Source organism: Oenanthe melanoleuca, chromosome 3 (assembly GCF_029582105.1).
Source record: "Oenanthe melanoleuca isolate GR-GAL-2019-014 chromosome 3, OMel1.0, whole genome shotgun sequence".
NCBI classification, from domain to species: domain Eukaryota; kingdom Metazoa; phylum Chordata; class Aves; order Passeriformes; family Muscicapidae; genus Oenanthe; species Oenanthe melanoleuca.
This window is the reverse complement of record NC_079336.1, coordinates 11,241,317-11,368,509: the sequence shown is the minus strand read 5'-3', so window position 1 is coordinate 11,368,509 and position 127,193 is coordinate 11,241,317. Positions and strand designations below refer to the sequence as shown.

The window sequence follows — 127,193 nt, the reverse complement described above, 5'->3', positions numbered from 1 at the left end:
GAATTGCAAAATATGAGTCTCCTAGGCTTTACTAAACTAATTCTCCAAAGAGTTCTTCCCTGGCTTTAACAGGCAGTGAGGTGGATATGGACTGAAAAGACTCAAACCCTTGACTTTCAAAGAAAAACTGAAGACCTGTGATGAGATTATTAATAAAGGCATCTAATCCTGTAAGAGGTCTGACATATTTGCTGTGGCTGAAGGACACAGTAAAAATCAACATCACTGATACTTTCAGAATTACTGGTAGATGACAATAAACTGTTTATTTGCAGCATGGTAATACAGACCAGAGTCCCGGTGTGCGGAACACATATTACATTCCCCATAATTAAAAAAAAAAAAAAAAAAAAAAAAAAAAAGTGGAAAACCAACAACTGTTATGCACTACTTTTGTTAACTTTTTTCAGAAGTTAAAAAATTATTCCAACAAAAGACAAATTTATTATTGCTGTCATATCCATGACACCAGGTAAATGGAATGTTGGAAGACTTTCCCATGGTCGAGGAGAATTGAGTTAGAGAATACCTAGTCAGCCTTTATCAAATTTGTGGATGACACTCACACCCAGGTTGGGTGGGAGTGTCAATTTGCAGGAGGGTAGAAAGGCTCTGCAGAGGGTCCTGGACAGGCTGGATGGATGGGTCAAGATCATGAGGTTCAAACAGGCCAAGTCATGGACTTGAGTCACAACCCCTGCAGGGCTACAGGCTGGGGAAGAGTGGCTGAAAGTGGCCAAGGGGAAAAGGAGCTGGGGGTGCTGGCCAACAGCAGCTGAACATGAGCCAGGGTGTGCCAGGTGGTCAGGAAGGCCAGTGGTACCTGGCCTGTACCAGAACAGTGTGGCAGCAGGAGCAGGGCAGGGATTGTCCCCCTGTACAGGGAACTGGTGACACCACACCTCAGGTGCTGTATTCAGTTCTGAGCTTCTCAATCCAGGAAGGACATTGAGGGGCTGGAGCAGGTCCATGGAAGGGCAGTGGAGCTGGTAAGGGTCTGGAGCACAAGCCCTGTAAGGGGGGCTGAGGGAGCTGGAGCTGTTTAACCTGGAGAAAAGGAGGCTCAGAGAAGAACCTTATGGCTCTCTACAACTGCCTGAAGGGAGGCTGTAGCCAGGCAGACATCAGCCTTCTCTCCCAGGCAACTGGCAATAGGAAGACATAATCTTAAGCTGTGACAGGGGAGGTTGGACATCAGGAAGAAATTCTTCATGGAAAGGGTGATTAAATACTGGAATGAACTGCCCAGGAGGTGATAGAGCCACCATCCCTAGAGGTGTTTAAGGAAAGACTGGACATGGCACTCAGTGCCAGGGTGGTGTTCCATCACAGGTTGGACTTGATGATCTCAGATGTGTCTTCCAACCTAACTGATTCTGTGATTCTAGATAAACAGCCTTGTTGTGAAACATGTCACTTAGTGGTCTTACCTGCAACTTTTTGGAGTTATTTTTGTTTTGTTTTGCTTTAGAATGCAACAGTAAGTTAACCAAGGCTTTGATGTTTAGCTAGCCATATATAGGGTTTGAAAATCTGTTGCAAGCAGGATGTTTTCCTGAGAAACTGCTATAAGCTTCTGTCAAATCTAAAAAATACATTTTTATACCTTCTGGTTTTAATGAAAATCTTCCAATGCTCCCTGAGCAGCTAGAAAGGAAGCTGAGGGAAAAGACTAGTACATAAAACACTGGTCTGACCAAGTGCTTTTGAAGAACCCAAACATACACAAAAAGCACTGAAGGAAGAAAGCTCTTTTTCTTTTCCCCACCTTTTGAAAGATGGTTTCTGATGTATCTAGGAACACCTGATGGTGGAGCATTAAGCCACCTTTACCACTAGATAAATCTAGCATCTCCTCTGTTTTTAGCAGCCACAGTACTATTCTATTATCAGACTATTTCTTATGAATCATACAGTTTCAAAATTAGTTCTAAAATACAATTAGTCCTCTGATTACTAGGTTCTGGATGCACAGGTGAGATTGGCTAAGAGACCTCTGTGGTGACTGTAAGTGAAACACCTCACTTTTTTCAATGTCTTGATCATGTGAAACATTATACAAGCATGAGGTATTGTGGCTGGAAATTGAGAGTTTTTATGTCACAAGAACATCTGTATTCTTTGCAGGCCTTTGTGACATCCAAAGGCTGTTGTGACTCTGCACTATATTCTCCCCTTAATGGATAGTGCTGATGCACTCTGCAAGAACTTGTGGGAAAGCAATTGCCACCTCAGACTGTTACAATCAGCTTACCAGGGAAATCTGCTTCAGTTTCCATAAGTGACACTGGGCAAGTCCCTAAGCCTGTCTCACCTGGATGTAGGCAAATCAGCAAGAGTAATAGTTTAGATTACACACCCTCAGCAGCTACACAGCAGGGAGCAGCACAGGAAGTGAAGTATGAAGTATGCAGGAAGAAATCTGCTGCTCAAAAATCTGACAGCTTTTGTAACTGTTAACTTTAATACTTACCTCCAAATACTTAACCCACCCGAAAATCTTACTGGTGATATCTAACAGGAATTATATTAGGTCTTTTTTAAGGAAAAAAGCATTCATAGCATTCACAGTTACACCCTTTCAAGCCCTAGAGAGTTTCACATGAAGCTTCTACTGGTTGATAGAGAACCATATAGAAACCATCCCAGTTCTGTCACATTTTGCTAAGTGCACTCAAAACACGGGTATTGGTCACTTTCTCCATGCCCTGACTAACAAGACCACTTATAAAAACTGTTATAGTGTAACATGGAGACAAGAGAATACATACATTACTTCTGAAAAGAAAACAGAAATGTACTGAAGGTGCCTCTGAGGAACACAACTGCACACATATCAAGTAATAGTATGGTTTCTTTTGATCTTAATAGTTGCAGGCTGGGAGGGTGAATGAGAGGGGTGTGTGGCCAGAGAAATTTGCCTCACACAGCATTTCTTAATGAATCAATGACAACAAATGGGCAGATGTACAGTAGCCCTGAGCATAACTTTCCTGTGTATTATGCCCAGGTCATCCAAGCTCTCAGCACAGGGCTTTCCCAGCCTCCTTGCTAGGTCATACTGAAGACCAATGGATCCACTCAGACTCTTACTGCTGTGTAAGTAAAAGCATCCTTTTGACTTTTATGTACTTTGTTACACTTAGTTTTCTCCTTTTCGAGATAATGAGTTCTTACACTGCCTTTACATACTTGCTACACAACTGCTTTTTATTGGGACCCGCTTCTACTATCAGCAGATCTTAATCCCCAAGTTTTTCCAGTGAAACAACAAAATAATAAATTTACAGTAGCTACTAGTAATTTCAGATTTTCATTTGTCTTAAGGCTGCTTGATATATGTCATTTCAGGGACGAAATAGATCAGAGAAAGAAACGTAAGTGTTGATAAAAGAGCCCAAGGTGAGTGTCAGTCAAAACACCACAAGGATTTGTGCAGCCCTTCCAAAGCTTTCCACGTCTTTCTCAACTGTAGAAGACAAAGCCATAGATCTGGGGTTTTAACAAGTCTTTTTACCTAAACAAAGTTACTCCTCATACACAATAAAATTTCTCAGTGCACTGTTTTCCATTTCCTGTTTGTGGGGGGTTTTGTTTTGTGTTGATGTTTTTTGGCAAAGTTACTTTAAAAGATTGGTCATTAATATTCTCATTCAGGGTGCTACAAAAGATATCACACACCACAACAGAGCTTTCCTAGAAGTTGATGGTTTTAATCCCATGCACATACATATTAAAAAAAAAAAAAAAAAAAAAAAAAAAAAAAGGCTTTTGAGGAAATCTAGGTGAAAATTGTGTTAAATTAACAGTAAATAAGGTAGCAACCCATATCAGTTTCTGGATAGACATAACAATATTTACATATATAAAAACGTTAGAGGCAAAATAGAAAACAAAAATAATTAGAGGAGAAAATCGTATGTAATTGTTTAAATCCACAAAGGTCATGGATTGATGAGAATAAATAAATTGTTCGCACATTCTGGCTTGAATACTAACTGTTCATGTCTCTTCACAAGCTACAACCTGCTTAAGTTTACTGAAACGTGAGGGGGAAAAAAATCCCAACCACCCACACTTTCTTTTGGCCAGCCAAATCCTCCAAAAAGAAATTCATAAATCTTTGTGCTTTCGTAAGACTTCACATCTTCAAAGTACCGAGAGCACATTTGCTAATCAATGAATTCCCCTGTCCTGAGTCCGAGGTGCCTTGGAGGAATGGGGGGCCAAAGCTGGCCTCAAATCCCCCGCCAGTATTTGATGCCACAGAGCAGGGTATCTAAAGGTCACCGGCAGCATCCCCGCTCGAATCGTGCGCCCTTGGGAGCTGCGGTGCAGAGGGTTCACCTTCCAGGTGTGTTTTCTGCCGCACTGAAAGGGCACTGACCAGGTTTGGCCAGCGAAGCGTGACATGGATGCGAAGGGGGATCACACATGGGAGAAGCGGGACTGTCCTGCCCAAAACTGCCGGAGGGGACGAGGCGAAGGGACACACGGCACATCCTCGCCTCACTCGGGGTTTATTCCGCTCTCTGGCGAGCAGCCTCGCCCACCGCAGCCGCCTCCACCGACGCCCGGCTCTGCCGCGTTTGAACGGCCCGGGCCCGGCCCCGCCGAGGCGGGACGGGAGGCGGCCCCAGCGCCACCGCACACAAAGCGGCGCCCGCCGCCACCGGCCGGCTGCGAGCGACGCCCCAGTCCCCGCCTCAACCTGCAGCCTATGAGCACGGAGGCACCGCCCCGAGCGGCGGCGGGATCGGCATCGGCATCGGACCCGCGCCGCCGCCGCGCACCGCCGAGGAGAGCGCCGCGCTCCCGCGCCGTGCCGTGCCGCGCCATCCCGTGCCGTGCCATCCCGTGCCGTGCCGTGCCGCGCCGCGGCCCCGCCGGGGGAAGGAGGCGAGACAGCGGTGGGTGCCGCCGCCGGGCAGTGCGCGGGGGCGCCGGGAGCCCGGCGCTGCGCTGCGCCGCGCGGCCGCAAGGTGTCGCCGTGCGCAGCGGAACGCGGGCGCGGCGGGCGCGGTGCCGGCGAGGGGCGCGGAGCGCGGGCCGCCCCACGGGCCTGCCGCCCCCCGCCTGCGGAGCGGAGCGGCTGCCTCGCCCGGCCACTTCCCCAGCCCTTGTTTGTTTATTTTCAGCTGCCCCGGGGGGTTGCGCGCGGTCGCAGCGGCGGGCGGTGGGGAGGGTCCGCTCCGGAGCGGCGTTCCGGGAGCTCGGGGCCGCGGCGGGGCCGGGAGGAGCGGCCGCGGCGGGGCCGGGACCGGCGCGGGGCAGGGCCGGCCCCGCCACCTCCGAGCGCCCTCCCCGAGGATAAAGAGCGAACGGGGCTTTTGGCGCCAAACGCGCGGCCCCGCCCTGCGCGCGTGGAGCGGGGGCGGGGCCGGCGCTCCCGCCATTCTCCCGCTGTTTCCCAGCGTGTCAGGCTTGCTTTTTCTTTTTGGTGGATTTTTTTTTTTTTTTTTTTTTTCCTTTTTATTAACTCGGCTTTTTTTTTCTTCTTTTATTTTTAATGCCTTTTTGGGGGGTTAATAATGCCCAGCCGATTCAAAGCCGGGCAGTGACAGTCATCTGTCTGCGAGCGGAGGGTGGATGCGAGGCTGGGGCGGCCGCGGGGGCCGGCGGGCGGGCGGGCACAGAAAGTGCTACAGACACCATCAGCTGCCTTTTTTTTTCCCTCTCCCCTTCCCCCCGCCACTCCTCCCCCGTGCACACCCACCACCATCACCACGGAGGTAAGAAGAGGAAGCTGCAGGTTCTGGGCTGCAGGACAAAACCCCAATCAAATAAATCCAATTCCCCATCGCGTTTGAGTTGCCGAACTGGGAAGGATGGGGCGAGGAGGGGAGCGCAGGGGCAGAGCGGAGCCTGAATGGGGTTCTCATTGAGCAGAAGAAAATTGTGGAGGATATTTGTGTTTTGGTTTGGAGCTGTCGCATTGAGATCGCAGTGTTTTGTAGGTGCCTCTTTACTGCTTTGCATTTTAAAGTTTAATGTATTTCCCGAGTAGAAAAATGCACAGTCCTGGAGGCGCTCAGGGGGCGGGGCAGGAGCGCAGCTGAGCCGAGCCGGGCGCGTTTCTCGGCGTTTCATCATAAGGCTTTTCATGGATTTTTTTTTTCCCCCTTTTTGGTCTCCGTCTCGGCGTCAGCTGTTGTGAACCGAGCAGAACGATTTCCTTTCGCGTTACCTTAACCGAGCTGAAGGGAGACGCTGACTGGATTTTTTTGACTTTAAACCATTTTTTTTTTTTTTTTTTTTCTTTTTTTTTTTTTTTTTTTTTTTTCAATGTCTGATGCAACGGAGCTCTCGGCTGAGGAATGGGGCTGTGGTTGACTGGCCGTGGGTAGTGAGTGGGGGGTCCGGCCGAGGTAAGGGCAGCAGCCGCTCTCACCGGAGCTGGGCGAGCTGCAGAGCTGGCGTGTTTGCAGGAGGTTGGAGTGCAAAAGTGGCAGAGTGCGCGGAGTTGCTGTCCTTGCAACCTCGTTGTTGCAGGAAAAAGGGGGAGAAAAACTTCCCGTGCCTTCTTGGCAAATCAGGAGGCTTTGTTGGTGGCGCCGGGGTGGTTTTAGTGCATTTTTGTGCGTGAGGTTATTACATAAGGTTGATAATTTCTGTTGCTGCTGGATTTCCCCTCCTCCCCCCTCCCCCTTTGTGTTGTGTGCGGATTTCGCTGGCTCGCTTTGAGTGAATGAACTGGCGATTTGCGAAGTTGCAAAGAACCCCTCCGCCCCCTTTTTTTTTTTTTTTTTTTTTTGCATCCTTCTCCTCTCCCCTTTGCACTGCTCCGCAGATGACAAAAGGAGTAAACTTCCTCTACTTTTGCTGGCATATTAAGAAGCCTTTCTGGAGAGATTACGGTATCAAAGCCATGCATCTGTCTGCAGTTACTGTGCTGTTTTGAGCGTTTGAAGCGGTTTGGGAGAGCAGGCGAGGGCTATGTGCACAGGCTGTGCATCCCCGCTGGACTGTGCAGGCTGGGTTTGTGTCCCCACGGAGCGGCGGGGCAGGCTCTGCACCGGGGAATACTACCTGAGCGCTTTGATTTCAGTATCTTGAGACGGGAGGAAAAAGGTGTGTGAGATGTTTGGTTTTTTGTTTTTTTCTTTTGTTTTTTTCTTTTTTTTTTTTTTTTTTTTTTTTTTTTTTGCAACTTTTTAAAGGCTCCTTCTCACTTGGTATTGATGATAGCATTATTAATTTTTTTTCCTTCCGTTAAGAGGAAGGGAGTCACATTCATGTCTGTTATTCGTATTTTAATTTAATTTTGTTGTTTTGTTCTTTTTTTTTTTTTTTTTTTTTTTTTTTAATAGTTTCAGGTCGTGGGAGAACCTCTCTTCTTCCCCTTAGTGGAAATACCCATAAAACCTGTGTTTGAAACTATTGCTCGACCCAAGTCAGCAAAAAGAGACCCGTAATGCCAGGAATGGTCAGTAAAAACCCAGACCTCGAGTTTGACTCTTTGCAGCCTTGTTTCTACCCGGACGAAGATGACTTTTATTTGTGCGGGCCGGACTCCGCTCCCCCCGGCGAGGACATCTGGAAGAAGTTTGAGCTGCTGCCCACCCCTCCGCTGTCTCCCAGCCGGGCCGGGCTGCAGGAGCACCCTCCGGGCGGGGGCCCGGTGCCGTGGGCGGGGGCGGCTCTCTGGGGCTGCCGCCCCACCGACCCCGTGGACTGGGCATCGGAGCTGCTCCTGCTGCCCCCCGAGGCCGACCTGTGGGGCGGCGTGGACGGAGGGGACTTCTTCGAGACGGGCCCCGGCGTGGCGAACAACCTCAACTCCATCATCATCCAGGACTGCATGTGGAGCGGCTTCTCGGCGCGGGAGAAGCTGGAGCGGGCGGTGAGCGAGAAGCTGCAGAGCAAGGCGCCCGCCGCGCCGCCGCCGCCGCCGGGGCCCGCGGGCAGCGCCCACAGCGGCAGCGCCCGCGCCGAGCTGGGCGGCGCCGTGCCCGAGTGCGTGGACCCGGCCGTGGTCTTCCCCTTCCCCGTCAACAAGCGGGAGGCGCCGGCGGCGGGCGGAGGGGCTCCGCGGGGCGGCCGCCCGCCGCGCCCCGCCGGGGACAGCCGGGCGAGCAGCAGCAGCAGCAGCAGCTCCTCCGGGGACGACACGCTCAGCGACTCGGGTAAGCGGGCGCTGCGGCCCCGGGGCGCGGGCGGGGCGGGTTGCGGGCGGCCGGCAGGCGGCAGCAGGCGCGGCCCGGGGCTGCCCCCGCTCGCCCCTCGCCCTGCGGCGGGGCAGGAGCCCTCACCGGGCAGCGGCTCCGCCCGGAGGGGCTGCGCGGTGCGGGGGACCCTCCCGGCCCCGAGGGGCTCGGGGGGCGGCAGTGCGGCTGTCACCGCCACCCCGGAGCGGGGTTTTGGGGGATGACCGTGTGCGCGTCCTCCTGGGCGCCGTGCCGGCAGGCTGGAGCCGGACTTGTGACCCTTAGAGCAGCGCTTGCACTGACAGAGCCCAAAATGCCGCAAACGTGCTCTGTGCCTGCACAGGGATGTCCCCTCGGGCTGAACCGCGGTTTGCCGGGTGTAAATGAGCTGGTCCCTATGACCACAGCCACAAACTTGGAGATCCGTCCCGGGTTTCAGAGCCTGCTGTCCCTTTAATGTCTGGTTTGACAGCTTTGGGTGAGGAAGCACTTCCAACAGCTGTCTTCTTGGCAGTGCACCAAGCGCCGGCTTAAAGGGTCCCCGGCTGGAGCAGCTTCACCTTCTGCCTCAGAACAAACCCAGCGATTGTTTTGTTTTCCGGCTGCTTTTCTACCAAGCAGGGGCTGTGTTGTGGCTCTGTGCTTGCCTTTTGTGCCGCAGTTCGACGATTCCATTCAAACTACTTACATTCTGTCTAAAAATTCTTTTCTGCCTCTGTGCTTGTGTGGGTGGTAGCCCCATTTTGATTGAAAATTACATGTGTTTAAAAGACCCATCTCATCAAACTTACTAAGCTTTCAGAAATCCCTGTTCTTTGCTGATTTCATGTATATTACATACTTCTACAGATCTATATCTGACTGCAGATGGTGGGTGCACCCTGGTTTTGCCATCAGTTATTTAATTACTGCTTTTACTGAATATATTTTGTCAATTAGTACTAATACTTGGTCAGGGTATTTTCAGGGAGAATAACGTCTGTTTTCTGTCCTTTATTACCAGAAGATGATGAAGATGAGGAGGAAGAGGATGAAGAAGAAGAAATAGATGTTGTTACAGTGGAGAAAAGACGCTCCTCTACCAACAAGTCTGTTACCACCCTTACTATTACAGTGCGTCCTAAAAATACCACTTTTTCATCAGTCAGGACACAGCAGAATGGACTGATATTAAAACGTTGTGCCCCAATTCACCAGCAGCATAATTATGCCGCTCCTTCTCCATTTGTGGAGACTGAAGAGGCTCCACCACAGAAGAAGTTAAAAATCGAGGTGCCCCGTCCAGTAAAACCCACGATCCAACCAAAGCCTAAGAGTTCAAGTCCTCGAAACTCGGATTCAGAGGACAGCGAGCGTAGACGCAACCATAATATCCTGGAGCGTCAACGACGTAATGATCTACGGTCAAGTTTCCTCACATTAAGGGACCATGTTCCAGAACTGGTTCAAAATGACAAAGCTGCAAAAGTTGTGATCTTGAAAAAAGCCACTGAATATGTTCATTCTCTTCAGGCAGAGGAGCAGAAGTTACTGCTAGAAAAGGAAAAATTGCAAGCCAGACAAGAACAATTACTAAAGAAAATAGATTACAAGCGGACTTGCTAAACTTTTGTTTTGTTTTGGTTGTTGGTTTTTTTTTTTGGTTTTTTTTTGGCTGATCAGGACAGTCATTGCCACTTTGCACATTTTTGATTCTTTATAAAAAATTGTGTTTTTTGACGTTAAGAATGTTGGTTTTAATTTCAATCCAGTCCCTGAAGTAATCGACAGACTATATTATCCGGGTACGGAGCAAATGGATGTTCTTGCAAGGAGTTTATTGCAAGACTACCAAACAACAATGGACTGCCTTTGTTTTTTCCTCTTAAGAACTGTAGATGGTGGGGATTTTTTTTTTTTTTAAGTGTTGTGAGCATTTGGAGCTGCTGATGACATCTAGTTGAGTTTTAAAATGTTCATTCCTAAGTTTTATGGTGCTTATGTTCTAACAGATGTTACTTTAGGGGTTGGCATTTTGTACCCCGTGGGAATTTCTGTAAATACCATCTACACACTTGCCTTTTGTACATGTCTTGGGTTATGAGAGGTGGCTTTTGCTGCCAGTATTAGACTGGAAGTTCATACCTAAGTACTGTAATACCTCAATGTTTGAGGAGCATGTTTTTGTATACAAATATATTGTTAATCTCTGTTATGTACTGTACTAATTCTTACATTGCCTGTATACTTTAGTATGATGCTGATACATAACTAAATTTGATACTTATATTTTCGTATGAAAATGAGTTGTGAAAGTTTTGAGTAGATATTACTTTATCACTTTTTTGAACTAAGAAACTTTTGTAAAGAAATTTACTATATATGCCTTTTCCTAGCCTGTTTCTTCCAGTTAATGTATTTGTTAATGTTTGGTGCATAGAACTGGGTAACTGCAAAGTTCTGTGTTTAATTTCTTCCAATGATGTACATTTAGTGCTGCGTCTTATAGCACTTTGAAATACCTCATGTTTATGAAAATAAATAGCAATTACATGATGTGCCATTTACTATTTTTCTTTTAAATAAAATCTTTTAACTTTGAAATATTGATGAAGTACACAAAGCATGGTCCCATACCCTTGGCACTTCAACTCTCAGACTATAGGTGACACTTCACAAAGGTCAGCTGGGCAGCACATTTCCATTTCTGGTTAAAAATAATTGTAGTAAGAACTATGTTCCTGTTATTTCATACTTGTGTTGTCAGGGTATCCCAGGGGACCAGATGTACCACACTTCATGGAATGACTCCTGTGTCTTGCATAGACTTCTCAAATATCCACTGTACCCAGAGAATTGTGAGGGATCAGATTAGCAAACTTCTACTAAGGGACTGACTGGCCTCTGTGGCACACAGGTGAAATAAATGGTGGAGGTAGACTTGCAAAGCATGGAAAATTAAATACTTGTAGTAAACAAATATCTTAATTTGGCTTCTCCTCATTGCATTAGGAAAGCCTTAAAGCTGTCAATCAGTGCATTGCAAAATTAATGCTTTTGTTTGTAGCTAAAGGTCCTGTTTGTTACTACATTAGTTAGTAAAATTGAAAATATCTGGGAAGATGCAGTGCCATGAAGCATGCATCAGATGAACACGGAAAGTGGTTGTCTCAAGAGCTGACATTTGGTGTGACAGGAACAAGACACTCAACTCTGAATCTATGAAGTCTGTTTGGTCATTAAAGACCACGAGACCAGGAAGTTGTTTTATTTTCTAGTCTCTAGAGGTATTTTTGACATTGCCTTTCCTCACAGTGAATGGTAAAAAAAAAACAAAGATAGGAATTAATGACCAAATGGGCAGTAAGTACTTTCAGGATCCACTTGCAAGAAGCTCACCTGTCACATCTGCCCCTACTTTAGCCACAAAGGAAATAGCTTGTCTGGTGATAGAGGTAAAATCCTGTATTTGCCATGAGGTAACAGGAAGACCAGCCCCCACGTAAAGGATGTGCCATATGTCTATCCTGCAGATTGTTGATGTACTCATTACCTGTGTGCTCTTGGGCCCCAGGCAGCTTCTGTGCCATGACCACCAAGAACTGCATAGATGAGTGCAGAAAATCCAGATCTTCAACAGATGTAAATTGGTGTAACTGGATTCAGCTAGGCCTACACAAGTGTTTGAAGAAGTGGCCTGAATAGAGTTAAGATCTAAATTCAGACTCAACCACAGTTGTTCCATATATAGAATCTTTGTTTTGATTCTTGGACAACGCTGCTTCCACTTTCCAACTACAGTGATAAAACAGTAGAGACAATTGGCATGAACAATTACAGAGTACATTTAATTTTATTAGCTAAAATAATTTTTAGCCCCCTCTTTTTAGCAATTTCTGTTGGACTCCTGTTGTACTGTTTTCAAACAAGGTACGAGTCAAATGAGTATTCTCTAAGCAAATCCTTCCCCTTCCCCTTTCCCCTTCAAACTCATGGAAAATTTTGGTCCAAATCCTCCACTCAGAGAGAACTCTGGGTCAGATCAGGTGGCTCAGGGTCATGCAACCAAGGCTTGAATATCTTAAAGGATTGAGATTCCACAGCCTCTTTGGACAAACACGTATTTTTTGACTACCACGACTGATAGAAATTTTTGTACTCTCTGGAATTCTTGTTGCAATCCTTGTCCATTGCCTCCTGTCCTTTTGTGTTTAACCTGGAAATTCTGGTTGCACCTTGTCTGTAACAGGAGTTGAAGACAGCAATCACTTCTTTTCTTGAGACAACCCAGTTCTGTTCTGTGGTAACCATTTAGAATATAATAAAGGTGTCAAATACTCGGATTTGTTTGGATATTCCACAAAAATCCCATCTGAAAGCCTCTATTTCTCACTATATAATGTGAGAGTTTTGGTCTGATTCTTTAGAATTCAGTGCTAAATGTCCAACTGATGTCCATGGAGACAGAATCTCTGCCATAAAGCTCCAAAATACTGAACTGTTTGCTTGCTTCTCTGTGCTGTACTAACAGTACTTTGACATTGTCTTTTTTTTTTTTTTTTTTTTTTTTTTAGGTTTTTTTTCATATCATCACTGTAGGAAGTAAGTTATCAAGGTAAAATATTTCTGTAAAAAAATCAGTTGTAGGATGTTAATAAAGTTACAGTTGTTAAATAGAAGATTTCTTTTGTAGTTACATGATAAAAAGAACTGAGAGTTGTAGGAAAGAGAGCTTTTGAAAAGAAGTAAGCAATTAATTGTGTAATATTTTCTGAAGAATCAGTACAGTAGCCAGAAGGCTACATAGAGAAGAACACAGAATCATAGCCATAGCCATAACAAAAGATCCTTTTGCAAGTGTATCTAGAGTGAGGAGTCCTCAGTCAAATAATGAATTGAGACACTATTGCCTGTTTTTTGTTGTTGTTTTGTTTTGTTGTTGTTTTGTTTTGTTTTTAAATACATACCTACATTTGAATAACAAATGCAAACATATCTGTCTGGAAAATCATATGTGGCAAGTACCTAATAGCTGCTTATTACAAAGCAGATATTGCTGATTCCTGAAGGGAAAATTGAATTAAGTTGATCTGCTATAAAAATTCCCAAGTTCCTTTTCATACAAGACAGAAATTGCTGATGGTGGTTTTCTTCAAAATCACATATCCCAGAGGATGCTCTCCTTCCTACCTTCTGTTTATTTTCTTAAAAATACCACTAAGAACACAAGGGAATTGTAACACCAAAATGAAATGATTCCTCCATAAATTAGTATAAGTAAAACACCAGTGGGAGACCTTAAAAAGGTGAAATGTGTTAATGGTGTCATTACCACTCGGTCACCTGTTGCCATGAGTGCTAAGGAAAATGCATTTCTCAAACCCCAAGCTGCTGTTATAGCAACTTATCACCAGGTCTTGGCAGGACTCCTTGAGAGACCATGAAATATATAATTTACAATTTGCTCCTGGGAAGTATACTGATAAACCAAGCTAGAATAAAATGACTTCAAACTGGTGGTATTCTTAAGCTTGAATTTCCTGGCTTCTGGCTGGTTTAAATCAGATGTCTTTTTATTTAAAGTATTAATTTTGAGATAATTAAGGATTTTTTTTATTGTACAATTGCCAAATGCTATATGATCTATACCTGGGTTACTTTTTTCTTCTTGTGTCCCTTTCCCATGTCCATTTTCTCTTTGCTGTCTCTTTTCTCAGGAACACAAAACCATCAAACTTACAGGATTTGAGGTGTCACAGCAGCACTTTTAAATTAAGCAGGGATTTCAGCAGAAACTGGAAATACACAACACTTCCAGAAATCTCAGAGGAAAGCAATGGTGCAAAACATGGAACAGAAGCTGATTGTAGAGCCAACATGACGGGTTTTGCCTCAGCAGTTCTGGCTGCTCCTGGAGCACTGACAAGAGTGAATTCAGGGCCCTTGGTCTGTGCCAAGACAAGCTTTCACTTCTGCTGGACTACCTGTCCAATTTGCTGCCCTACAGTAGTTTTATGCTGCCTCTGCTTGTAGTGACCCTGCAATGAAGCTTGGCCACCGTAAACCAGACATTTTGCTGCTGGGTTGCATGATGTGATAATTCCTGCTGCCTGCAGATCTGTGAGTCTCATCCAGCTTTGTGCCCTTACTGGCCAGATCCTTCTCACAATGAGATTATTGATATTTTTGCGCAACAGTCAACTCAGAGAAGATAAAATGAATTCTTGATCTCTGAACCTTGTATGTGTGCTGGATGTATAGATTAACATACATGCTGTGTGCACACAAGGGATTCTGTAAGTGTAGACCCATGAGCTCTGCTAAATTAAGCCTAGTGTATATTTTAAGTGAGTAAGTTACAAGGCTGTCTACTTGGCCCTTTGAAGAAAAAGCAAATGAAGACATTTTGTTTCCTGTATTTCTGATCACAATATGACACACCTAAATAATGCAGAAATTTTAAAATAAAGTATCCACAGTATAATCATAAATAATGGCAAGTATTTTTTAACTCCATGGTGAAATGTATGGGTGTGTAGACTTATCAGACTTAAAATTTATCAGACTTAAAACTGAATTGTGACCTGTTACTGATCTCTGAATTGTTACATTTTGTATGCATAATCATTGTTAGGCTCCAGATATGCTATTACGGCTGCTTTATTTCTGAGCAATATCATGTGCCATCATATAGTGTTTCCATCTGACATTATTTAGATAAGTGGAGACATTTTCATTTTATGGTAACATAAGATTATTTTATTTTTCTTATTCTGTGCTCCCAATTTTCCAACATCATTTGTCTGCTGTTAAGTGTTTACTGCTTTCTATCTGCTTTCTGTCTTCTATACTGCACACATTTAGGGAGAGGAACTGTCTTCTATGTTATCTGTCTGAAGCCAAGGTTAGATTGCCTCTGTGAGTGGCTGTATCAATCATAAAACTATAACAAGAGTCCTGTTGTCTAACAGCTACATATAGCTTAGTTTTATATTAGGGGTAGGATGAGTCATGCTGTCTACATCTGTCTAGTTTCACCTTCTAATCTACAAGCTTTGCAAGCATTACAGAGTTTTAAGCACCTAGCTGCTTAGCTTCCTAATTCTCCTTATGTAGTCAGAAGAGAGATGCAGGCTCTTCCCAGAGCACAGTCCAGAGCATCTGCATGGGGCTGTACCTGGAACGGGCCCAAGCACTGCTCTGTACCTTGAGGAAAGAGTGATTACAGCATGCGAGGGGTGATTACGGGAACTGTGTTAAGGGCTGCTTTATTGCTGCTGGGTTACCAAGTTACTTGATCTCTAGCTGATCTTACTTACCATATGAAATTTAAGGCAATGACTGGGAGAAAACAGCAGGCGAATACATATTTTACATAGAGCAAAACAGTGCACAAATGTAGGATATGTAGTTAATTTAATTGGTATAGTTGTTTTACTTGCAATTAAATAAAATATTTCAATGGCACTTACCTCCATATTGCTTCCTAACACTGTCAAAAATAAATATATGCTAAAACATTCAATGATTTCACTTCCTCACAGAACAAATCAGTGTAATTAGAATATTTTTTGGATGGATATTTTTAGTAACTGTATACAAATAGATTTTTCTTCTGCAATACAGGGCAATTACGTTTAGGCAAAATTTTGTTTCTTCAGTATAATATAGACTTAATAAAAAGTATATTGTAATTAATATTGTAATCAATTTAATTCCAACATCTAATCAATATTGCAGTTTATGGTGTAGAAGGTGAAGGAACTATCTAATATCATACATACAGTTCAATGTTGGCTAGTACCTAGGAATCCTCAGAAAACATTTTTAAAACCACTTAGAAAATTTTTTCTTTTAAATTCCTAAGATCAGTGTTAAAATGTGCCTGAAATATTGTTATGAATTTGCTTTTTAATATAGGAATTATTGGTGTATTTTAAAATTGTCATTAGATTTGGCAGTCTATTCTTTTTGAAGCATTTTGGCACTTTATTTCTTTTGAAGCAAATGTCCAGAAAGGAATAATGTCACAGAAAGGAAATCACACTGTTTCAGTGCTCAGTCACCTCAGAATTTGATCTTATAGAGCTAGAAGATAATATTTAGATAACTAAATCATGTGCTGAAATGAGAGTGGTGACATGTAACAACCTCTCCCTGGAAGTAATTTTTTAATTTTTAAAGAGATATTTAGAGGCTCATGCTTGATAATTCTCCTCTACAAGAAATTTGGAGCACGTTTGGTTGATCCCCTTAGAATTGCAAATACTCTTAATTAAGAGTTAGATAATTCTCAGTAAAAGAAAGTCTAACAGGAAAGCAAACATACTTAGCCTTATCTAGAAAGCTGGTCATGAAAAATGTACTGTAAACTGTGGTTCTGAGCGCTTCTTAGTTCTCATTTTCTCCTACAATTGTTAGATTTGGTCATGGTTTCACAGCAACACTCGTGAGTCACATCCTCAATAATTATGATTACAAACATTTCTCTAAAAGCTCTCCTTCAGGCCAAACAAGCCTGGGTAAACACTCCCAATGTATAATTTCTCAGGTGTACAAGATAATATTGGTTGTGAAGTGCTGTGTTGTGAAGCCATATCTTTATGAACACTTCCTTCAAATGTGCTGCTAATGAAGTTATGCAATGATTTCAATAATTTCAATAATTTTTATTATCTTCAGCCTTTAAACATTTTTATGCTGATCTGATTCACTACTTGTATTTTCTTTTGCTTTCTTTAGCTAAGTAGCCCTAAAGGAGGCAAGGGAGAATTCATCTGACTAAATATACACTCCTTTTAGTCAATAAAGAAAACAGGTCTTTTTAGTGCACAATTAATTTTATCATTAAATGGCTATTTTAAATAACACAAATTTATCTCACCCTGGAAGTGCTCATTTTTGGTGTGGATTATGGAGAAGCCTTGGAGGACCAGATACAGGAATCAACATTGCAGATATCTAATGTGGGGTTTGGTTTAAGATACCTAAATCTGAAAGCTTGATATCCATGTGCTGTTATAGTCAGTGAAGCCTGGAAAAGGATTTGGTGTGGATGTCTGTTTTAGGGTGAATTTGATTAGTTCTTGATGGTCAATTCTCTGTAATGATCAGCTCTCCAGTGGCTATAAAAGGCACTCCAGGTATAGAGTGAACATATAAACACCTATGCATTAACACCTAATTTCAGTGCCTTGAGCTACAAGTTGAGTCCAAATACTCCTGTCTTTCTTTCATTTCACTTACACATTTTAAAGTTTTTTTCTTGAACTAGTCAAATAATCTTAAACCCAGTTCTGTCTAGTTCATCTTTTCTGCAACACTGAATATTGCTTTTGCTTTGGTTGTCTATTATAATATCTTCATATCTTTAGCATCTTTGAATTTCTTTCATCCTCTCACAAGCTCTCTTTATCACCAATATATAGCAATATTCATCATTGCCAGAAAATTGCTTGCATTACTGATAAAATTCCCTAAAACATCTCTCACATTACCATTTTGCAAGGTGGGCAGGACCTTATTTTCTCTTCTCACACCTACACAAAGCTCATTTACAGGGCATGTTGATACATTTCAGATGGCAATATACTGACAACATTTTAAATTAAATTAAAAGATAGCACATATCACTTTTTTTTTTTTTTTAATTAGAAAAACAAAACAAACATGACAGGAGAAAAAACAAAGTAGATACACATGTAGAAAAATCACTAGTAGCTTTTGCATCTATATTTTTTATTTGATCTCTGATAGTTTGAACTATTTCAGAGTTTCCCTTTTCTTGTTTCTACAGCCTTACTCCTGTAGTTTTTGTATTTTTTTGCTCCTTTAAAAAAATAATTTCTTTTCACAGCTTCTGTGCTCTTCAATAACTGTTCCATTTCGCCCTATGCCTATTACTCCTTTCATTCAAACATTTAAATGAGTCACACCTTTTTTAATGCTTTACAGTCTCACCTCTCCTAGTAGCCCCAGTTATGTCTCAATGTATTTTTTTTTTCATTTAACTCTAGAACACAGACTCCCATTCTGTGAACACTTGCTGGATGGCTGTAAGTCTGTTGACTTCAGTAGGAGTTTATAAAGGAAGAAGTCAAGACTTTCCAAGACTTTTAAATAGATATTGTAGGTATGCCCAGCTCAATTGTGCTGTATTTTATATTGTTTCCCATTCACTATTATCCTAGGAGCAGTTAAGTTAGCTCTTTTGATACAGAAAATCATATATTTCTTTTCTGCTTCTGGTGTTGACCACATGCAATAAGCTGGAAGCTTCAGTTATGTGAGTGAAAAGAAATATCTATTAGAAGTAGTCAAGAGCAAGGCATTTGGCCATCTATCCTACTGGAAATGCTTAGAATTCACATTTTAAAACCCCATGTTAATGTGTTTTTTTAACTGTTAATGATAGTAAAAGAAAACAAAATTGGATGGCTAATTTATTTCTTATCAGAACTCCTTAATTTTGAAATTTTAGGAATCAGTCTACTAGCAAGTGTGATAGTAAATAAGTACTTTGTATACTGATCCGTGTCTGCACTGATCACTGTACAGCTGTATAAGAATGCCTTTGGTTTACAGCACGCATTATCACTTCCACTCCTAGACAGGACACCCAAGCTCACTTCACAAAAAAAATTCTTTCTTTTTCTTTCATTGGCTGGGCAATAATGGCCCAAGGGATTTTATTTATGCATTTGTTCTGGCCCAGAAAACTGAGTGCTCTAAAGCAGGGCAACACCTTGGGAGTCAATGGCATTAGGACAGATTATGTCAGCTGAGGAGCTGGAGTTGAAATAAATTGAGAAACTTTATTACAACCATGCCATTGTATATCTGTAAAAGTATTAGAAGTCATTCAGTGTTTTATTGTTACTGCATGTAGATATGATTTTTAATGCCTTAAACCTCCTTAGTCAAGATCTTAGCTTTAAAAATTGTTATTAAACATCTTTGCCCAAAGTATTTTTATATTTGATATACCAAAAGTGTCACCTACATTTCAGCAAATAGGCACTGTGATTAAAGGGTATAATCTCTCAGGAGAGGTTTATAATAATTTTAATTACCCTGGACTTAATAAAAAGACTTAAGAGATTTAATAAAAGGGCATTAAGAGATTGCCAAAGGGTTATATATATATATTTTTGTAAGAAAAATTGTAAAGCTTCTGTGACTTTGAGGTGGGAAGGTGGGAAGACTTAGTGGGAAAAGAGGAGGAGGTGAGCAAAAGTCAAGATGAGGATTATTGTCAATTAAACTTCCCTTTGAACCTTCTAACTTGCATATGCAGAACCTGACACAGCTGAAAGTATTTGCAATTTCCTGGGCCACACAGACCAGAGAGGTTGCTGTACAGCTCACTGACCTTCAGGAAACTGCAAGAGAGTGTAATAAAGGTATAAACTCAGCCAGTTTCTTATAGCTCAGTACTAAGACATTTTAACTCTAGTCCAGGGGAGAAGATTTGAGTGAATGAGGGACTTTTGAAAGACAGTACATTCATTTCTCAGGCCCAAATATTTTGTTTGGTTTTGATCTACCTTAGATCAAAACTAAACAAATTATCTGCCCTAATCCTCATCCTCTGCTCTTAAGTTTCAGGTTAGCATAGAAAGCAGTGTTATTCTAGTCTTCTAGGCTATAATAAATTTAATAGGAGATGAGAAGATGAAAGTGAACCAACAATCTCCAGACAGGAAATTCTATAGCTCTTACAAAACAAGGCAAAATCCAACATGGAAACACCTAGAACATTGCCTCACTTCACCCTTATACTGAATTAAACCTCAAGCCTTATCCAGAGAGATAAGGTGGTGATCTAAATGTAGATACCTGAACATAAACCAGCACAAGTTCGCTTGAAGGTTTTGTTGGCTGGAAATGAAATGAGTTGCTTAGATTTTCCAGTTGGGGTTAGCACATATTTCTAATGTGTTTTCCATTTCCTAACACTACAGTCTTTCAGTGCTGGGATAAATCTTTTCTCCTGGTTGTGGGCATTCCTGTAAGCCTCGGGGATAGACGTTTCTGCACAAGGAAGCACAGAGGAGTGCCCTGGGGCTTATAAAGCCTGTTTTCCTCTGTATGGAATTCTGGACAGGAACAGGCTCCTTGAACAATTTCATACAACCGTGTACACAATCCACATCTAGTAGCCCTTTTCTCTTGCCTCTGTCCCCAACTACACCTCTCATGTGCAGAGAAACCTGGTGTTGGTGTCAGCATTCAGAAATGAAGATTAAAACACAAGAATACATGAGAAGCAAATCTGTGCCTACCTTTATCAATGAAAGTACCACTAAAGCTTCAGATAAATGTAGCAATCTAACATTATTTAAAAGAAAACAATGCCACCATCTCTTCATCTATACCTGTGCATATCTCTGCTTTCTTACTTCCCACCTCTTTATTTGTGAGTGAAAGCTACAGAAATTTGGCCAGAGGCACTCAGCTCCTCCTATATTCTGTAAAATGCATGGGGACGTTCTTTAAGTCTACACTAAACAAATTATAAGTTTGAGAAAGACATTTTCTCTGTCATGAAGGCATGAGGAGAGCTGAAAAAATATGTATGTTTAGCTCATGCTCTGTTCATTGATCAAAGCATAATTGTTTCCTCACTTTTTTGAGATGTGCTAAAAATGCAAAGCAATAGCCATTTTAAAATTATTTTTGGCAAGCAGTGACTTGAGATGGCAAGAAAAATGGAACAGCAGAAAAAATTGTATATTTTAGATAACTGGTATGCTTAACTAGTTCTTAAGGCAGAATGATATAAAATGGAATTTTGAGAATTTTGAGCAGGTCCATGCAGCCACACTAGCTTTGTTCTGAATTCCATAAGGTTGTAATTCAAACAAGCACTACCACGTAAAACATATGTATTATTCTGTTAATGAATGAAACCTAGAGGGTTTTAATGCTTCTATGGAAAGAAATTGATTCACTGCAGACTAATTCAAGACAAGGTTTCTGCTCTTGGCAGAAACAAACATGCAAACAACAAATAAATTCCTAGGCATCTAACCTGCAAAACAAAGCAGTTTGTTTGTTTGCTTGATTGTTTTTTATGCTGGGAGCTTCTCATAAATAGTAAAGCTAACTTTTGATTATTCTTTTCCTTTGGCTAAGAGTGAAGAGCCTTCACAGTGGAAATATAACACGAATTGTAAACCTTCTGAGGAAGGAACTGTGTTTTCCCTTTATTGTGGACAGCAGTCAGCTCTACTTAGTTTCCATGTCTCTGAAAAGGTCCTGCAGGTCTGTCTAAATTGCAAAAACACATTAAAAATTCAGTCATATCTATACATGGGCAGGTTAAAGCAGTGGGGGCTTTATGCACCGCTAGCATTTCATACGGGCTGTGCCCAGTCCCCTTGTCTGTCCTGGCTGCTGACTGAAGACAGGGCTGTGGCACAGCCAGTGCCCATCTAACTGTTGGCTGGTGTGGTTCCACCCTCCCTGGCAGCCAGGAGTCAGATTGGTTTAAATTGCTGTGCAAACCACAGCTTAAATTATCCTACCTGGGTTAGGTAACTCAGGTTGAGAACACACCTTCCTTTGTGGTGTGTTTCAGCATGACTTTCATGTTGGTTTTATGTTTCCCATTAAAACAGAGATTGGTATGGAAAGTGAATGTACTCAGAGGAACACTACTAAGTTCCACCAGAGATTTAGCCTTTGGCTACAACAGGCACAGCCCTAAGTCCTGAGAAAATTCCATATACTCCCTGTGACTCATTTCTGCATACCTTGCCCAGGCAAAGCTTTCACTTAATAGGATATTTTTAAAAAGGGCCAGACTAGCAGTTACACAGGATATAGCTGTCAGATTGTCAGATCAAGTAAAGTCATTTGGCTTTGGAGGTGAGTCAGGGGGTACTACACAGTGTTTTCATAGCACAGGCAGTGGAAAATGTCCCTTTTAACAGTATGAGGGTTTTAAAAAAGGTGTGTAAAAATGCATGGGCCTTATTTTTAAGGTTTTTCACCATTCTTGTCCTGTTTTGTACAAAGCATTTAAGCCCATGCTGTATGTTAAATACCTAGGCAGTGCTATGAATTTAAATTTAATTTCATTACATTTAAGCACACGCTTAAATGATTTGCTGGACCAAGTCCAGAATGCTTGCTGAATCAAACTGAAATACAGCTATGTCTGTTCTTCCTCCTTAAACAAACAAGCACAAAATGAAATACAATAAAATAACATTCCCAGAGAAATCCTTTGCCACAGAAAGAACTGCTGCATTGTTGTGTCAGTAATTTGCCTAATGTTTAGTATGTGCACTGTTCATACAAGTGTCATGCAGCAGTTATTAGGTAAACTTTACAATTTTATCCTCATGTTATACTGGGCATAGTTTTGTCAAGGAAGAAAGTAAAATGTAAAAGTTAAGAAGAAAACAAAAGCTGGAAATGTCATTCCAAATTTGTCCAGCTTGAGTCAAGCTAACAAATGACACTGCAGTCTTAGCAGCATCAATGGAATCTTGAAAAAAATCTGGATTCACTTCCTTCAGTGAACTGGTGTGCAATCCAGGACATGCAAAGCAAGACTCAGCTCACAGAGGTACAGATGCTTCATCAAGGCTAGTGAGTTAATGTCTGTGTCTAGCATAAACTAAAATGAGAATAAATGCTTGTTATTAGACATTACAAGGGAAATGTGTCGATTTTTTCAAACATGCTGAAAAAATCCCACTTCCTATTCTAAGTAGAATCTAGTCAATATATTTGGATTTTTTTTGTGCTCTGTTACTAGGAGCAGTACATGTAAATTTTGACAAATGAACCAAGGTAAGAAAGTAGAAAGACTGTAGAAGGAATAAAAATTGGGCAATAACAAAAATAATACCAAGTACCTGTGAACCGACCTGTGAAACAACAAGAATATTTTCTACTTTACTGGACTGTGAGTAAGGACCTAAGTTGCTATGAGCTGTTTCTTTGAGGAAGGCAGTTTTATTTTTTTTCTCCACCTAAATGGACAATGCAGTGCAGGGTTTACCACATTTTTTTTACGTGTACATGACCCCACCCAAGAAGAAGAACATTTTTGGGGCCTTTCACATTAGGCTCAGGTAAATCGGTGATGTTCCACTGTCTGGATGGGAGTCATAAGTATTTTTCCATGGATAAGCTTCCTTAGTACTTTGGACTGCCAAATGCTCCATATGTTCTGCTCCCTGCTGCACTGAGGTGGACAGGTAAGGTAAAAGGACCAAGTGACTTGTGCAGAGCTATTGAAGAATAAGATACCATGGCTTCAAAGTAGAAGCTTTTTCTTCCCAATCCTGTGCCCAAACTTCCCTTCTTTCTATGTTGTTTTCTTGCTCAATATTCTCTCAAAGAAACAAAATAACTTTAAAAACCTTCCTCAGACTATGACCCATCCTGAATTTTCTCTACTACATGGTGTGTTTTCCAGGTAGTCTCTTGAGTTGCTCAGCAGAGATGTAAGCCCAAATGCAATTCCATGGACTCAGCCCTGGATACAATAGTCTTCTTGTCGAGGTGCAGAGAGCATGATTGGGCCTTGACAGAATGGCCTGGTTTATAAATTTTCAGAAATACAAGAGTTTTTGGTTTGCTTTGAAATGCTTAATCTTATTCCTTCTTTTATTTCTCTTGGTATTGTTGTTATTGTACTATAAGTAATGAGACCTGCAGAAATTAGGAATGCAATTACAAAAATTAAACAGGGAAAGACCAACTGAGTCTGTCCCAGCTCCCACCAAAGGCCTATTGATTTAGGCTTTGGATCTGTCAGATTGTGTATGAGCTAGCGAGGGAAAGAAGCCCAGGGCACTGGTGGTGACAGTGGCCTGTGATTGTCCCCACAGTTACAAGGCCAGCATGTATGCCAGCAGGGCTGTGATGGGGACAGTGGTCTGGGACAGCTGGGGGTTAGCAGGGGATGGGAAGCACTCCCAGTAAGGAGGCTGAATGTGGCCACCCTGTGCTGGAAGGTAAGGGGCCATAGCTGCATCACTACAAACAGCTGTGCATAACCATGTGTGAAGCACCATGCCAGGCTAGTTTTGGACCCATATCCAGAGACAGCCCACTGAAATTACTGTAACAAATATTACCAATAATTTTTCATGCTCTAATGGACAGGGTCTTTCAGTTTTTAAGATACTTTTACAGCAACCAGACCCACCCAAATTTAGAAGTCTTCTAACAGAGCTTTTGTTTTTATAACAAATAATTAATTGCAGCCTAAACTCATATATGGTGCCAAGAAGAATTTTTCCAAGGTCAAAGGATGTTTCCTGGGGTCTTGGCATTTGGATATTTACTAGTTCCATACAGAGCCAGGTATGAAATCCAGCCTCCAGCTTTGCCTTTGAGCTCTCTCATCCCTACTCTGCTCTGGAACTGTCCTCCTCATTCCTTTTGGTCTTCTATGCAAGGGGAATGCAGGCAGAGAAGGCTGTAACAGCTTACCCGCTTCCTTTATTTTTTTTTAGAATCAGGTCCGGGATACAAAATGTGCATATAGGCAATGAATTACTTGCTCAATTGAAAGATTCCATGTGGTGACATGGCATATGTATGGTATGTCTTATTTAGAACCTCTTCTGCACACAGTAAACTTTGTTCAGTTCAGAACATTCCAAAGAGCTTCAGTACATTTTATAAATCATGATCATAATAAATATTCATTGCACATATATTAATTATATCAAACTCAAAGGCTCTAGCTCTCATCTGGATCTCCATAGGACCACGTATGACATACTACCAATAGAGATGTCACACCTGGCATTTGGAGATTTTGTTTTTAATTACTTCCTGCCATACCTTAGGGCATGTTCATGTCTTTTTGCACAGATACATACATACACACAGTCCTGCAGAAAAGGAGTAGAAAATTTCATATCATCAGACAAGGACATTTGTACTTCATGACACACAATTCCTTTAAAGACATTTGGTAAGTCAATATAATTATACAAGGACACAGATTTCTGCTGGGGAACTGATTCCCAAGAGGTTTGGGGAAAGTATGAATGTTTCTTGGTTGTGTAATAAGAACCAATTGCTCCCAGAAGTTGTGAGGTATTCAACAGAGACCTTGTACAAGAAGAGACATTGGTCCCAAAGGCAAAATTTTGCATGGAGAAAGGGCTGTGTATTAAGAATCTGTGTTTTCTGAAGATTCTGTAGCTGATAGGGGGCAGAAGACATAACTGTATTTGAAAGAAGCACTACTTTTCCCTATAAAGTTTCCCCAAAGTCCGACTTGCTGTCTGAATGGCAAGTGGAGTTTGTCACCAGGGTGAAATGACGTAGGAAAAATATTTCAGCTTGGTGGGAAAGTGCTTCAGTAAATTAGTATTGGACTTAATAGAAGAGGATGGGGTTTTTTTATTTGAGTATAGAGACTGCTGCTGTATTTTTTCAAGTTTATGACTATGTCTACTCCTCTTATAAAGATTTCCTTGTTTGTACACAGCTGTAGAGGTCTTGCAAGTGGGAGAAATTTTTTCAGCTGAACATGGGAGAGAGGCTGCCTTTGCTTTTCCCCGGTGAGCAATTGCAACACAGCTCAGTTACCTGTCAAGAGGGTTTCGAGGTGTATTCTATCCACACCTTCTTTTTTGGCAGCCTGTGGGCAGAATGGTTACATGTGAGAGCAGAATCAAGCTGTAGGGTGGATGTTTTGGTGTAAAACTGAGGGGACTGCCCTCACACAGGGACGAACCCCCTCCATCTCCCAGAGTGATGAGGTATAAACTGAAGTCTAATCTCTGACACACAGACCCAGGGAAGTGTTTGGAAGCACCATCTCTGGAAGTGTTCATAAAATGTGTGGCACTTGGGGACACGGTTTAGTGGTGAATACGGTGACGCTGGGTGAACAGCTGGATTTGATGCTCACAGAAGTCTTCTCCAGCCATAATGATCCCATGGTTCTATGGCAGGAGAGACTCAACAAACGCCCATTTACATCCAGCTGCCATTTTGCTAACGCAAACCTTTACTGTCAAACCTGCCGCTCCGCCTGGGGAGGCGCGACTAAAATGGCGCCCGGACACCTGGATGGCGAGGTGCCCCAGGATGACGGGTGCTGCGGACTATAACACGCCTTTCTGCGCCGTTCTGTGTATTTGAGGGTGCACCCTTTTTCGGGGGGAGGTCAGGGAGCGGGGCAGAGCGGCTCGCCGCAGGCCCCGGCTGCGTTTGCCCATTGTGCCGCCGTTGCCGCGGCGATGGGAGCAGCTGCGGCGGCCTTGGCCGCGGCCCCGGGCAAGCTGCGGGCCGTGTTTGCCCACACGGGGCACACGGGCCCGGCCCGAGCCCGCCCGGCGGATCCAGGGCCGCTCCCCGCGGGCAGCCACCCGCACACCCGCGGACACGCCGAGCGGCTGTTCCCTCACGGCTCCCGCACACCCGCGGACACGCCGAGGGGTTGTTCCCTCACGGCTCCCGCGAACACGCCGAGGGGTTGTTCCCTCACGGCTCCCGCACACCCGCGGACACGCCGAGGGGTTGTTCCCTCACGGCTCCCGCACACCCGCGGACACGCCGAGGGGTTGTTCCCTCACGGCTCCCGCACACCCGCGGACACGCCGAGGGGTTGTTCCCTCACGGCTCCCGCACACCCGCGGACACGCCGAGGGGTTGTTTCCTCACGACTCCCGCACCCGGGGCTGCCCCGCACCGGGCCCGCTGCCCCGACCGGCTCCGTGCCGCTCTCCCGGGCACGTTGTTTCTCGCAGATTTACAGCGGGAGATTTGCGGCTGGGGCTGACCTTTCTTCCTCCGTGCGGGGTAATGAATGTTGCTGTTTAAACGCTCTGCCTCCACAGCCCTTGTGCTTTAGGTTTTCAAAGAGTAGCAGAAGTACCCAGGGGAAGCCCTTTGTTGCCTGGCTGTGAAACCTGAATATGGGCTCTCCTCTTGGAAGCTTGAAAGGCAGAAAATAACAGCTGGCAATAGATTTATGGAGTGTAACTTTGCCTAAATCATGTCACAGAGATGGAAAATATGGAAAATATGGCGATCAGTATAATGCCATGGAACAAAATGCAGGCCAGCATCCATCCAGCAAGAGTAAGGGGTGGGAAGAACGTCACAGAAGTTTCCTGATCGACAGCATGTAATCACTTCAATTAAAATACTCTAAATACAGGTATATTAGTGAATATGCCTTTGAATCTTTATATATACATGGCCACTTTACAATCAATATATTCTCTATTAATGTATATGTATATGTATATGTATATGTATATGTATATGTATATGTATATGTATATGTATATGTATATGTATATGTATATGTATATGTATATGTATATGTATATGTATGTATTCCTTCACAATTTGAATGGCCAGCTTCAGGAATATAAGGCCTTCTAGTTTAAAATGGATGCATTAACACTTAATTATCAGTACCACATCATGGAGCTAGTCCCTAGAAAGCCTACTTTTCTATGTTGTAAATGGGTCAAAAAATATAAAATAAGGAATTATGCAGTTAAATACATATCCTATTGAATTTCAGTCTTCAGTAATATGTCTCATGAAAAATTCATGTTCATAGTATTAATCCCATTTCTCTATTCCTAAACTGATAGAGAAGTATAGTAACTTTTTTGTAACTAATCAGTTATACCAAGAAACAGTCCAAGAAAGAATCAAAAGGTTGCACTAACATTTTAAAAAAGTTTTAAGGTTTCAATTAAAAAGTTATTCAACATTTTTGAAATGTGACAAGAATAATAAGAGGGAAAAATTAGAAAACTGAAAACCTGGATTAATTTCCACTCTCTCTCTTATTGCAGGGAAATGTGTATTGGGTTAGTTGTGGATGTGAATTCCAGTGAATGTAGGGTCACTTGAGAAATACCTCAAAAATCTCGAAGTGCAGGAAGATTTTGATGTCACTATGAACATTGTATTATCCCACTAAAAATCCAAATCCAGTCTTTATTATGCAATGCAGTAGAATGTAGCAATGTGTGCATTTTACATATGGGGTCCTAAATACCTACGAGATAAATTACTTTCAGCAGAAGTTTGATTTTCTGTTATTCGTCCTAAATCACACAGTAGCTGTAGAACCACTGAATTATTTAGGTAGGAAAGAACATTTAGGATCAATAAGACCAACCATTAACCCAGCACTGCTAAGTCCATGACCAGACCATGTCTCCAAGTGCCACATTGACTCCATATTTTAAATACCTCCAGGGATGGTGACTCAACACTTCCCTGGACTGCCTGTTGTGATGCTTGATGAATTTCCTTAAAGAAATTTTCCCTAAACTTCCCCTGGCACATCTTGAGACTGTTTCCTCTTGTGCTATTGCTTGTTACCTGGAAGAAGAAATTGACCATCACCTCCTTTGAGGTGGTTGTAGAGGATGATAGGATATTCCCTGAACCTCCTTTTCTCCAGGCTAAAAACCCTCAACTCCCTCAGCTGCTCCTCATAAGAATTATGCTCCTGACCCTTCACCAGCTCCATTGCACTTCTCTGGACTTGCTCCAGCTCCTCAATGTGTTTCTTTTCATGAAAGGTATTTTGCATGTTTGGTATCAGCATTAGTGGTGTAGGAAGAATGTTGCAAGTCCTTCTAAAATTCCTTCTTTGTAGGTGCTGGATAGTAATGTATTAATTTAACCTTGGAAAGCCTAATAATAGAGTGATGCTGCTGCTGGAGCAGAGCAGGCACAAGATGTGACTCCTGTTTCACGTTCTGTTTTGTGTCCTTGCTCTAGAAAGACTTAGCTGCAGTGGGCTTTTCTCCCACACCTGCAGCAGCTCCAGGAGGCAAGCTGATGCAGCAGGATTGCAGCCAAAGAGGCTTTAGCTCCATGCATCTTCTCTGCTACCAGAGCAACAGGGCATATAGACATTAATATACTCCAGTCTTGTCAGGCAGTTGTGGAACAGAGCTTGTTAGGCCTTGATGTGCCTTCTATGATCACATTGCACAACCACTGCTGAGATCTGGGATTATAAAATTGAGTATCCTTGCATGGACCTTTTTAGACTTGTGTAATTTCTAATTCTATTCTATTCTATTCTATTCTATTCTATTCTATTCTATTCTATTCTATTCTATTCTATTCTATTCTATTCTATTCTATTCTATTCTATTCTATTCTATTCTATTCTATTCTAATGTTTGTCCTATCCTATCCTATCCTATCCTATCCTATCCTATCCTATCCTATCCTATCCTATCCTATCCTATCCTGTCCTGTCCTGTCCTGTCCTGTCCTGTCCCGTCCTGTCCCGTCCTGTCCCATCCTGTCCCGTCCTGTCCTGTCCTGTCCTGTCCTTTTTTACACCATGGCAATCAGTGGTGTCTATTGCTTATTTTACTGTAACATTTTTTCTTCACACAACAAAAAGAGACATATTAATTCCCTGCCCTCCCTCAAAATGTCTCCTTGTGAAAAAATGAAAGGAATAGAAAAACCTGTCCAAGGTAGTCTCCCCAAGACTGTAAGAACCCAGGATATGACTGAGCTCACAAATTCATCTTGTTGAGAGACTTCAGATTTAGTCTTGACACATGGATGAAGGTGTATTTGATAACAGCAACAACAGCAATTAAAGTATGTATTATAACATGATCTAGTATTATATTTAATTTAGAAGGTAGTCAGACTGCTTCTTTGTAGCCAGTTTTTCTCCCCTTCCTTTTGCACTGCACTACTAAAACCACCAAATGTGGAGTGTGTTGCTTTGGGATGGATTCTTTTTTGTTTGTGTGAGGATTTTATTTTTTCTGCTTCTAGAATAAAGCTTCCTACAGAAACTTCTGAAGGACTAATTCTCCCTTGAAGCCAAGCATTTGAAACCAATCTTACAATATCTTGTAAGCCTAACAGGTGAGGCAACGCTTGTAAGCCCTGGGTCTTTTAAGAAAAGCTTCTTCTTCAGTGTTTGAGTCACTGGTGAATAGCTCACTGCAGCTCTGTTTATATAGACATATGGTGAGAAGAACACTAATACAGTTGTCTGTGCACAACTGTAACAAACAATCTGCTTATTGTGTATTTTTTTAGGCAACACTTCATGCTGTCTAACAGGTGGCTCTAAGTTACAATAGGCACACTGTCGGGGTAGAACAAACCCCATTTACACAAGAGCCTTGACTGGAGATAGTGACTAAGACAGCCTGAAAAATCAACCTTAGAACATGATTGTTTAAAACACTGTAAATGCCACGAGCCTCCAATGAATATGAGCCCAGCCTTTTACATCCTCCTGTTGCCCTCAATCTATCTTAAGGCCAGTAGAGTTAACTCCTCCCAATGAAACAAATGTCAAGCAACATTTAAAAATCTCTCACATATTCTAAGTCTCAAGTTTATATATAATATAAAGTTTATATATATAGTTTCTATAGTTTTTATATATAGAGAGTTTATATATAATGCAGTGTCATGATGCATTATGTATCATAATGATTTATGTAAAAATGGAAGTTATTTTGTTTTTAGCTTGTAGTGCAGGTTTTCAGATTGTTAGGAACATGGTTCCACCTGTAATCTGAGTCTGTAATTGTTATACATTACACCTATTTCAGAGCATATTGAGGCACAAGGTTTGTCCATGTTCACTGCAAAGGGGGTTTGGTAAATAATTCAGTTTTTTGTGTAAAGATATACTTGTACTACTTTGCTTATTTCATTTTCTTTTGTGATCTTTTCCTTTAGAAATTTCCTCCCCATTCACTGTTTTTAGTTGCTAAAATTTTCTTGTTTGGATGTACAGTCCTGGAACATTATAATTTCACTAGTTCTGCAGGAATTTGATATTTATGGTAGTGGTTTGTCTTATTTTTAAAATTTATTATTTTTATTTTTATTTTTTATTCTATAGAATTCCCCTGGTGAAGAGAGAGATTATCAGGACAGGATTTCTTTGAAGTTTCTTAGCTCTGGTTTTGACACAATACTCAATTCAGCTGTCGTTAGTTTTAAAGAATTTGGGTCAAGTCCCATTTGAAGATCACTAATGGAAGTGGGATGGTAAATGGACAGTTCTATCAACCTTGTAAAGTTGACACAAATATCTGCATAGTAAAGTGGGCAGTAATTTATGTAACATGCAGAAAAGTACAATATTCCCAGACTTTGCTATATCTCAATTAACCTTATATGTATATTCCAAGAAAATCTTCTAAGGTCTCCTGGCAGCCCATGATGAGACATAGGCACCCCTAGAGGAGAATTCACCTCATACCAAGGCATGCCATCTCTCCTTTGACAAAGAAAAGTTTCAAGTTGCTTAATGCCTAACTTCTAGTGGCTGCAGTAAGATGAAACCAAATGAATGCCTGAAAATAATAAACTTTTTTTGGCCAGTGAGACTAGTAAAGGGATTAGTCCCCTGTGACAAAAATAGTCAAAACTTGTAGGTTGTTACATTTCACCTGAAATCCGGGGTTGAGTTTTGAGTCCCTCAGTACAAGAAGGACATTGAGGTGCTAGAATGAGTCCAGAGAAGGCAAGGAGCTGGGGAAGGGTCTGGGGCACAACTCTGATGAGGAGCAGCTGAGGGAGCTGGGGGTGCTTGGCCTGTAGAAAAGGAGGCTCGGGGGGGGGGGGGGTCTTATCACTCTCTACAACAGCCTGAAAGGAGGCTGTAACCTGGTGGGGATCAGGCTCTTCTCCCAGGTAGCAGAAACAGTCTCAGATGTGTCAGGAGAGATTTAGATTGGATATTAGGAAAAATTTATTCATTGAAAGGATGGTCAAGCACTGAGAAAGTGGTTGTCACCATCCCTGGACTTAGTTAAGAGATGTGTAGATATGGCACCTGGGGTCGTAGTTTACTGGTGGACTTGGAAATGATAGGTTAATGGTTGGACTTGATGATGTTAAAACTTCTTTCCTCCCTAAGTGATTCTGTAAGCATATTTGTGAGATGAAGTCTTCCCTCAAAAAGTGTTTTCCTTCAATTCTGCAAGGTGCTGAGTGCTTTCTGAGTTGCTTGAGTTCAGCAAGACTTGACCATACTGACTTTCATGACTTTTTCTTTTAAGCAATGATAACTTAGATCAAAAACTATTTCATCAAGATTTGGATATGCTTCACCCTTCTGGTGAAATACTGCCTTTCATCTTATGATGATCAGTTTCAAAGGTTACTTGCTGAAAGTATTCTCATTCTTTTTTTTCCTTCACCTTCTTCATCCCACTCCCATCTCTTTTGCAAAATGTGGGAGAATTTTCGTGCACACCCAAATTTTCTCATCAGACAATATCTGCATGGAATTACATAGAGCCTGAACCAAACCCCACAAAGTCAGTGGAAAAATTCCAGTGGTTTCAGTGGTATTTGAGTGAAGCTGCTACTATGCTAATTCATGAGGATACCTTGCTCTGTTTAAAAGAAGAGTTACCTTAGGCATCCTGTCTGGAGCACTTCAAATAATTTGCTGGGAAAGTTTGAAGTAACCTAACTCTATTGAACAGTATTGTACACATGAACATCTTGCAGAGTTGAGGCACAGGCCAAGCTAAAACTTCATTAATGATCAGATTTTTAACTCTTACAGACTATACATAATTTAGGAATACAATTCTGCAATCAAACCCAAGGGACAAGACTTCATTTGCCTTCTTATACTGACTCAGTTTTTTGAGATATTCACCATAAAGAGTATTTGAGATGGTGGATTGAAATGAAAGACAAAACCATAAAAAGGAATATTCTCACATTAAATGTTTGTGTTTGTATGCTTGGATGACTGAAAAAGTATATTTCCTAGAATCTGGACAGGCCTTCTCAACACCACTATGGTTGCATGGAGTAAGATCTAAAGTTCATCAAGTCCAGGATTCTGTTTTTAGCTATGGCCAATATCAGATAAAGATACAAAGACTCTCTGCCTCAATAGCATGTGTTTTTCCAGCCTCTAGCAGGTTAACGTTGTTTTCCAAGTCTGAAATTAAATGGCTCCTCCAGTAGATAGTAGGCAGATAGATAGATAGATAGATAGATAGATAGATAGATAGATAGATAGATAGATCGATCAGCTATGGCGATACTGAGTTACCTAAAACAGTTGTATTCAGATTCTTCTGGTTACCACTGATCTCTAGTGCATAAAATATTCTTCTTTCATTTTCTTACATCATGAAAGAGAACAAAATAAATGCATGTAAAGATTAATCCTTATTCTTGTTGGTTATATCTATTCTAGTGAATTTACAGATGCCAGAGCCATTAGAGAAGCTAAGTAATTTATTCTGGCAAACATTCCCTGGCACAATTTTGATCAAGGCTAATCAACAGTCAACTCCCAGGCAAAGTTCATGAGTCTGAACAGGCCAGGGACCTCACCCAAAATGTAGTTTGGATGTGGCTATCTTGTTCTGGACATTAAAAAAGTTTAGTGGCATAATCCTGACCAGACCACACCAGTTGGCCTCTGGGCCAAGGAATGAGCCTTGCCAAGGTTTAACTTATCAGTAGGGATGTTCCCAGTCATTTCCTGCATCAGCATGTGCTGTAATCTGAGTTTGTATGATCTGAAAAAATGTTTCCTTGGCTTCAGAGTATAACTATTACAAGAATCACAACTGAGGGTTTTGAGTTTTTTATTTCTCCTGGTGCCATTATAACATTTGTTCCTTCCCAAGAGCAGTAAAAATACAATCAAGGCAAAAAGATGAGGAGTTTATTAGGACAGTTGATATAAATGTTCATATTTTCAGTTAACAAGAATGGATACTTTCTTTTGAAATGGTCTATTTAATGTGATCTCATAATCTGGGTCCAACAGTATATTTTATGCAGAGTTATTTTTTTACTGATTTAAACCTCAATCCAGCATTTAAAAGCTAATTTCACTAATACCAGCAATTTCCAATGATTAAATAAGAAAAAGGAAGGTGCTTTTCAGTATAGCCTCATGGATTTCTGTTTAGCAGGTAAGACTGCAAAGGTGATGGATCTCCACAGGTGACTCTTCCAGCCTTTGCCTTTGCACAGGTGAGAGTGTTTAGCTCAGGTACTTCTACAAGGGTGCCTGATACACAAGGGGGATGAGAGAGGTAAGCAGGGAGAGAGCAGAGCTTTTGGATGGGTCTGTGTGGGACATCAAATGTTGTATATGCTTACAAACGGTAATTTTAATGAGTGCCATGTGGTTTTGGTACTTTGCAAAATGCCACCTTTCCTTCTGTAATTGCAAGTTACAAAATTAAGAATTATAAAACCCATGAGTTCATCAGCTAATCAAAGAAGAGGAGAAAGCAGACACACAGTAGAACTGGAGGCATCCTGTGAAAGATTCCAAAGTGATGTCAACCAACATATTGGACAGTTTCCCAAGAGAGCAAGCAGGATTTCAGTTTTGTATCGTTGGATAAACAAAAATTTGAAGTCAATGTGACGTTTTAGCACTCACTGAATGCCTTTGAGATTGCTCTGAATTTACACCTTACTTGAACTTAGAGTTTAAATACTTGGTAAACTCAAGTAAATGCTGAGGTGCCCTGTTATCCACTGGAGAGAAGCAGATGCCTTTCAAGCTTTCCAAAAGAGAATGTCTGCCTGCTTTTATATTAACTTCTAGAGCATCACACTCAGGTAACAATGGTGAGCACTGGTCCTTAGTGAATACAGTTCTGTGCTCTGTAAAATCACTTCAACCTCTTACCACTGAAAAGAGAATAAATGGAAACAGAAATAAAACCCTTCTTCCTTTCAGGCCTGCTGTAATTTCTGACAGCTGCATAAGGCAGCTGTTATTGGGAGGGAGAATTAATGCTAAATTCAAAAAGTTCAGATGGTGTAAGCTCAATGTCTTTGCCATATGTTTGAGGAAGAATGATGCACCTGAGGCACTTCTGAGTGCAGGCATCTGCTTTACAGTATGTTACATTCATAATAGCTCAGTCTAGAAGGGGTCACAAGCTCCTCAATTTATGCTAGTGCCCTAGGGCTGTCATTTTTAAAGTTCTTCAACTAAATTTCTTTTAAATGTGACACCAGAAGGCCTTCTATAAACATCTATGTGTGTCTGTATGTATATATATACATGTATGTATACTTACTTTATCTTCTATTTACTAGTTTTAAGATAGAACTAAAATAACTTTTATTCCAGAAGTCATTCTGTGAATTAAGGAAAGTCAGTGTCAGCAGTTACTGTGCTGTCTGCCCTGGAGGGGATTCTCTGTCTTTAAGAATGAACTGAGGTGCAGTAAAGGCAGCACTTTCTTTCTGCAGGATGGATAGCTTCCTTTTATACGTTTACACTAGCACCTCATGTCCTTAAAATAAATGTTGCATTTTAAAATGCATGCTTTAATTTAGCTTCTGGAAAATGTTTTATTGCCTGTACATGGGAAATCAGAGTAATTTTTCAAGTTCTGTACAATATATCTCTCTGTAGCAGGAAGGCTGAATATCAGTATCTCTCTTTTTTTTGTGTAATTGAAAAATACCTACATTTTTTTTCTCACTTCTCAGCCTTTCCTATAATTTACATAGCTGGAATATTGCCCTGTGTTGTAATTCAGTATTTGAGGTATAAGAAATTATATCAAGGTATCCTGTAACCTCCTTCCTGCAAACCCCAGTTCCTGTCTTACTTTCCGGTCCTGTGACCTTCCCCTGTGTCCTTGTACCCACCGGGGGTCGGATATTCCGGTCCCTGTCCCCTCTGTGTCCTCATCCCATTGGCAGCTAGCCAAAGCCACTCCCATTCCCCTCTCCTGAATACCTGGTGTGGGGAGAAACTCGGCCTCTTTCCGGCCACACCATCGCCATGCAATAAACTGGGACTGAAAGAGCCTCTCTTGTATCCTTCTCCATTCATGATGCGATACTTTGTCTGATCTTAAATAATTAGGAAATAGACACAGTATAACAGCATCAGCCCTGGTGTTTTCAAGACTATGTCATCTTCCATAGTCAGACAGAAATTTTGAAAGACAAATTAGCAGGTTTAACCAGTACTTTGTAGAAGGATGATGTAGCAGAAGGATGGGTGCTGTGCCTTTGCAGTGGCTCCGTCCATGGAGATTTGCTAGACTACCTGTGTCTTCAGAAAAAAACATACAGCAACAATATTAACCCCATTAGTCACAGGTAGCATACATATGGAGCAAGGTTGGGTGTGTTCTTGGGTGGGGTTTGAAGGCACCTGCACAGATATTGTGTGTACCATGCAGGAGGGGGCCCTGTACTGGCTAATCCTACTGGATCCTATGGCAGCTACTGGACTTCTCTGTCCTTTCCAAGGGTCAGCCCAGTTCAGTGTTACTGTGTCTACCTCAAGAGGCTTTTGCAAGGGCAGACTCTACCTGTCTTCCATCAATTGTTCCTACTCTTTCTGGGGGAGAATGCCATTTTTCTTTTCTGTTTTGGATACACCACCATTTTTTGTGTTTTCCTGTTTTCCTTCAAGTCTTTTTCTCTCTTTGCATATACATCTTGGGGTATGGGGGAGGTTTTTTTGTTTGTTTAGTTAGTTTAGTTTTTTGTGGTGTGGGATTTTTTGAATGTGTATGTGTTTTCTTTGATTGTTTTACTATTTTTGTCACTTAATATTTTGATACTTTTATTTTTCTTTTCCGTCCTCATTTCTCTGCCTCTTATTTTTTCTCCCCATCCTGTTTCCTACTTTATGTGCTTTGCTCCCTTTCCATATATTTTTTCTATATCTTTGCTCTAAAAAGGCCACCTAAGGTTGCCCTGCTGTGGTACAGCCTCCCTGGCTTACCTTGGAGTGAAACAATATTTTCCCTGTGCTCTGAGGTCTGTGGTTCAAACACTCTCTCTTTTGCCTACCTAATGGGGTGAGAAGCAACTCTATCCATAGCAGACTATTTGTCCCTTGAGTATTATGCTTCTGTGTGATCTTCTGAGAAGTCCAACATTAGATGTTGTCTAAGAGAATGATAGCATTTATTAAAAATGGTCTAAAAGGCAGAAATCATGAACCATGGAAACATGCTATAAAAATGAAACACACAGAAAAAGGCTCTTTTAAGATGCTGTTTGTAGTCCTGGAAATGTGGTTACTGAAAAAGATGATATAAGTCATAGAAACACCCATTCTTAGAAATCACAGCTGGCCTTCTACCTCGGGAGCTGGCAGAGCTAGAAAGTGACCAAGAACAACTTCCCAGATCCCTGCCCTTCGACTATTTGTTTCCATAGGAATCATTCTACCTCCTATTTTACTGGGCCCACCATTCCTAGCTCATGCTCTTCATAATTTATATCCTCTTTTAGCATCTAGAAGTTTTATAACCAGTTCATTGATTTATTGATTTCTTTAATATCTGATTTCAGGCAGAAACTGTTCCTGCCTTTAAGTAGGAGGGGTAACCCTGGGGAAGGAGAGGCTGCAGAGCAGTGCCATGAAAGGGACTGGGGGTCCTGGTCAGGGGCAAGTGGAACATGAGCCAGCAGTGCCCTGGAGCCAGGAGGGACAGCCCTGTCCTGGGGACATCAGGGACAGCATCACAGCCAGGCAAGGGAGGGATTGTCCTGCTCTGCTCTGCTCTGGGGCAGCCTCACCTCCAGTGCTGGGGCAGTTCTGGGTGCACAATGTAAGAAAGGCTTTAAACTATTGCAGAGTGTCCAAGGGAGGTAACAAAGATGGGGAAGGGCCCTGAGGGGAAGCATGTGAGGAGTGGCTGAGGGCACTTGGTCTGTTCAGCCTGGAGGAGACTGAGGGGAGACCTCACTGCAGCTACAGCTCCATTGGGAGGGGAAGAGGAGGGGCAGGCACTGATCTCTGCTCTGTGGGGCAGGGACAGGACTGAGGGAATGGCCTAAAGCTGAATTGGGGGAAGTTTGGGTTGGATATCAGGAAAATATTTTTTACCCAAAGGGTGGTTGGGCACTGGAACAGACTCCCCAGGAAAGTGGTCACAGAATTCAAGAATTGTTTGGACAATGCCCTCAGATACATGGTGTGACTCTTGGGGTGCCTTGTGCAGAGCTAGAAGCTGGACTTGATCCCGATGAGTTACCTCCAACTCCCCATATCCTATGACTCTAAGTAGGTGTTATCAACTAACATTTCTTTTTTGCACCCAGAGCTGCAGTGGTTGATTTAGTGGCTCTACACATCCCAGCACCAGCTGCATTTTGGTTGCTTTGTGTGTTATCTGATTGTTGGACACCTTGTGATCCTTTGCAATCACAGGTGCTTTATCAATAACACGGCAGTCATGTTAAACCTCTACAGAAGTGCACAGGAGCAAAACATAGGGAGTATTCCAGAGACAGGAATTTAGCAACAAGGCATCCATTTTTATCCCATGTGGGAAAAGTAAAATTTGTTACGTGTGTATAGGAGGCTGAATGAATAGATAGTAATTATTTTTTGGCAAATTTAACGTAAATTGAACAGTCTCCTCTTTCCCCCCCACCCTATTTTTTTTCAAAACATGGACTAGATTTCCACCCCCCCCCCCCTTTTTTTTTTTTTTTTTTTGTTAAATACCTTGATAGACTACTGGTAATCTACCACTAATCCTTTCTCCTCAGTACACGCATAAAGAAATAAAAGATGCCAGTTTGTGGCTTAGCTGCATTCAGGAAAACTTCCGTATTGCTGCCAAGAACTGCCATCTGCCACCTACAAGCGCAGGTGCCAGGGAGTCTCCTCTGCACACAAAGCATAATAATATAACACAAAGGACCAATGTGCACTAATAATTGCTAAACACACAGAAAGAGGGGCCAGAACATTTTTATGAAAGTTTACTTAGTCTGTGGAGATTTGCATACAGATGGCTAGGTCAGGGTGCTGTGTATGCCGCCTGGGCCACTGTGGGGTAGGGCTGCCTTCAAGCAGCCTTTATAAGCACACACGGCTTTTACTATAGCATAGTGTTGTGGAGAGACCTCATTCTGCACACACTGAATAGTCATTCAAGTAGCTTGCTTTGAAATGAGAAAAGACCTTGGATGGGGGGAAAAAAAGCAAATTCTTTTCTTTGTGAGACAGAGGAGGAGTGTTGGGAAAGAGGCCAGAGGACTTAAAGAATGTGGGTTAGCAACCAGGAATTAGAGGAAAGTTTCTGTGGAGACACACAATTAGATATGTGGCATTCACCCCTCTCCTTCTAGTGGGCAACAAGAGCAAGCACATTTCAAAGGGTTCATCATCTGCATGAAACAAGGATAGGGGGAAGAAAAAGCACCCTAATTTTTAAAGTATAAAGCAAAGTGTAACTGTCTTGAAATAAAACAAACCCAAAGGTTAAGCAGCAAGAAATTTCCCTTCGACTAAGAGCATGAAGACATAAACCCTGAATTTAGTGTATTTCCTTTGTGTATGTGTGAATCTAAAGCTGTATATATGTGTGCCTACATACACATGGGGATGCCTTCTGATATATTTAGATATTTTAAATTTGAAATCATTGCTATAAGAATTAGTTTGTCACAAAATTATGGAACACTGTGTTTTCTTTCTCTAAAATATCCGGGACTTACTGACCACAAAGTCTAGAAAGATGCTATCTTGTGTAGAATACTTATGGCAGGTGTCAGGATTTAGTTAGCAGAAAAGTAGGTACCTTTACGAACACTGTATGTGAATAGAGAGTGATTTTCAAAGTATTTTCAAGTATAGCTAATTATCAATTTTGCCTTTGAAACAGTTCACTATTCTAGGTGTGTGGTTCAGTTTCTTCCTTGTTTCCTGATGATTTCACCACACCTGTGAATCAGTTCCTGATTCTGAAAGAAAAGAGAATTAGTTCTGTCCACCTGTCTCAGTGGGGAAAAAATCTATTAATTTTCTTTATGTTTCTTACCAGAGATTCTTGAAAAAAACCCGTAAATTATTGCACATGCTATATTTCTTCATATGCTTATTTTTTTATAGGTCATTTCAGAAACTAGTAATATAGCTTCAAAAGATACTGCAGTTAGAACAGTGTGTCTGGAGGTGAAAAATCACATAATCTTACATTTTCAAAACTCTGCAGATTGAACATAGAATGACATAGAATTTAACTCTTTGCAATCACTGGATTCAAAAACCTTGCAAAAGCTCTGTGAGGTAAAAATATAAAAACATGCTTTAGAGGAAAAGAGCAAGAGATAGGCTTGCCCAAGGTCACAGAGGAAGTCTGAGAGAGGTAAGAATTGAATCCTAGTCCCCTGAGTACCAAGGCAATTCTGTATCCATTATCATTCATCCTACTTTGAGAGTGCTAATTGATTTTGACTGCTTAGCATGAGCTCTTTAAAGGGGCCTGATTTTCAGGGCTGTTTGTCTCCTGCAGAATGTGGGGCTGAGGGCTGGGGCACGATGAAAAGGGCAGCAGCAGAGAGGCTTTTCCAGAGTTTTGATTACTGCAGGGCTGGGTGCTTCCTCCCTGCCTCCCCTGGTGCTCATCCTGTGGCTGCAGAGTGTTTTCAGCCTTTGCTCTGCAGCAGCTCCTCGGGGCAGAGCCCAGCTTGGGGTGCTCATTGCCTCTGCTGCGCTCTCAGTAGCCTGAGATCTGCAGCTCTGCCCTTAGAACTGGTTCCTGTAGGCTTGCAGCAGTTAATTGTAATCATACGTGAACTGTGGAAACTGTAGTCACACATGAGCTGAAGGGAACTGAGAGGTTTCTCTGTCCCATACTCTTCATCTCAGATTTTCGATGTCATGCCAAGTATTCTCAGAGTCTGTGCTTGGTTACTGTGTTAGTATGTCCATCCTTTGACATAAATAAATAATTTGTTATTTACATAAAATTGCAGCCTTAAAAGGCAGAATAAATCTCAAATATTTGCATGCATAAAACCCACCAATACTTTAATTTTCATATTTGCCCAGTGTAAGAGATTTTCATTTGACCTGCACTCTTGACATTGTGCTTTCTTAAGGCATTGTGGCTGCACAGCAAGTCATATTGTCCTTTCCCAAAGCAGACCTCCACCTCTCCCCTCAGCACAGGAATTCCCCTTTCATGACACTTCATGTACAATTAGGGTGTAGAGGTAGATCCAGCAGACAGAGAGCAACCAAGTGGGAGGTCTCCAATAACTCAGCAGCAGTCTGCAGCTGCTCACCAGGTATGTTCCAGCAGCTGATTTAGGATCTAACAGAGTGGATGCCAAGCTGGAGCCTTAGTTACACATTTAACTTGATCTTTTCTTTGAAGATGTTTTTTCTTTTTGTGATATAAATCCTAGATAGAACAAGGATGAGTATAAGAGCAGAGATCTTTCTGGGGGTCATATACTTAAGTTCAGGCATGACCATGGTGGAGCACAATAGTATCTCTTTTCTCAAATGTAGGATTTATAATGCATTTCATAAGCCTTCAGGGCAAATTAGGAAAAAAATAATAAGTTAGCAATGGATAGAATCCAGGTTTCTAAATACCAAACACTGCAAAATTTCCATATAAATTATCCCTTCAGGAGCTGAGTTTTGCTTTGAATGCCTTCTTGGTCTATGAGGTCTGAAATTATGCCAGTCTGAGGGAGTTCCAGATATTTTCCATAAAGGTTGCTTTCCAAAATCTTTGAAAGCAATCACAGAATGTCCAAGAATGTCCTAACCACTGTCCTTCTGAGCAGGAGGACAGTGGTTAGGAGGATTGTCCAGGAGGAGTGTCCTCCTGGTTGTTCCCCCGTAGTGGTAGGTCTGAGTTAGTTTGGTCCCCTTCAATTACTTTAGCAAGTGTCAGAGAGCTAATGTGGAAATTATTTTAAAGCAAATGTTTATTGCAAGTAATTAAAAACCATAAAAATTTTAAGACTCAGCTCCCCAGGAAGTTTTATGTCATTGGTAAAATCCAGAATCATTAGCTAAACTTTGAGACTTAGAGCTCGGGAATTAAATTGCTGAAATTGAAATGAAATGAAATTAAAGCTCCTCTTCAATGCCTTTAAGTGAAACCTTGACCTCACTCAAATCAATAAGGTGGCCACTGACAGCTACAGAATTAGAATTTCTGCTTCTGTGCTCAGTTCTCTTTCCCTAAATCTGAAAACACATAACTTTCTTACTTCAGGACAGATGCATTCACATTTATGAGATACTTCTATACAGCTTTGAGCTTGCTTTCCTATCTTTGGAAAAATGCCTGCTTTCTCTTTTGGCTTAATGCAGAAAGGCTACACTGATTCTTAGTGTGTATATACACTTCCCTGTGCAAAGCATGTTTTGATGTCATCTATTGATGCTGAATTTGTTAAAATCCTACAAATTGTAAAACCAAATTTTCTTTGAGATGACTAGTTCTGAGTTCACACGATATTTTAGAATTCATTGGTAGATATGGTTGTCTGCTTCTTAAAATGCAGCTAGTGTGAATGTTTAACAAAGACAGAAGAAAGCTCTATTTCTCTCACTTTTCTTACAATCTAAGGAAACTGTGTTACAGATAAATAATTTTCTTGAACAAATTGTAGGACATATTTAAAAAGCATTTAGTATCTGAGTTCAGATTTATTACATTTTCACTTCTCTATTCCATAACTTGCATGCAGACTTCCATTTTGATCTATAACCATTGTCTCAAAGAGAAATTACATGAGAAATTATTCTTATAATAAGTTGGCTCCTCCACCTATAAGGTTTTTATCTGGAAGATATTTATAATAAGGAATCTTTAAAAAGTACCCCAGACATAACAAAAAAACTGGACACTACTTGTCTGAGAGCATGTGTAGGTCTGAAACAATTGGTTAGGGGAATGGATCAGTCTTTTGAGCCAAGTGTCCAGTCTGCCTCCAAATAACAAACACTTCTAGGTGGAAGGCTGGTGTGTGGGGTTCTAACAGTGCAGCTTCAAGGACAATTTGAAGGCATTATTACTCTCTGATAAATCATGCCTCTTTTCTGTTAAGAGAAATGTATGCTCTGCTACTTTTAAGTTGGCAACAGGACTTGGAAAACACCTTTTTCTCTTGCAGAAGGTGAGCATAGATGCAGTCGTCTGTAAAGTGCTCACAAAATGTGTGAATTAACATCTGGAAGATATGAAGATACAGTCCTTGTCTGACTTGGGCAGATATTCTTTTCAACTGTCTTAAAAATATAAAACCGAGTTTATCAATCAGACTATAAAAGTGTTAAATTTGTTTGGATTTTTGATATTTCCATGTCTAAGGGCTGATTTTTAATGAGAAAGACAAGGATCCAGAATCAACTCCCTTGGACCTAGATGTTTAACTGATAGACAGGTTTTTTTGAAGGGGAATGGGTCATTTGGAAATGTAAAGAGGATGAGGTTCTGTATTTTTCACAGAAATATTAAGAAATTATGTGAGATTTCAGGATAACAAGTTACCAAAAAACAGGAAAGCAGTGGAGGAAAGACAGCAGAGCTTCCAGTCTTTTCCTAAGTGGTATCTCTGTTTTTACATCTAAATCTGCTCCCCCTTTTCCTGGCCAATTGTCCTAATTTGAAACAACTTCCAAGGAGGCAATGCAATACTCAGAGGTAACTGACTATTATTTTAAATGCCCTCTTTGTACTAATTGTCCTTTGCTTTGGGAGTGAGATGGAGAACTGAAATTTATACTGGGACAGTTCCTTCATATAATACAATTAAAGCAACTGTGAAGAAACAGAGTAACATCGAAGGTTTTGTGGCCAGAGGCATGTTGTTTATTGCCACACTTTTAAATCCATGTACCTAAATACAGACTGAGGTGCCTAAGTCAAGTAAGTGGAGGTTTTAAATCTACCTTCTCATTACCTCACAAGAGGAGTGGACCACAATGTGGGTCTGCCTCTAATATTTTGGAAGCAAAAAAAGACCACAGAAGTATGAATGACTGATATAGAAGAACACTGCATTCATTTGTATAAATGCACTCCTTCTCATTTCTATTGTTATGGCACCATATTTACAATCTAAACAATTACTTAACTTTCTCATATATATCCAAAATACAGAGTGAAAATAGTAGAGGAAACCTAGTTTATTGATAAAATAAGCTATATAACTTTTTTTTAAGGCTGAGACAAAATTCTCTGAAGCCTGGAAGCAGCTTTTCCATTGACTGCAGTGGGCACTTGATCAGTTGTTTATGTTATAAGAGGAATTAGTACCATCCTTAAGAAAACAATGTTTCCTCATACTGGATGCACTTTCTCAAATTACAAAGAGCTTGTCATGAATTATTTTTCTGCTTCATATAGACAAGGTCTACCTGCAAAGGTAACTAAAAGAATAACCATGGAGATGCCAATTTTACGGTAATTAAAAAAAAGAAAAAAAGCAACTTTGCTAATCAGCAAACCCTTTGATCTGGTTAACCCTAAAGGTCAAACTACCCTGACCCCGTCAGTGTTCTTGCTCTAATGTTGCCCTGCTTGGATCATTTCTTCCATTGTTTTATTCATCCCATATTAACTTCAAAACGAAGCTGCACTGTTCCTGTGTACCTAGCAAATCTTCCTGATCTTGCATTGAGGTGAAGGCCCATTGTTTCACACCAAATCAGTTACCATTGTGCCCATTCAGCAAAATCGTTCATTTCCCCAGCCTAATGACTATATCCTATTGGAGGCTGTAAGCATTTTGTCATTCTGACCCCAAAGGCTATTTAAACCCTTTGATCTTACCTGTTATTGCCCCACTCTTCAGCTGCTGAGCTGACAAAATGGGCACTGTTTTAGCTATGAGCATAAGTGACTGTATTGCCATTTGCAAGACATATGTGTGAATAGAAGAGTATGAATGTGCTGAAGGAATTGCTTCAGATCCTTAATTTTACAGTAATGTGTGTAACTTGTGGGGAGCTGGGTTTTTCAAACCTGCTGCCTGTCAGCCCCTGCTGAGAGGTTGTTGTTTCCCCTTGATGTCAACGAGAGTTTTAGCTTTCATTTCAGTGGGAGCAAAACTGAACCGAATCCTTCAGTGCTTTCAGAAATTACAGCCTCATTTTCTCATGAGAATTCATGCCTTTTAAGCAGTGTTTTCCAGGGGGCAGAAGGATGAGATGGGCCAGAGACACTATCCCCAGCAGCCTCCAGAAACCAGAGAATTTGAGGTAGAAGTGGGCAGCTCTGGGCCTCTCCCCTCTTCTGCTTGTAGCTTCCACAGGTTAAATGGAAAAAGGGTGATTGCTTAGAGCAGATTTTTCTGGTGGTAGTGGATTAAAACAAGATAACAAAGACCTGTTTCTTGTAGCCCTTGGATGTAAAAGGTAGGAAAAGATTGATAAAGGACAACATAAAACTAATAGAAGGTCTTCTCCTCAAGCCAAACACCTTTTCTCCTTCTAGCTGTTTTCTGGAAAAAAATTTTGGAAAAATGCTTCTTTTCTGGAAGTATAAGTGGCATTATAGGAACTAAGCAGTACATTTCAGAACTGTCAAATACTGTTGGCTTTTAGCACAGCAGAAATTGAGCCCCAAAAAACAATTTTATCCCAATAAAGTGACAGATATATGCTTCTAGCCCCAATCCTATTTTTGTTTTAATAAGACAGGATTATGTTAAAAAAATTAAATCTGTCTTTTGGTCAGAAAAAGATTCAACTGCTAAATTTTATGTGTGCAAGGAACTGGAACATCTTGCCCAGATATCTAAAGTGCAGGATTCAAAAAGTAATCAAGTAATGTAAAGGAGCAAAAATTACAATTCCTGTGAAGCTCGTTGGTAGCTCATAAAAATTCATAAATTGATGCTGGCTCAATTTAAAATTAAATCTATATTTCCAGATAATAACTAATGCCACTGGAGAAAGGACAGCCTGAAATTATGAGCCCCCTTTTGCAAATTCTAATGCAGGTGTTCAGCGTTTAGGTTTGTTGTTTTTTTTTTTCAGAAGAAATCTTCAGAAATTAGTAATATAAGAGCTATCCATCTGTTTTGGGATTTTGCAAGGTACTTTGTTTCCTGATTTGTGATCAAAAGTTATACTCACATATACTAACTTCCACAGGAAAGGGCTTTGCTCTGTTATTACACTTTTGAAAGGGAAAGTTTTATAACAGATACAAATTGTAATAATAAGAAAAAGCTAATGTGACCTGTTTGTGCTATACAGTTAAATAATTCATGGCTTTAATTAGTCCCAGAAAAAAATTACCAGAACTGTCAGTATAACCTACATTGCTGCTGTGACTAAGATGCCAAGAACTGGTAAACAAACCTATATTTTATACTAAAAATTTGTTTAATTCATAGGTGTGTTTATAAGAAGTCATTAATTTATGCTGGGAGACCACACAGAAGAGACCACAGGATTTATGACCTGAGGGTGGTCAGTGTTCTGATCAAAATACATTTTTAAAAGAGATCAATTTTTTAATTTTTAATATTTGTTGGCCAGTAGCCCTCTACAACCATTTACCTTAAAGCTTGAATTAATAATAATCAGTTCAAGTCTTAACCCTTAGCTGTGTCTGCTAATAGTAAATCACATGGGCTTAAATAAAAACTGCTACATGTTCTGCTTTATATGCTAAGTACCTCAGCAAGAAATAACAGCCTAAAATACAGGGGAACAGAATAATGCATGAAATTCCTCAGAACATGGAAGAACAAGTTTTAAAGTCATTTCAGTAAGAAAATAATACAGTTACTGTTCACTAAAAATGTAATTTCACTATGACTTTGCTTCCATTTGGAAGCATCAGCTTGACATTCATTTCAAAGATCTTCTCATTGGCATTTGTCTACTGTTAGATATAGAAAGGGACCAAAACTTGTTATTTGAAAGCTCACCTGGTACTATTTGTTTATTTCACTAATAAATTATTATTGTAATTTCACATTTGCATTGTGGTGTGCCTGCATCCTCAGATGCAAGTACAGGACCTACATTTGCTATATGACCTGGAAAACTGTAGATATACAGAACTTCTTTCCCCAAATGACTGTGCTTTGGTTTTGTCATTAATATCTTAGCAGTGTTTGACATTTTCAGACACAATAATAAATTCATATTCCAGTGATTGAGAGAATTTAAAATGCTGTTTGAATTTAAAAGGATGCATCTACCAAATTTGTTGGGAGGAGGTGAGATCATAGAATTGTAGAATGGTTTGCACTGGAAGGTACCTTAAAGATGATCTGGTTACAACCTCCCTGCCATGGGGCCTTGTCCTCATTGATAACTCATAAAACAGTTTGTGAAAGCTTGTGAGCTTTTAAAGTGTTTTGTCCACACTGGGAAGGTCAGCATAGCCTTTAGTTATAGCATAGTTCTAGTTATACTTGGGAAAAGTTATAAGCTTGCATCACCCTCATCTATGATGTTGCTAAAAGAGAACAGAAAAATATGATTCATTGGATTATTTCAATTTAAACTGGAAAAAAAGTCATATTGTATTAAAGAAGATTGGTATAGTCTCCTCTAAAATGGAAATGTCTCTGTGATTTGATGTTAGAAAATTTTAAAACAGAAGGTTTAGTTGCTAGGGCTAGCAACTAGGGCTAGTAGCACAAGGTAAGTGCTCAGAAATTGAGAAATATAGCCCCTAGAAATATAGAAATATATATATAGAAATATAAAATAGAAATATAGAAATAATAATAGCCCCTTACCAACTCTTTTTAAGATCTGCATTATGAATATACTTAAATTTATGCAAAAACATAATCCATATACCATAGTTCTAAAGTTTAATGCAGTTTCCCAGACAAAGTGATTCTGCAAGACATTGCAGAGGAAAGCTGAAATATTCTGGACTCATATATCACAAATACTGCAGGAAAGAGCAGGAGTTGTCTAGGGACTTATAGGAAACCATCTCTCACTCCCACACTTCCCAATAGTTGGAAAAAAATGGGGCATTGACTGAAATAATGCTAAAGTGTTTAGGATAGTGCTTAGTTTGATTTGGTCCCTGGAAATATCTGATAAAAACACATTTTCTGTATACATGTGCAACTTTTCTTTGTGTTTGAAAGAGACTTTGAGAGATGATTATTTGGAATTTCAGTGTTGTTGAGGATAGTGGATTTGTGTCAAGGGGCTAGGCACCCTAGAAATGTGTGAGCCTAATGTCTAAGTGCTGTGAAGGAACAAGCAAATAGATGATTGATAACAAAAATCTGCCATAGCTGTTATGTCCTCAGCAAAACCTGCATGGCAGAGCTGAGTGGAAGACAAGGTAGTGACAGAGATAAAAAGTGTATAGCTAAACAGTATTTTTTAGGAAGAAGGAGGAAGGGGGGAGAGGTCAGCAGTCTGAAGCAGAAGACCTAGTCCACATGTCTAGATTTATACTAAATAATAAAATAGTCCATAAACTGTTCTGGTCCTGAGGTCAATCTGGGCATAGTTCTTACTCATACAGTGCTCATACCTGCCTGAAATGTATGGACTGTATCAAAGTTCTCTGTTGGGAATGTCCCTGGGCCATGAAATAGCCTTGGTGTTGGCTGGAACAGCTTTTGGTTGCCACAACCTGAACTACAGAGACGATGCATGAGCAAGAACCTCTTTTCTGTGGGGGTGACTGACACAGGACTGGTGGAGTCCCCTGGAGAAGTGCAAACACTGAACACAGCCCTGAGGAACGTGCTCAGGGGACTCTGCTTCAGCTGGGAGGCTGGGCTAGATGGCTTTCCACTGTCCCTTCCAACCTTAACCATTCCACGATTTTGTAGTGTTTGGACCACTGCAGAACTGCACCCTAATGGCTAAATTTGCTAGTCTAAGCACAGCTGGTGAGCACAGTCATAAGTCAGAAAATTTTAGTAGTCCTGAAATAGGTGCTGGCCTCAAAATGGTCTTTAAAGTTCAGTGAGTGGTTTGTTAATTTGATTCCTTGCTCAAGGAAAGAGGGTTCTCACATCAGTGCTGAGAAACAGGACTGCATTAAAGACACACTTCACAGTCTCCCCAATTTCTTTTTGTTGGTGAAACACCCAACAGAGCTCAGGTTTTTATTAGATATGGTGGGGTGAGGGTACAATCATGATCTGAGTGTATGGTTGGACAGGAGCCATGAGGAAGTGATGTATTCTGTGATCAGACATGATGCTGCACACTGTGCCAAACTGCAGCATATTCACAACTTCTGTAATGAAATTTTCCATATAATTGTTGTTTCCTAGCTTGTTGACAGGATTATTTTCCACATTTCTGTTCCCACTGAATATTTTATATTTCTGATTCTTTTCCCTGAGAAGTGCTAACATGAATTTATCAAAGTCATTTGTGTTTTTCTAATCTCTGTAGGTTTTGTGCATCATTTCTGTGCTAACATGTACCTCCTAATGTGAAATGAATCATGAGTTTATCAACATGCTGTTTTAATTTTCTTTGAGAAAATTAATGAAGATTTTTAAGATCAGTACTTGCCAGGTATCATTAAAAACCTTCTTCCAATTGGATGTAATTTTTTTCTTTCTGTTGCACTCATGAATCATCTTATGCATTGCACAGCTTTATTTCAAAAGCACAAGAAAGTATCTTCTATTTGTTTTTAATTTCTACTTTATTTCTGTATGTATACTTCTGTCTCTTGTAGCATGTCTAGATTTGTATATTCTTTAAAAGAGGATCACTGAAAGATTGTTTTTTCTGTTCTGAAAACCAAATTAATAATAGTGGGAAAAAACCTATATTAACTATAAAAATATTTATAGCACCTTTTCCTAATAAATATCTCTTGATTCTTTGTAATACTTTTGTCTCCCTTGTACATTCAAGTCAGTAGTCATTTTTAAAATATCTTTTTGTCCTTCAGTGAATACCACTTTAAGCAAGAACATAAGCAATACAAATCACTGATCCTACTATGATTTAGAGAATGAGGCATTACTCATTGTGAAGATGTGTCATAAGACCCAGCTTTACTATCAGGCTAGGATTGCTGTAAGGAAAACTGCTCTAAAATATGCTGGTATCAATTACTTGCTTCCCCACGTAAATGCACATAGACAGACAGCTAGGCACTGCTTGCACATGGTTATGACCAAAACTTCTATGAATATTTTACACATTTTCTTAATGTAAAATATGGCTATAACATATACATGGTACTAAAACATTGTATAAAAGCAGTGCAGAGTCTTTTTTTTTTTTTTCACTTCTATACATGTGTGAAACAAAATTGATAAGTTTTTTCGATGACAGGGCATTACTTGACACCACTGCTGATCTGTCATACAGATATAGATTAATTAAATAAATTAAACCCTCCTTTCCTTTCCTTTCCTTTCCTTTCCTTTCCTTTCCTTTCCTTTCCTTTCCTTTCCTTTCCTTTCCTTTCCTTTCCTTTCCTTTCCTTTCCTTTCCTTTCCCTTTCCCTTTCCCTTTCCCTTTCCCTTTCCCTTTCCCTTTCCCTTTCCCTTTCCCTTTCCCTTTCCCTTTCCCTTTCCCTTTCCCTTTCCCTTTCCCTTTCCCTTTCCCTTTCCCTTTCCCTTTCCCTTTCCCTTTCCTATCCTTCCCCTTCCCCTTCCCCTTCCTGTTTCTTTTCTCAAGCTGTTTGGTTTACAATTGCTTGCTGGCTTTTCTTTTTATTTGAAGTAAGCATCCTCATCCACAGTGATTCCATACAACTGCATAAAAACATATTTTGAAATGTAGGCATCTGACATCACTATATAGTGTTTTAACTTTAACCTTGCTGTGGCTGACTGCTGTGAAAACTCTTACTGCAGTTTTTCTGACATGGTGTTACAGTCATAGCTTCAGGAACTGTTTTTTTGCCAGTGAAATGGCAAGAGTAACCTCAGTAAGGTGAAAGTGATGAAAAATTTCATGCTTTAATGGTCAATTACAGACTAATGAAATCTTATTTCCAAATTTGTGAGTCATGTTGTAAGGTTCACATGTACCAAGCTTTGTTACTAATTGCCATTTCACTCTTTTACATAATTGCACTGAATAGTGTAGGCTGGGTCTAACAGAAATAGTTTAATGGCTGAGTATCCCTTTGCATAATTAGCATCATAGGTTCTTATTTCTTTGGTGCTTGCAGGCAAAAGACTGTCTACTGTAAGTGAGAATGGCCCACAATATGCTACAATGACTGAGTATATTTAGTCAGATGGGTTTGTGAACAGGATGCAGGTATTTTCTGTTATGTGTGTACTCTGAAATAAACTACTTCAATTCTAATTCTTGAGCTGTATGGTTACATACTGCACAGTATCTATTTCAGATATGTTTAACTCACTCATTCCCCCAGTGGTTTACAAAGTCTTTAGCATATCTCTCCTTTTCTTACTGGTTGTTGTCATTGCAATATCTGATAGCAGTGAAGTTTGGTGTATCTTAAAGGTATAAAACATTCTTCATCTAGTCATACCCCAGAGGATATGGAAGTAGTCACTGTAACTATGACCTTTGAGGAAGAGCTGTCTTTCCTGACTTAGAAATACAAAACTGATTCACTCATTACAGATAATTCAAGGAAGCTGCTGAGAGGCAAGAGATTAGGATCTTCTGAACACTAAGAGCATACAAAAAGATCAAGACTTGCCTAAGAGCTTTTGTAGCCAAGAGGTGGATAAGTAATTACCCTTGTGGTGAAAGGTACTAAGGACTGTTTACCAGGTGCTTCTCTACTTTCAGGTTGCCACTTTCAACCCCTATGTCTGAATCTATAATTAATACATAGCATTCAGAACTTGCCCTGAACAGGACCAAAATGCTCAACATCTGACATGGCAAATTCCTTGAAGAATCAGGTTAAGTGGCTGAAATGAATAATCTTCTGCCAGTCATATTTTGTAAATACTGTCAGGAGTGAATATAGGATTTCCCATCTCAAGATATTGACATCTGGACACAGACATCTACATCCCTTGTCACACAAATTCCAGGTGATCCAAATATCACTAAATGCACTCGTAGCTTGTCCATTTTGGGGTCAGGCACACAGGGTGGGATGAAGCAGAACCCAGATGCCTGTTTTGTAAGATTTGTGGTTTTTCTGTCCTAAGTCTGAGCTCTTGAATGTGTCTGAGAGCTTTGGAGACTGTAGTTCACCAATATGTCAGGCAACTATGAAAATTTTTTATTGCAAAATTTGCAACTGTGCTAGTGGTGACTGATTTTCAGGTTTACAAATAGCAACCAGCCATTTCATTCCCAGAGACTTCAATATGAAAATAGATACCATTTGTGCCTGTGAATGGATCTGCTGAAAACTGTGTCAGATCACACAGAAGATGTGTAAGAGGGCCAGATATTGGGACTTACTGCTGTTACATCTTGCTGCAGTGCATGTTCACAAACATTGGTCATTCCAGATCAGTCTAAAGCCTTTTCTTCCACAGAGACAAAAAACGGTTGGTCTAGAAAAATTTAAAGCACAGAATAAGCACATTGAATATTTTGTCAGAATGTTCTTGCTCTCTCCATCACTTTGATAGTCAGGAGCTTCTAGGGGCAGAAATGTGGAGATTGTCTGTGAAAGTGAGTGTGTGTGTGTGTGTGTGCTGATCATCCCTGAAAGCTTTTTTATTATTCCATTTCTACTCTAAAATATTATGTGATTTATTTAGCATGCATTACACCACATTAGAAGGAGATAAAAACTTATTTATTAAACACTTTACAAGGTACGCAATTTTGGTTGTTGTGGCTCCTAGTTCTTATTTTGGAAGGAACACAACGGAAAAACTCTGACCTGCAAAGACTCCAGACCTTCAGGTCTCCATCATGTTTCCTCTTTGTTTCTGTCTTTTTCAGGTGGAAGGGCTCTAGGCCACTTATTCATTCTTTTATGTACTGTGATTTTTCTTCCTTTTTCCTTTTCTGCCTCATGAAAAAAGGTATCATTTAGGTCAGAGTGGAATCATTTAAAGCACTAGGGATTGCCTCACAGTACTACATGGCACAGATAGCTGGATCACAAACATATTTGATCAGTGCTGTATTAATATACTAATGTAATATGTGATATGAATTAATGTCCATATTATTATGGATGGATATGAATTAATGTGATATGAAAGTAATGTCCATACTCTACCAGTAACAGCAAATGCAAATGGAACATTAAGAGTATGACTCACAATTGCTAATGGGATAAGCTGTTGATTTTTTATGAGTACAGCAAAGCTGTTTGCAGCTGCTTAGCTTACCTTCAGCTTCAGCTGTTGGACCCCCAGCATTTCAAGAAACTCAGCATGCAAAACCAAACAGCAAATACTCCTGTTTCCACCCAGAGAGACAGGGATTCCTTTTGCCAGGCAACTCCAGTGCTCCTAACTTGGACAAGCTTGAGCAAACTATTCCTAAGATTCCAATATGTCTTATTTTTCTCACTAGAGTTTTTGGGAAGAGACTAGACTGAGACAAGCTTTGCCAGAAGGTATGTTATGGAGGAAGACCTGTCTGTTTAAACCCTGCTCAGATACATGACCTCACCAGCTGAATTTGAGGTGAATTTATCAGAATTTTGTCTTTTTTTTTTTTTTCTATACAGGAAATGTTTGTCTTGCCAGTTCCATGAAAGTTTCCAGAAGTTCTAGCTAACTAACTGTTGCACCTATTCTGTTGGCTGCTGGTACCCAGGACAAGTTTCTGTTGCCCAGAGATAAGAGACTCATTCCCACATGTTGTGCAGCAGGAGTGCCCATATTTCCCAGCTGATAAAGGAAATCTCCAGGTGATGATCCTTCCTTGTGTCCAGTTTTCAATGGAAACATATGTTTGTATCTTGGTTTTAAACCAGTGGGCTTACATTTGTTTCTATTGCAGCATGGGCTTGTTTTATGAGGGTCATATAATTTTCTATGGGGGCCGTTATTTTTAAAGAAATACTTTCTTAATTTAAAGGTGCTGTAATCATAAAAGGCAAAAAAATCATCTAAATACTATGTTATGCTACATAACCACAAGCAGAGTAAAAACAGTAATCTTATTTAATCTTACTTGAAGAATTATGAATATCTCAAGGGAAAAAAAAAAAAAAAAAAAAAAACCAAAACGTAAAAATCTATCCAAATCGGTTTTTTATTCAAAAACCTGAAAAAGAATGAATCTTGCAACTTTGTCAAGTGGGCTTGATACACTTAACACTGAAAGTTCTAGGAACAAATTCCATTTAACAGATCTGTCTCTAGAAGCTTGTTATGAATTTTCAGTCTCAGTGATTTTGGAGCTGTTTTTATTTTATATGAATGAAAGACTGAATGTGTGATGCTTTTCTTTATGGAGTTAACACATCTTCTAAACATAAATTTCCTACAAATTCTAGTGCTTAAAATTACAATTTCCTTAAATTCTTTATATTATTGCCTGTCCAGATATTCATTTCGGTGTTCGCAGAGCAAAATGCACAATATGCGCGAAATCATTGAAAATGAATGTCTTTAAACTTCAAATGAATTTTAAAAGTCATATTTTGCAATACTTGCTTTGAACTAAAATCCTTGAGATTAAGAAATTTAAATCACTTAACACCTACATGCTTAAATTTAGTGACTGGCAGAGAGAGTGAGCATGATTTTATCATAAATGGAAAGTTAAAATAATTTTTTTAGTTACTTCACTGGAAGCACAGTAGTACAATTTTAACATAGATTCCTGAGTATCAAACCAATCTTTTAAACAATTTGTCCTTTTCCAGACAGGCAAAGCTGTATTGCTTGTGGCTGTACAGAGCAGTGGATTCTGCATGTAGTTCTAGCTGAACATTGGCTTGGCTGAGTGTCCAGCATTGTTATTATTACTACTGTAAATGACCTTCAGGCATGGCAGAAGGGCCATAAAGGCTGTATTGAATGTTAATGTGATGATGAGAATGCTTAGTTTTCCAGTGTGGCATTTCAAGTTTCAGAATGAAAGCATAAGCCATCTCTTAATTGATGTGGCAGGTCTCTGGAGTGGGAATTAGCCTGTGCAGCTCCATCGAAGTTGGTGTATTGCTGTGAGTTGTTAGTGTTAACACTAAACAAAAGACTTTTTGCCAGGAAGACTAAAGTGGGGTACAAGATTGCTGCAGCAAGCTCCAGTCTTCCTGCTGGCAGAATCTCTGTCCCTTTTTTCTCTAATAAATTCATTATTTTAGGGAAAAGGGAAGTTTACCTGCACTGGTAGCTTGTGTTCAACTTCCACATATTTCTTCAAGCAGATGGTCTCAGTGTTTCAGAACAAGCTAAGGGTAGTTATTTCCTTGGTCTGTTGCTAGTGGGTGGTTTGAGGCTCTGTTTTATATTCTGTGGCTGAAAAAAATAGTGTGATGTTTTGATTTGATTAAGTGTGATAGCTGATAGACTAATTCATGTTGTGGTTCAGAGCTGGGCTAGTCATCTTACTACTGCGATTAGCTGGGTATTTTAACGTGTGCCTGAGGCCACGTTCTCTCAGTCACACATCTACATCTAAAATGCTACTGCAGTTTAAGTTAAATTGAAATTTTCAACTGGTTTGGTTAATCCAGTGTGTAAAGACTATATTTAAATTCCTTTAGCTTAGGCTAAGCTTAAAATGTTTCAACCTAAATCAGTCTGGAACAGGGCTAAGCTCAACCAAACTAAGAAATTCTTGAAAAAAAGTGTTAAAATGTGTGATTTTATCCAGAAAAGAGTAATAAAACTGGGGGCTGTGTTTGTGTAAAGTACCTGCCTCCTTCCTTCCTATGTCTACATGTTAAGTGAAAATGCCCTGAGCTATACTTATGCCTAATATATGATTTTGTAACCTCCTTGCAAGCTGCAGCCTTACCATTGCAGAGATGTCGTGTCTCAAAGAACCATTAAACCACTCATGGTTGGAAGCTTTTGCTGTAGGAAATTAGATATATTTTTCACTAATATGTCTTTCTGCAGTATCACAGTTGGCCACTGATGGGAATGAGATGCTGGGCAAGATGAACTTTTGATTTTACATGGCATGGCCACTCAAACTCTGCACAGAAAATACAACCTTTGGGCTCCAGTTCCCAGGCCACAGGAGAGCATGCAGGAAGAATATTTTTCTTGAAATGAATCCTTCTTTTACAAAAATTATCTAAGCTCTGTTGAAATCAAAGGGGAAGAATGTGGGGGGACACATTTCCTGAAGGGAGATGGAGGGAGTTCCAGAACCTTTATTCCAAAGATGTAGCACTTGTTTCTGAGCCCATCTCATGCACAGCAGTCCTGGCACACCCAGCGTTTCTCCTGCCCACGCTCTGTGCTGCACACGATTTTGGGAGGAGCTCAGGGCTGGCACGGGCTCGTGGTGCCACCTCTCCTGCTCCACCAGGGGTTGGTCAGCTGGTGTCCCCAGGAGCAGCTGTCCCCTGTCCTTGGCACTGTCACAGTCGGAGTGAGGGATGGTATGATCAATCATGGCTTTAATGCAGAGTATCAGCCAGCTCACAAACAAAACTGGGGCTGTGGAGAGAGTTCATGCCCCATAAGTTAAAGGTTACTGCCTGAGCAGAGGAGCATGCTTATTTCTGGGACATTAGAGGGACACTCTGAATCATGGAAAAAAGAAATGGAAAAAAAATAGACAACACATACAATTGAACAGAAAGTAAAGCACCTTTATGTGTCTCTAGACAGCCAAATCTCAGAGCATGTTGAAGATTTTTGACTCTGGAGAACATGCTTTTTTCCTGGAAGTAGCAGACACACAAACAATTAGACATTCTTTAAGTCTAAGACTCTTTAAACTTTTGGGTGCCGAAAAATACCTGCCAGTTTCATGTCCTTTTCTCTCAGGGCCCATGGATGTACATGAGCTAAGTCTGTACGAGCAAATTAAACTCTGCCAGTGCTCAGGTCCAAGCACTGGGACTTGCTAAGCTCTGCTGTGCTGTCAGCTGAACCATCACTGGCACAAACTCATGAAACAGTCTGGGGGTCAGCAGAGGCAGAGACCACTGCTGCTGCTGCACAGGGCTGTGGGGGCCTCCCCAGCATCTGCTCCTCAGCACCTGATAAAATCAATGTCTGTCCACAGTTGTCTTCTCTGAGTCCTGACTCCACAGAGTACTTGGCATGGCTTCAGCTGGGGCTGTTAATTAGGGGTAGGATTTAACTCCAAGCGCTCCACTGAACTAGAACAGTGATATAGTTAAATTTCTGCTTCCTCTCAACAGTTTGGCTCCTAGAAGAGAACCACAAAATCCTTCTAATCCAAAATACTTGGAGCAATAAAGAGGAAAATAGACAAACAAGACTGCTTTATCTTTGTAGGTTAAAATATGGCACTGTTAGAAAAGTGTTTTGGTTTTTTTTTAGTTATGCCATTCTAAAATTGTATTAAAAATTATAAACTTCTACACTGAGCATGTCACTGCATATATTGTTAATTATATTATAAAACTCCCACTTTCACAGACAAATAGCTATTCCTTTTAATAAGTCCTAAAAATGTATATGCACATGCAGAGAAAAAAATCCTAACACTCCAGCTCAGAAAAGGTGTGATAGCTACATGTTCAGAACTCTAGATTCTGGCCTGTATAATCACTTATTTTTATTGGTCTCTGCTTCCTCTGAATTTTGATATAGTTGAAACAAATGCATCTTCTGTTAGTGAACTATCCACAGTGAGCCTTTCTGCCCAGATGTTTGTGTGACTCTGTTCACAGAGCAATGGTATATCTGTGTTTAAATAGTCAATATAGCAGTGGTTGATCAGGGGAGTTATTGTGGAATTTATCCTCGCCTCTGGCTTGTGGCTTCATCCATTTTTAAATTTAACTCAAGTTACCCATCTGATGCAAATGGCTCCAAGTTATGTGTTCTGTAAATGTGAGAGGCTGTCATCTGAACTCAAGTCTTTGCTTAATGCTATAAAAGATAGCTGTATTTTACCAGCTTCTGTTATTTAAATGAGCTGAACATGTTTTGCTGATCACTTGACTGAAACTAAAGCATTGTGAGTATGCATGCTTTGTTGTCAGCTACTAGTGAAAGATCAAAGAGATGGTACTGAACACTGTCACAGACTCTAATTAATTGGCACTTATTTGCTTACATCTCAAGTAAGCCCATAAGCAGCTCCCTAAATCTGAAATAATTGGTGGCTTGCTATGCTTTTAAAATAATGCCACTTTATTTTCTAATTCTTTATATATTAACACTATTGTGTTTGCAAGGAGTATTAATTCTAAATCTTCTGATCTAATCAGGTATATTCCTTATCTTAAGAAACACTCTGCAAATGTGATGTGAACATATTTTGTGATTGCACTGTCCATAAAAAAAATGTTCAAACAGTAGCTCTTAACTCATAAGACATATTACACTTATTCTCATGTTGAAACAGAGTTATACTAAACATAAATGCAGCATCTCTCAGTTGTAGCTTCAGATTCAATCCTTTTTCAAAATTCCCAAAGCAGCAAGAGAAGCTCAGATTTTAAAACTTAGTATAAATCTGTATATTTCCTTTAGAGACTTTTCAAAAATTTCAGTTTTAGTAATTACCAATTAAAATTGTGGCTAATTAGTGGACAAATAGAGATGAGTTTGGACTCTTTCATTAATACCAAAAGACAAGTATCCCAATAAAATACAGGAAGTACAACTGTGCTCAGTGTTAATTGTTTTCTATATTTTTGTGAGACATAATTATGACAAGTTTGAAAAGTTTTTGTGGCCTTATTGTTTTCCTGAGTTTTGTTTTTAATTTGGCTCTGCATACCCACTAAGCAACTTCTTATTGAGTTTTGTATGAAATCGGTTTTGTTAAATGCAATGAAATTTCTTTGACCACCTGCCTAAAAGTAAGGTTAAGTGTGAAAATTGTGACATTTAATACTGTTCAAATCCTCTGTATGAATGTGTTTTTAAAATACTCTCATAGAAAGACAGTACTTTGTATCTAATTACTCATATATTTTCAAATACAAGAAGGTTCATAGTTCATTGAATGGACATTCAAACCATAGCAACATACACAAAGCAACAAAATTTGTGACTTATTTCCCATCAGTCCTCTTAGGTAAAACTGAAAGTAATTGCCTCTCAGGCCAAAGTCTATTGCTGCAAAGCCCAAATAGAATAGCATAAAAAATTAGTTCCCACAAAACTTTCTGAATACCAAAAGAAATTTCATATACCATATTCTATTTCCTAATGGAAGAGCTGTAGACCAGAGCCTTTGTACAATAACTAAGCTGGTGTGAGCTCAATGCTGTCTTTACAATAAGGAGTAAAACCTTGAGATTTATTTGGTGGAATAAATAGAAGAAAGGTCTGAGGGACAGAGCAAAGAGCAGCAAAAAAGAGTTCAGGTGACCTGGAACTTGTTGATAGCTTCATGCTGGTTGTGCTGCTGTTACCCAGGTGTGTAAGAATGGTATGGTAATTTTTGGGATGACATTCTGTCCTCAATGTGGGGGAAGTATTTTTCATGTATTTAATGTGATAACTAGTTGCAAGTGAAGAGATGAGGAGCTTTTCAGGAGCTTCCCAGGAGTGTTCCAAGTGTATGAAGGGTAGATATTTACTCTTAACCATAAATTACACCAGGAAATGAACTTCAGAACCTCCTCACCATGAGTACCTGCATTCTCTTTGATCAACTTAAAACTGGTATTGCTTTGGTGATAGTGATATGATTTTTATCATAAGAATAGCTGGAGAAATATGTGTATTTATTGGTAACTCTCGAATTTTTCTCAGCTTTTCATTTTACTTAATAGCTGCATGAGGATAAAGATGAGAAAAAGAATCAGGGGTCTGGGACTTTGTTTACCTTATACTCACTGGGAAACAGAGAGCTTTCTGGGTCTTTGAAGGTCATGGAGTTGAACTATGGAATCATTAAGACTGGAAAACCTTCCAAGACAATCAATACTGACTGAATACTACCACATCAACTAAACCATAGCACTAAGTGCCACGTCCAGTCATTTCTTGATCACCTCCAGGGATGGTGACTCCACCACTTCCCTGGCCAGTCTGTTCCAATGCTTGACAACCCTTTCAGTGAAAAATTTCATCCTGATGTTCAACCTGAACTTTTCCTGGTACAGCTTGAGTCTGTTTCTTCATGCCCTGTTGCAGTTGCCTGGGAGAAGGGACCCCACCTGGCTAAAATCTCCTTTTGGGAGTTGTAGAGAGTGATAAGGTTCTCCCTAAGCCTCCTTTTCTCCAGGCTAAACACCTGCAGCTCCCTCACCTGCTCCTCACCAAATTTGTGCTCCAGAGCCTTCCCCAGCTCCATTGCTCTTCTCTGGACTTGCTCCAGCACTTCAATGCCTTTCTTGTAGTGAGGGGCCCAGAACTGGACACAGAATTTGAGATGCAGCTTGACCAGTTCCAAATACAGAGGGACAATCTTGCCTTACTTCTGCTGGCAACACGATTTTTGGCACAGGCCAAGTCAACAGACAGGTAAAGAACTAAAGGGCTGAAGTATCAATAGAAGATTTTTTTATGTTTTCACGTTATCACAGATTGATTGGAAAGTTTTTGTCCCAAATTACAAAAACTCCCACTTATCAGTCTTTTTAAAAGAACTAAACGGTTATATGTTCAGAGATATAGAATTTGTTTAAATCTGAGTTATAATTGACTGCACAATGCCAAAAAGTGTGGGTTTAATAACACTTGGAAATAATCTGCCATGCATTCTGAGTCTAAATAAATAAGTCTTTTGCTATAAGGTTTAATGTGACTTTGCTGTGTATCTCTTAAGTTATACCTGGGCCTGTTGCATGAAGTTGCATAGAACCATTGTGGATCACCTCAAGGTGCAGAAAAAAGCTCAGACAGAGTAACTTTTTTCTTAAGAAATACATTGCAGAGTTCCAGTAGAAGAAAATCAGGTCACTTCCAGTAGGAAAAGACTGGGTCACATGCCAGAAGGATCACAATAAAGGGTTGTAGAGAACCTTAACAGGGGCAGACAGCATCTTTCTGCAGCATCATTTCTCTAGCTCTTTGTGATCCTCACATTTATTCCCTCTATCCAGCTTAATTTTCTCTTTATGAATTCAGGCCCAGAGAATGGAAGGGAATAACCAAAGGGTTCATGGTTTTGTTTGCAAATCTATGCTTCATGTTTAATATTTCTTTACCAAATGTGTATTTGAATGATGTCTTCAGCTCCTTCTGGTTGAGATTTTAATTGGCTCCAGAAGAAACCTCAGAAATAACCTCTTTCCAAATAAAGTTCCTTAAGATCACTTGCTCTTCCTCTTAAGATTAATTTCCTATTCAGGAACTGAAAAATAAGATGAGAAATGTGCAGAGAAAGTATTCAACAATGAGTAATATCCGCTGGTAAATTGGGGGACTATTGGTTCTACACAGTGATTGTCACATCCTTTTAAATACACTGATTAATGGGTGGATCTATTACTGAAAGCATGCATGCTTAATTTATTCAGAGAAGTTGAGTGTATGTCACCACTCCAAGGCCTGTTTTTCTAGCACAGCGTTTCACATTTACGATGTTATAACTACTGACAACTCAATGGAAGAAAGAGAACTAACTCATAGCACAAAGCACTAAAAATACAGCATGATCTGTAAGTGATAGCAGCTGACATATAAGAAAATATCAGTGGGGTAATTTAAATCTAGTAAAAGTGAAACTGTCAGTATTTGGATAGGTATTCTTAGACTAAACATTTTCAATTGTGACACTTAGTTCCATATTCTTTTCTTCCACCCCGTTTTATGGGCAAATGTGTTATTTGGAGAACAGCATGTGGAAACACTATGGAAATGGCAATTCTGTGAAATACCATTTGAGAACTGAGACACACTTTTAAACAAGGAATGGAATTCAGGTCAAGCATCACAAATGAAATGGTTATTGTAAAAGCAGTGAGAGCTAGCCATCTGCCACTGCAGTGCTCAAAAGGGCTGAGATACAGGGTCTCTGCAAAGATATTCCTTAGTGCAGTATCAGTCAGGGCCCAGAGAAGGCTCAGTTACAGACAATTAATATAGCAACAGATTTCCAGAGAGACAAATACACTACATGGCTACAGAATGCTGTGCCTGTGTCCGTGGGGTGAAGTCAAGCAAGGAGAGGAACAGTATTTTGGTCATTTTAAAAGAAGGTAATTTGTGCCTCGTAAGGGACTGATCCTGAATTATTTACTCGGAGTCTGATTATGGCTCCTTTTTTGGCATGAATAAGATGTTCTGTGTGCCATGCTGAAGATTTAAATGTCCCACACATTTGATCCAGGCTGGGGCTGTGGCAACTACTGCACAGCTGATGACAACAAAGGCTGGTTTCAAGCTCATTGTCATCACCATGGTGTTACACCAGATGAATGGGTGGCATTGATTCTGATTGGCATATTCATTCACATGCATTCAAAGCTCATGAATTTTACTTAACACGTCCCTTTGCTTATTGGCTGGGATTTAATTGGAGTGATGTATTGCAGCACTGCTAGATGAAGTGGAACAGTTTCTTTTTTTTTTCCTTGTTTTTTTTTAAATTCTTTTTCTTCCAAACCTCCCAACTAGAGACACCACAGCATTATTTTTCACAATCGCCAAGGCATTTCCATGTATGGAACCTAATTCCTGGCTTTGTATTGAAGTTTGCATTTAATATTTGGAGACAGAAAAATAAATAGACAAAGGGAGAACCCACACAGATTTAAGTGTTGACTTTTGTTACCGAGTTTGCAAATTGTTTACTTAGCATTTTCTTTACATACCAAGAAAGGAAGAGGTCTTTTGTGCTTGTTTTTATGAATTTTTTCCAACTTTCCCATATTTTAACATCTTTCTCAGATAGCTGAACTGAAGATTCCTGACCTATCAGCTAGCAGACTGTAGATTATCTTTCCAAAGAGTGAATAAAAATGTGATTATGTACGTGCATCTAATACATATACTCCTGTGTGTAATTGCATACACCATTGCTGTGTATTGATCAGAGACATTCAGACAGAAAAAAATGGAGAATTTTTTAAGAAGAAAAATGTGTTTTCGATGCAGAGATATCTATGTTGAGTTTTTCCCTGTTACCAGTTTTAACCTGAAAAGCAAAATATTTTGTCTGAAAATCAAATATTTTTTGTTAGCAAAATCAAAATAAAATATTTGGTTTGGGGTCAGATCTATTCAAGTCAAGTTATTTTAGTTTGTTGAACAAGATTAAAGAGTTTCATTTCAAGGTGTTTCTGCATAAACTGTGGAACATCTTGGCAGAAGCTAAGTGTATTTGGGGTCAATACAGAGAGCACCCTTTGGAAGTAATTAATAACCTCCATAGTTCATGCTCTGAACTATTGCTGGAGATCTCAAGTCTTTCTCCATTGTTTCCAGAGCTCAGACAGACTCATCTTCTTGGCCAAGAGTTATCACTGTAAATAATGTCTGCCTCAGCCTGCACAGGGTTTGGTGTTTCTTCCTCCCAGCCTTGTTTTATTCCATTTGCCTGGAGGAAATCACATGAGCCAGTGCATCACTCTACAATATGTTAAGATGTTCTCTCTCCTACAGAAGTACAGAGAAATGGTTTTGTGGGAATTGTTGGATGGATTGCAGAGTCCACAGTGTCATGTGTGGAAAAGGTTGCACATAACTGCTGAGAATGATGCATGCAGTAAATGCTGTGAGTACACAATAAATGCTTAGTATTGTTGCTAGCATATATAATGAGTTAAACCAAAATCCCATTAAAGTTTCTTAATTATTGTGGATGTAAATCTATAAGTCTCTCAGATAAGTCCTAGAGGGGATTTGAACTACAAATCGTGATGGAAATGATGTGGCACTTCTTTGGCCTCAGCTTAGTTCAGCAGAGTTCTCCACACAGAGTGAAATTAGTGAAGTAATTTATGAAAAAATGAGAAAGTCTTTATCAAGCACCTTTATGTATGGTTTGATGCTTCTATATATTATTAGATTTTTCTATCTGGTGTTGTTATTCTGTAATTCAGTGGTATCCACTGCTTGTTGCTTTCAGGAAACTGCCAGACTAGACAGTTTTGACTTCTCTCTTTGCTTCCCAGCTATCTAATCCAGTGATATGCTCATAACATACTACATCTATTAAAACCCTGCCCATACACAGCCTGAACATCTCTGGGGCACAAGTCAGAAAAGCCACAGACAATCTAAATCAGAAATATTTTCCCCACTTTTTTGCCATGTTTCTTTTTTTACTTTTTCATGGTCATGACATTTCCTGATTTATTGTTTTTCATGTATTGAAACACTGCTGTTTGGAGATAATAAAATTAAGATTATGAGCATCTGCCTTGCTGTAAGTGGGTCTTTAAGTTTGCCTGGCTTTTGCTCTGACTGGAGTTGTACATGCAGCATTGCTTGTTCTCCTCAGAGATACACAAGTTTTTACAGAAATACTTGTACATACCTGGCTATAGTAAAATGAAAAAAAAAAAAAATCTTTGATATTTGGTATCTCTGAACCAACAATCCATGATTAATTTGACAGGAGATATGTCTGAAGACTATTGTATTTTCTTTTTCTGCAATTTCAAATAGCATTACATGGGCTGAATTGCATTCTGTGGAGAAACCCTAAACTGTGCTCGAGGGATTAGTGAGCTGTAATTGAGAGTGTGAAACTTCACAATGAAATTTTCCTGCAAGTTTTTAAGAAAAAAGCTACCAATTCTGACTACAGGTATGAACATTGGCCAGATTACTGGCAGTTGATGGGAGCCTTTCTACCCAATTTTAAGTGTTTGATTAACCTTTTTTGTAGTCCAAAGAAGCCTGAAATTAGATGTAAATTCAATACTGGAATATAAGACAAACAGTTTTCAGAAAAAGTGATAATGGGATTTCCTCAGTGCTAAAATCCTCATTTTCTCAGTTAGTTATTTACTTCAAAATAATACACAAACTGAAACAAATCTACTCCTTTAGAGAAAGCTAACAGAAAAGTTTGGGTACAAGTAGTCATTGTCAGGGGCAGTGCATGGGAAGCCTATCTCAGTTTCAGCCAGGGGGAATCAAAGCAGATCACTGCCTGTACTGAGTTACCAGGTGGAGCTCCAGAGATGATGTTCAGGCACTAACAGTGCCTTTTCTCATCAGCTTTTTTCTCACAGCCTTGGTAACAAGACAAAACTCCATTAATGACCTCACACTTAGAGCCACAGACTGCAGGGGTAAAATTCCCCAGCAGATGAGTGGCAGGGAGGTGGGATGTGAGTCTGGGTGGGATGTGAGTCTGGGTGTGATGTGAGTCTGGGTGGGATGTGAGTCTGCTCCTCTGGGGATCAGCAGCATGCCAGGAGTGTCCCTTTGGCAGAGGAGAGTGCAGCTCAGCCTCAGCTTCCTCTGAGGGAAAAATCACTCTCTCAATCCTGTTCTTTAAACCCTTCCAGGAAAAGTAACAACAAGCAAAACCACAAGGGAGAGAAGACTTATCCCACTGAAAGGACCAGGAAAACCCTGTGGATGCCCATGGTAGCACCAAAAGGTGCTGCTGGCTCAGCAGGGCTCAGGGCTGTGCCATGGCACGTCCCTTTTGTGTGGCTGCACATTCCAGCCTTCAGCAGGGCACTGCTGGCTTAGCAACATCCCTGAGCTGTCAATATTTGTCTGCCCAAACCCCACCATTAAGTATGCTGCTTACAGCTGGCCTTTACAGATAACAATTACTATCCTACCCCACCTTCTAAGCCTCTCCTACCTCCTCCTTCAGGGAAGGGATCACTGCAAGCCTATAAAGGAGACTCTCCAGTTTCTAGCACCAGCTTTTTAAAGAAAACGAAATAAAGACCTTTTTTTGGACATAATTGTTAGTTATACTTAGTCAAAAAATTTCAAATTTCCTGTATGATGTATATTTTTGCAGTGTTTTATCCACTGTCATGTATTCTCTATTAAAAGTGCATGGAAACTTACCTGTTCCTCTATGTGCCATCCTTCCCTTACTTCTCTCAGTCCTGCTTCTCTGGCATTTTAAAACTACCATATGGATGACACAGAAGTTTCAGCTGGCTAGAATGAAAAGAAATGAGCAATTTGGGCAGCAGCAGATGCTGTAAGGAAACAGAAGATAGAAGGGAATAACTTTCCAGATGTTGTAAGAAATCAAAATATGGCTGCTCTATTTTGCCTTAGTCAGTAAGCACAGAGTCTGTCACAGCCAGCTGGACTCCTGTAAGCTGCCTTTTCTCCTAGTTCCAGCCATCAAAATTATGATTTAGAAATATAATAACTCTATATAATGAATAGTTAGAATTTGAGGAGTATTTCTATGTATGATCCTAGTTTCAGTGAGAATTAGTTAGATATTGATTGCATAGCTCTGCAGTCATTTCTCCCAGTACAAGGCAGGGAATTAAGTAGAAACAGGAACAAATAGATAAAAGTGAAAGAGGCAAGAGCCCTCTGAATCATCCTAACTTGGCATTGCCAAAGGAAGTCTGGCATGGCCTCAGGACTGTTCTGTCTAGGTTGTCATCTCTGTAAGTCTTCATTTCACCTAAATACCTCTGTCCAAAGCATTGGCATGTGTGGACTCCTGCACTGTAGACCTCTCTGTTGGGCCAGGTGAAATACACTCAGCCACCCCCAGAGGTGACAGAGACAGTCTGAGAAGTAATTTGATAATGAGATAGTAGGTGAAGAAAGAGAATTCTGTAGTAAGTACCAAATAGATTTACCAATTAAACACGGTTAGGAAAAAGCAGAAGATCAGTTTTAATGATAGCTGGCTACAGGTAAAGGAATGTAAAGGCCCAATGCATTGCCCCTGAATTAGTGCACAGTGCCTTTTGAGATGAGCTAAGGTGCCAGAGGCAGGCACCTGTGCAGGGCTGCAGGCACCTGTGCAGGGCTGCAGGCAGGGCACAGCACCTGTGCTGACCTGTGGCTTGTTGGATCTGCAGCAGGAGAGGGGATGTCATTCCTTATGGACCAGATGCCCTCGTACAGAGGTCTCCAAACCAAAGTGGGTATAAATACCTTATAATAGTGCTGAACAGAAACTGTAAATGTTATACTTCTGTGATGAGAAATAGAGATAAAAATATTAATTCTTTTAATAAGAGAGGAATGTTTCTCTTTGGAGCACAGTAGCCTTTAATATATATAACCTTATTCACAATAGAGAAATGTGCATACTGTAAATAGGGTAGGTTTAATGGGATGCTCAAAAGGATGTGTCTATTGCTGAATATGTTTTTATACATATACATAAAAATCACATTTAGATGTTTCTTAGATCCATATGTATTTACATATGTACAGGTATATTTTTCTAAGGCCTAAAAGCAATACATAAATCTCAATGTACATTAAGGTCAAGTAAAAACTGTTACACTTCTACATAATAAAATATATGTGGGGACACATCCATAGCTGCACATACATATACATACAGCCTGTCTCTGTGTGAAATGAAAGGCAGTCATGGACACACACTGGCATTGCCAGTATATATTTTTGTTATGGATCTGTCACCTTCCTAGGTTACAGGAGACTGAGCAGTGAGAGGAATTTGGGTGTAAGCTGCAGTACCAGCTTCCTCTTGGCTCCAGCCTTGCTCTGTCTGTGAGGGCTGCTGGTAACAGTTCAGAGTTTGCTGGTGTGATAGGTGAGCTTCATGTCATGGCTAATATCCTGAGACAGTTGTGCCTCCTTTTGTTTCCCTATTCCCTTGAGGACACAGTCTGGAGGCCTAGCTGTGTTTACCCTGCAATTTTTTTTTTTTTTTTTTTTTTTAGTCAGTAATCATGTTTACCTTCCTTCCTCCCCAGTGCTGTTTGCCAGCTTTGGTGTGGTGAGATGACTAAGTCAATATATATTAAGGAATACATAACAGTGTTGTAATGAGAATTAGTGGCACTCTGAAAAGGCAGAGACATTGGCTGCTATGTTTTGCACTGTTTAGTCTGGGGGTAATGAAGAGCTCACAGATGACCTGATTTCATTAAAGTAGGTCAGATTTGACTGAAGCATTGCTAGGGCTCTCTCCTGGCAGTGCAGTGTCTTTCTCCCCCCATCACTGCCTCAGCCTCGCTGCCTGTCACCTCAGCAATTGAAACCTTTCAGGGAATTTACCACAGGGTTTTGTTAGCATCTTAGCCAGATATATACTACAGAACTTAATGTCCACTGCTCTCTGTGCTTTCTGCCAGATGATGTGTGGTGAAAGGGTGACCATACTTCTGCATTTACTACAGAAGAGATGAAGATGTGAGAGGATGGCACTCTTGATAAGATGGTATTTTTGTACCATAGATATTTCTCAGTGAAATCCATTCTGGAGAGGATACCTGTGAGTTTTGCTGAAGCAGCTGAGTCAGATTAAACCTACATTTATGCACAGCTTTCATCCAATTTTCTATTTATTTGCACTGTTTCATACCCCAAGTTTAACACTGGAGTAGGTAATTGAGATTTGCCAATGTCCTAGTAGAAAAAAACCCTTTAAAAAGGTACTAAGAATGTCTGTGCTCACAAATAAGAATATATTACCAGATATAAGAGTTATTCACAGTTTCTGATGGGGTGGATGTGAGATGCTGGAAGCAAATACAGAATTAGGTATTGTCATCCCACAGGATGTCTGCTAAGAGAGTTTCCTTCTAACATCAGTGGGAGTAAGGTGGGATCTATAGACCAGACCTAAACAAAGACATTAGGGAAGCTGTTCAGACAGTGCTCAGCTTGAAAAAATATCAGGCCCTGTTGGGTGGAAAAAATGATATGGTAGGATGTATAGAGACTTTTACTGAAAGATTTTGAAAACACTGGGTTGATAAACATCCTCAGGTTTGCTGTTCAGCTTCTAAACCCACACTGATCTGCTAGGTGAAATATTGTTACTTTTATTACAGCCTTTCTACGGTTATATGATTTCCAGAGAACACAATATCCTATGTTTAACTACTTGTCCCTGTTTAAGCCGATCAGTTTTTTCATGTCAAAATATCTCTGCAAAGGTGTTAGCAAAAGCATATTTCCTTCTTTTGCAGCCGTATTACGTTTAAACAGGTGAAATTTGTCACAGGTGAAATTTGTGAACTCCATTTCCCAGCTCCCTCCTCCTCCTCACTTCTCTTTCTTGCTGTTAATCGTTGTGATTGTGCCTCTCATGACTTCTAAAGCAGGCGTTGTTCTCACATTTGCTTCAGGTCATTACAGTAAAATCTTTTCATTCCTGAAATCTTTTTTCCCCCTATTACTCCTGAGACAAATAAATTGATTGTGATGTTCAGAGGCAACTGGGGTGGTCAAGCAAATCCCAGAAAAGTCTGTAATCAGATTACTTCTGTAAGTAATCTGAGGACTGTAGGCTTTTGAAAATCTCAAATCTTTGGGCTGCATTTTAGCTTGTAATTTTTTTTCACATTTGCTTTCCATTTACGGAGGGTATTGTGGCTTTATACAGCTTGCACCACTGTAAGTAAAACCAACATGTATCCTAACATAGAAATGTCTTGTTTAACTTAGATAAACAGGATCTTCTGGATCATCAAATGCTGTCTTCTGCTCTTGCAAGCAGAAGACATTTGTTTGTTCATATATAAGCACAACATTAGTTTGTTCATATCTATCTATCTATCTATCTATCTATCTATCTATCTATCTATCTATCTATCTATCTATCTATCAGGTTCTATTGCCAAACTGCTTCTGTTTTCTCCACTGATTCAGTACACTCTCTCAATAGTGGTCTGTTTGAACTGAAATACTTCCCAGAAACTAGTTATATCAGGTAAAAGCTATGTTTAAAACAGTCCATAAGATTTGACTTAAAAACAAACAAACAAACAAACAAACAACCCCCCCATGATTTCACTAAAAGAACAAGAAAATCTGTCTTTTCCTGAGAGGTTTTATCGAATGAAGAACACGTATTCTTTTGTTCTTTCTTTGGTGTGGCGGTCTTTGCTGCAGTGATTTGTCTGCTCCTCTGGCAGGTCTGTCTGTGCTGTAGGGGTGTGCCATTGTCAGCATTTTGTCAGGGAGAAAGTAACACAGGGAACACTGGAAGGCGTTGCCTGTGAGCTGATGGTCATCAGAAGAGCAAGTCATCAGAAAATCAGCCTCAGGCCATCTAGAACAACCTCTTCTGAGCAATGCCCAGCTTGGGGTGTTCAGTGATGGTGGTGATGTTTTTGTCCTTTCTGTATCTCGTTAATCCAAGTTTGCAGGTTGTACTACTTGGGTAACAATTTGGGTTACTCCAGGGTGAATGCTGATGTTATTAACTACAGTTGTGTTGACAGATATATCAGTTATTTCTTTTCTAACTGAAAGATGCAGAAGAGATGTGCTCACTGATTTTTCTCAATGCAGATTAACTGGAAGGATCTTCATTTTCAGCTTCAGATTCTTCTTTTATAAGCTTCAACAAAGGTATAATACTTCAGTTTACCACTGCCCTCAAATCAAAGGAGGAAGATCAAAAACCTTGTCTTGAAAAGATTATGCAACTCAGTAGGGCCTGATCTTGTTGTATTATTGCATCCATTACAACAGCACAGTTCAGGCAGGTGTTAGTTTCAATTAACCTGGGATTCAGGTATTCACAACATCTTGTCTGCCAATTACTCACATAATTACATGGCCCAGAACTGTAGAATAGAATCAGCCATCATGCTAGGCATGTGTGATTACTGAAGAAAAGAGGAATTCAGAGGATGTATGAGTAAAGCACAGCTTCAATGATCATGGACAAAAGTGGTCTTTAGTGAGGAAAGCTTATTTACTAGGCTCTTGCTGATCTCTTGAATGCAGGAACTGTGCCAACAGTGTTTGTGTGACTCGCAGATGCCTCACAGCTGTCTGTTGTTTTTGTATTCTTATTCAGGCTGTAGGTAAAGTGAGAACTTATTTAGCATTTTTCAAGGAAGAAAAGGAAGGCATTCCAGAGAGCTAATGGCACAGCCATGTATGGTAAGAAATCAAAATATCAGAGTCAAGTAAACCTTAAATGTTAAATCCAACTTTCTCAGACCAGGATGTCAGCTGAAAAAGACAACTGCTGACATTTTGACCTGAAATATCCACGGACTTGGTCAATATGAATACCTTTTTTGTATGGCTCTGTCACTGTACTGTCAAAAATCAATCCACCATGGGCCTCCACATAAAGATCTTTTAAGGTCAAAGGCCAAAGGTCTTTCTGAGTCTTAAATGCCATGTATCTTTGTACTATTTAAAGCTATAATGCCAAAGAAAATGTGAAATTATGGATGAATGTTGTGAAAAGTAACAAGTAACTTCATAATCTAAAATGATATACACTTAATTATATATACTTAATGTCACTGAAGTTTAGTGACAGCATCCTGCAGGAATCAATAGAAAGGCAAGCTGTTTCTTTCTATTCACCATATAGATCCAGACTAGGGCAGCCTAAAATTCTTCCTAGCAAAATAACAATTCATTTCAGTGGAACAAATTGTGAGGAAGGACACTGCTCAGCCCTGATGGCAAAATATGGGCCTTTATTTCACCAGGAAACTGACATGAGTATGATACAGAGCTAATATAATTTGACAGTGGTACAAGTATGCTTTTTATTGTAAGGGAGAACCTAGACTATTATAGCCACCTTTTGTCATGGGAAATTTTTGATATATGTGATAGGTTTTGTAGTGGTTTTTGGGTTGTTTTTTTTTTTTTTTAAATCTAAGAACCTCATTAAATGTAATGCCTACTCGTAAATTTTTTCAACATTTTCTTACTAAGCACAAATATTTAAACAAGGAAATTCCCAAAGAGCATACATATTAAAATATTTGAATTTTTACAGGAACCCTTTTTTCCTAGTAGAATGCATAGTATATGACTAGCTACTTTACTATGGCTAAGATGTAATTTTATGCCTTTTATGTATCTATTTGTGTTTGTATGTATATTTACATGGGCAATTAAAAAAAATCATATGTTTGGTAAATGCTAAATTGGGGGAATTTTGTTGTTTTCTAACAAGGGAGTTAATATGGCTTCTGCTGAAATTCTGCACTTTATTGTACCAAGATAAAGCAGTTTGAATGTATATCAGTTCTCTGGGAACTGTAGTGGCAAAAGCTCAGGGACATTTGTCCCACAATGCAGCCTTTTCTCTACGTCATATCCATACATCTTATATCAATCACAGAAATAATCTGTTTGACAGCTATGTGTTTGGGGCATTGTGATACATGAAAGTTCCAGATTAATACATGAGCTCAGAGTTATTTGCTGTCACGAAAATAACAGTTTTAATGCAGTTTGAGTGTTGTCTGTGTTCAGAGATCAGGTTTAAGAAAAGCAATCAGTCCCCAAACCTATCTCTACTGTTTTAAATTCATGATCATTTTCTGGATGACATGTAGGTTTGTTAAAATAGGACCAAGGCAGGAATTACCTGGTGCCTGGAAAGCAACCAGGATTATTCCTATGCTGGGAAATAATACTGATGATGGAAGACTTACCCACCTCCCACCCAGAGGCACTGGTCTGAAGTAGCAGTCTCATGACGGTTTCTTCTTGCCTTTATTTATTGCCATCCTTGATATCTATAATATTGCTATCCATTGGAGGACATTTCAAGCTTCTCAGAACTTCTGCAGACATTTTGGAGTTTGTCCAGGGTATCCCCTTTTTGTGGGGGAGGAGGCAAAGGAGAAGAAGGAATGCAATGACAGCAATGAGTCATTTGACTCACATAACATATATGAGTGTGCTGCATCTTGTTCCTGCATTCCCATGGACATAGTCTGGGATGTACAGGCAGGAACATCACCTGTAAGACATTGCAATTACACTCCTGAATTCATCAGGTTTGCAAAATCTCGGCTGTGGCAGTGTCCATTCTGGTTTGAGATATGTGTTACATGGACGATGTAACCCAGCTGGACAGAATCCAAAGAAAATTATAGAATGATCAGAGAATGATCCAGGAAATGTCACACTTGGAGAAAGATAGAAGGAATCATAAACTGAGAAAAGACTGGAGAGATATTTTTACCTGGTGTGTGATGGGTGTGTTTGCAGAGAGGAAAAGTAATATGACAAATAGAAAGTAGGGATAGTTTAGTCTAACCATTAAAACAATCCTTCTCTTGGAAGTTCTCACAATGCAGTGGAATAAATTGCATGTTGAGGCTCTGGAGTGATGGTTAGAAGAGGTTTATATAAGGATGTTAGACAAACAGCCCCCAGAAATGAATTAGGTGTGATCCTCTGGTGTAGGGAGATGGATCAAGCAACCTCTGGAGGGGTTCTTCAGCTCTATTCTCTCTGATTTCATCTTTGGGCAGGTACAAATCTGCCATAGTGTAGCAGATTGTTATATCTGATAGCTTTTATAAGTGCCCAACCTTCAGGGTAAGCTTTGGGTGACCAGTTCACAGCTGTCAGCACTGCAAAAGCCATAACCATGACTGGCTCTAATTAGCAGCCTACGTGGCAATTTCAGCAGTTAGGACAACAACTTGACTCTAAAGGGTGAATGATCCTTCTGCCCCAGTGGGTGTTTCTCAGTGAAACTGGTAAGTTGGAGTGAGGAGCTGACAGTGCTGCTATCCATGATGTGTCTTTTTTTCTCTGTGGGTCTCTGGGACTGTGCATTCAGCATCTTTGACAAGCACGGCTTTCATACACAGAATAACCTACTTGTGCTTGGTGCTCTGTACTGCAAATCACAGGGGTTTCAGTGGAGAGGATGAAGGGAGGGAGAGAGAGGAGAGATTTACGATAAGCAGGTAGTTGGCTGGTCTTTGCCAAAGGCATGTAAATAGAGCAAAATTCTGACATCAGCACGTTTTCAAACTTAGGCACTGTTGTGAGCTCTCCTTTTAGATGTATGTTTTTAGACAGGGCAGAAAGATGACCCTAGAATTCCTCTCAGCCTCATGCATAAATATTTGCATCATAGGTTTCAAGAGCAGAGAAAAAGCAGTGTTACTTTGCCTCCTCCTCTCCCAAGTGTGTATCTGTTTCTCTTGGTTTTCTACTACCCCAATGGCAAAAAATACACTTTTCAGCTGTGATGAGTGCTTCTGATTTGTAATCCAGGCCAGCCTGTGTCTTTGCAAACTGCCAGAACTTTGAAGGATGCTGGTCTTAGCCAGATGCTCATATCTGGGGTCACACAAAGGCTGATCTTTTGAATTCTGTCTGCACTAAAGCCAGAAGGCATATGTGCTGTACCTGCCTGAGGGTCGCTTGAGATTGCAAGGCTGATATATTTCTGTCTTTTCAACCAACTTCTTTGTTTCTACCACACTGGAACTGCATAAATTCACATTGGTTTCTTTGTTATATCCGTTTCATTTAAAATACACAGGAAGCCTTGTATGAAAGTGAGACATTCTGGAGCTTTGGCTCTGTTACCTCCCAATAAGAAAAACCCAAACAAATTCATGACAGAGCATTAAGGAGAGCTGTTGAGAGGACACCAGTTAGAGGATACATCAGACTTAGCCAGTCTTTGGCATGTTGATTCAAATGGTGACTGCTTAAAGGCAAACCAAAGAGAACCCACAAGATTGTAAATGTGGAAAGGGAAACAGTGCAATAGTGTGATTTATCTAAAATCACAGTGCATGTAATTTGATGAAATTAGGGGGAAAAATGAATGCTCCCCTAATTTCCACATGCATATCCATCTCTTAAAAATCAGTAGGGTAACTAAAGTGGCATGTAAGCCCTGTGGCAACTGTCAGATAAATTACACAACAGTGAAGAAATCTCCTGAAAGTAATGCAATATCCAGCTAACTGCTTTTCCTCTTTCAGAAAAAGACCTTGAGCTGCTGCATTTGATTCTGCTTCAGAAATGTTACAAAATTTCTCACTGAGAAGGCAGATCTGTGTTTTTGTGCATGAATAAGCCTTTTATTTTCTAGACAGGGTGCAAATGGAGGCATAGTGAAAATTATTAAAGGGCACTAACAAGGGAATAGCAGTCTTTAGGCTAATTTTTGGGTAACTATTTCTATTTATTTTTTCATTAAACAAAGTCTGCAGTTGCACAGATTGTTGTTATGAAGTCCCTGAAGTCCTATAAAGCATGGTAATGTGAGTAAGTTTTCAGAATTTAGTAAGTCTAGTTCTGGGATTTTACTATTACCTAATGTTTCCATTCTAAGGTATTATGAAAGCACTATAAATGGCACCTTTCATGAACCAGCTCTTCTGAGCCCAGCAGGCTGCTTCTGCAGTGTGCTGGTGGATCTTTCCTAAAACATGCACAGGCACACAGATATGAACACAGTCACAGACACACACAGACACAGTCACACAGACACACAAACATACACAGACCATCACAGTCACAGACACACAGACATAGTCACAGACATGGACCACAGACAAGCACAGACACAGACATGCAAACACACAGACACACAGTCACAGTGACAGACACAGACATGCACACAAAAACTCACAGGCACACACAGACATGCTCACAGACACACAGATACACTCACGGACACACACAGACAGACAAGACATACAGACACAGACACACAGACTCACAAACAGACATACACACACACAGATAGACACATACACTCAGACACACACAGACACACACACACTCACAGACACACAGACACAGACACACTCATAGAAACACACAAACACACACAGACAGACACATGCACTCAGACACACACAAACAGATACAGACACACAGACACACAGACAGACGGACACACACACAGACACACAGACAAACAGACACACAGACAAACAGACACACACTCATAGAAACACACAGACACACACAGACACACACACAGACACACACACAGACACACACACACAAACAGACACACAGACAGACACACACAGACACACAGACACACACACACAAAAACAGACACACACGGACACACTCACAGACACACTCACAGACACACACAAACAGACACACAGACACAGACAGACACACAGACACACACAGACACACAGACACACACACACACAGAGACAGACACACACAAACAGACACACAGACACACACAGACACACGGACACACACACACACAAACAGTCACACACACACAGACACACAGATGTACACAGGCACACAGACACAGGCACACAGACACAGACACACACACACACACAGACACACACACACAAACAGACACACACAGACACACACACACAAACAGACACACACAGACACAGACACACACAGACACACACACTCACAGACACACAGACAGACACACACACACAGACACACACAGACAGACACACACAGACACACAGACAGACACACACAGACACACACAGACACACACAGACAGACAGACACACACACACACACACACACACACACACAGACACACAGACAGACACACACAGACACACAGACACACGCATGCTGTGAGCGCTCCATTATGAACGCTTTCATAAGAAAGCAGAATTGTCCCACTCGTAGCCATTCCATCTGATGACATTCCTAATACTGGGCATTGTTTGCAGAAAGAAGCCATTGTCTAAGACTGCATATCTGCTGACCAAAGCACATGGAATAAGCCCAGCTTTGGGCAGGCTGAGCCTGGCCCCAGGGAAGAGCTTAGCGGTGAGTTTGTGTGAATGTCCTGATTCAGTGGGGAGCTCCAAAGAGGAAATGCCCACCATTATGTAAGGATTGCCGTTTGTCTAAAGTTTGGAAAAACATTGCTTGTTCATTTTTGCTGTAAAGGAGATGGGTCTTATTTAAACCAAGTTGCCCAAACAGAAAAGTAAAGATAATAATATTTCTGCATTAGAAATCCTCTAACTCACCTACAATCTCTTTCTAGTGAATAACCAGCAGATGGTTTCAAACACAAAACTTTTCAAGTGAGTATAAAGACTCCGAAAGAGACAGGAAACATCTTTACATTCCTATATGTTATCTGTACTTGTTTTGCATTGACAATGATTAAGAAAAATCACATGACACTCAAGTGAAAATGCCAGAAATCATATAAAAATAACTTCAGAAAGTCACTGGAACATTTTCTGTTTTTCTTATTTCACTGAACTCTTACTTATAGTCAATGGACATTATTCAGCTTCCAGTGACTAAAAAAAAATAGAAAATGTGCATTCAGAGTAGTGTAAGATGATTTATTAAATAATGAATTATTAAAGAATGATTATTCCTTTTCTGTTTCTGAATTATTTCTGAAGTAATTCTAGGTTCTATGAATAGCATACTATTAAAACTATTGATACATTGTTTATTTTGCCTTTATTTGTTTTCACATTTATTCTTTCGAGTGTACTTAGACCCAGAAAGCCATCCATTATGAAGTCACAGGCATCTTTGCAATCATCTAGCCTGAAATATATATTTTCTGTTTGAAACTGAGTAGGAAATATTTAGAAAAGCGTTTGGTCTTGATTGAAAGCATTTGCTAGTTGTTTCATTGTTAAAAAAAATTGATCTTAATTCCTAGCATTAGATTTTTTTAGCTTTATCTTACAGCCACTGTATTTTATGACTTTGACCTAAGAAATTGTAATCAAGGTTTTACTTTGTGCCCTTATAAAGTTCACCTTCCCTCTCAGATTGAGTTTCTGGAATCTTTTGGTGCCAGGAAAGCTCCTGTAGTGGTTCTTCTCTGATTCTCTTGGGTCTTTCAAAAACCTTTGAAACAATGACACAAGAACCAAACAAAATACTACAGGAGCAGATGCATGAAGGTCAAATGCTGAGATAACATGAACATTGAACACCTATTCAAGATGCTTTCTACATGGAAAGATTGTATTATCCCTCCTAAAAAGATTGACACAGGAGAGCTTTGATCAACATTACTATTCACACTTGACCGCATTCAAATAAAATTTGCATGCAGTCCTCCAAGCTGTGTACCATGGACCTGAGCTCCTCATGGCTTATTACTATCACAATGATCACTTACAAAGTTGAAATCTGATTATTTTGTAATAAAGATTTTAGTGATCTTTATTACAGATTTTTTTAATAAATAATTTGGTAAAATACAGTCAATAATGATTCCATAGAAATGGTCTGATTTTATAAAAATATTTTGAGTGATGTCTATTTTCTCTTTCTAATCCATGGATGTATGTTCTGTTAAATTTGAATGTGCTACACTGATTTAATGTCATCTAATTAAATGTAAAATAATTTAAAGTTTAAATCAGGGAAATCAGGGTTAATACAATTTTATTCATTAATAGGCCCATAATCCCACAAAATTGTAATCTTACTTTGACAGACAAAATTATTTTCTGTAGTTTTCTAGATTGACATCAGTTACATTTCCTTCATTTAGCTCTTTGCCTAGTCCTATATCAGGTGGGAGTCAATGCTTGTTTTCCTGAGTTCAATGCCAACCTGACAGCTTAGCATGACAACAGTCTTTTTGTTGTTTTAAATATTTGCATAGCATTTTATTTCCTTACATTCTGGAACTTCTACAGAAAAGCATTCAAAAAGATCAGAGGTAACATTATTATTGAAGTGTGATTTGGAGAGGATTAAAATTCATACTGGTTTCGTAAACATTTCTTAAATTTCTGTTGGAGTGTCCTATGAGAGATCTGCTTATATAGATTCTATCTAGATAAGATGAAGATATTTGTTAAAAATGTTCAAGTGCATTGATCTGTTTAAATTGCTGCTACTACCTTCACCGAGGAAGAAAAATAATCAGTTTGGCTTCTATTTTTTCTCATTGAATATCCTCTAAATATGCACTTCTATACTGTGTTACTCAGCCTTTACCCTGAAAAACCTTTATTTCTCTGGGTTCATGTTTTGCCTACAAGCACTTGAGTACAACAGGAAAAGGTACAAAAAGAACAGCAAAAGTGATCGATGGTATGGAACCTGTGGAAATGAGAAATGACTCAATTGATGGGCACTCAGCCTTGTGAGCAGATGAATGAGAGGGCACCTGGTGCAGGTCTACAAAATCGTGTAGGAGCTGGAGAAAGTTAATAAGGAACAATCATTCTGTATCTCTTTGGCCATAAAACCCAAATCATCAAATAAATTTATCAACTAAAACTAATAACTGGGAGCTTAAAACAGGGATGGGATCCTTTATGGGGTGTATAGTCAAGCTGGGAAACTTTGTGCTGTTCGATGCTTGCAATGCTCGAAGTTTGCACGGATTTTAAAAAGTAATAATTTCACACGGAGGCAAATCCTTTCAGGGGTGTTAAATGCAAAGGCATTTAACACCAGCTCAGGAAGTGTCTGAGCCACTGAAAACGGGATGTGTATTCTAGGGGTTCATTGCCAGAGGCATGCCCTGTCCTGCTAGTCTCTGCTAAGAGCATCTGCTGCTCATTGTTGCGTTATATTCTCTACCAGCCTTGCCTTGACCTAGGATGGCACAGCCCTCCCATCCCTGCAGCTGAGCATTCTCACCAATGTTAGCTCTCGTGTACAGCTGCTCTGCTCTGTCATATGCTGCTGCTCGTGCTCCTTGAGCAGCTGAGTGTCTTTTTGTAAACAAAACAAAAACAACACAAAGGCGAGTAAGTGCATGACAAGCAAAAACCAGCTAATCCACGTGCACAAATACCTTTGCTGGCATGTGAACACGGGTATTGTTCGGAGCAGCTATCTCTGCAAAGATAGTGTGACCGAAAAGCTTAACTGCAAAAAAAAGTGAGGGTGATCAAAGATGAGCTAAACAGCTGCCATAAGCTGAAGAAAGCCTCACAAACACTGCTTTTGTGCTCTCCTACTGGCTCCAGGCCACAATAACTGCGCTGAAGTTGATGTGATTAATTCAGAAGTCCACCACTGCAGCATTAAGTTTTAATCCAGTACAAAATCAGATGGGATGTTTCCTAGCTTCTGACATACTGAGTGTTGTTAATGCTGCTCTGCTGTATCAGTGTGCAGTGTGAGCACTGGGAGCAGCAGGGGCAGGACCTGGGGCAGCTACAGAGAGAGGTGCCAGCCCTGAGCAGTGAGATATCTGGAAATGACTGATGTGGGGCTGCACTCTGGCAGATGGGTTACAAAGCTGGGCTGCACGCAGGGACACAGTGATGCCAGCCTGCTGCCACCTCCCCAGCCCTGCAGCCTGGCTGAGCCATGTTTCAGGAGGTCAGATGCCTTGGGGACGATGAAGGTCATATGAGGAAGCCCATTTCTCTCTACTGACTGCAGAGGAAGCCTCTGGTGATTAGGTTAGATATAGATATCAAATTTCTAGATGGCAGTTTATCTCATTTTAATTCCCTGGAGGACTGTTCATCTCATCTTAAAATATGTACCTAAGAAAGGTCAGATGAATTGTCATGTGAAATGGCTGCTTCTCTCTACTGACCACTGAGGCAGTTTAAGGTCAATAGCTTAGACTGAGACACCTAACTTTTATTTGGTTAAAGCTGGAAATGAAGAATATAACCCTTTTGTTTCATGTTGAATGGATTCAATGCCATGACAGATGCTCTCTCATGCAGTAATAAATGTAGTGTTGCATGTTTCACAAGTTGGCAAGACCTGCAAAGTCTTCATTTTAAATTAAATTTCACTAAAGATAATGTCAGTGAGCAATTAAACTATTTTCAGGAAATTCTATATTGCCTTAGGATCTTTATGACTTGACATGAGAGCAAAGACAACCAAAGCTGGGACAAAAGAAACTATAAATACCAGATGTGTCTGTGTGTGTGTCACAGTGAGTCACTTCCAAAGGCAGAGCAGAGTCCTAAGCTGTCTGCAGTGTGTATAAAATGAGATTTCCCATGAATTTATCAGTTATCATGAAGCACAGCCCAACACTGGGCTGCTTCTTAGCTTAAGAGTTAGTCAACATTCTTTGGGGTGAAATGCTGTTGTATCAAAATAAAAATGTTTCCAGTGATTATGTCAATACATACTTCTAATGGAATTACTTCAAACTGCTGTCATTTTAACTCATAGATTAGCAAAATGGACTTTACAGGCTTTTTGTTTTAAATCAAATTAATTATTATGTTAAATTTTATGTTTGATTGAACACTGCTTAATAACTTAGAATTATATGTAATGCATTTTATTTTTTCACTTTGTTTTGTTCTTCCAAAATGTAATATTATACAATACTTTAATAATTTCAAAATATTTTATTTCAACATTATGAAAAAGGAAATGTTTGACAAAGTCTGTCTATCATTTATGAACCAAAAAAAATTTTAGTAGTTTTGGCTTCTGAAAAATATTTTGAGATATTAATCTTCATTCTCTATCAAGTGCCAGAGTTCAGCAGGAAACTTACGTTCCCTGCAAGTCTGGGGTTTTTGGCTATTTAGAGTCTCACTGACAAACTGAATTGTCAATGGAATGTATTCATTCATTTATATCAACAGTATTGTCCCTGTCTGCTTTGTTTTCCTCTGGGTCCTTATTTTTTCATCAGCAGCTTGGAAGTGAATCACTGTCTGCTTATTTTCAAAAGGAACTGTGAAGGGAAGGGCTGTTAATTGTCTCATAAAAATATTTTTCAGGAAAACATGTTTGTTTTAAAATGCACTTTTATCCATGAATGATCTCATGCCTTAAAATTTTCATCTTTGGGGCACATTTGAATTCTCACAATGTCCAGAATTTTATTGTGCAGCCAGACAAGCTATAAAATACAAAAAAAGATGGACTCAGGGTTTGTCTATGATTTCTCTTCCACTTTTGCCCATATTTTCTCATTTCCTGGATGTCAAATAGTGATAATAATAAAAACCAAAATCAATAGTAATTGAGAGCCATCTCAAGATTTAACTGAAGTATTTAACACTGAAATATTCTTAAGTGTTAGGGAGTCTGTGAATGTAGAAAACTAGCAGAATACCCACTGAAACAGGCAGATAAGAACCTGAAACCTTCTGATGTACTCTGGTAGTTTCTGATAATCTCTGCTTCCACGAATAAAGAAAATCATAAACCCATGTGTTTGAGGAAAACTTTCAAAGTCACCTAGTAAAAAAAAATGTTTAAAATTCTAAAATATTTGTTTAAATTTTTAGGACTTGTCACTGGGAACAGGGATACTAACATAATGAATAGAAATGCATACTGAAAAGGAATCAGTCAACTAATCTCTGGAAAATAGGTCTGTTTGCTTTCTCATTGGTGCTTGTGTATCTCAGAGATGAGTCTTTTGGACTAGATGAAGTCATAGGACAATAAAATTTGTGTGAGTTATAAAAACATATTTGACTCTCTGCTGTATGAAGAAAATATTAATTGACACAGTTTGATGCAACACTGGGCATCAATGGACCAGAAGGAATTTTCACAGAACTAGATAATAAAAGGTTTAAAAGGGACCACTGTTAATCCTTTTCCATCTGTTGCCAAACTTGTCTAAAAAACATACTCTTCTGTGTACAGTACTCTGAGTTTGGACATCTTTATTCAATAGAATGGAGGAAGAAGGGAAATTTAAAAGGTATCTCTGTATATTTTCAGTACAAAAAAAATCTCAGCAAGGTGGGGTTATTTGTAAGGTATTTCTAGACACTTCTAGACATGGAACCCTGTTTGCATTTATTTGTGAGTAAAGGCTGAACAGATCATGGAAAAATAAGACCCAGTATGACAGTCATGGAGCTTTGGGTAACAGCATCTCCATTTGCTATATGTATATATATATATATACACACTTCAAAAAATAATGTTTATTTGGGCAGAGTCCTTCCAGTTTGATGGTGTTTCCATTATCCATACAATCTCACTGGCTCATAGACTCAAAGACTCATCTTTGAGGTCCCTTCCTTGGGTTGGAAGGCGTCTTAAGATAATCCCATTCAACCAGGGGCAGGGACATCTTCCTCTATCCCAGGCTGCTCAATGCCCCATCCAACCTGGCCTTGAACACTTCCAGGAATGGAGCATCCACAGCTTCTCTGGGCAACCTGTGCCAGGGCATCACCACCCCCACAGTAAAGGATTTCTTCCTAATTTCTGATTTAAACCTACTGACTTAGTTTAAAGCCATTAACTGAGTCTTGTTTCTGTTCTTTTATAAAGCTGGGAAACACATTGTCTGCTGCTGTGATGAATAAAACTAAGTTTAATTGGTGTGACTTGAGAGATATTCATATTTGGATTGTTTCCTCTCTTGCTTAATTCACAATTTTATTTTTTAAACCAACACAAATTCTAAACAGAAGGTGACTTCAGGATGAACCTGGAAATGTTCAGGGAAATGCCAAACAATGTGTTACAAATGAAAAAAATCTAATTTCAGTGTCTCTCTCAATGTGGATTTTTTAATAAAAAAAAAAAATCACAAAAATCCTTTGTGGATGGGAAAAAAAGCCTGTCAAAGAATTAACATTGAGATGTGTTTAGCTGGTAATCTAAACACAATTGCAGCTTATACAGATAGCCTGGCTTTAGCTGGCATTTCTCATTGATAATAGAATAGCCATAAAATCATTGGCAGTGCTCCACGAAATCCCAGCACTGTTGGGATCCTTGGCACACCTGCAAGTGTGCAGACAAGCACCTGGGCCATGGGCAAGGTGATCTCTGTGCTGCTGAGACACAATAGCTGACCTCCCTACTTTAAAGCTTTCAGTAACACCATTAACCAACCTTGTGGATCTCAGCCTTTTTCATATCTCAGTGAGAAGGCTCTGCATAAATTTATTCTTCAGAGAAAATAATGGTACTAAATCATAAGAAATTCTGGTTGGGACCTGAATATAGGATAGCTAAATTTTAATATTTGAGTGATAAACTTTGGGAAAAATCTACTTGAAAATGTTTTCAGATCAATGCTGGATACCCTTCTGGCCTTTGTGTTTTGGTGAAGAGCACCATACCCAGAGCACCAGACTCAGTAGGAAAGGGATTTAATTTAGGTACCTAGAGTTGAGCTTAGTGTACAGGATGTAAGATGAGGTCATCCACCAGGCATAGCAGTGTTCCAAATCTGATGTTTCAATCCTCTGAAAAGAAAAGCCTTTCAGATTTATTCTTTCCAGTTTGTTTTTTTCAATAAATTATGTTATGTTATCTGTAGTGGTTGCAGTGGGGTAATATGAAACAGAAAATGTATTTGTGGGAGTGGTCCAGCAAGGTTTGGCTAAGAAATGGAGATTTTTCTTATTGGAAATTTCAAATTGTTCAGAACTAAATCCTGGTTTCACTCCTGATTCCTAAAAACAAGCTAAATTATTTAGGGTAAAGATAATTAAAATTTAAAAGATTTTGACCAAGAATTTGGTAGGAATGCAGTGGAATACCTCTACAGGGTATAACAACATGTGTTTGTGCCAACTGAAACATTGGAAAAAATATTCAAAGATGCTGGTACATGGGCATTACTGTGTCTAACCAAAAATTCATCTGTGGGATGAAAGAAAAAACATCTTAGAATGGATGTAAGCCAGTGCTGCTTTATGTGTTTTAAACTGATATAAATCTACATGTGAAATCTGCATTGAACAAAGTGAGTTTAATTATGACCATTTTTTAAATGGAGAGAAGTCCTTAAACAGCAATTTTAACAGACAGTAAAAGTTGGAATTAGGTTGCCCCTTGACCAAATGTCAATAGTCATCACAGTAGTCACAGTGTTTACAGCTGCAGTAGTCACCAGTGTTTACTTAAATAACAATATCTATTTTTCATAATATTTCCTCCCAATTTTCTCTTACATACCATTAAGACAAACTGAGTAAATTGTGAGAAATATAACTGAGGGCAAATACTGCTGTCTATTCCTGAGGGAAATAATGTGAACTTTCATCCCCAGCCAGATGAAAGCCAACAATTTAAGCACAAGGTCAACAGCATGGAAACCCATTCCCAGACTGTTTTGCACAAGTTCAAAGATCTGAGAGCAGAAGAATTTGTCACATTTGCTCTCAGGCAGACTTTTCTGGGAGATGCACCACCATTGCATGCCACCCTGTCATACCTTGCAGCTTTGGTAGCATCCCCTGAGATCAGTGCTACTTTGAAGAACACTAATAAAAGAAAAAGCAGGAAGAAACTATGTTAATGCCCTTTTTTTTTCCTTGGAGATGTTACTGAACCTAGGTCCAAGTTGGTATGAGAGCAGTGAGCTGGCAAAGGGATTTTTCCCAGGAGAAATGCAAAATTAATATTGGTGTTGTTAAATAACTAATAGAGTTTTTTACAAGACTGAAAGGCTTAACTACAAGATCCTATCCAGGTTCTGATTTAGTTCATTACATCACAAACTCATAAAGTTCATCCTGTAGAAAGTATTATGTCCTTCCTCTCCTCAGCTGTTTTTAAAGTGTCACTGTGCCCTGGCTTGCAGCTGCCATATCCCATTAAAGAGATGGTTTAAGTGGTACTTATACAAAACTTGGTATTTAATAACATAGCAAAGCTACTTTGTGGTTCTGGATTAACCCTTAGGGACTTCCCTTCTATTTTATACTTGATCCTTCATGGTTTTATTTCTCTTATCCCTCTCCCTAAAGCTTTCAGATGTTTTTCAGTTTCATGTTCCCCTCCTGCCTTCATTCCCTCCCTCATTTCCATTTTCCACTGCTGCATCTTACTGCATTCAATACTTCAGGCTTTATCCCCCAGAGGCAAACAAGAAAAAATCTGCTATTTCTCTCTCTCTCTTTCTGTCTTTCTGTCTCTCTGCATGCTTCTCATTTTCATGGTTTCAGGGAAATCAGGGAAATCTTGATAACACAATCTCAGTAAATCCTCACTGCAAGCTCAAACTCCAGAAGTGTAAAAAACCTGATTTCTGACCTTAAGATGTGATCTTGGCAGGTAATGCTATTTTTGAACTAGAAATTTACATTATTCTAACATTGCCCACCAAATTCCTAAGGCACAGGAGTACACTTCCTTCAACTAGCCCTGTTTCCTCACAGAAACCCTTATAGAAAACTGCACTTTATCACACAACTGTTTATGAAGAGATGCCAGTTCTTTCTTTCACACTCACACATCCCCACTGTGGACAACTTCCTCCTGATAAAGGGCTACCCTGCCAGCAGACCTCTCCTTGCAAGCACTGCACATCTTTATGACCACCTTTATGGATGAAGCATTCAGCCCAAAATTTCTGTGTATCAGTGCAGAGTCTGCACATTTAAGGTCCTGCTCATCATTTTTAAAACCTTTGGGATCTTTAAAGACAAATGGCATGAAGCAAACAGGGAATTTCCAGTGCCATGTTGGTGCATTCCCAAGTCCTCTGTACACCTTGGGCAGGCTGGAACCAAGCTCCTGACCCCATCTTGAGTTTTGATGCAAGGTCCCAACCCAGACAGTGTCAGAGTGATTTTTATTTAAAATGGCAAAGCAGTCAGGCTGGAACTGGAGTTGAGACTGAGACCTCTCCCCCAGGGCTCACACACAGCCCATGGCATCTCACCCATGTTTCCAGGGCAATGCAGAGGGGTCTCAGTGCTGTACCTCTCAGATGCCCTGTGGCACTCTGGTTGTGTGCTGGCAGCTGGATACATCCCTAAACAGATTAGCTTGGCACAAAGAGACTTCCCAAACTACAATACCTTCATTGGCTTCATCCACATCCAAGGAAGACTAACCCAAGTGATTATAATATCAAGCATAAATAAGAATCAGAATCTCTCAGGTGATTCTATGTGATTCTGTCAGAATAGGTTTGAATAGGTTCCAATTACAGCTTTGTCAAACCCATTCTGTGTCCCATGACCAAATCTCTCTCCTTGAAGGAGGAGCTTCTGTCTCCTTTATTGTGTTAGCCTAGAGAACAGTGGAGTGCTATCCATCACTGTGGTATCAGTGGAAAATTAAAAAAAAAAAAGATAAGAAGTTTATCACAGGTATCAAAAGTAAAATAACATTTCTTAAGTGCCTATTTCTTACCAGAAAAATACAAATAAATATGAGTCCTGCAAGAGTATTATAAAGTGCTATGAGAAATGGACATTAAAATGTTATATTTTTTTTTTTTTATATAGGTACCTTTTAAGAGTCTGATGTAAAGAACAATCCCTATGTTTTTTTGTAATGCATGCTTTGTGGAATTTGAACATTTTTCCTTGTCAGAAATATGTAACTGTTTTAGCATAGCAGTTCCTGTAAGTAAATATTAAACATGCCAGCTATTTGCAATAAAATGAAAGCAACCACCTGTAAATAATCTTATTGCACTGAGGTGAGCTCCTTTTCTTGAATTCACTCTGAGTTTTAAGTGCCAATCATTGTAAATCCCATTCCTGCCACCTAATAATCTCCAATTTACTGGTGTTAAAGAATTGTTCTGTGCAACATATTCAATAGTGGCCAAAGTAATATGCAATGATATATATAATATAGGCTTGGCAAGCTGAAGACTTGCAGGTTATGTCCTGCAGCACTCCATGGACCAGTGTGGGACTCAAAAACATCTTGGAGCAGCTGTAGGTGCTGGAACAGTTTAGTTGTATGGGTGCAGGTGACTCTGTCCCTCCCAGGGTGGGAGATGAGTCCCAGATTTGTTATTCATGGGTTTAGGTGTGGACAGTTTGGGCACTGAGACACCTTTGTGCCCTGCCCTGGCTCCTGAGCTCTCACAGGACTTCTGCACATCACAGATCCCTTCCAAGGGATCCATGGGCCAGCCACTGCAGACAGCTCCTCTTGGGAAACAGCCACTGCTCCAGTTTAAACTGTGCATGGAACTAGGGCCAGGCAGAAACCTGTTCCATCTTCTGTCAAAATGTAATGTCCTGGGAATATTGATTCCATTTTAAACAGATGCAGTAGATGTCCTGAAAATAGCTCTCTACCTCTCTCATCCCATTTACAGCGCGTGCAAAAATATTCTCCTTGAAACATTTTCTGATTGTCAGGTGGTACTATTAGCAGAGCAGGTATGTTTTTCAACTACTCTTATTCCCACACACAAATACTAAGAAAAGTGAGAGAAATGTAGCACATGAGAATGAGTGGTGAAACCTGCTGTTTTAATGAAATGAAAACATAATGTGCTACACAACTCATTAATTAATTTTATTACGACTTTTTGCCAATCATTATTAGATTTTTTTATTGGATTAGGAATTGAATATTGAGATTATGTTAAAAATGTGATAGTGTTTGCCTATTTTCACAGTAGATATAAAATTTAAATGGTCTTAGTTCAATATGTATTTCTTCCATAATTTAGCTTTTGCTGTTTGGCAAAGCCTTTAAAGTAAAATATTTGGCATAAAATCAAGTCTAACTCTTTGCAGTCAGAGATTAATGATCTGTCCATAAAGTTCCCTTGCTGTATGGTTAATTCCCTTAGCATCAAGTGCTTCCACTTACTAACTTTACTTTTGCAGTTTGTAAATGACATTAACAAACAGAAGTCATTTTATGGTGGTCCTGTGGCATGACAAGTTTCAAGCATTGCTACCTCTTCCTCTTTCTTGCAATTAAAATAAATATTTTAATCCAAATGGTACATCTGTCAGCAAACTGTCAGGAAGAAAATGCTAATAGGTGTATTCTTTCATATGCTCTGAAAGAATCTTATCACATGCATGGATTTAGTGAACATGCACTGTCAGTTGATGCAAGAATTAGCAGTCATGCAAGAGTTGTCATTGGTTTAGACACTGATCAAGAGAAGACTCTGTACCACTACTGTTTTTCTTTTTTCCTTCCAGGCACAGACAGAAGAACCTCTGTTCTCTGATGAGGCCTGTGTCAATTCATAAAAAGGGGAGCCAGCTCTGGTATCACTGGCTAACACCCAGTTTTAATCAACATTTGATTGATCTAAGTCTATACTTTTGTAAAAATGCGTCATAGTATATCCCATTGAATGCATGATATTTGATGCTATTATTTTAGGAATATAGCAATAAACAGAGAGAAATTAAATTTAGTGCTTACAGTAAAATTTAACATAGGTGACTTTGTCATACAAATCCACTTCTGTTGACCTAAAAACAATTTTTCTGAAAAGGAAATTTGTCTTCCTGGGCTTATTCTTTAACTCTGATCAAAACTCCTGTATTCTAGCCAAAGCACAAAATAGGTTAATTTCATTTAATTTTAAATCTCTTTCTAATACAATTTGTAAGGATAATCTTTGCTTCTCTTTTTAATTCTATTATGATTCTTCTATGCATTCCTGAATAATTACATGCCACCTATGAAGAATTATGAGAACAGATTATACTCTGTTTCACTGGTACTCTGTACCCATCAGGTTCAACTCCAGCTCATGAACCAGAAGAAAGGATGATTTCTTAGAGCACCACAGGTGATCCCACATTTTGTAAATTCAAGTCAAAGCACATGCCTGGTTTACTAAGTTTTAAAGCAAGTGTTTGTTGTAGAGGCTTGCATGTTGATACACCTGCTGTTAAATTCTAACTCCTTTACTGGGATATTTCTTCTTGCCATTGTGCTTCTTGCTGATGCAACCATGTTTTATTTGCAGGACACACGCTCATTCTCTAGTTACTTATGCAGGCTTGTTTTATAACTGTTTGTGAACAGAAACAAATGCTAAGGTCTGAAAATTTTCCACATCTTGCAGCTCCACCAAAAGTGAATGAAACACAGAGAGCCTTGGAAAGTGGAGATTCTATAAAAAAACACAAGTGGCCTACAGAGAAGGGATCATGGCTAAAGACTGTGCTGTAGAATGAGACAGTTGTTTCTGTCAGACTCAGATATTGATCAGCTTAATACCACGTACCTGCAGAAAGATTGAGCCTGGGGCTTCATGGGAGGGTGGTTCTCCCTTTTATTCTGCATGGGATGTGGCTGCAGGAATGGAATGGCCCTCAGACACAAAATTCCTGCTTAAGCTCAGTAGTAAGAGCATTGGGGTGTTTGTGCAACAACAGTCCTTTCAGAAGTAATCTGCTTTGTGTAAGGAAGAAATTGCTTTGGTTGAGGATTGGGATGACATATTGATCTGTATATGAGATTCAGCTCAGATAAAGTATAATATGGTCAAAATCTGCTTGCTTAAAGGCATCTAGGATTTTCCCAGAATATCCTGTTTATAATTCTGTGGCTTTAGAATTAAAGAAACTTAAATAATTCAAGTGTAAAATTTCCACTGGAGTTCAATGATACCAAGATTTTAATTCTGGATGTATCAAGAAAAATGAATTTGACTGTTAAAGCATAGCCTCATTTCAGGTTTCATTGGACCTCACACAAACATGACTGATAGAATGGAAAAGCTTTAATTAGCTGTCAGAAATATGTTTCCAACATGTTTTCAGGAAAATACACTTTCAAGCTTGTATAGGTTTTTGCTACATTTTTCGTGACATTTGATATTTGTGCAACAGTGATCTATTAATATCCAAATAGGACTTTATTCTTTTTTAAGATACTTCATTGAGGAATGCTTTGAAGCTTTTAAGTGACTTGAAATATATTTAGGAGGAAATCCTGGAGCTGCTGAAGTCAGCAGATATTGTACTGCTGATTTAAACACGAGCAGGGTATCACTTTTCTTGCTTTGTGCTTTCTTTCATACAAATGCAGCAAGGCTATTCTACTCTTCTTCCTACTCCTTTGTACTGATATTCATATCTAAGAGCAGTTGAAAAACCTCTGAAACACATCTCACCTCAATTTATATTTCCTGTGAATATATGTAATGAGGTGGAGTTCAGGTGTGAAAGTTGAAACATAAACTATATGTAAGATTTTCAAAAGCACTTCATATTAATTATATGTGTTTAATTTGAAATTACTGGGATTTTTTTTTACTTTGACATAATTTGGAGCAGGATTAGGAAGAAAGCTGAGTACTTTTGAAGAAGCCAGACTATGACTAAGTTTGCTTATGGTATGACCCAAGTCCATTTGATGTTGATTAAAAAAATCTTCAATTTGTTTCAGTGAAACTTGGTAGTTATGAAACAAAAAATACAGTGATGCTATATTATATAAGTATTGTGGGCTGAAATTTTAGTGATTTGTAAGAGTTAAACAAAGGATAAAATGTTGATCCATTTTCAGTGAATAACACTTTAAAAGCAATTATATGGACTCCATTGGAATTATTTATATGGTAATATACTGGTGGATATGAGTAAAGTTATAAGAATCTGCTCTAAAAAAAGAAAAGAAAACAATATTTATCTTGTGAAGTGCACAGTACTAGCTGCACCAGTCAAATGATAGCAACCTTCTCTCCATTAAATATATATATGTATTGTTGCACAGAGAAATAAATGGTGTAAGTATGAAATAACATTTGCAAAGTTCTGGTTTCACCCAGAAACAGTGGGCCAAATAAACACTTAAACTGCAAAATGATTACTTTGCTTTTTTCAGTGCAGCTGAGAAAAGTGGCACGTACAACTGCAGCAGTTGTGGGCTACAGCTTGTAAAAAATATTGTGGAATGAACACAGTTATTTGACCATTTTAACTGCTTCTTGCTGCAGCATGTAAGTTTCTTATAGGTAAGTGCCACCTATGTAAAATTCATATAAAATTCCATTACACACGTTAAACTTATGAAAAGGTTGTCATGGTCAAGATAACACTTTTCTGACTTGTATTTTTCTTTTAACATACTGCTTAGGAATTTTGCTTTTATCGGCTTAGGAATTAATTAAAATCCTCTGTGCAATAGCTGATTTTCTGCCATGTGTACCCAGAAACTAAACCCCTCTATTCAGCATCATAATTAGCTGAGATCTAGATCAGGGACTCCCAGAACACAACTCTCAAAAGCCATGACCAAGGAATATGGCAGTCAAACTGTACACACAGCTGTTAGCAGCCAAATATTTTATCATCTCCTCCAATACCTTGATGCCATTACTATGTCTTTTGATTCCTAAATAAATGTTTTGTATATAAATGAAGTCTTGTGTAAAAAGAGAACTTGTTAATCAGAATTTTGTGTTGACTGGTTGATAATATTGCCTCTTTGGTGACAATCTCATACCTTTGACCTACAGGATGATGAGAATAAAGGTACTAAATTGCATTTTTCTGTTAATTTTGCACTTCTCAAATCAACCTGTTCAAGCAGGTGTCTGGTGCACTAGTAGAACCAGAACAATTACACACCAGTAAGGAGATTAATTCAATGGAGGGCACAGATCACCCGATAATGTCTGTAGAAGAAATATAGCACTGGCTTTGTATCCTTTTTAGCAAAGCATGCAATCAAATGCTTTAATGCAGAGTTTTTAAACAAATCCACTGGAATATTTAAAGTTAATCACATTCATTCTCCCTTTGTTACACAGGATTGAAGGTGAGCAGCCCAGTCCCTTGTAAAGACACGTGTGCTGTGCAGGTCACAGTTTTGGACAGTAAGACAGAGTCACTTCACCTCCTGTGATGTGGAGTCTTGGAGTCCCACGTGTTTTAATGACAGTAACCCAGGGGGCTGCCTAGGTTTGGCTGATCAGGTCTGAAAAGTCTGAAAAAGTTTGAAATGCCTCAGCACAAGGAAGAATGGACCTGTTGGAGTGAGCACAGAGGACACCAGCAGACTGGGGCACTTCTGCTAAGGGGCTGAGAGAGCTGGGGCTGTTCAGCCTGGAGAAGAGAAGGCTTTGGGGAGACCTGATTGTGGCTTTTCAGTACTTAAAGGGGGCTAAAAAAAAGATGGAGAGATACTTTTTACTTGGGAGGATAGTGATGGGACAAGGAGAAACCATTTTAAACTAAAAGAGGAGAGATCTAGACTAGATATTAGGAGGAAATTGTTTACTCATAATGTGATAAGGCAGTGCAACAGGCTGCCCAGAGAGGCTGTGGGTGCCACAGCCCTGGAAATGCTCAGGGTCAGGCTGGATGGGGGCCTGGGCAGTCTGACCTGATGGAAGGTGGGAGGGCTGGAGTTAAATGATCTTTAAGGTCCCTTCCAACCAAGCTCTGCTATGACTCTATGATCATTCAGCTCTCATATAAATATTCCTTTGTAATTCAAATTCCTGAACAGTCCAAGATTAATTAAATGCATTTTGTCTTTGATGAGACTATTTTCATGATCTAGTCTATTGATGTAGTTCATGTTAATTCAGTTCTTAAATACTTATAGCAATGTAATATTTTAAAGGATTTTCATCACTTGAATTACACAACAACATACATTTCTATTCCCTCTATTGCTCTTGTAAAACTAAAAATACACACAGAGGGAAAAACTGTAGGCACGAAGGCAAAGGCAATCTCCTACTGGCAACAGATATCTTGCAGAAAGATTTGTGCATGTGGTGGATGTGAAGGATTTTAGCAAAGGCAGAAGCTGGTGGCATGGCCCAGGCAGTGCTGGCCAGGCTTCCCCTGCTCAGATCTGCCAAGGCACATCCCCTGACCTGCAAGTGCAGCTGTTCCCCTCCGTGCCAAGATGTGTGCTGCTGGCTTGGGCATTTGGAAAAACACAAATACATTTCAGGTCTCCAAAGGGCAGTGAATTAACCCACTGTATCACTTCCAGTGCAATGAATTTTTAAATTCCTCTTCCCAAGACAAAAGCCTCCTGTTTTTCTGCAGGGCACAGCAGTGGGTGCCCTTTTCATTCTTCCTCTAACTCTCTGTTATATCTTGATCTTTGCAGTTTTGCTGGAATATGATGATTTTAAAAATGGGCATACTTTTCTTATAGAAAGAATAATTTCCTTTGAGCCATATTTATGAAATTAACAAGGTGAGAGAGGAAATATTTGAAAAATTTGGGGGCAGATTCCCTACCCTTTGAAGCAGTCATGAGCTCTCTGTGCTGTCAGTGATCTAAGTGTCAGCAGAGGGGTTGCTGGAAAGAGATATTTGTCTTATCTATCTCTTAAAAGGCTACTCATCTCACTAACTGGTTTGATATATGCTTTATAGTACTGCAATGAGTCCTGACCAACTGTATTTTGAAAGAGATCTCAGGGTTTTAAATCTAGGTCACACTTTTTAGTCCTGATTCAAGAGCAGCCTTGTAGAAGAGATGCAAACTTTAGCTCATTGCTGGCAGGGATCTTCAGGATCAAAGCTGTGAATTGACTGGTGGTAAAAGGGAGTTATGATTATTTAATGAACTACCAGAAAGGCTACTGATTCACTGACAAATGTTCATATTCATGTTCTCAATCTTTTTTAAGGACAGGATTTGAACAGGATTTTTAATTTTTTACTGTTTTATGCTGGACCTGAAGTGGGGTCTCTGAGGCTGCGCTGACATGCAGTAACCAGTCGTGCTGAACACTCCCCTCATTTCCATATTTAAAATACACCCTGAATCACCCCACTGATGTAGATGACCTCCAGTTCCAAACATTTTATTGTTATTCATTCCAGGATAAAAGAAAAGTGCATTGCTTAACAGCACAGTTTTTACTTACTGCAGTTTCTCACTTTCAGATATGGACACAGTGGGTAATGACAACTTTGTTGCCATTCAACCTGTCCCTTAGATAAGAGTTGGCAAAAAATAAAATCTTGACATGACTTGGGTTGGAAGGCACCTTAAGAATCATTTAGTTTCAAACCCCTGCCATGGGCAGGACACCTTCCACTAGACCAGGCTGCACAAAGCCCCTTCCAGCCTGGCACTGATCACTTCCAGGGATGGGGCATCCACAGCTCTCTGGGCAGCCTGTGCCAGGACCCCACCACACTCTGTGTAAAAATTCCTTCCTATATCCAGTCTCAACCTGCACTTCCAGCTTAAGGCCATTCCCCCTGGTTCTGTCAGTCCATGCCCTTGTGAAAAGTTCCTCCCCAGTTCTCTTGTTGGCCCTCATTAGGTACTGGAAGGTGCTATAAGGAATAGTGGGAAAAGGATATTTATTTGCAAGGTGCTCCTTTATTTTCTCAAGCATCAGACCAAGCTGCATCAAGGAACCACCACACTCTTCTGCTTTCCCTCCCTCAAAAGAAACCCCATTCTGCACAACCAATTTTGCCCTTTCCCTAGAAAGAAAGGATAGATTTTTTTTTTTTTTCTCAACCATTTATTTTCACTTCTTTGGTGAATATTGCATTTTATCATATTAACAAAATATGGTTCCATTTCCTGCATTTAAATGAAAAGAAAATGCTTATTCTTAAGGAACAATAAACTTAGAAAAGCAGAGAGCAAGAAGGAATTCCAGGATACAAATGTATTGTACAGAGTTAATATTTTCCAATAGTGGGACATATGTTCCATTGCAGGAACAGTGAAAGACATCTTAGAAATTCTCCAGAGTTCCTGGTTCTGTTAATATCTTAGTCATGTGCTGCTTATTCTTAGGAACTCTTTGAAGATGGATAACTATGCTCAGTAATGTCAGACAGTGTTTGTTGAGAACCTGAATCTGTCACTGAAGAAAACAACAACCTGTGTATATTTTCTGTATGTAGAAACAAAGGAAAAAAAATAAATGTTGAAACTAGGGAATATTTTTATTATCTCAAAATATGGAAGCAGGAAGAGTAAAAAATAAGCAAATCCTTTGTTCTTCTCATCCCCTCAATAGAACATGGATTTTAGGGGGGGGGAAAAAAAAAGGCCCCCCCAAATCCAAATAAGATAATTTTTATATCCTAAAAATATAAGACATTTTGATGAACATGAGCTATTTTCCATTGGGGAAAGGAAAGAAACTGAGTGATACATCAAAAATCTATGAATTAAGGTGGATCAGTCCTTAAGAACTTTCTGGATGATCCCAGAAGGAATTTCTCAAAGTGGAAGAAGTCAGACCTTGAACCTTCCCAAGGAGATGTACAAATTTCAGGTTTGAATAGTGCTGCAGAGATGAGGATATTCTACTGCACTGGACACGTAACAAGAAGAAAAGTTTACCCTGGAAATCTTGTGATGGAAGATGTATTAAAGACAAAGAACAGGAGAAAAAGTGGAAGTGGCTCAGTTGCTGGTACCCCCAGGAGGGGAGGGCTGCCCTGCTGGCCCTGCTGAGTCCCTGAGTGGCTGCAGGCAGATCATCCCATCCCCACTCTGGCTAAAGGCTGAGGCCAGTGTGCCCTCTGGGATGAGCTCCTGCAGCCCTGCTCCTTCTCCCTGTGCTGCCTGCAGCTGGCAGGACAGAGGGGCTGAGCAGCTGTTGGGCTCCTCCTTGTGCAGCTGCTCATTTCTGGGCATTTAAGGACTTGTGTGACTTCAGGGGCATTGGAAAAGTTTGGAAGTGCACCAAAACTGGCAACTTATCACAGCTGTGAAAAAGTTGGCACAAATCTAAGGCGGTAATTAAATATGAAGAGCATTCACTTTTCCAGTTCTGAGTCTTTTTCTACAATGTGCTGATATCTAGAGCATTTTATCTCAGCACACGTGCTTATTTATTATCCCACTTTATATCTAATATGGACACATTCTTAGTTACAAGACCTGCAGCCAGCAATGCCCTGTGGAGGTCCTGGGTACACAAAGTACTAAATAATATTTCAAATTGGATTATTTTGCTTGACTTGTATGAACAAATAGAAAAATAACGTTTTTTTACCTTATTTATTTAAGGAGATCTAGGCTTTCAAAAGATCTGTGCTGCATGAGGATATTACTGCAGGCAGCAGTGCTGAATGCTTTGATTCCCCTGCTTAAAGGAGTGAAGAATAATTTGTAACTTCCTGAAAATTATTGAATCTCATTGTAATATCTTTTGGAAAATCAAAGAAAATTGCTTTCATCAACTAGTAAGTAGGCATATTTTTTCAATACTTGTGTCTAAGAAAATAGAATTTGGTAACAGTTTCACTTTGATGATTTTGTCTTAAAAGACAAAATATCTGAGAATCTCTTAGAAATTCAGAAAATTCTGAATACTCAGCCAAATTCTGCAACAATAACATTCATGAAATGATTTTGAAAGAAAATATTGACCAAACCCACAGAATAACTTCCTTTCAGTTTAAAGCTTGAAAGGTACTTTTAAAACGTTGCCTGACCACCAATGAAGTCAAAATGGGTTGTTACAAAATGCTTTATTTTCTTAAAATTAAATTAATGCTTATAGTTTACCATATTCAGCAGCTGTAGTGGCAATGCTTGTTTGACAAATCTGATATTGTTTTTTAGAAAATCCAGGAAGCTTCATTGTCTTTACAGGATAATGTATAGGGCTCCCCCAGCATGCTTACCATGCAAATCAAACCTCAGTCTGGCTACGAGATGTAATTAATAGTTGCACATGGAAGATTACTGGAAGCACAAGCCTTCTCTCACCAAATATCAATTAGAAGAAGAGTAATTTTAGAGGCTGCATGTAGTACTGTCTGGCATAGACCTCCCACACAGAGATCAAGTTGGGCCAAGAAAAAGTTGAGCCATCTGAAAATGCATAGATTTTATTGTTATGAAGGAAGTCAGCAGGGAAGAAAATAACAGAGAAGTAAGACATCCCTCAAAACTGCATTTCATTATCTCATTGACTTCCTAGAAATTCATAATACTGGATGAAATTCTTGTGAACTTAAGCAGTGCAAATCTTGTGCAGCCAATATAAGCTGGTGCTCCCTTGTCAAGCTGGGTGGGAAATGGACTCATCTACATTGCCCATCTCTTTGTTATACCTAATGCTCAATAAAATCACAAGAAAAATTTCTGCCAGTCGGAGTGAGAAGCTCTGCTGGCCCAGGGTTTCTGCATTCATGCAGAGTTGCCAGTAATACATTTCTTATCTGTTTCAGCAGGGGATTATCACAGTTACATCTCTGCTCATGGCCAAGCACAGCCTCGAGCACAGGACCCAGGAACACTCTTTCCATCAGATGACATCAGCTGCCACTTTAGGCAGTGCAGTAAGTGGACTAAAACCATGACGTGTGCACAGACTTCTTTAAAAAGTGGGATCAGCTCAGGTCTTATCAAAGCAGAGTGCTAAACCCTTTATGTGAAGAAATCAGCACTGTATACTTTTACACACTGAATAAAATCAGCCCCCTGACACTTAATAAGCTGCTTCAACTTGTGCATTAACACTATAAAAACAGTTGATTTAGTAACATTGGACTACAAGACTTAACTTGTGAAGCATTAACAGGATATATTTTTCTTTCTGTAAATCTCTGCTAATCTTACAGCTGATGAACTGGTGGCTCAGCAGTAAGTAAACATGTCACTTGGGGACAAGTTATGTGAACCTATTGACAATCATGTTCTATCACTTGATGCAATTGCACATGCTAAGAAAAGCTCTTTCAAAATAAAGATGCAATTTATTGTCAAGCTGGTCACTAATTTTTGCAGTGTGTTGGGTAACAGCACATGTAGTGATAGACCAGAAACTATGAGAACAGCAAAACACCAAAGAATTTTGTAAAATTAAAGATAGCCTAAGGGTTAATAAAAATTAGAGGCAGCATATTATGAGGAACAATGAATACAATATAGCAGAGCCACTTCCAAAAACTTATTCTCCAGGATCCAACAAACACACACATCCCTGACAAACTAAGTGGTAGAAAAGCAGACAGAGAAATACAAGATGAACAATTAAAATTTAAAAATAAGAGCTGTTTTTTAATACTTGTAATGTAATTATTAAAAAAAAAAAAAAAAAAAAAAAAAAAAAAAAAAAAAAAAAAAGATGGCCAAGATGGGTACTAAAAAATATCAGCATGTAGGAAACACAGTCTGAAAGGGACTAGCAACTGTGAATATATAAAATGCAGAATTTTTGAATCTGTCCAGATTAAGTTATGCTCTTCAATTACACACATGGTTTCTGCTATGTGTTCTGAAAACCATCAACTAAAATGAAGTCTATATTATTTAGTTTATGTCTTTTAAAACCTTGGCTTTTTTGGGTAGACTAAAGCCTGTACTTTTGCAGGCTGGACAGTAGCATTCAGAAACTGGAGGAGCAGCTTGCAGTGGCCAGCATTGCTTTGCAACTTGTGTGAAGGTTTGGTCTTTTTTTTTTTTTTTTTCAAAACCACAACCATAACTTGTAGCTATTTTCCAGTTTAGGATGAGCCCAGCCCACAGAGATAATGCTGCTCTGGTATGTCTACCCCAGCTCTCCTAATGACAAATAGTGTTTCTTCAGTTAAAAGCTGTCTCCTCTACACCCTGTCTGCTTCACTAATTATTTTTCTCTCTTTGGTGCAAGACTTTGTCTCTTCTTTTTTGCCATTCTTTACCAAGTCCCTGCAGGAAAATGAGGTTTGCTGAGACCACTAGAGCTGTGTTGCTGTATGCTATTTAGAGGGGATTGACTTGTGCTTCAGAAGCTGAACAGCCAAAGGATTTAATCTCGAATTCTCGGGGTACATTTCAGAGTAAAAGTGATGCAAACATGGCATTAAAGCAGCAAAGAAGGGGACCCAATTTAGAGGCAGGAAGCCAGATGTTAATTAATAAAACCAACATAACAGGCCTATTTGGCTTGCCGAGAACATTCTCTCAGCTGCCTGTTTGTAGGCTGTTCCCCAGTTAATCAGTTCTGCTGCATTAAATTTCTTTAAAAGAAATTTTCTTCCCTGGTTGCTTAGAGCCCTGTTGAATCAAGCTGAAAGCTCTGTGAGGGGTGCTGAGCCAGGCCAGCGAAAGTAATTTATAGAACGTTACAACTCTACTGCTACCTTCAGCAGTGTTCAATTTCCATCTGCAAATGTCCCTCCCTGTTTCACACACACAATTAAGCTCATTCTGTGAGCAGTGCTCGCTCAGATGGCTCTAAGTCCAGAGCAGGGTGAGTTTTCAGTTGTCAGGCTGAAGCAGTACAACCCCAGGCACAAGGACCCAATAGCGTGGATGTGACTGTTTCTTCTTCTGAAGCTTCTGCCATACACTTATATCAGGTTATATCACTGCAAGTGTAAGGCACTGTTAGAAGCAAAATGCCTTAAAACTATTGAGCTGCCATTAAGTTCCTGTCATTCAAATCTCCCAGGAACAGATTTTGTGCTGCCTGTTATGTCAACCAGAATAATGCATTGTTTTCAGCTATTTGCTGAAGAGGAGTCAAACCAGCAAAGGAGAATGTAAATCTTTATTCATCAATAGCATATTTTTAAAACTATTTAAGTGGGTTATTTCTCTATCAAATATACTTTAGATTGTGCTTATATTAGGCTAGTGCCAAGAGATTCCTCCAGCTGTTGTGCCAGAATAAGTGAAACATTCAAGGAAACATTCTACCCCAGAGGTTATAGGCTTAGCTTATGTTTGTTTAAATTTGCAGGCTACCTGAATGTGGCAAATAATTTGTGTATTCTTCCAGAATGCCATTGATAATAATAATAGAATAAAGTGGATTATCTACTTTTCTTGAAGCAATGCTTCAAGAATTTTTTTGAGACGTGAGTTGAACATAACCTAAACAATTCTATGATTCTAATGGGAAGTGATGGGTTCTGAGGTACTCAGGGAACTACAGGCAAGACTAACTTAATTGCCATTGGATGTCATTCATGGGTCAGCAAAGCATAGGGCTTCACTTACTATATAGAATTAACAGTCTCAAATTATTCCATTTCAAACTTAGGAGAGAGGATGCCTCACAGGTGGAAAATAGAGCATCTAGACATTCAAACATGGGTGAGAATACAATAAAAGTGGAAACTAGGGAACACATGAATGCTCCCAAAGCAGTGGGATTTAAGATGCCCATTTTTAACCTGAGCATTTCATACTGGTTATCTTGGGTAGTTCCCTGCTTGGCTCTTGGTGAACCCCAGGCTGAGGTTACAATTTATGTGTAACTTACTTAAGGCTCTTTTACAGTAACTCTTCATTCTGGACTGTGGATTTCATAAATTGTGCCAGACATTTATGGCCCTTTGTGGGACTAGAGCTGGACTCTTCACTCAGGTTCTGGTCTCTGGAATGACATTGTCCTTACTGGGTCAACTGAGCTGACAAACTCAATGTGGGTCCCTTTCAGCTCAGAAATCATATTCTATGATTCTTTTATCAGCTTCCTGCCTTTGCATAAAATTTTTTTTTTTTCAAAGATGAAAAACGGCAATGATAAAGGAAACTCCTTCTGTTTACTAAAAGTGGAAGCAAACATTTCCTACATGAAGCTTTGCACAGGTGTTGCGTAGTCAGAAGTCTCAGCAGAAAGCTCTCTTCTGTCACACAGGGAGGAAGGGATGACAGGAAAATGCAGTGGATTTTGATTTGGGAGAAGAAAACCTTTTATTTTCCCTTTAATGATTTCAAATTCTTAGGAGGGGTAACTGTGAAGTTGGAGGAAGAGCAAATAAGAGTTCAACACCTTTGAGCAATAAGAGAACATCTGCATGGTGGCTTGCAGGGGACAAGAGGAGCACAGAAAAGCCAGAAAATGCTGATATTTATTTTAGAAAGGAAAGAAGAACTGCAAAAAATGTTTTATTAAATAAAGAAGCTGAGCAGTCTTAGACAGCCTAATCCATGCATCTTTGGGTGGGCTTCAGATACGGCTGCAGTGACTCTTGCAGTGGTTCTGACCCAAAGCAATAAAGTCAAAGGAGTGCCCCCATTAACTCTCACAAGCTTTGGATCAAGCCCCTGATGAATTGTGCAGCTCCCTGGCTTATAGCTGAGCTATGCTAGCTGTCAAACAACCAAAAAGTCTCTCCCCTGGGTAGCTTGGCATATAACCCTTAGGTATCCTTACAAATCAACATGGGGAATGACATGCAAAGAAAGGAAAACGGGCATTTCTGATGTCAGACACCATCCGTCTTCAATTAAGTTAGCTTCCGAAATGTTTCAAGAATCCAAGCTCTTTTTGAAAGCCCAATTGACCCAGAAGCCTCTAACAAAGCAATCCTTAAAACCAGCCACATCGTTAGTTTGTTTGCTTGATGGGGGGTTCTTAATGCCATAAACCCCAGAGCAGAAGTTAATAATTTCATACATTATCACTTTGAATATGCAATAGAAAACTCGAGGCAGCTGTTTGAACTTCCCTTTAAAAGAGGACAGATTGCCTTTATTGTGTGCACTACTTCATGGCTTGTTTGAGGCCAGGGCAATTATGGGATGAATGACTTCCCTTTAGCTGTTGATGTGTAGGCTTGTTGTTGTGTGTGCATTGTTTTGGGCTTTTTGTTATTGGCTGTCTTTGTTTTGTTTTTAATGAAACTGGAGGCTATGTGATAAAGCCACAAAAAGCTGACAGGTAATGATCAAAAAAGGGAATGGCCAATGCTGACTTGGCATTTTATTGTCTTGTAAATATAGAATTAGAATAACAATTACATTTCTGTGAAGGCCATTCTTACTGCTTTACCACTACAAGGGCGGGTGTGATTTTGTGCTTTCAACACCACAGAGAAGAAGGCAGAAAGCTTCCCAAATTGTGCTGCTTTTTTTTCTCTCTGTTGGGTTGCAGTGGTTTCCTATGGGACATTTTGGTAGCTAATTAAATAGGTGTTAATTTTTTTCAATTGTGCTGCTGATGACCTCATGAAGTTCTTGACGACTTCATCCACTTCCTTCTAACTAATTTTTTTTTTTTTTTTTCTGATTTTGGAAAGAATGCAATATTCTAGTTTGAAGATTATCCTTAAAGTAAAATTATATATGTGGGAATAAGGAAAGTTCTGTAGAGTCTGACTATTTTGGAGAGACTTTCCTATGAACTGCTCTGTATGCAATTGCTAATTACTAAGAAACAGAAATCAGGGACCAACTGTATTGCCAATGGACAATTATTTTAAAAAGTGCTTCAATGTGACTGAAAATAATTTTTATTCTAAGAGACACAGACATATCTAGATCAAGCACTTCATAGTGGCTGCTGTGCATTTGCTTTTTGTCTCCTGATGAAGCTCTTTCAGGCAGAACTAGGATTTATATGAAGAATATGTTAAAAAAAAATTAGTGCCAGTAAATATTTTATTTTGTTTTATGTCTTTGCTATATGGGTTCTACAGCCATAATATAAGGACAAGGTAAAAAATACATGCCTTGGAACTGGGAATGTTTCATGCCAGATATTACTGAGACTATCTATTATATGGATGTCTGCACATTAATCTACTTAATATAATGTTGACAAACATTACCAGAAAATAAATGCTGTTGCATGTATCATACCTGTCTAGAAGACTGTCCTACTTAGGAAGGAATAAGAATATTCTAATTCAATAAATTAAGGTTGATGACAGAAACTTGAGACAAGTTATTTACTCATTGCCACTTTCTTGTTCACAGGGTGAGAATCAAACATGGGAATAAGAGCACAAAACCACATTTCTGTTGGTTAGCCCTGCTGTTATTGCAGTGGGTTCAGGTGGTGCTGCCTTTCTGTCCTCCAGAATGTCAGGGCTGTTCACATTTTTCAGTTCTTTAGGTGATGAAATACTTTCTGGACTGAGTAAAAGAAGAGAAATTGCAATTTCATTAGGATGTGTAATTATTCACTGCAAGTCATTACAGTGGAAATATTGCCCTGTTCCTCAGTGTGCCTGTCTTACACTGTTTCAATAAACTCAGGCATAGATACACAAGCATGGTAACTTCCCACAGGTCTGGAAGTGCATATAGATACACAAAAATAAGAATTTCCAGCTTTTTTAGACTCAAATCTTACTCTTTTTCCTTTAAAGCTACTGCTTTCTGTAGGACTTGCCTCTGTTCTGCTGCCAGCTGGGACCCAGGCTCCTGTGCAGAGCTGCCCTAAGAGCACCTGGCTGAGGTCAGGTCTCACTGAAGATGTTCCATTCTAGTAGATTCCCTAATAAACTTTCCTCTACATGTTGTAGTAGGAACATGGAGCAACCTGGTGTCTTTCCCATTTTACCTATGGGCTGTTAGGGTTCCCTAATTAATTAAAGCTTCCAGTGAGCTTTAATAGAACAACCTTAGGTAAATAGCTTATGAAATAAATTATTAATCCATTACATTTTTACATACCCTGTTGAATCTCTGACATATTCAGCCATAGAAAATATATTGTCAGTTCTTTGTCAATTACTTAAATATCTTGGAATCATTAGAAAGTATTTTTCAGATTTTTTTGACCCAGAGCAATGAACTGAAATGCTCAGGACCATGTAAAATAATTTCTGCTTCGGTTTGGAGTCTTCTCGATTTCTGAAATTTTATTGACATAAATGATGTCAATTATATCAAACAAAAAGGAAAAGTATGATATTCTGAACATATGGAGAAAGAACACTTGTATCTATACATGAACATACTTTCTCCTATATAATTTACTTTTTAACTGAACATATTTGCAGAGATTGACAAGATTTCATGAAAGCTTCTGTTTCATTGCCTACATTTTTTGAATAGTTTAGTTAAAACTGTTGTTCTTCTAATCTTTATTGCTGATATTTCCAAGCTGATCATTAAACTTAACCACCTAAGTTTGATTTTATGTGCTTATTCTGCTTTTCTACTACACATCGTGAAAAATATATAATCTTGAGTTAGGATCCCAAGAAAATACATTATTTTTCTATGCTAAAGAAAAATTAATTATTTTCTTGTTAGTATGACTCTCTCTCTCTCTCTCTCTATATATATATATGTATATATATATGTATTTTTATATATATATATGTATATATATATGCTGAATTATTTTAAAGTTCTACCTTTAATGCAGTTATAGTAATTCAAAAATGCTCATTAAAACTGTAGCGAAATCTTAGAAAGAGCTTAAAAAGCCTTTTGAGATTTATTTGCATAATTCATTTTTAGAACTTTAATTAACAAGAATCTGTAATTGTTTTTCTTCCCACTCGTGTTGCAATTTCCCATGCAAATACAATCTAGAAATTGCTATTCTTATTCTACCAAAAAGACTGTATATGTGGATAGCACTTAAAACCAATTGGCATATTGCAAAGAATAATATTGTGGATATTTCTGATACTATTTTTTTTTTTTGTACTAAACTAATGTCATACATTTAAAGCTTTCTTTTTTTTCTTTTTTTGCTTGATTAGAGCAATAGCACTGAATGATAACGTATATTAAATATTGCCAACCTTTATAAAGTTTTCTTCATTCATTCATTAAACCAATTTATTAATTATATTTGATATTTGAGCTTATTTGGGTTATGTTAGTAAGAAATACATTTTAAAAACCAAATTCAGACTGAAAAAGTGGTAAAAGCAATAGAGCTCTCCTAATAGTATCTGCACCATCCACAAGATTTCTGCACAAGAGCCTCCTCACCATATTTACAGGAGTTTGAGAAGAGATACCTGACAAACTTTTACCTTTCTTAACAAAAATTGGATGCAGAATACCCAAAACTTTTTGTTGAAAGTCTCTCACATCCTATGAAGTTACACCAGAGAATCCCAGTTTCAATAGTCTGTGATTAATTAAACCAGCATTTACTTGTAGCTACACCAGAACACTATTTTTCTGGTGGGTTTTACACTAACACATGATATAAAACACTTACACTTCTGAGGAAAATTTAGTGGAAATGGAAAAATTGGTTTGACAGCTATTTAGAATAAGGAGTTTGATTTACCTATGGTTTGAAGGGATATGAAAAGGTCAAGATTACACCTCCCTTTTCCCTTCCAAGATCACTTTGATCAAACACAATACACTGTAAGTCTCAGCTTCTTTGTGATGATAAGAATACAGTAAAATGGGGATGTTTGTATTGCTCGATGTTTAATTCATGAAATGCTCGTATAAATATGCAAATGGAAGGGTTTTCTATATTAGATGTCATAAATACACTTCAGCTACATCCAGCTCTCCTAATCAAGGCATGTAGCCTTATGTTAAGCTAAGAAAAACAGAGGGAGTTTTGGGCAGAATAATATCTCTTTAGATGAAAATTAATTACAATTATTTAAAAAGGCTAAGCAGCAGTAGTTCCTTTGTGCAGGTATGAAAATCTGTTTCCACTAGTATGAAGACCTGATGTGCCTAATATGATCCTTTCTGTCACAATAACCCTGTGGGGTATAAGAACCATTTTGACAACAGAGATTACAAGTGCCACTTTTACCATTACAGGTAGGACACCCTTTGAACTGGATATTCTAAGCAATATTTTCAACATTAGATTATTGTTAGTGGTTTCTACCTTTTTTTTTTTTTTATTTCAACTGGATGTTTACAAATTGGAACAAAAAATTACCACCCAAGTTTCATGGGCTGCATTTAGAATCCTCTGAAAATGCCACAAGAAATAAGTACACCCTCTTGTTCTTCCAGTATTTTTATTAATATTTTATATATTGTTTCTCAGTATTGTTATTATTGTTATTATTCTTGTTATTAACACTGACTCTGATATAATAAACAGGGGATATAATAGAAGCAGAAAGTATTTTCAATAATTCACTGCTGAAGTTATTACTATGCCTGCAGGCAAAGGAGAAATTTCAGTACACCTCAGCAGCTGACAGACAGGCTGTGGATAAAAGCTCAAAAAGACATGTGAAAAAAGCCCATGTTTCTCAAGAATTATTCCTCGAGCCAGGAAACCTAATAACCAACCCAATAAATAAATTAAAGCCTAACCAACCTGGTGTGACCTCATTTCTGACCCTGCTTTGAGCAGGAGGATGGAGCAAACACCTCTGAGGTCCCTTCAAGCTGCATTACCATACATGCTGGGCTGTGGGTGCATTCCTATGAATATGTTTTAAACTGTTCATATGCTTCTACCTTGCTCCAGAGTGGCTGAAAAGCTTGTAAAGAAGTCAAAAGAACCATGTCCCAATTGTAAACAAGGATGGTAGATCTCACTCCTGAAAAATTTTAGTGGGTATTTCCTCAAGCAGACCAGGTGTTTTGCAGCAGCTCCCATGTGTGGAACTTAACAGCAGTTTCTAGACAATGATAGATGGAACTCTTACAGCTGTCTTGCAGGAGCACAAAAATACCTCAGTCTTCAGTGCTAAACTGACTTGTCAGTCAGTGTTACCCAATTTTTTCATATAGAAAGAGAATCTTAATTTTTCACCTCTCATTCTTGCAATGATAAGACCAAACAAACATCCCCAACCATTTCAATCTAAGAATTACTACAAAATTGGGTGGATATTACTAACAGTAACAATGATTATAAAAGTTTTGTAGGTGCATCTATTTTTAATGGCAACAAGGCATGGAGAAAGAGAACAGATTATATTATTATTATCATTATTATTATTATTGTTGTTATTGTTGATTCATTGTTCTTGTTGCTGTTGCTATTGTTATTACTGCTGTTAATTCTTTTTAAATATTAATTTGGAGAAGGGTGACAAAATTAAGGTATTGGAAAAAATTATCATCTAACCTGTCTGAAATATGTAGGAAATAGTAAAGCCACACTGATTATTGCAGTGTGCTACCAACAGCCATCAGCCTGGCATCAACATCTAATCTTTTTCTGTTTGACACTTGACATTGTGCTGCTATACCAATTGTCCATTACTTTTTTTTTTTAAATTAATTACTCATAAATTCATAAATTCTGAAGTCAGAATGTTCCATCAAGCATCTACTCCCCAGTAGTGCTTTGGCACTGTCTGTACCAGAGTGACAGCTCCTGACTGAAGCTAATACACTTCACTAGAATTCCTAGAACATTTTAGACAGTGCTGCAGCACACTCTCTGTTATTGTAAATCTATTTATTTTTTTGACTTGAAGTAGATATTTACATCTCCCCAAATTTTCTAGTCTTTTTATATCAACTGAGAGAAATAGACACTTGTAAGTTGCAATCCATTATCTAGAACAGATGTGCAAACAAGATTAGATCAATCTTTTCTTAGAGAAGGACCTGGTGACTAGCACAGGTACAGACATCCACCCTGCAGACATTCAACACACTGAAGGTTTCTCCTGGTAGTTGTTCAGAAGCTTATCCTGGTTGTTTAGTTTGTTATAATTTATTCCTTTCAGCCTTAACATTCTAGTTAAAGGTACACACTCTCAGAACAACTCCTACTGAGTCAGTCTGCTCTTGGACACTCCTCTCTCCTTCCAGCATTTGCCATTCCCTGGTTTAATCAAAAGTTTTATCTCTGTTTTACCTGCCCAGTAAGCTACAGAAAGGTCATGCCATTATTGATATTTTGCAATAACCTTCTGATTATAACATATTCCTAGAAAATGTAAGGATCTTTGCTGTCTCCAGATTTGGGAGTTTTGGTCTCATCATTTAAGATACTGTCCTTACCAAATGCTCTTCAACATCCTGGCCAAGGATGTACTCCTGCTCCTTTCCATCTTTCCTCCTGGAGCTGGAAAATTAAACAGTGAGTATTTAAAAAGTCAGGGACTAAAAGACAAGAAGAAGACAATCTGATTCTATTTTTCCCTTTAGACTTGCCTCTTGAAATGCAAAATATGCTTTTCTGACAGAAAAAACTCAAAAAAGCATGTTTCCCCACCCTGTTCAGGAACTCTAGCTACTACACTTTTAAAGAAATAAGATGTCATAATAGATGCTATTAAAAAATGTTATTATTTTATTATTTTCGGTAAATGAGCTATTCCGTGAACAGACAGACACATAAGTGTGAGGCTTATTGGAGAACAAATCTGACAGGCAATTCTGGCTGACATCCACAGGAAGAAGGAGGAAGTAGTGGATGATGTGTGATCTGATAGAGGAAAAAAGCAATGAACATGCTGGCTAAGAGTTTTGAAAGGCTTTGAAAGTGGTAATCTGGTACACTGAAAACCAGGATGTGTTATACAAGGGGATTTAAAATTTGCCTGGTCCTGGTTTGGAAATTGAGAATAACTCTCTCTCAGTTAGTACTGGTATTGCAATGATGACACATAGTATGCTTCTAATTCTAGAGACTAAAAGACTACAAATCTGGTCCTAAACATGCCTCAGCAAGACACTGTTCTTACAGGTTCAGAAGAAAGGCCAGGTTACACTTGTGCAAAGATCTGTCTGAGTCTAGACATCAGCATCTGTCTTGCAACCAAGCTACATGTAGTGCAAATAATGAAAGAGGAGATGAATGAACTTATGCAGTTAAGAATGCTCATAACTTCAATGACATCCCTCCTTCCTTCCCTGAAATAATATATACAAAGTAGTATCATGCAGTGACTGTGAATTATAGCACAAATTAGTCATCCAGCTCACTGAGCATTTGGTTTCATATTGACTCATAGATGGGAAAACGAGGACAGCCAGGGTGAATTCTCCTTGTGAACTGTTAAAACTTTATTCCAAATACATCTTTTCCTAATGCATAGTTCACAGGGTCATTGTATTCTAGAACACTTCTGCTGTCACAGGTAGCTCTGAATGTTTGCATAGGAATTAACACAGGCTTTGAGTGAGCAAAAATTACCATTCTTATTGCCTCAATTTTTTAAATGGCAAGACTGTATAAAAACATCACCTTTCATGCCTTTTGTGCATCTCTTGTCCCATGCCTTTATAATGTAAATTATTTATTTGATGAACACATTTGCCAGAGAAGCTCAGCAATATTAGCAGAGTGATTCTCTTTTGAGAATGAGCAGACTTTAAAAGGAAACCCCTCAAAAGCCTTGGTACTGAGGTCTGTGGTCCCTTTGTCATACCAGATAACATTCTGTCATTATAAATTCCTTGGTAATCTTGCAGCTACTTCTTGTTTTGAAGCAATTGAGTATCTTTTTGCTAAAGCTTATGATTCCATGATAATTAATAATCTATGTTATGTTGAGAGCATTAAATTGAAAACCACTGTTTCCCATTAATGACCTTTTACAACCCAGCCTATCAGAGCATTTGTTCCAGCTCCCAGGAGGAGTGGGTGTGAAGGGAGTCAGTCAAAAGCAACCTCTGCAGTTTAATGATGAGGAACCTTTTGATAATCTGGCAGTTCCCAGTGCCACACTGCTGAGCAGACAGTGGTGAAATACCAGATTGAGGGTTATAGGTAAAATGCTGCTTAACCATGGTTTTACCCTAAGAGTTTAGAGACATTGTGGTTTGTTGCAACAACACCAACATAAAAAATTTATCAAAAAGCAGCATATTTTAGAAAAACTTTAGGGTATTTTTGAAATCAAACTCTGATAGGTCTTTGTCCTTTGTGCAGTCTGAAATGGACCTCTGGTGTTGCTCACTCAGAAAGCATGATGGGACTGTCAGCATTGTCAAGTATTTGATCCAAATTCATCTTGGCTGTTGACAAAATTAGATTTACATGAAGAATTGGTTAATTCCCTGTTGTCCTTTGTCAGGTGAATGGATCCTGGAATGTTATCCTAAATAAACCAGGAGGGGTGGAAAAATCTGTCTCTGAATAGAATTGCCTGAGCTGTAGCCCATTGCTCTTTTAATGCTCCACATCCTACAGTTTGGGGTTTTGTATCAAATGCAGAATTATTTCCTCATTGTCCCAGTCTGAAAGACAGGTGTCTGCTAGGGAAAGCAGAGCCTTTCCTTGAAAATGGAGAAAATCAATCCTTCCCTCTGAATTAGTATATTTGGAAATTAAGGGGCTCTCAGACAAAGAGAAACTTCCCCAGGGAACCTGTCCCAGTATCTCAACACAGTGAAGAGTTTCTGCCTGTCTGCCTGTCTGTCTGCCTGTTTTCTGTCTGTCTAATCTATACTGATGCCTTGGGTTTTAGCTTTTTTATTTTTCAGACTCACTGCTGCTGGGTATGTAACTCTGAAACCGTGTTGGGTGTTAGTAAGCCCTCTTCACAGGGTGGTTGGATAAAATAATCTCTTCCAAGCTACATAATCAAGGACAACCAGTACCCAAAAAGCAAAAACATAAATGGCTAAGGAAAGGGAGCAAGTCTGGGGGTTGATACTTCATAGCCTGGGGCTGTGGTTGGATAATATAGCCCAGTATATAAATGAACTAAAACTTATAAAAGTGTAAAACTTGTGAGTGGAATTCATCTTAGAATGGATGTAGCCCCAGCCAAGGTGTATCCCTTCAATTAATACCTATTTTATTCTTTTTGCCCTGTTTAGTTCCTGTTCCAGGTCAGCCTTTCCAGGCATCAGTTCCTAATCTCAAGTGTTTTTCAAAGGGGATGTGGACAAGCTGAAGAGTCCAGAGGAGAGCAGTGAAGTTGGCAAAAACATCACCTATGAGGAAAGTCTGAAAAGACTGGAATTATTTAGTATAAAGAAATGAAGATTGAAAATGTTTTATAAGTTAAAGATAGTAAGCAGCAAAAAGGTTGGATATTGTTCACTACATCTGTTATAAATACTGTAAAATGCAGCAAGAATGATCTAGCTTGAAAAGAGGGGTTTGTTAGGCAGGGATTTTTAAGCACTGAAACAGAATTTATCAGAAGCTGTAATAGCATTTAAGAACTGCTTAGACAAATATCTCCTGGGAGCAGTGTTACCTGCTACTGCATTAGGCCAGTTTTTTTCTCATACTATGCATGTTATCTCTAAATGACCCTCCAATCCTTGTGTTTCAATCACAATGTCCCAATGTGTCTGTAAAGCTTCCAAAATGATATGAAGTTAATAACATCTGAAATAAGTACTTAAAATAGCTGTATCAGTACTTCAAATTTAATGAAGTTATTCTTGTGAGCCTTGTATGGAACGCTGGTATTGCCTCTCTTTCCTGTATAGTGATGCTGAAAATGGCTTTAAACTGAAAGAAATTTAGATTACATATAAGGAAGATATTATTTACTGTGAGGCTGGTGAGGAACCTGATTGCCATAAGAGTCTTGGACACTCCACCCCTGGAAATCTCCAAGGCTGGGTTGGATGTGGCTTTGAGTAACCTGGTCTGGTATCACTGTCCATGGTGGAGGGGTTGGAACTAGGTGATCTTTAAGGTCCCTTCTAAACAAACCATTGTATTATTCTGTGATTCTGATTGAGTGTGATAAGAAGAACTGTGAATTATAATTATAATGGAATTTAAAAGTTGAAGGTAAAATAAACAGCTCAGAATTATTGGAACAACTTGGAGAACACTGGAATGTTTACATGCAGTGTGCCACCCAAAGATTTTAGCAAACAAGTGCCACAATAATTTATATGCATCTGAGGCTCCTCTCTAGAAAAGAGATCACTTGTAATTCAGAGAGGAAATATCAAGCATTTACAGTACAAGAGAAAAGGGATCAACCATACTCATATTGTCTCACATTTAACCAACCAAAAACATTTACCAAAGCACAATACAAACAAAGTTCTTTCAAACACTTGACACTTCCCACAAATTCAAAACAATACAAAGTTTGCTCTTGAATAAATGAGCTCTGGAATATGTGAATGCATTACAGCACCATCAGAACAGGCTGAAAAAGTAATTTCTGCACTCATCCAGAAAGCACAATGGAGCTCACCTGGATTTAGTTAATTGATGCTACCTATAGGGGAAAGAGAAAAAGATGCAAAAGTTTTTCTTTACTTTAGCAAATTGTGACTATATCAAATCATGAGGGCTGGATAATTCCTTAGGCAACAGAAAAACCTTCTGAAACTTGGCAAATTAAACATATCACAATGAAATCACACTAATGATTGTTTCACATACATCTGTTTGTCTGTCTGTCTATCTATCTATCTATGATATATACTTAAATGGAAGGTTCCATCTTATTGTGACTTTATGTGGTAAAAAATGGCTTTGTTTAATAATTGAAGTCCTAGGTACTTTACTTAACCAACACAAATACAATGACAAGTTGTCTAAGGAGTAAGGTGAATAAAAGATAAAATAAGCATTATTTAAGAGAAAATAAAAGGGCCTGACAAAAAGGAACAGGCTCTTTTTAAACCTTCACTTTAAAGAAGCAGCAATTAATAACCACAAAATTTGAAGGGCTGGCTTACAGACAGCAAACTGGGAAATGTTCTTAGAAAATGATAGACCTGGATTTGTAAGTCAGAACCATCTACCAGTTATTTGTCACATGAAACTTGCTCAAAACACAGCTTGTTCAGAGCTACTAATTGAATAAACCTCATTGAATAAACTGCATTTATTTGAGGAGAAGGTGTTTACATCACACTTCACTTTTCACATGTGATCTGTTTATGCCCTTTCTAATTATGTAAATTACCCAATACACTTCTTATGAAATAATTTTGTACAATCATATGCTCTTTCCAGTTCATACCAAATATTTCATAGACCTTTTGTGTCACAAGATTAAAATATGCATAAAGGATTTAATTTAATACATGTGCTATATTAACTATTTGAGTCATCATGAAAATGAAAAGCATACAGAAAAAATAGGAGTACAAAAATAAAAACTAGAAACTATGTTGTATCATACCAGCTGCAGGATTCTTAGTCTCATGAAAATTGCTATCTATGAGTTAAATATTTTGAATAGTTTTAAGAGTCCACCACTATTTATATATGGATGTTCATTCACATGTGAATAATTGAAGTTTCTTCTGTAGAGATTTAGGTAATAAAACAAGTCAATTGTGGAAAGAAGGTCTCCAACACAGACAAATTCTTTAGTAGATGGAAAAAACAACAGCAACACTTTATAGTTATTTACCAAAAACACTTAAATAACACTTCAATGTTAAATCTTCAAAGAACTACACATACAGTAACTAATTGGTCTATGTACTTCTGCTTTGCTGTAGTATATTATATTATCTGCTTCCTGGATATTTTCTTTCTCTGACAAAAAGTGTTTTGGGCCAGTATTTAAGTGATGACAAAGTAAAAAGAAGCAGAAAACATAAAAAAGATGCCAAGGCTTTGAGAATAATATCAATTTCTGGGTATTATATAAATGAATTTAGGATCTGAATGATCCACTGAGCTGTACAAGTCTATGAACTGTGATCTTATTTTCACTAGAATTTAAGTGTGTTAAGACCAGACTTAGTTGCTGTTTTTCCCAGCAATATAATGCAGGGATGTGTACACTAACTCAGTGTATACCTAGGCCAGAGACGTGGCTGCAGAATTCACAAAGAAGATACAAGGGTTCAGAATCCTCTTTTAGTAGAACTGGAAAATAAAAATTTTATTAAAAATGCCTGGTATTTTTTCTATCCCAATATGGGAAGAAATTGTCCTAGAGAGTTCAGCAATTGAGCAACTTGCCTTGGGGTAGGAGAAAGTGGAGGCAAAGTTCTACTTTCTGTCTGAACCAGTCTGCAACAAAGTCTTGAAACTGCCACATCCTAAAATAATGAACCAAACTGCAGCATCTGGGCACTGCAGTTAAAAGTTGGAGCTGATTAGATACCATATTCTCTTTAAACAAGTCACCTTGAATTCCAATGGTTATGTCACCTCAGAAAAATACTTATCCCAGGATCTGGGATAAATACATGGGTGCTGTAACTCTGCAAACAGCTGCAGCCCCCACTTTGTGTGTAGACATGCCCCAACATCTCCTTTGCACCAGGCTTTTTTCCCAAGGCCAGTGGAGAACTTTCCTATGAAATGTTCTTATAATTAACATTTTTTTCATATGCTTAATTCCATTGCAGGAATGAAAATTTGACATGTTCACTTTGCTGTCTTCCAGGTCAGATTGTGCCTCCATTTCCTTTCAGTTATTGTAGATTTGGAGGGAATTAATAGCTTTGCATGGGATATTTTATATAACTGTGATTTATATAAATTTAAAAACCACGTAGGTATCATGAATAACAGATGTTTGTCTACAACATCTTTCAAAACTTGTGGCAGAATCCTGTCCTGTCAAGGCTTTGTAAGAACATGTTAGACAAACCTCTGTGAATGATGGGACAGATATTGGACTCCAACATAATTCAGAATGTTGGGCTGAAACTAGAAATTTTCAACTATTTTTCATTTGTGGGCTCCTAGAACATTCCACAGAAATATCACAGACTTTATTGATGTATAGAGGACTTGATCTTAGTTACTTCCCACAGATCCTTTTGAAACTGTTAGCAGACCTTCATGTCTGACTAGAAATTAAAAGCTGTGAGAAGATCTTTTGTAGACCTAATCTATCAGTGGTCCTGTAAAACCCCTGGACTTTGCAAGGGTTGGTTGTTTGGTTTTTTTTTTCCTTTTATTTTTTGCTTAACCCACATGAGACAGTCCTGGTGACGTGGTTCCACAATGTTTTCTGGGACAGAACTTTCTCCTTCAGTCTCTCCTGCCACTGTAGTTAATCCAACAACCTTCCCTCTGAATTTATTTACAGGGAGAATTGACATAAGAGAATCAATTGCTGCCTGAGAAGAGAGATTTTATTGATTTTGAAAACTAAGTAACACTGAGAAAAACCAGCGTATGGTTCTAAGCTATGTGAATTCTTTAAAATGCTGTTTACCTTTATTTTCTCAGTAGTCATTGTATGGTAGCTACTTTAATAAACAGCTAAAAGAACAATTAACTTCCTGCTAAAAGATATAATAATACAAGTGTGCTTAAAGCCTGTGTGATTAGTTGTCTTTACAGCATGTACCAGTTTGTCTACACCCTGTAATTCTTTGTAACTGATCACTTTGATTGGGCTGCTTAGTCTGGATTTCAATGATGCCTAAAAAGAGGGATAGTCAGTGTTATGAACTGAATGACTGCAAATGCTTATCCATAAAGATAAACCAATTGCTTCTTATTAGAGCATAGGGAACAGGGATAGAAGTGTTGAAATTGATTGTCACTATAATTTAGCTGTAAAATATATGTGAAAGTCCAAATACTAGGAACCTATTAACTTCAAAAAGTTCAAGGCTAAACCTACTGTAGTCTTAGTGTTTGTTAATTAGTCTGGTTTTTCCACAGTATATGAACCAAATGCATACTGTAAAAGTGCTCATTCTGTTACAATTTCTTGTAATTGAAATTTACTTTTTTTTAGTTGGTTTGGGATTTTGTGGTTCTTTTTTTTGGTTGGTTGGTTGGTTGGTTTTATGCTTGTTTGTATTTAATTTTTTAAAATTACCTTTAAAAATGCAGTAGATTGTACTTATTGTCCTACTTTTTCATACTTTTTAATATACTTATGAACTTTGAGAAACAGTGAATAGAAGAGCTTTTAAAATGCATTTTGAGAGGAGCATAAACCAACAAAAAGAGAGACAATCATGGCAGAGACACAGAGCAGAAGAAAGAGGTCAAACAGCAGAGACTAGCAGCAACAGAATAAGTTAGTTAATGTGATCACTTGTAGCAACATTGCTCAGCAGCAAAATATTAATCTTTGTGTTTGCAGTTCCATTTTAGGTTCGTTTAATACAAAGTTAAAAGCTCCATATTCATGAAGCACAAGGAAGTGAACTACATATTTCCAGAACAACATTGACCAAAGTGCTCAGATGAGGCAATAGTCACCAAAGGGAGTTGGTGATGAACTGTTGATCAAAAGGGATCAGAACTTCCTTTAGACAGGCAAGCTCACATCACTCACTGGGACTTGGGAGCTGCTCAGAGAAACAGAACCTGAAAAGAACTGTCAGTAAAGGCTGGAAGATCCCATGCAACAAGGCATCATGAGGATTTGCCAAACTACAGGGGTGGAATAGAAGGGTAATGAGTTTAGCAGATGCAGCATGTGGGATCCTGCTTCTCTGGCTTGTCTTTGGACATGAAGAAATTGTAAAAATCCTTCATTAGAACAATGAGTTTGTATGCAGTGGCTTGCAGCCTGATGGGGAATCATCTGTTCTGTGAAGGACAGAGGAAAAGAAGGAAAAGAGGTGACAGTCCATCAGTAATCCCAACAGCCGAGAAAGTCCAGAAGAGAAGTTGCTTTGACTTGTTGACTGGTGTGTGGGGGGCAGATGCTCAAAAAACAGATGGCACTTTGAATTGCCTTCTTGTCCAGCAGCTTCTAACTGATCACTGGTGAACCCACAGGGGAGCTAGGGGGTGTTGGAACCCTCTGGCTGAACCTAAGAGTTCACACCTCAGTATGCATCCACTTCCAGTTTTTCTTCATCATCAAGACATGAATGACTTTATTAAGTGGCCTTTGAAATCTACCAACCACAGAGATGCTTCTTTGCCTTCCTTCTGAAATGTCCTCCATACTTGAAAGAGTCCTGATGGGTAAGTTAGACCTAATATTCTGCAGTGCATCCATGGTGTTTCATTTTCCTCATGTCATCTGAGTGCATCCCTTTCTGTGTTCCCACATCCCAGGGTAGGGACTGTTGTACTGCAGCTATTCCACTTCTGTGCTGGCCTGAAGTGCCCAGAGACAAAGAGCTTTCTGATTGTTCTGCCTGAGCTCTGAGCAGAGACATTGACTTGGCTTAGCAGACTCTCTCAGTGTCAGTTTTACTCAGCAGCTCTCACAAAATTAAAGGCAATATCAAAGCAAGAACAATATAAACTATCACTACCCTGTTGACATCTCTATATTAGACAAGTCATAGCAAAGATCCTCCTCGGGTGTCAGCATTTTTTTGGCTTACACCTCTATGGACAAAACTCTTTACACTGATGCAAATGTTGGGTAAAAATATTTGGAAACAAATGTAGATGCAGATGACCCAATTTTTCATGTCTATAATTTTTTTTCCATGCCTTTTATTATAATTTTCCCTATGGCATTTTACTAAATAATAAGTTATTTTACAAGTCTTAAATATTCTGCTTTTCATTTTCTTGAATTAATTCTTACTATTCAAACAGTGTACTTCAGTCCTTAACTGGGTAATTATTCTTGATATAATGTTATTTTATCATGTGACTAAGGACAAAAGGTGTGGTTTTATGCTACCTCCATTCTGCTACCAGAAAAGTTGAAGAAAATTTATATCAGATCCAAAGTTTATTTTTCTCTGGTGAGTCCATTTATTTACTATTCTTAAACCTATGTCAAAGATTAATTGAGCCCTATTATCTTTTATACTGATTTTTACAAGTATTTCCAGACTTCAAACACAGTTTAACAAGATGGTGATTCTCATTGCTAAGGATGTTTCTTCTCAACTGGGGCTCAAGTAAATTATGTAAACATTTCCCATGGCAGCTCCCCAAGGTGTATACAAATAATAATCTAGAGTGGTGTTTTCCAATTTATTTTTTTCAATCCTGGACCTTTTGTCATGGAACTAATTTAACCAATTTGGAAAGAAATTGCCTTTAAAACAAGGGAAGTTGTGGGTGCTTTCAAGTGCCTATTTTTGGATCACATATGAAAGAGGAAAATAAGCAAAGAATTATGTTTATGTTCAAGACCCATTTAGAAACAGCTCATAATAGCATATGCTGAAGATGATGAGTAGTTAAGAGAACTGGTCATGTAATTATTAGAAGAAACCACACATTGTCTCAGAGAATGTAAATCAGCAAACTCAAGTCAGGCACAGTGAGCCCACTCCAGGGGTTTGCTCTGTGGCTCTGACAGGAGCCAGCTCAGCTGCAGCTCTGCTCCTGCTCCTGGTTCCAAGGCAGCACACTCTCTCTCAAACTGGCCCCTGGGCTTGCTCCTGTCCTACAGTGCTATTCAGGAATGCACTCCAACATTCTTTTGCTAGGCTGTGTATTTCCAAGAATTCCTGGCTTTTCTGTCTTCAAAGAGTGACTTGAAATGATATGTTGTGAAAGTCTGAAAAAAACCCCATAAGGTCTTTGGAGAGGACAGGAGTTTAAAAATATCTTTCAAACAGCAGTAACATTTTAAGATAAAATATTTCAGACAGCTCCTCTTTGTTGTTTGAACTGCACATTCCATGTGAATTATTGGGAAGAGGCAAACTTGTGGATATGTTGTTAGAAAACATGCAGGATTTCTCTTTTAAATTTGCCAATAGTGATATATATATTGCAGATTTTGAACTAACTGATTTTACATTGACAAGAGCCCATGATATTAAACTGTATAGCCATACAACCATGGAAAAAGTGTGAGAAGTCAAACCTGGACTCTTAATTTCTTACTACTCTGAGTTGTGCTTTAGTGGTACAGAAGGATGAAGGTTCTCCACATGTTGCTTTCCTTCAAAATGTACAGTTTGAAGCAGTGGCTAAAAGTCACACTGTCCTTTCTGCTGTAAATCTGTGATGCAAGAGGAAAAACTGCTGTTTCAGAACTGAAGGCAAATGCATCTAAAGTTCAGGTCACTCTGTGTCTTTTTTAACTCATTTAGCAAGCTACAGAACTAAGAACAAAGATTTGTTGTGTCTTAAGAGCATCCTGCCCAATGAATGACCTCTTCTTAAGCATTATTTATTCTGCTATTGTACCACAGTCAATTATCTGTGGCTGGGCTGACTCCCTTTATTATTATTATTATTTTAAAATTCACTTCTGTGGTAATGCAAAGTGATGCCAAGCTAGCCACAACTTCTGTCTGTCCCCAGAATAACTGTAGCAACAAAGATTTACAGTAATCTCCACTGAAATTGCCCAAGGCGTTCATCTTTCAAACTTTCTGGGTGCATCTATATAAATTAGTACAGGGATGGTTGGAAGCTGAAAATTGGGTCCAAATGCTGAATTTTGTTCATGAATTTCCTCACTGAAAGGAAGATTAATTTCTTCACTGAAAGGAAGATGAATTTGGTTTTCTTCTAACTTGTGGAAGTTTGGAGATCAGTGTTATTTATGCAAGTGGAGTCACAGTTTTGCACTTACTAATCCCAAGCTTTCTTAGGGAAATACTACAACAGTTTTGCACTTACTAATCCCAAGCTTCCTAGGGAAATGCCAGTCTTTCCAGGACTGCAGAAAGATGCCATGGTAGAGGGTAGGTGACTATTAAGGGACAGAGCTGAGAGTGAATAAGAGGCAGAAGTGAACAAGCTGCAGTGAGGGTGCCCAAGAAGGAACAAAGGAACTGTCTAGGAAAACAATGTGAGGAATGTTACTGGAAAATGCAGCATCCAGGGGCACAGAGAGAGCACACGGTGGTGTGTAGGAAGGAGAGGTAGCTCAGGAAAAATAAGGCAAAATATAATAGGAGGACTGAACAGACCCCACGTTTGGGTGTCAATGGCAGGAGATGACTAGAGGTATACTAAGGCTGAGACAAGAAGGAAAGGAAAGATAGATTATTGTACTTCAAAGAGACATAGAATAGTATTTCTCCAGGTAAGAAATACCCTTCATATCATATGGAAGTTTGAAATGTAAAATCAGGGCTGAAGAACTTAATTCTGCTCACAAAAGAGTATTGTGCAATGAGGATGAAATATAATTTTTTCAATTGCCTCTCAAATTCTTGCAGTTTCAAGCAGAGCAGAGTTAGACATCTTCCATTTTAATTTTGAGTATATTTCTCTTCCTCTTGTAAACATAAATTAAATGTTAGGTCATCTTACACTGTTTATTTCCAGCTGTACTCCTAGTGCAAATTCTTTTATGTATTTGTTAATCCCAGCATGGCTTTCTGCACTGGCTCACAATTCTTCTTGGAATAAATCCAAGATACACTGTATTATATATGGCACTTTTGGAGAAAAACTCTTTACAGCTGAGGAAAAAAAAAAAAAAAAAAAAAAAAAGATCACTTTCAATTTGTGTTCAAATTCTTCTGTCTTAATTAGCTTAGTTTTGTGGCTTAAGGAACCAGATTTTACTCCACTAATTAACAAGGCAGACTGCCTTATCAGCATCATTCTTCTCTGTGTATGCTCAAGTATTGCTGAGCTCTGCAGTTTTGTAATCTGCAAGCTTTCATTTATTTTAAAGTTTGTTACAATTATATTATGCAAATTATTAAATGCAAATATTGTTATACTATCAGTTAAAAGTGCCAAAGTGAGAATAAAAATAAAACAAAGTTTGAAAGGGCAAGGTGGAAGAGATAACATGAAAAACTAAAACAAATTAAATAATGCCCTCAAAATACATATTTATGGGTACTAATGCCTCTAGTTAACTTCTTTTACACTAAAGGCATTACTGTGTAAGTATAATGAAGTAAACTAACATGGATAATGAATGTAATTCTCTATGTTTTATGCTGACATATTTTCTACAGTGTCACCACACTGTAGTTTTGAAGACAAATTAAACTACAGCTATAGACCAAAAATTTACAGTTTACAGACCTTGTTCTTAAAACCATATATGTTTATATATAAACATCTAAAAAATTCCACTAAGAGCCCTTTGTGGAAGTGTCTAAGTGCATAACTCCTATCAAAGTCAATGGGATTAGACAGTTAGGGCAAGAGCTGTAAAGGGATTCTAAAATTCATAGCTGTGGGAATTCACAGCCTTGAATCTGACACCTAGACTATGTGTGAGCTGTAAAATAAAATAACTCAGGCACAGTTGTGCTCTACAGTGGCCAATGGGCATGGCATGGCCAGGATTCAGGTGGATACTAAAAAATCCCTGGCTCTAAGACAGGCTGGCCACTTCTGAGCACCTATGAGCAGCATGCATCCCCAGGCAATGTGCAGGAACATTTTGAGAAAGTGTCTGAGCAGTTTGTGTGAGGGACAGGCATCCATATCAGGTGAACATTGCAGATGACACTGGGAGGGGGGCACAGGAACACACAATGTTATTTATTCAGTACCTGTGCAGTTATGCACTCTTGACTGGTGATCAAAAAAATGGGAGGTTTGGTGGGGAGCTGCCAAAAGTAATCAGGGGAAAATAGAAAGGTAACCTTATGATAATTGGTTTGTTTTACTGTCTTTGCTGCTCTTTGTATTATGTTTTGTCCTATCCATTGCTTGGCTCCCTGCTCCCATCAGCAATATGATAGCACTGTAACAAATTCATAGACCCCATTCTCCTTCACCTGACCATTTTTTTCCACCCTGGTGGTGATGGTTCTCAGGCTGTGGCTATTCTCCTGTAGGTAAATGCACCAGGTCCAAGCCTCTGGAGCTCTATCACCCATGTCATGATATTGTTAGTATGGGCCCTGACAGCCAGCAAGCACTCTCCCAGACCTGTGCACAGCTTAGGAGCTGGCAGAGCCTAGAACCACTCACCATTTCTGTTGCCATCAGGAACAGGATGTTTATCCTGGACACCAGAATATTTTATATGTTGTATGAACTATCACTACATATTGGAGACAAAGATTTTCAAGTGGTCGTTTGCATTCAGCTGGAGAAATGGGATCAAGACAGAGCTCAGCCCCCATTATTCTGAAATTGGGGCAATATTTAGAATCCTCTCTGGTACAGCCATTGCTCACAGCCAAGACCCTGAGCCAGAGTTCAAAGGCTACCTCGTGTCAGTGACATCAGTCTGTCAGAGAGCACATTGCATTGGGATTCACGTGATGTTGCATATCTTCAGGCTAAGGAATGTAATAAAAAAAGAAGAGCAATACAAATGTTTAAATGAGGCATGTATCATAGCAAAAAAGTTCACGGAATTCCCTGGAGGGGAGACCAGCAGTTGACATTATGCTTAAGGATGACAGACAAATCTTGAAAAACAGAAAGACCAGGCTCTACATAACTTCTAAGGATCTGCAATCATATCAGAAGTAACCACTTCAAAATTTTTCTGCTTTTTATTTCTCAACATTCTACTTAGAGCTTAGCAAATAGAAGGACAAAAAAAAAATATTACTACTTTGTAAATGTAGTTTTAATGTGTTCTTTATAAAGCTACTTACAAATTAATAATTCCTAGTGTTCAAATCACTTACATTCTTGTTTTACTGGTTCAGAAAAACCCAAAACATCACAACAATCTCTGTATGAAGATCAAACAGGCAGATGTTTCACTGGAAGTAGATTTAAAACTGATTGTTGAGGCAGTTACACTTCTTTTCCATGACAAGCATTCCTAGTCCTTGAGATCCTGCAGGACTGGTGTCTGCTCTTGTGCCACACAACCTGTAATCTGTAACACAAGGTTAAACATGAATCAAAATCATGGAAGTGGAGAAAGACAGGGGGAAGTCATGGTCACCATAACAGTCAGAGGCTTTAGCAAGGGTTGCACTGGTTATCAGCCTTGGTTGTAGGTTGATTAAAACAACTGGTCCACTAATATCATCATTTCAAACATATCACTTACTTCCATTTGTTACCAGATGGTGCCTGGACTCCAGCTAAGAGAAATTTGATGAATATGGTATCTTTAGAGACTTTGACCACACACATTAGGTTAGAAAATGGTTTAATGACTCTGGGAAAAGCGAACATTTGGGTGAAAAAAGCTCATCATATTTGCAGAGCAGAGGGGATGAATGACTGATATAAAAATGGAATACACCAACAAACTATTTAAAAAAAACAATAGCTGGAGTTTGATTAAAATCAGATCAAGTCCAACTAAAACTAGTCTGGACAGAATTCAGTATTCAGTCTAATATTAATAACTTGTAGGTGGAAAATAGTAGAGCCTAAAAGTGTATTTATTTTTTAATAATCATATCATTGTGGTTATAATAGCCTAAAAATATCAACCAGATTTACTTTGAAGGCCACAGTCTTGCATGTTTCAAGGTTTTCAGCAGCTGCGTGAGCCATTTGCGTCACACATTTTATTCAGACCAAATGATACGAGACACATTACAAAACAATTTATTTAGAAAACATTGAAAAAGGAGTGCAGCCAATTGCTAAGCACTCTGAGTCATAAACCTTGATGAAAAATGCTGTATGGAAAAGGGCAATGCTATTCCACAAGTCAGGTGTACTAGCTAAGCAGCTTGAGTTTGCTAAAATATGACTTTGCTATCTGCTTTCAAATCCTGCTTATTTGTGAGAAATTACTGTAAATTTTATTAACATAATGACACATCCATCTCTGTCAAATAAAAATCATTGGTAAAATAAATAAGGCAGATAAATTGTTCAGATGGAGTAAGCACAGCCTGCTGAGTCCTCAGCTAGAGTGCAAGGAGGTGATTTCCCCAAATGTTAACCTTTTCTGTCACCTTCCAACCAACTTTGCTGTGAGGTGAAGAATAACAAGACCTTTTTCTAAAATAAATAAATAAATGCATATCATTATACACACACCCCCCACACACATTATGCACCAAACTACTGTAATTTCAAGGTTTTTTTTTTTTTTATAAATAAACATGTATTAACAAAACAGACATGCATAATGGGCAGATGAGATGGACCTTTGAAATATTATCTTTTCCTACATTTCCTAAGCAATAGAGAGCATCTAAATTATTAATGTTATCAATCTCCTTCAGAGGAGGAGATTTATTTTGCAAATTCCAGCAACCTTAATCAGCTGAATTTTTAAATACCCAGTGTTTCTGTCTTCCTTTACTGTTTGTTTTCAAGTGTTGATTTTTTTTTTTAAATGCCACAAAAGAGGAAAACAAATCACATCTTATATTAACCCATAACCTTTTAAGCTACAGAAACAGACAGGTCATTTTTTTTTTTAGTGTTGACATTCTGCATGTGTAAGAAAAACTTATGTATGTAGATTCCTCTCACAAGAGCTTCAGGGCATAACCCAGACAGAGAAGCCATCACTTTTCCATTCTGCACCCAGGCTGCTGACAAAAGAATTGTGCAAATGAGCCTTTAAATCCTTAAATAGTCACTACACAATGCATGAAAGAATGCAGCTTGGGACAAAGGGCAATATTCACAGTTTATCTCAGGGTGATGGATCTGAATCGACGCATGAACATGGGTTTGTTACGGGATGGAGTAGGCCAAAAACCCCTACTGAGAGCCCAGTGGCCACAGTCTGTAATGCAAACAGTCAGGCTAAGTCCTTCACAATTAGGGTAAATGGAACTGGCCATTATATGAACTTCAACTTGTTCTCATGATTGATATGGGAAATGAAAAGTTGTATATATCTCTACAAAGACTGAGAGTTTTCTTCTGCTGATCAATGCTAGGAATTGGTAGATTAATATTTCAATGCAGAAATTCCTATATTTCTATTTAATAAAAGTGCTTGCACTTTCATCCACGCTGCAATGGATGTAACCAGTTTCCTTGTTTTTCTAGAATTTTCGATATAGCTGTGACACAAAAATAAATTAATGAAGCTGAATCTATACAAAGGCTATGCAATCCATACTGACTGATTACCTGTTTGGACAAATACCTGTTCATCCACATCCTTCCCACCCCCAGCCTGTCGTCATTCTGTATAAATATTCATAGGTAACCAGCAGCTAAAGTGTTACTTGTCTTGGAGCATTCAGCACTTCAGTAAAACCAGGGTGCTCTAAAGAATATATATAATATAGAGCATTTATAAGTAACTGCATTTTGCCTATACTGTCCATTACATTTACTAAAAACCTTGTATTAATGTTTCAGGTTTCCTAAAATACAGGAAGTTGAAATTAGTCTTGATGTAATGCATTTACAGAGAGGCAAATGTTAAATTTTTAGTGTTCCAACAGGGCCTGGAGGGCCTGGAGCAAGGGGTTGCTGCACTCTGCCCTCTGTTTCTTCTCCCTTTTTTCAGCTTGCAGCAGCAAGAAGGGAAAATATAGAACTGCTACCTGTAAAATATGTGCCAGCTCAGCAGTCAAATCATCCACAAAGCATCAAGTGTTCATCTATCCTCTTGGTGAGGAAGAAATTCTCATTAGTTAGAAACACCTGACTGAAAAAAAATTTCTCATTTGATTTATATCTCACCTGATAACATTTAGGGGTGAAAAAATTCAGGTAACTTTCCAAGAAACCTGATCTGTGAAAGGGCATATGATTTCACATAAAGACCTGCATGAAGGCCACCAGGACAGCCAATGAAACACAGAGACTTCAAGAAACTCTCTTCAAAGCAACCCTATGTATTCAAGTATACACTGCATTCAAGCTGGATGGATTTCCCTTTTGTCTATAGTCATCAGAGGCAAGTGACATCTTGAACGCCTCAAGAAGATTAAATAGCAAAGCTCAGTCGGAAGCTTAAAAAAAAGAGAGAGAAAAGAAAAGGGCCAACTTGGCCATTATGGAGCTGGTCCTTTCTTGTCTGTGAAAGAGCTTTCAAGGAGTACTATTGGAAGAAGAAGGCCCAGATAAAGAATACAATGACGTTAGAAAGGGAGAACTCCGAGTGGAACCAGAGGGTGTGGGTTGTGCTGAATGAAGGATTAGTGCAGCTTCACAGCAAAGAAAAGGGGAATCCTAGTCAAGATGAAAATGAGGAATTACTTTTTTTAGAGTCCAGTTCACTGAGCAGCGACAATGCATGATGGGAGGTACTTGACATAACACTCTTCCAGGCCATGTTTGCTCTCCATGTGGGACCAAGAAAAAACAACAACAGTGGCACACCAAAACAAAACAGTTTTTAACCTAATAAACTTACTCAGAAATCCTTTTTTGTAAACCTTGGGGTTTATTTACTATTGAGTATCTGCATGTTGAACCAATCACACATGGGAAATTAGCATGCCAGATTTGCAGAAAATATGACTTTTAAAAAGCCTCTATTTTGCAAACAGTTAAAATCAATGCATTCTTATTGCACATTATAGGAAAGGAAGATATGTTGAGTGTTGAATTCTTCAGAGTCAGCAGAAATAGTTACCTTCTGGAACATCTTATAGCAAATTAGAAGGCAAAGTGATGTGGAAATAAAAAGCATTTTGGATTCCTAAGATGTGTGCACAGCAGTCATGTTGATTCTGAGTTAGGCAGAGGATAGTGCAGAAGTGAGAAGGTAAAATTTAATTGTACTGAGAGATGAACACATATTTTGATTCATGATTATTAATATTATTCTGTGAATCACCGAGCTGCTTTCCCATGAGTGAGGAACCTGCAGTCCCAGAATCACATTACTGGTTGTGAGACAGCCAAGGTGGAAAAAAGGGCTGCAACACAGGGTCCCCGTGACAACTTGTTTGTTATATGATACAAACACACGCTTCAGGTTAGGGTGAGCAGCAGCAGGTTAGGGCCATTCTGGGGATGCTGCCACTTTCACACCTCAAAGGGAAGGAAGTGAGAAGGACTTTACCTGTTGGTGAAATCATTATGGTATTAGAGGGCAAGAAAAACCTCATCTGCTTCCCTAAAGTGTCAGGAAAACCTCAAGCAGCTTAGGATATTATGAAGTATTAATCTAGTGCAGAAACCCCTGCTGTCCTTATGGACTAGGGACCCTTTGCTGAAAAGCTTTCTTCAGGGCTTGATGAAAGCACTGAATGGGGGGAGGGAAGGGGGAAAGAAAAAAAAAAGAAAAAATAAAAGAGAAAAAAGAAAAAAGAGAAAAGAAAAAAGAAAAAAGAAAAAAGAAAAAAGAAAAAAAGAAAAAAGGAAAAAAAAAAGAAAAAAGAAAAAGAAAAAGAAAAAAGAAAAAGAAAAAAGAAAAAAAGAGAAAAAAATAAAAAAGAAAAAGGGAAAAAAAATAAAAAAGAAAAAAAGAAAAAAGGAAAAAGAGGAAAAAAAAATTTGCTTCCTTGGCTACCTCTCATTCCAGGAAAACAAGGTTTTATCATGGGCAGGACAGAAGTATCACTTGTTTCCAGTACCACACCAGTTCATGAAACTGTTAATGAGGAACTCAGAGGCTAGAAGTCAAGAGCAGCTGGAACAGCACAGAATAGCTGAAGCAAAAAGATGCTTCTTCCTAAAATGAACAAATCACCTGTGCTTGTGGTGATGTGTGATGTGTTATTTAAATAATCAGTAAGAAGAGAGAATTATTTGTGCTGGAACAGCTTGAATTGACAGGCTTAGCTAGAAGAAGGTGTAGAGGAAGCATAACTACTCTCTAAAATATGCACAGGCAAATACCATGAAAGCATTAAGAATAAAGGAAAGGCTGACACCTGGACAAATGA

General features: G+C 39.1%; 2 protein-coding genes across 2 annotated transcripts; both read left to right on the top strand.

The window, feature by feature from the left end:
• Positions 1 to 5,509: 5,509 nt before the first annotated feature.
• Positions 5,510 to 10,689, top strand: MYCN (MYCN proto-oncogene, bHLH transcription factor). Its single transcript, XM_056488621.1, is given in 5 exon segments — positions 5,510 to 5,732; positions 7,311 to 7,588; positions 7,591 to 7,656; positions 7,658 to 8,126; positions 9,151 to 10,689. Coding segments are annotated over 4 exon segments (1,311 nt in total). The 5' UTR covers positions 5,510 to 5,732; positions 7,311 to 7,414; the 3' UTR covers positions 9,753 to 10,689.
• Positions 10,690 to 26,353: 15,664 nt separating this feature from the next.
• LOC130250499 (myosin light chain kinase, smooth muscle-like) lies at positions 26,354 to 63,504 on the top strand. The gene is made up of 3 exons (XM_056486203.1): positions 26,354 to 26,915; positions 53,450 to 53,632; positions 63,393 to 63,504. Exons 1-2 carry the CDS (start codon positions 26,354 to 26,356, stop codon positions 53,497 to 53,499), a joined length of 612 nt encoding a protein of 203 aa, XP_056342178.1. The 3' UTR covers positions 53,500 to 53,632; positions 63,393 to 63,504.
• The last annotated feature ends 63,689 nt before the right edge of the window (positions 63,505 to 127,193 follow it).

Excerpts from the sequence above, each read along its gene's own strand:
- LOC130250499 (XM_056486203.1), top strand. The coding sequence starts at position 26,354 with ATGGGAGCAGCTGCGGCGGCCTTGGCCGCGGCCCCGGGCAAGCTGCGG. Across the intron at positions 26,916-53,449 it reads CCTTTCTTCCTCCGTGCGGG|GAAATGTTTGTCTTGCCAGT; the intron begins GTAATGAATGTT and ends TTTTCTATACAG.